The sequence below is a fragment of the Phycodurus eques genome, chromosome 2, assembly GCF_024500275.1.
Source record: "Phycodurus eques isolate BA_2022a chromosome 2, UOR_Pequ_1.1, whole genome shotgun sequence".
Lineage (NCBI taxonomy): Eukaryota > Metazoa > Chordata > Actinopteri > Syngnathiformes > Syngnathidae > Phycodurus > Phycodurus eques.
Window position 1 is genome coordinate 36,805,315 of NC_084526.1, and position 143,761 is coordinate 36,949,075.

At 41.7% G+C, this 143,761-nt stretch overlaps 4 protein-coding genes across 8 annotated transcripts in view; 2 read left to right on the plus strand and 2 right to left on the minus strand.

Moving 5' to 3' along the window:
- Window positions 1-3,290, plus strand: part of LOC133399202 (tubulin alpha-1C chain-like) — an 8,002-nt gene extending 4,712 nt beyond the window's left edge. The window contains exons 3-5 of the mRNA XM_061670532.1: window positions 1,556-1,778; window positions 1,873-2,021; window positions 2,098-3,290. Coding sequence (XP_061526516.1) covers window positions 1,556-1,778; window positions 1,873-2,021; window positions 2,098-3,075 — 1,350 coding nt within the window. The 3' untranslated portion in view covers window positions 3,076-3,290. The remainder of the gene's footprint in view (window positions 1-1,555; window positions 1,779-1,872; window positions 2,022-2,097) is intronic.
- A 5,926-nt stretch (window positions 3,291-9,216) lies between these two features.
- LOC133399203 (golgin subfamily B member 1-like) lies at window positions 9,217-107,383 on the minus strand. Of its 5 annotated transcripts, none has more exons than XM_061670535.1 (29): window positions 107,248-107,383; window positions 105,773-105,826; window positions 101,562-101,717; window positions 100,492-100,629; window positions 83,147-83,260; window positions 74,979-75,131; window positions 74,654-74,833; window positions 74,339-74,461; window positions 74,090-74,203; window positions 67,123-67,426; window positions 59,732-59,847; window positions 56,242-56,359; window positions 56,008-56,099; window positions 55,778-55,928; window positions 53,059-53,165; window positions 50,682-50,772; window positions 44,642-44,775; window positions 42,814-42,923; window positions 42,454-42,622; window positions 39,712-39,816; window positions 28,560-39,578; window positions 28,246-28,319; window positions 28,007-28,034; window positions 15,158-15,304; window positions 13,763-13,879; window positions 13,342-13,436; window positions 11,395-11,487; window positions 11,207-11,312; window positions 9,217-9,433 (listed from the first exon to the last, which is right to left on the minus strand). In XM_061670535.1, the coding sequence occupies exons 2-29, from the start codon at window positions 105,815-105,817 to the stop codon at window positions 9,275-9,277; spliced, it is 14,358 nt and encodes a 4,785-aa protein (XP_061526519.1). In that variant the 5' UTR covers window positions 105,818-105,826; window positions 107,248-107,383; the 3' UTR covers window positions 9,217-9,274. The 5 variants fall into 5 exon arrangements, with proteins under 5 accessions (XP_061526519.1, XP_061526521.1, XP_061526517.1 ...); XM_061670537.1 differs by having other exon boundaries at window positions 35,115-39,578; window positions 50,649-50,772; XM_061670533.1 differs by having other exon boundaries at window positions 50,649-50,772.
- Window positions 107,384-109,979: 2,596 nt separating this feature from the next.
- On the minus strand, window positions 109,980-111,931 carry LOC133416335 (retinal cone rhodopsin-sensitive cGMP 3',5'-cyclic phosphodiesterase subunit gamma-like). The gene is made up of 4 exons (XM_061703186.1): window positions 111,784-111,931; window positions 111,215-111,326; window positions 111,097-111,131; window positions 109,980-111,013 (listed from the first exon to the last, which is right to left on the minus strand). The coding sequence occupies exons 2-4, from the start codon at window positions 111,322-111,324 to the stop codon at window positions 110,937-110,939; spliced, it is 222 nt and encodes a 73-aa protein (XP_061559170.1). The 5' UTR covers window positions 111,325-111,326; window positions 111,784-111,931; the 3' UTR covers window positions 109,980-110,936.
- Window positions 111,932-134,758: 22,827 nt separating this feature from the next.
- LOC133414885 (up-regulator of cell proliferation-like) lies at window positions 134,759-140,586 on the plus strand. Its single transcript, XM_061700587.1, has 2 exons — window positions 134,759-134,774; window positions 135,950-140,586. The coding sequence occupies exons 1-2, from the start codon at window positions 134,759-134,761 to the stop codon at window positions 140,584-140,586; spliced, it is 4,653 nt and encodes a 1,550-aa protein (XP_061556571.1).
- Window positions 140,587-143,761: the final 3,175 nt, after the last annotated feature.

The following is a 143,761-nucleotide window of genomic DNA, read 5'->3' on the forward strand; positions in this document are numbered from 1 at the left end:
AAGGACTGTTCCATTTAGTCATACCCACGTTTCCAACCTGTTCAGCAGTATATTATGATCTAGCGTATCAAAAGCCCCACTGAGATCCAACAAGACCAGAATTGACACCTTTCCCGAGTCAGTATTCAACCTTATATCATTTAGCACTTTAATAAGAACAGATTCTATACTGTGATTGGTTGGAAACCTGATTGACATTTCCAAAAAGTCAGTTTAATTTGAAGATATTGCTGAGTTGATTTAAAAATAAGTTTCTTGACAATCTTAACTATGAAGGGGAGATTTGAGATGGGCCTATAGTTTGCTAACATTCTATTATTTCGAAGAGGTTTAATTGCAGCTGCTTTGAAGTGAGCATTTGATTATTTGCTGCAAATCAAATAGCACAGACCCGTTCATGGTTTCAGCTGCTGAAGTGTTTTCTCTTCGGTTTTTTGGTCAACTATCAAATTCTGACATGGTAATAGTTTTTTACAACTGGAGACTCCTCCGCCTTTTGTCCTTCGGCTGTGTCAACAAAGCCAATGTTTTCCTTTCGTGCCGCTGAATGGCGTACACCGTAACAAATTTTGGCAGCCAGTAAAAAGATCAATTAAACAAGATAATTCTTTTACCATATTTTTGTTGTTGCAGTTGCATTTTTTGTTTATTACCATGACTCCCTATTAATTACAATTAAACCATGCAGACATTTGGGTTAGCTTTTTTAAGGGCTGTGGGGGATAGAAAATCCTGGGAGTTCTCGTCCGGAGTGGAGTTCCCTTGGAAACTTAGCGTTGTTTCGACTTTTGGCTACTCCCATCAAGGGTTGTCACAGCAAATTAATTGCATTGTTGTTAGTCAGCAGAACACATTAATAAAATCAAAACTGAATTTTTCGAAACTACCCATTATCCAAGTTCTTGAAAATAATAAATATTAATGCTATGCTAATCTACAAGGGGCAGTCAAAAAGTAATGAGCCCATTTGAATTTCACCTATAATTATTTTTCCTGACATTTTCACCGTTTGGAGTTAAAATACTTTTATTTATTTAAAAAAAAAAAGTTTTGTTTAAGATTGTCCTTTTCCTGTCAGCTCTTTTGGAAATAAAGTAATTGTTTGATGCCCGTCAGAAGCAGAGTGTTGTGATTAAATTTCTTGCTTTGGAAGGGGAAGCGGCAAACCATCTTCAGTGGTTAATCCTGGGAATAGTGCTTGGGTCAAGGCACTGATCATAGGTCAGAGATCCTACAATCAACATTGATGACATTACCATCATGTGTCATCATTGATGACAAAACTCTTTAGTGGTAGATCCCTTACAAAGCAAGCAATTTAATCACAGCTCTCTGGCATCCAACAATGATGTCAGGCATCCAACAACCCACAGGCATCCAACAATGATGACAGGGGAAGGACAAGCTGAAACAAAACTTTTTTCAAATGAACCAACAAGTATTTAAACTAGAGTTAAAATTTCTGAAAAAAATATATCTTTAGGTTAAATTAAATTGGATTCATTACTTTTTGACAGCCCCACAAAATACCTTAAAATAATTTTCCCTCCCGCAGCGTGAGTGTATCTCGGTGCATGTTGGACAGGCTGGCGTTCAGATTGGCAATGCCTGCTGGGAGCTTTACTGCCTGGAACATGGAATCCAGCCGGATGGACAGATGCCCAGTGACAAGACGATTGGAGGTGGCGATGACTCCTTCAACACTTTCTTTAGTGAGACTGGAGCAGGAAAGCACGTTCCCAGAGCTGTCTTTGTTGACCTGGAGCCCACAGTCATCGGTAAAGTTGCTCGTATCTGAACTACTGTACATCAATTAACCAAACATTAAACTGCACTTAAAATTAAGTTGATGCATTGATCTGATCTCTTTAGACGAGGTGCGGACTGGAACCTATCGACAGCTCTTTCACCCTGAACAGTTGATCACTGGCAAGGAGGACGCTGCCAACAACTATGCCCGTGGTCACTACACCATTGGCAAAGAAATAATTGACCTGGTGCTGGACAGAATACGGAAACTGGTAAGCATTGAAGTGAGCAATGACTTGTGATTACAAAAAAATAAAATCTTCAATACATTTCCCTCTGTGTCATCAGGCTGACCAATGCACTGGCCTTCAGGGGTTCCTGGTGTTCCATAGCTTCGGTGGGGGCACCGGCTCCGGTTTCACCTCCCTGTTGATGGAGCGTCTGTCTGTGGACTACGGCAAGAAATCCAAGCTGGAGTTCTCCATCTATCCAGCACCACAGGTGTCCACGGCTGTAGTAGAGCCCTACAACTCCATCTTGACCACACACACCACCCTTGAGCACTCTGACTGTGCCTTCATGGTGGATAATGAGGCCATTTATGATATCTGCCGCAGAAACCTAGACATGGAGCGTCCTACGTACACCAATCTTAACAGACTGATCAGTCAGATCACTTCCTCTATCACAGCTTCCCTTCGTTTCGACGGTGCCCTCAATGTCGATTTAGCAGAGTTTCAGACCAACTTGGTACCGTATCCTCGTATCCACTTCCCTCTGGCTACCTACGCCCCCATCATCTCTGCTGAGAAGGCTTACCATGAGCAATTAACTGTAGCTGATATCACCAACGCCTGCTTTGAGCCAGCCAACCAGATGGTGAAATGTGACCCTCGTCATGGCAAGTACATGGCATGCTGCCTTTTGTACCGTGGTGATGTGGTGCCCAAAGATGTAAATGCTGCCATTGCGACAATCAAAACCAAGCGCACCATCCAGTTTGTGGACTGGTGCCCCACTGGTTTCAAGGTGGGCATCAACTACCAGCCACCCACTGTGGTTCCTGGTGGAGACCTGGCCAAAGTACAAAGAGCTGTGTGCATGCTGAGCAACACAACAGCCGTTGCAGAGGCCTGGGCTCGTCTCGACCACAAGTTTGATCTAATGTATGCCAAACGAGCTTTTGTTCACTGGTATGTGGGCGAAGGGATGGAGGAGGGTGAGTTCTCTGAGGCCAGAGAGGACATGGCGGCTCTCGAGAAGGACTACGAAGAGGTCGGGGCTGACTCAGTTGATGATCAGGGAGAGGAAGGAGAGGAATATTAAAAGGTGCAAAGGAAAATGATCGCACGAAATGATGCTTGATTATTTATGATCCTGAATGTGTTTGCTGACCAGTTTGCTCAAAACAGAAAATGAGTTAGATCACTCGAAATGCTAACGACCCTTTTTTTTTTGTATTTTTTTTTTTTCAAAATCCGTTATTCGTGTTTGACAAATATTGCCTATTAAAGTATCATAGCAACCTTGTGATCTGTAAATATTCTCATCATTCTCAACAGGTCATTTTATTGTCAGGGCATTCTCTCTGACAGGCAAAACCTCTTCAAAGACAAAAGTTCCTGTGTGATTGATTCAAAGCCCCGACCAAATTGTTTATAAAATATACTGTAAAACTGTTAAAAGTCAGATACAGTAGCATTAGGTTTATCAACATGAACACCTATGTAGAGGTGTGATGCAATTATGAATCTAGGCAGGATCATCTTAGAGGAAAATCTTCCTAAGTAAAATATTCAATATGTTACAAAAAGATTGTCGTTTAAAATATTCAGTCCTTTTCACATTTTCAAATTTTACTGAGGTACACATTACAAACAAATTGTCCAATCATCTATTGCAGTGTATTGTAGAATAATTCTGATTTAATTACAAATACAATACCTGTTTTAGTGTTAGTAGCCAACTTAGTAATGCAGTGATTTCCAACCAGGGTGCTGCTCACAGTTCTGAGGACCGGGGTTCAAATCCCATCCCCGCCTGTGTGGAGTTTGAATGTTCTCCCTGTACCTGCATGGGTTTTCTCCCGGTACTCCGATTTCACCCACATCCCCAAAACATGCGTGGTAGGTTGATTGAAGACTCTTAAATTGCCCCTAGGTGTGAATGTGAGTGCGAATGGTTGTTTGTTTATAGGTGCCCTCCGATTGTTTGTTTATAGGTGCCCTCCGATTGGCTGGCAACCAGTTCAGGGTGTACCCTGCGATTGCCCCTAGGTGTTAATGTGAGTACGAATGGTTGTTTGTTTATATGTGCCCTGCGATCGGCTGGTGAACAGTTCAGGGTGTACACCGCCTTGTGCGCGAAAATAGCTGGGATAGGCTCCAGTACGCCCGGGACCCTAGCGAGGATAAGCGGTACAGAAATTGATTGATGAATATATCTTTGTTCATCTATCTATTCTAGTGACAAATAATGACAGAACAATGAAATGGTGTTCCATTTGACGGCAAAAGTTACGATAAACCTGTTTACCTACCTGTTGCCATTCATACAAGAGAATTCAGGACATATGTGTATCAGCGTTGTATTCAAATAAAAAGGCCCAGATTTCACACAAATTCTAGGAGCGAGTAAACTGAACTCATCATTTCAGTGTTTGTACAAACATCTGGTGGTGTGGCGTCAGAATCTTTTTCAAGTAATGGGTGCCTTGGCTCAATAAAGGTTGGGAGACACTTCAAATGTATCTAATGCCAAACTGCCCCACCTTAGTGGGAAAACAAATGCCTTACGTTCAAATGTTATTCAATTATTGGCGAAGTAATTTTTATAGAATATACTCATTATAATCCCTCCAGAGGAAATTACTCAAAACTCTGCTGTATATTTTTGAGTTGCACACCACACAGAGAACCAGACAACACACATGCAATTATGCTAGGAGTCATGTTAGAGGGGCCCCACAAACAGTGCTGCATCTCTTGAGCTGTGGTGTGTGTGGAGACGGTGCCATGCTGAAGGGCACCCTGACAGTAACCAGTAAACAGACGAGCCTCTCCCTCACTAGTTGCCAGTTTTTATTTTTGTCCTCACTCAGCTGGACGTGAATGAGGACCGTCGGCTCCAAAGCCCAAGTTCATACAGATTGAGTGCCTGCCATCAAAACTAACTGTTCCATCCATCCACCGACGTTGACTCCAGTTCCCGCCTATTTGTACCTCGTTAGTTTTGTTGTGCATCTTCTATTTTCAAGATATGTTGCATTAAGTTTTTTTTCCTCTACGCTTTGACGTCTACCTTGGTCGACCAAGACACTTCCCTTTTACAGCATTCCCATTTTGTTGGACTTGGTCCAGATTTTAGCCACTGCTGATTGGGGGAAAAGCAACATCTTTTGCAACATTCCAAAGCTTTTGCAAGTTTTATAATTCTCTCCGTTGTTCCAACTGACATCTCTTGTTGGAGCCATGATTCATGCCAATCCACTTGGCGCAACAGCTCTCCATGGTGTGAGCACTCTTATTTAATTGCTGACTAGCAGATAAAAAAAATATTTTCCTCAGAATTGAGCGAGACCATATTTTCCTCTACTTGCTCTAAAATCAAAATAAAAAATGGTGACTGCCTACAACAATGTTCTTTCATGTTTTTTTTCTTCATAATCAAAAAAATGAAGCTGCTAGAATGGCTCAGCCATTCACCTGACTTGAATTCGATCGAAAATCTAACTGAAACTTAAGGTCCATAAAAGAAGCGCACGAAACCAAGATTTGAAGACTGCTTGTATGGCGGAATGGGCCAAAAATCACACCAGAGCAATAGGGCTGCATTAGATGTAGTTATTGCTGACACAATTAATTTTGAAGTTACTAGGACAGTACCCTGCTGACATTCAGCTAAACGCCTGTAAACAAATAGGACAGTGCCTCACAGTTAAGATGACTAATGACCCTTTGTGAAGGAATTTTTTCTTCAATTCCTTAGGTAGCATGGCTAAAGTGAGAAAAATCACACCTGATTGAGGGGAGTGTACAAGCTTCATGGGTGATTCTCTCTTGTTATGTAATGTGTTTAAATGTGTTTATATTTAATGTGTTTATAGACCGTTCAAAAAATTGTCATGCAACAAAACATGCCTAGCTGAGTGTATTTCTTTCACTTATTATGACGGTTGAGTGGAATGTAACCCCCACGATATAGGGGGGGATTACTGCATAAACTAATCAGTTTGAGAATGGATAACCAAGTTATCATGTAAATAACTACTTTATGATTAGCTCACCAGCTGATGAAAAAAATGACCTGGTTATTTATACTTTTACATAAAAATGACTTTATTTAGCTCAGAAAATAGGATAATCTCAAATTCACACATTTGAGTTAATAATCAACAATATTGAAATTTTTTTGGGGGTAAATATTATTTGCTGGACAGGGATAGAATATAAAAACGGTTATACTGTAACAGATTTAAAAAGCAGAAAAAAATGTGTCCTAAATGACAAAGTATGCACCCTTTGTCAAAACTGAACTGAAGCACAATACTTGAGTTCATGTGGATGTGAAAGGCCTGGTTCAACTGGGTTTGCCTTGGACAACGCCTCTCTACTTAGCCAGCACAAGCCCACATAAAGTGTGACTGCGATCACTTGGCTTGTGCATCCCGCAGCTAGCTAGCTGCTTTTTTCTTGTTTTTAAACACACACATACATAAAGCGACTCTTGTGTGTGTGTGTGTGTGTGTGTGTGTGTGTGTGTGTGTGTGTGTATATATATATATATATATATATATATATATATATATATATATATAAAATCATACAAAGGATTTTGTTAACACTCCGCCGGAGTACTTAAAACCATGTGCTTGTGGCTTGATTTTAACCCAATAAGAGCCTGCTTCTTACTTACAGAGAAGACTAAAGTGAAGTCACAAACAAGCAACAAGTGAATGTGGCTCCAGAGGCAGCCATGGTCCACTTCCAAGTCTTAAAGAGGGTTTTATTTACAATATGTAATTTAAATGTCTAATTCCTGTCAAATCCACGGTGGTGTCGTGTACAGAAAAACTATTAAACTCTGTCATTGTCTAAATACTACTATGATGTGTCATGATTTGTAGCCTCTGCCTTGGTGGGTCACAGCCCATTTCAGCACCCAGGATAACTCTCTCCAGCAGATGATGGACTGTAAGCAAAATTAGACTTAAGACTTGAATGGTCAAATGAAAAACCGAAAGACAAACGGTTGGAGCTGATCATAGGGTGTTTATTCAAAGCTTTGAACAAACTGAGCAAATGTCAAGAGGACAAGAATGGAATAAGTACAATGGGAACATCATCAATGCACTTTTTGGGACTTTCCAATCTTGTTTTTGAGTCCACCCCTTGGTCCTGATTGGCTAGAATCAAGATTTCCTAACATGGCATGAATTTTTAAGTGTCACAGAAGGCTAGGTATCCCATGTTACTCAAACTTTGGTTTATAATTGTGTCTTAGCATCTTATTATTATAGCCTAACATTGTTTTTTATGTCATGCAACTAATACTATGTACTAAGTGTTTAGGGTGTCTAAAGTTTCCTAGTTGCACACTCTAATGGTGTCTGAAGTCATGAGGTAGGTGACTCAGGCCTAGCTGGTTGCTATTAGTGAGAGGCTGCCAGTTGACATCCGGGTGTTGTCAGGCCGAATGAGGCCTTTGCCAATCATGCAAGCAACTTAACAGACTTACTGGCGTCTCGCCTCCAACTTTCAGCTTTTGCGGTGGTGTTGGTCTTCGAGAATGTCCAGACCTGTCACCAAATCAGCAAGCTCAAGTGGCATTTTGACTTCTCAATTATAGCGTGGTTAGAGGCCAGCATGTTGCAGTATTCAGTTAGAAGCAAATAATAAAGCATAAAATGTATTATTCATAATACTAATATTCTACAATTAAACCTGCATGTTCATTTGAAAAATAAATTGTCCATGGGTCCAAGTGTTGAAGGATTTATATGGTTTTACTCTGGAGAGCAAACTGTAGCTTTGAGAAAAACCTACGGTATGTGAGATGTTCTGCTTCTGCAGCACATTGTTTTTTTCAAGGATGAGGGTCGCCTTTTTAACATAAGGCTTTGTCAAAATTAAACCATTTGAAACAATAAGAAGAGAATCGAGAAAATTAACTGGCTTTATTCATATCATTAGATATGATGATCTGAAAACCGTTAATTAAGAAACACAGTATTGCACCAAGTGGAGCCTGTCTTCAAGCCCAACAGTATCTCAAACTCTTGAACACAGAAGTATGTGCACATTTCTTCAGTAGTCTAATCTTTCATAAATAAGTTCTGTTTGCCCATTACATCTTTTTATACATAGCATGATGCCAGTGTGACATTAACAGTGTAGATAGGTGCAATTTTACACACACACACAAAAAATCAGCACTGTAATTATTTTTGCTCAAAGAAAAATACAAACTTATTGTAACTCAACATTGTTGCATCTAAACCTTCACACTTGAGAAAAGTGTCATGGAAGACCAGGCTGAGATGACAGAAAATGCATATATACATACAAAACAAGTCAGTAGAGTTTGGACAGAATAATATACAGTATCAGAGGCGTCCATAAACAGAAAAAAAAAAAAAAAAAAATACTCAAAACATCGTTTATGCGTTGCTCTTCAATATGACACCAGAGAGAATAGAAATAATTCTCAAAAGCCATACTTCAGTAATCTTTAGGAACATGAGACCATCCTTTTGGATTCACTGCGGTGCTTCTGTCGTTGAGAAAATAAACCCAGGTGCAGTTACAGTGCATAGTTTTCCTCAGCATAAGGATTGTGTGCAATGTATTAGACAAGCAGGACAAAATATACCAATTTGTAATAGGGATATAAATCAAACAGCCACAAGAAGAGTGAATATATTGTCGCTGCCAGGGAAATAGAGATGAGAAGTGAGGATAAGCGGTACAGAAAATGGATGGATGGAAGTTAAGAGATTTCTTGTTGTTAATGGGATTTCGTAAAGGGTTACACTTACATCCAAGGCCCCTCTCGCCTTTCCCCCATTTTAATTTGGATGTGGCTATAGTGACTGTATCACTCTTTTAAGGCTTTGTGTGGCATATCATATTAACAGTGATTTACAATTTGTGCAACTACTGTATTACCAAACCAGGCAACACAAAAGACAATTGACTCTCCAAGGACGTACATTTTAGTCACCTAACTGCACGTGTTTTATAAAGCATGTAGAATTGTGTAGTGTGTGTGTGTGTGTGTGTGTGTGTGTGTGTGTGTGTGTGTGTATATATATATATATATATATATATATATATATATATATATATATATATATATATATATATATATATATATATATATATATATATATATATATATATATATATATATATGTGTGTGTGTGTGTGTGTGTGTGTGTGTGTGTGTGTAATACACAAATACATGACAAACTACTCAGCCGTTTATTTGAACCTTTGGACCAACGTCCAACTTGTCAAATTCCCTTTTAGAGGGCACCAATAAGGCACATTAGGACAAACACATGAATTGTGACCAAGTAGGCCAGAAAGAAGTAACGAGAGCGTGTGCGGCCCGTCAGCAGCCGGGAAAAGTACAGACTTCTTCCTCTGAACCAACGTCTGCATGCCACCATCCCACCTTTCACCTGGGAGCAAAAGGGGTACCCAACTCAGACACAGAAATCTGACTAGTACAGTAATTACATAGATTCATAGTAAGTGATAATTAAAAAAAAAAAAAAAAAAAAAAAGATTGTGACAAAGAAAGCTGAGGGAAACTGAAAACGCTGGGAGTGTTTGTGTTAGAAAACATGCGAGTCTAGATGAACGGGATTGAACAGATGGAAACTACACAACGGCTATAATCTGTCATATTTAAATGTCAACAGGTGGTTTGTCGGTGCGGCAAACTAGCTGCGGTGCCTCAAGAATGTGGAAATATTAAACTAATGAGACCCGTTGCTAAATATGCAAGTCTATCCTCAACTATAACAAGGGTTATCGACACGCATCTTAAAGGGCACCCAGTAAACGCTAACCATTTTGGTTAGCCTCAAAATGGCTTCAGAGCATTTACCAAACATACTCCTGTAAAAGTGAAAAGACAGAAATATACGGTAGTGTCTGCTCAGACGATGAAATGAGGACAAGTGATGGTGGATCAACAAGCTTAATTGTGAAAATGAATGGAGACTAACGGCCATAACTACACCCAAAAAACAAAGCATCCAGTTTGTTTCACCCAAGCCCTCATCCCGCACACACTCGCATACTCCTCTTCCTCCTTCCAGTTGCCCCACCTCCTTGACACTCAGCCAATCACACTCAGACACCTTTACTGCGTCTTAGACGGACTGAATTTATATACGGGTAACTCTAGAAAGAATCCAGGTAACATTGTCTGTAGCAGGGTTAATGCAATACATTATTGTAAACCATTCCGACCTGTGATTTTTTTTAAATTACTGTAGCAAGTAGCGACCCCACAGTTGTGTTACGTGAGTTGAAGTAAGACAATTTTCGACTGTCTGAGTGGCAGTGAAGGTGTCTGAAGCTTGTACAACCACAATTCCAATGAAGTTGTGACGTTGTGTTAAACATAAATAAAAACAAAATACAATGATTTGCGAATCATGTCCAACCTATATTTAATTGAATACGTCTTTTTCATGGACGCCCCTGCTTATTTCAGCAAGACAATGCCAAACCACATTCTGCACGTGTTACAACAGCGTGGCTTTGTAGTAAAAGAGTGCGGGTGCAGTCCAGTCCTGTTTCCCATTGAAATGTGTGGCGCATTATGAAGCGTAAAATACGACAGACAAGACTGTTGAACAGCTGAAACTGTACATCAAGCAATAATGGGTAAGAATTCCACCTGCAAAGCATACATAAAATTCCAAGTTAATGATGATTTGCTAAAAACAATAAAGTTTATCAGTTTTAACATTAAATATCTTGTCTTTGTAGTGTATTCAATTAAATATAGGTTGAACATGATTTGCAAATCATTGTATTCTGTTTTTATTTATGTTTAACACAAAACATCCAAACCTTATTGGAATTGGGGTTGTATTTGGAGGCTGAAGGAAAACAGTTGCGCGCAGAGTGAGTTGACAACAACAAATGACACCGATTTGAAGAACATTTAGGGGGTAGTAAATTAATCACAGTGATTTTCCGTATCAGTCCTATGAAGAGAGGGTGAATTGGTAGTCAAGGGAGCAACAGTATAGCTTTCTTAGCTACAGCAGTTCTAGTTTCTAAAAATGTCAGCACACAAAGATCCAGAGAATGTAGAGCTTTTAAGGACCACCCACACCCATGCACACCTTCTTCTAGATACAAATGTAATATGTGAGTTCAGCCTCATGTGGCCCACCCTGCTGTAACCTCATAATTTAATAGCTGTGTTTTACCTTCCGCGTTATCAGAGGCTGGTTTGGGTTGAGGCTCACAGCTTCCCAATCGTCATCCGCTTCCATCTCGATACTGCTAAAGTCTCTCCGAATATCTCGAGACAGACTTGAACACAACAACATTAACATTTGAGCACATCTTCACTGTGAGTATGTGACTGCTGACAAAGGATGTTTTTGTGTTCCACCTCTTTGTGCTGGCCTCAGCAAGATGCAAAGCCTCTTCAGCAGTCTCCCGTCTGCACCGTTCATCTGCCAGACTCCGCTCTACCTCAAGTAGTCTAAAGGTAGATAGAGCAAAGCAATACAGCCAAGGTCAACAACCCTTGTGGCACAGTGCTACAAGAAGTAATACGGACATGTGTACCAGTACCTGTATAGCAGTACCTGTGCATCCATAAATCGTAGGTGTGGAGCGTTTATTTACTCAACTGCAGATACTGTAGGACAAGCAGTCTATTGTTTTTGGAATAATACAGTGCCGTGAAAAAGTAAGTATATATTCTCAAATCCTTACATTTTTTCCCCACTAAAATGTTTAAGATCAAACAAATTTAAATAGACAAATATAACCCAAGTGAACTTAAAATGCTGTTTTTAAATGGCGATTTCATTTATTAAGGAAAAAAAAAAAAAGACTATTCAAAGTTACCTGGCCCTGTGTGGAAAAAGTAACTACCCCACTTGTTCAAATCATGGATTCAATGTGGCTAATCATGATTTTTGGTTAATTTTCACTGATCACACCCAAGCCTGATTACCTCCAGATCTGCTCAATTAAGAAATCACTGAAACTGAAATCTGTCCCGACAAAATTAAGTCGGACAAAAGATCTGTACAAGCTGCAACAAAACGACACGACCCAAAGAAATTCCAGAACAGTCGAGAAATAAAGTAATTGACAGCTATCAGTCTGGAAAGGGTTACGAAACCCATTTCTAAATCGTTAGGATTCCAGCGATCCATAGGGAAAGCCATTATCATCACATGGAGAAAACATGGAACAGTGGTGAACCTTCTAAGGAGTGGCCAGCCTACGAAGACTACCCCAAGAAAACAGCAATGACTCATCCAGAAGGACACAAAGAAACACCGGAAAACTTGTAAAGAACTGCAGGCCTCCCTTGCCTCAGTTAAAATCAGCGTTCATGACACAAAAATAAGGAAGACACTAGACAGAAGTGGCATCCATGGGAGAGTTCAAAGGCGAAACCCACCACCAACCAAAAAGAACCTAAAGGCTCGTCTTATTTTTTCAAAAAACATCTGAATGATGACCAAGGCTTTTGGGAGAATATTATATGGACTGATGAGCTGAAAGTTGAGCTTTTTGGAAAGTATGTCTCTTGTTATCTGGCATCAGTGTAGCACAGCATTTCAGAAAAAGAACATCATAGTCAAACATGGTAGTGATAGTGTGATCGTCTTTATCCTTCAGGACCTGGACAACATGCTGGCATTGATGGAACCATGAATTCTGCTCTTTAACGGAAAATCCTGAAGGAAAATGCTCAGTCATCAGTTTGTGACCTCAAGCTAAAGCGCAGTTGGGTCCTGCAGCAAAATGATGATCCAAAACACACCAGCAACTCAACTTCTGAATGGCTTAAAAAGACAAATTGAAGATTTTGGAGTGGCCTAGTCAAAGTCCAGACTTGAATCCGATTGAAATGCAGTGGCATGACCTTAAAAACACTATTTATGCTTGAAAAACACAATTTTTGCTGAGTTAAAAAAAATTCTGCAAGGAAGAGTGGGTCAAAATATCTCCCCAGAGATGTGAAAAACTCATTGTCAGTTATAGAAAATGCTTGATTTCAGTTGTTACTGCTGAGGATGGCCCAACGAGTTATTAGGTTTAGTGGGCCATTACTTTTTCACACAGAACCAGGTAACTTTCGATAGTATATTTTCCTTAAATGAAATCACAATTTAAAAACAGCATTTTAACTTCACTTGGGTTATATTTTTCTGATATTTACATATACTGTACACCATGGTGATGCAGAGTAAATGTCTTTTGCGCAGCCGATCAATCTGCGAATTATGACAAAGCGGATCGGCATAAAATGCTAATTATCAAATCAGATCGGTATAAAGTCTAGTCATTACTACTATAGTCAGAGCGATCTCACCTTTCTTGGAGCTGGCCGACTTCAATTGTTTGAGCAAGGACTGTGTTGTTTCTCTCCTGAGGTGCTCCGGGAGCCACCTCTGCAATTGCTGGCCCCTAAAAGGAAGGCAAACACAATACCACAATTAATATTTTTAAGATTCAAAACAATCTTACTAAAACAAATTGAAAGAAACACAAAATTTACGAATATCCCATTAGAGACCATAAAAAGTGTAATCTAAAAGCAACAATGCAATCAACTATAATCACTCTCACTTAATGTAAAACCAATTGTGGAAAAGCGAACTGAAAATACACTATTGGAGACAGAGGAGATTGGGCCATAACATCTGAAAAAAAAAAGTGAAAATGGAAGAAAATTTGGCACCATACAAAACCTAAATTAACAGAATTTTTATGGCCATTTTAGTAACTTTTACCTGTGCCTGGCCTTGGGTTTCCAGCCAGTGGCATTGATTTTGGGTGTCCCTCAGATTTTCGGACACGGCACTCAGCTGGGCTGTGACAGCACTTTTTTCCACCATCGCCTGCTGTAGCTGTGGACAAGAACATGAAGGATTTGTCGCTTTTTCTCACATTTCACATTAGTCAACTTGTTCAGTGCTGTAATTATTCAGAAAACAAAACAATGTGGATAAAAATCTACAGCATCTCAGTGTTTTGCAATGAACTTTTTGTTTTGTTTTTCTTTTTCTTTGGGTATTTGTGTGGATGTACATCTTTCACAAGGGTAAACAAGCAAAGAAGCTTGATTATTTGATAGAAGTCTTAGTAGGATACTCAATTACAAAAATATTCGATAGCTGCGGCTCTATTCCAGCACTAATATATGCATTTCTCATTTGTGACAGGTCTGTTTCAAGTGTGAATTATTAATTGAAATACAATAGGTTTAATGCAGGCGGCACGGTTAGAGCGTCTGCCTCACAGTTCTGAGGACCGGGGTTCCATCCCCGGCCCCGCCTGTGTGGAGTTTGCATGTTCTCCCCATGCCTGCGTGGGTTTTCTCCGGGCACTCCGGTTTCCTCTCACATCCCAAAAAAACATGCATGGTAGGTTAATTGACAACTCTAAATTTCCCGTAGGTGTGACTGTGAGAGTGAATGGTTGTTTGTTTGTCTGTCTGTGCCCTGCGATTGGCTGGCAACCAGTTCAGGGTGTACCCCGCCTCCTGCCCGATGACAGCTGGGATAGGCTCCAGCACGCCCGCGACCCTAGTGAGGAGAAGCGGCTCAGAAAATGGATGGATGGATGGAGGTTTAAGGCATTATTTTGTGTATCGATCCATAACTCGGGTGTAACTTCTCTGAGATGTCTAGCCTTGCTAAAAGCAGCAAGCCATTTTGTCTTATCCATGGACATTCCCAAGCCAGATATGACAGCTGGCTAGGTAGCTGGTGGGAATCTTCTGATTATGGACATTTACTGAATCTGACTGAAGGAGGCTCCTTATAATCTGTGTTTTTGGGTTTCGGCTTCAGAGAAAGCGTGGGGCCTTGCAAAAAGCGTGAGGACAGCCAGCCATCTCCCCTTCTCTTTCACCTCTCCCTCTGTTTCTTTTTGTTAATATCATTTAAATAGCTCTTTGTATGAAATAACCCAGAGACAAGATTACTTCCTTAATTATTCTAAAAAAAAGAGGAATTTCCAACATGTCACTTCCAGAAGAAGAAAAAGCAAGCAGTCATAGTATGGAAGTAGTATGATAGTATTTTCATTGAATTACTGCATACATACTGTATCGTGGTATACCATTACCGTGATATAAAATGGCCCATATTGTGATACTGATATGTTATTCAGCGGTTTCATACCTTTGAGTTGAGTTGCTGAAGGTACTGGTCTCGTTGCTGGAGGTCATATAAGCATTGCTGCAGCTCTCTGTGAAGCTGGATCCTCTCCCCCTCCAGTCGACTCACCGCCTCCTCCATTTCACTCTGGCCTAACAGATTTACTGTTACCTATTGTTATGCATAAATACAAAGAGTAATAAATGGTTAACTATGGAATGTTTAGTAAAAAGCAATCATTTCACAGATAATGATGAAGCCTGCTAAATTATAACAGAAAAACCTCTAAATTCAAATGCTCCTAGACTGGTACAATTCAGAATATATATATATCCGGCACGGTGGACGACTGGTTAGCACATCTGCCTCACAGTTCTGGGGTTCGGATACCGGCCCCGGTTGTGTGGAGTTTGCATGTTCTCCCAGTGCTTGGGTGGGTTTTCTCCGAGCACTCTGGTTTCCTCCCACATCCAAAAAACATGCATGGTAGGTTAATTGGTAACTCTGAATTGCCCGTAGGTATGATTGTGAGAGCAAATGATTGTTTGTTTATATGTTCCCTGCGATTGGCTGGTGACCGGTTCAGGGTGTACCCCGCCTCCCGCCCGAAGATAGCTGGGATAGGCTCCAGTACGCCTGCGACCCTAGTGAGGAGAAGCGGCTCAGAAAATTGATGGATGGATGGAGGTTTAATGCATTATTTTGTGTATCGTTCCATAACTCGGGTGAAACTTCTCTGAGATGTCTATCCTTGCTAAAACCAGCAAGCCATTTTGTCTTATCCGTAGACATTTCCAAGCCAGATATGACAGCTGGCTAGGTAGCTGGTGGGAATCTTCTGATTATGGACATTTACTGAATCTGACTGAAGGAGGCTCCTTATAATCTGTTTTTTTGGGTTTCGGCTTCAGAGAGGTATGATTGTGAGAGCGAATGATTGTTTGTTTATATGTGCCCTGCGATTGGCTGGTGACCGGTTCAGGGTGTACCCCGCCCCCCGCCCGAAGATAGGCTCCGGCAGCCCGCGATCCTAGTGAGGAGAAGCGGTGAAGAAAATGGTCTTCCTCTAGCTCTCTTGCCTGCCAGCTCCATCCTCATCGTCCTTCTACCAATATACTCACTATTTCTCCACCTCCAACTCTGCTTCCTGTTGTCTCTTCAGTGCCACTGTCTCGAATCCATACATCATGGCTGGCCTCACCACTGTTTTATAAACTTTGCCCTTCATCCTAGCAGAGACTCTTCTGTCACATAACACACCTGACACCTTCCTCCACCCGTTCCAACCTGCTTGGACCCGTTTCTTCACTTCCTGACCAAACTCACCATTGGTCTGGACGGTTGACCCCAAGTATCTAAAGTCCTCCACCCTTGCTATCTCTTCTCCCTGTAGCCTCACTCTTCCCCCACCACCCCTCTCATTCATGCACATATATTCTGTCTTACTTCGGCTAATCTTCATTCCTCTGCTTTTCCAGTGCATGCCTACATCTTTCTAACTTCCTCCACCTGCTTTCATTGCAGATCACAATGTCATCTGCAAACACCATGGTCCACGGGGATTCCAGTGTAACCTCATCTGTCAGCCTATCCATCACCACTGAAAACAGGAAGGGGCTCAGGGCTGATCCCTGATGCAGTCCCACCTCCACCTTAAATTCGTCTGTCACACCTACAGCACACCTCACCGCTGTTCTGCTGCCCTCGTACATGTCCTGTATTATTCTAACATACTTCTCTGCCACTCCAGACCTCCGCATGCAGTACCACAGTTCCTCTCTGGGTACTCTGTCATAGGCTTTCGGTAGATCTGCAAAGACACAATGTAGCTCCTTCTGACCTCCTCTGTACTTTTCCATCAACATCCTCAAGGCAAATAATGCATCTGTGGTACTCTTTCTAGGCATGAAACCATACTGTTGCTCGCAAATACTCACTTCTGTCCCGAGTCTAGTCTCCACTACTCTTTCCCATAACTTCATTGTGTGGCTCATTAACTTTATTCCTCTATAATTCCCACAGCTCTGTACATCACCCTTGTTCTTATAAATGGGCACCAGCACACTTTTCCTCCATTCCTCAGGCATCTTCTCACATGCTAGAATTCTATTGAACAAGCTGGACGGAAACTCCACAGCCACCTCTCCTAGATGCTTCCATACCTCCACAGAAATGTCATCAGGACCAACTGGTTCAGTTTTCATCCTCTTTAATGGGTTTCTAACTTCCCCCTTACGAATCATTGCCACTTCCTGGTCCACCACACTTGCCTCTTCTACTCTCCCTTCTCTCTCATTTTCCTCATTCATCAACTTCTCGAAGTATTCTTTCCATCTAGCTAGCACACTGCTGGCACCAGTCAACATATTTCCATCTCTATCCTAAATCACCCTAACCTGCTGCACATCCTTCCCATCTCTATCCCTCTGTCTGGCCAGCCTAAACAGTAGGTAATTTTATTTCCTGATAATATATATCTATAGATACCTTTATAGATCCTTTTCTCCTTCTTTAGTGTCCAACCTGCCATATATGTCATCATACGCCTCTTGTTTGGCCTTTGCCACGTGTCGCATCTCAATGTATTCCTTTCGCCTCTCCTCAGTCCTCTCAGTGTCATACTTCTTCTGAGCTAACCCTTTTCCTTGTATGATTTCCTGTACTGTGAGGTTCCACCACCAGGTCTCCTTCTCTCCTTTCACCTCCTCCACCTTTAATTTCTCTTTCACCTCTAGGTCACATCCTACCTGTGGGGAATAGCCACTAATCACATTATACATAACGCCCTCAATTTCAAGTTTCAGCCTCATCACTCGATCTGATACTCTTTTCACCTCCAAGACATTCTTTGCCAACTTTTCTTTTAAAATAACCCCCGACTCCATTTCTCTTCCCATCTACACCATGGTAAAATAATTTAAACCCTGCCCCTAAACTTCTAGCCTTACTTCCTTTCCACCTGGTCTCCTGGACACACAATATATCAACCTTTCTCCTAATCATCATGTCAACCAACTCCCGAGATTTTCCTGTCATAGTCCCAACATTCAAAGTCCCCACATTCAGTTCTAGGCTCTGTGCTTTCCTCTTCTCTTTCTGCCGAAGAACCCGCTTTCCACCTCTTCTTTTTTTACTTCGACCCACAGTAGCTGAATTTGCAATGGCGCCCTGCAGGTTGACGGCGCCGGTGGCGGACATTGTTAACCTGGGCCACGACCGAACCATATGGAATATCATATGGTCAGATTAATCCAAAATAGAAGTTTTTGGTAAAAACCCCATTTGTCGTGTTGGAGGCGAAATAATGCAGAGTTGAATCCAAAGAACACCATACCTACTGTGAAGCATGGGGGTGGAAACATCATTCTTTGGGGCTGTTTTTCTGCAAAGGGACCAGGACGACTGGTCTATGTCAAGGAAAGAATGAATGGGGCCATGTATCACGAGATTTTGAGCGAAAATCTCCTCCTATCAGCCAGGGCATTGAAGATGAAACGTGGCTGGGTCATTCAGCATGACAATGATCCCAAACACACTGGGCAACGAAGGATTAGCTTCATAAGAAGCATTTCAAGGTCCTGGAGTGGCCTAGCCAGTCTCCAGATCTCAACCCCATAGAAAATCTTTAGAGGGAGTTGAAAGTCTGTGTTGCCCAGCGACAGCCCCAAAACACCACTGCTCTGGAGGAGAGCTGCATGGAAGAATGGCCCAAAATGCCAGCAACAGAGTGTGAAACCCTTGTGAACATTTACAGAAAACATTTAACAAACAAAAGGTGCTCTGTCTTGAGCTGTTTAACACATCTAGATGTAAATACCATGACATAAAAGCTAAAATTCTGAACTTTTGTCTCAAATTCATCTTTTGATCTGAAATCCAAATGTATTCAGTATACAACAAAAAACAAAGTACTTTACCTTGCCGTTCCAATACCTTTTGAGGGGATTGTATGTCCTCCAAATCCAACTTTGATGATTAATAAAGTACTCATTAGCACACAGTTGTCAGCGCATTATTGTACATAATCTGACAACAAAGGCGCCATGGAGGCGATGATCAGTGACTGTGAGTTCGTCTCGCGGGCAGCTCTGCATTTCCACTGCTGTGCGTGACACAGTCTTGTTTACTCCAGGGACATTTCACACTGTCATCTTGTGCCAGTGACAAAGCCGCCATGCAGCCAATGATAACTTCGTGATGCGATGATTAGTGGCGCTAACTAGCTAGTCTGGCTAATCATGGTGCAGAACCGCAGAGCTGGCCGCTGTTTTGTATGCGTTATTAGACAAAATAATTGGCGAATAATGACGCAAGCTAGCTAGCTCACCTGTTTAATCAGACAGACAAGAGTGGAGCATGTTTAATATTTAAGATTATCGGCCACGATCTGTTTCGGGCCCTATTATCGGGACAAATTCCCTCATAAAACACTTCAGACCACAGAATCATCTTACAATATCTATATCTATCTATATATATATATCTAAATAAAAATCAGACAGTCTGCCATTTGTTGTCTTTGTTCGGGAAAGGGCAAAATCGGGACACAAACAGCCTGATTATCTTTGTGTGTGTAACGCGACTTGGGACAGTGCCAAGGAACTAGAGTTGTGCGATATGGACATTTTATATCCTGATAAACAGTAGGTAATTTTATTTCCTGATAATATATGTTTTTCCAGAAAATTACATGAAATGGCCATTTTTTGAGAATTTCGCCACATATTCAGTAAATCAGAATCAGAATCATCTTTATTTGCCAAGTATGTCCAAAAAACACACAAGGAATTTGTCTCTGGTAGTTGGAGCCACTCGAGTATTACAACAGACCGTCAATTGACAGAGAACACTTTTGAGACATAAAGACATTGACAAAAAACAGTTACTGAGCAATAAAGGGTTGCTAGTTATCTGGTAATGCCGGTACAGCCACCTCTCCTAGATGTTTTTTGTCATTGTGCAAAAAGAGCACTTAGCACTTAGAGCAGTTCGAAAGACCAATATTGCAATAGTCCGGTGCAATGACCATTGTGCAAAGGGCGCCGAGACTTCAAGCGAGTAGTGCGATAATATGGGACAATGTTGATTGTGCAAATGTTGCAGATACTCCTCAATCAGTGTGCAAATGGAGCAGATGCTACTCTGTCATGAGTGGCCAGTATTGGTCAACAACAGATATGCAAATAGTGCAGCGTGGCGAGACTACTACAGTGAGTGGACGAGTAATATATAATTGTCCCCACAGAAATGTGACAACAAACTCAAGTCAAAAAATTGCCAGCATGTTGTCATGGAATTGCAGGTTAGGTGATTAAGAAGTTGATGGCAAGAGGGAAGAAGCTGTTGGAATGTCTGCTAGTTTTAGTTTGCATTGATCATAAATATATTTTATATAGACCACTCAATTAAATCGATTGAAGATAAAAATAAAATCAAATATCCAGTGGCCAAAGAAACACCATTGAAAATATCTGGTTATACAACCACTTTTGAAGGAATCCAGTAAACTGGAAAGAATTTAAATAAATACAACACATTGGAACATGTAAAAAAGGATTGCCCACCTTCTCAAATTCTTATATTTTTGCAGTTTTCCCATTTTAATCAAACAAATGTAAAAAGACAAATATTACCCAAGTAATATTTGTCTATTTGTATTGTACAGAAAAAAACAAAACAAGATGGCGCCTACCAGAGTGGTCGCCTCGGTAACGCGCTCTCTAGTATTGTCTTTGTTTTTGTGTTTTTCGTCCGTCTTTGGAGACCTTACACGACTCACTTACACAAGGGGAGACCTGCTAACCATCAAGGAGGCTACTCCGGACTTTCTGTCACCAACGTTCGAATATCCGCTCAGTTTTTTCCCCGAGTTACTCACCGGAGCGGCGTCCGCGGTTTTCGGCGCATGGAGACGGAAGCGGCGCCACAGAGGGAAGCGAGCCGGCATTCAGGTGAAACTCCGCAAGAGAGGACACAGATTGGCGTTCCCGTCGATCCACCTCGCGAATGTACGCTCCCTACCCAACAAAATGGACGAGCTTCATCTTCTGTTAAAGACCAGTAAAGACTTCGGACGTTCCGCGGCCATGTGCTTCAGGGAGACCTGGCTTTGCGACGCTGTACCCGATGGCGCCATCATGCTTCCCGGCTTCAACATTCATCGAGCGGACCGCGACATGGAATCATCGGGGAAAACAAAGGGCGGCGGGATATGCCTCCATATCAACGAAAAATGGTGTACGGACGTCACGGTGCTCAGCACAGACTGAAGCCCGCATTTGGAGTCGCTATTCTTAAACTGTAAACCATTCTACTCGCCACGTGAGTTTGCATCGTTCATACTAGCTGGAATCTATATTACGCCTCAAGCTAACACGAATGCCGCATTGCTAACGCTCGCCGAACAAGTCAACGAAATTGAAAAAAAACACCCAGACTCACCCCTCATTATTCTCGGGGACTTTAACAAAGCTAAACTCAACCACGAACTCCCTAAATACAAGCAGCACATCGACTGTCCTACCAGGGAAAATAATACTTTAGACCACTGCTACACTACGGTAAAAAACGCATACCGTGCTATACCTCGTGCAGCCCTGGGCTCGTCTGATCACTGCTTAATTCACTTAATACCGACGTACAGGCAAGAACTTAAATGTGCGAAGCCTACAGTGAAAACAGTCAAAAAGTGGACCATTGAAGCCAAGATGGAACTTCAAAGCTGTTTAGACTGCACAGACTGGAGTGTCTTTGAAAATTCAGCTGGCAGCCTGGATGAATATACGGACACTGTCGCATCCTATATCAGTTTCTGTGAAGAGGTTTGTGTACCAACAAAATCATTTCGCACATTCAACAACAACAAGCCGTGGTTCACTGCTAAACTTAAGCAGCTTCGCCAAGCTAAGGAGGACGCATATCAGAGCGGGGACAGGGGCCTGTATAATCGAGCTAGAAACCAGCTTACTAAAGAAATTAACATTGCAAAGAGGATCTATGCAGCAAAGTTGGAAAAACAGTTTAGCGTAAACGACTCTAAATCAGTCTGGCTACATTCCAATCGCTGACTAATTACAAGCGACGATCCTCCCAAGCTGAGAACAATAGCACACTAGCCAACGACTTGAATACCTTCTACTGCAGATTTGAAAAGGACAGTTTCACACCACACACCCACCCGGCCGCACACGCGACCACAACCACACCTCTGACTTCTGCGTTAACCATCCATGAACAGGATGTGAGACGCATCTTCAAACAACAGAAGATTAACAAAGCGGCAGGCCCGGACCATGTGTCCCCATCCTGCCTCAAAGTCTGCGCGGACCAGCTCGCTCCATTCTTCACTCAGATCTTCAACAGATCTTTGGAAATGTGCGAAGTTCCATCCTGTTTCAAACGCTCCACCATCATTCCAGTCCCCAAGAAACCTGCAATCTCTGGTCTGAATGACTACAGGCCTGTCGCTTTGACATCTGTGGTCATGAAGTCCTTTGAATGTCTCGTGCTGGACCACCTCAAGAATGTCACAGGTCCCCTGCTGGACCCCCTGCAGTTTGCCTACCAAGCGAACAGGTCTGCGGATGATGCAGTCAACATGGGACTGCACTTCATCCTAGAACACCTCGACAGTGCAGGGACCTACGCGAGGATCCTGTTCGTGGACTTCAGCTCAGCGTTCAACACCATCATCCCTGAACTCCTTTCAACCAAGCTTCTCCAGCTCAGCGTCTCACCTGCCATCTGCCAGTGTATTTACAGCTTTCTGACGGGCAGGACACAGCAGGTCAGGCTGGGGGAGGCCACCTCATCCACACGCAGCATCAGCACTGGGGCGCCCCAAGGTTGTGTCCTCTCTCCGCTGCTCTTCTCTCTCTACACGAACGACTGCACCTCAGCGAACCCGACTGTTAAACTCCTGAAGTTTGCAGATGACACCACTGTCATCGGCCTCATCACGGACGGTGACGAGTCTGCATATCGACAGGAAGCGGAGCGGCTGGAGCTGTGGTGCGGCCGACACAACCTGGAGCTGAACACGCTCAAGACTGTAGAGATGATCGTGGACTTCAGGAGGCAACCTTCGCCACAGCTGCCCCTCATGTTGTCCAGCTGCCTTGTGTCAACCGTCGAGACCTTCAAGTTCCTGGGAATTACAATCTCTCAGGACCTGAAGTGGGCGACCAACATCAACTCCGTCCTCAAAAAGGCCCAGCAGAGGATGTACTTCCTGCGGCTTCTGAGAAAGCACGGCCTGCCACCGGAGCTGCTGAGACAGTTCCACACAGCGGTCATCGAATCAGTCCTGTGTTCTTCTATCAGAGTCTGGTTTGGTGCTGCTACAAAAAAGGACAAACTCCGACTGCAACAGACAATCAAAACTGCTGAAAGGATTGTCGCTACCCCCCTACCCACCATTGAGGACTTGCACGCTGCCAGAATTAAGACAAGGGCGTGCAAAATCCTCTCGGACCCGCCGCACCCCGGTCACCAGCTCTTCCAGCTCCTTCCCTCAGGTAAGCGCTACCGATCAACGCAAACTAGAACTAGTAGACATTCCAACAGCTTCTTCCCTCTTGCGATCAACTTCTTAAACACCTAACTTATAATTCCATTACAATAAGCTGGCAATTTTTTGACTTGAGTTCGTTGTCACATTTCTGTGGGGCCAATTATGTATTACTCGTGCACTCACTGTAGTTGTCTCGCCATGCTGCGCTATTTGCATCCTCTAGCACTGAGTCCTCTAGCACTGCTCTAAGTGCTAGAGGACTCTGCATCTTTTTGCACAATTGTTTTTTGTCAATGTCTTTATGTCTCCAAAGTGTTCTGTAAATTGACTGTCTGTTGTACTAGAGCGGCTCCAACTACCGGAGACAAATTCCTTGTGTGTTTTGGACATACTTGGCAAATAAAGATGATTCTGATTCTGGTAAACTTAAAATGCTATTTTTGAATGGTTTAATGAATTAAAACTATTCAAAGTTACCTGACCATGTGTGAAAAAGTAAAGGCCTCCTAAACCTAATAACTGGTTGGGCCATCATCAGCAGAAATCAAGCATTTTCTATAACTGGCAATGAGTTTTTCAGATCTATGTGGAGATATTTTGGGCCACTCATTCTTCAAAAAATGGAGGGCTTTAAAGCTTGAACGGCCTTTTTAGGGTCATGCCACTGCATTTCAATCAGATTCAAGTCTGGACTTGGACAAGGCCAAATCCAAAACCATTTTGTTTTTTTATTAAGCTATTCAGAAGTTGACTTGCTGGTGTGTAGTGGATAGATATGCTGCTGCAGAACCCAAGTGCGCTTCAGCTTGAGGTCACAAACTCATGGCTCTCCTTCAGGATTTTCTGTTAAAGAGCAGAATTCATGGTTCCATCAATCACAGCATGTTGTCCAGGTCCTGAAGGAACAAAGCAGCCCAAGACCATCACACTACCACAACCATGTTTGACTGTTGCGATGATGTTCTTTTTCTGAAATGCTGTACTACATTTATGCCAGACGTAACAAGACACACAACTTCCAAAAAGCTCAACTTTCCTCTCGTCAGTCCACATAATATTCTCCCAAAAGTCTCATTCAGATGTTGTTTTGCAAAAGTAAGATGAGCCTTTACGTTCTTTTTGGTCAGCAGTGGTTTTTGCCTTGGAACACTGTCATGGAAGCCACTTTTGCCCAGTCTCTTCGTTATTGTTGTGTCATGAACACTGACCTTAACTGAGGCAAGGGAGGCATGCAGTTGTTTAGAAATTGTCCTGAGTTCCTTTGTGGCCACCTGGATGAGTCATTGCTCTTCTCTTGGGGTAATCTTTGCAGAATGGCCACTCCTGGGAAGGTTTACCACTGTTCCGTGTTTTCTCCATGTGATGATCATGGCTCATCATCATGGTAATTACTTTATTTCTTGACTTCTGGAATTTCTTTGGATCGTGTCATTATGTTGTAGCGTTTTTAGATCCTTTGTCCAACTTGATTTTGTTAGGACAGATTCTGTTTAAGTGATTTCTTGATTGAACTGGTCTGAAGATAATCAGGCTTGGGTGTGATCAGTGAAAATTAACCAAACATGATTAGCCACAAATAATGTAATTGATGATTTAACAAGGGGGTAATAACTTTTTCACACAGGGCCAGGTAACTGAAAAGTTTGTTTCCTTACTAAATGAAATCACCATTTAAAAACAGCATTTTAAGTTCACTTGGGTTATAGTTGATATTTACATTTGTTTGATCTCAAAAATTAAAGTGGGGAAACTTTGCAAAAATAAGAATTTGAGAAGGGGCCAATACTTTTTCACGGCACTGTACTGAGTGAAAGACAAGCTTTGTATGTAGGGGCAGAGCCAAATTTAGCCTCGAAGGCGGATGAAGATAGAGAGAGACGTCGCTGCATGTACGTACAGTGGGTACGGAAAGTATTCAGACACCCTTAAATTTTTCACTCTGTTATATTGCAGCCATTTGCTAAAATCCTTTTTCAGTTTTTTCCCCTCCTTAATGTACACACAGCACCCCATATTGACAGAAAAAAGGGAATTGTTGAATTTTTTGCAGATTTACTAAAAAAGAAAAACTGAAATATCACACAGTCATAAGTATTCACACCCTTTGCTGTGACACTCATATTTAACTCGGGTGCTGTCCATTTCTTCTGATCATCCTTGAGATGGTTCTCCACCTTCATTGGAGTCCAGCTGTGTTTGATTATACTGATTGGACTTGAATAGGAGAGCCACATGCCTGTCGATATAAGACCTTACAGCTCACAGTGCATGTCAGAACAAATGAAAATCATGGGGTCAAAGGAACTGCCTGAAGAGCTCAGAGACAGAATTGTTGCAAGGCACAAATCTGGCCAAGGTTACAAAAAAAAAAAAAGGTTCCTAAGAGCACAGTGGCCTCCATAATCATTAAATGAAAGACGTTTGGGATGACCAAAACCCTTCCTAGAGCTGGCCAGACTGAGCAATCGGGGGAGAAGAGCCTTGGTGAGAGAGGTATAGAAGAACCCAAAGATCACTGTGGCTGAGCTCCAAAGGTTCTGTCGGGAGATGGGACAAAGTTCTAGAAAGTCAACCATCACTGCAGCCCTCCACCAGCCGGGGCTTTATGGCAGTGGCCCGATGGAAGCCCCTCCTCAGTGGAAGACACATGAAAGCCCGCATGGAGTTAATGGGTTTGCTAAAAAAAAAAACACCTGAAGGACTCCAGATGGAGAGAAATAAGATTCTCTGGTCTGATGAGACCAAGATGGAACTTTTTGGCCTTAATTCTAAGCGGTATGTGTGGAGAAATCTAAGCACTGCTCATCACCTGTCCAATACAGTGAAGCAGTGAAGCATGGTGGTGGCAGCATCATGCTGTGTGGGTGTTTTTCAGCTGCAGGTACAGGATGACTGATTGCAATCAAAAGAAAGATGAATGAGGCCAAGTACAGGGGTATTCTGGACGAAAACCTACTCCAGTGCGCTCAGAACTTCAGACCGGCCGAAGGTTCACTTTCAACAAGACAATGACCCTGATGATGATCCAAAACACACAGCTAAAATAACATAGGAGTGGCTTCAGAACAAATCCATGACTGGCCCAGCCAGAGCCCTGACTTAAACCCAATTGAGCATCTCTGGAGAGACCTGAAAATGGCTGTCCACCAACGTTCACCATCCAACCTCACAGAACTGGAGAGGGTCTGCAAGGAGGAATGGCAGATGATCCCCAAATCTAGGTGTGAAAAACACAAAAAGACATATGAAGGCCTGCATGGAGTTTGCTTAAAAAACAAAAAACAAAAAAAAAAACACCTGAAGGACTCCAAGATGGTGAGAAATAAGATTCTCTGGTCTGATGAGACCAAGAGAGAACTTTTTGGCCTTAATTCTAAGTGGTGTGTGTGGAGAAAACCCAAAGTCCCAACAGTGAAGCACGGTGGTGGCCGCATCATGCTGTGGGGGTGTTTTTCAGCTGCAGGGACAGGACGCCTGGTTGCAATCGAAGGAAAGATGAATCCGGCCAAGTACAGGGATATCCTGGACAAAAACCTTCTCCAGAGTGCTCAGGACCTCAGACTGCGACGAAGGTTCACCTTCCAACAAGACAATGACCCGAAGCACACAGCTAAAATAACAGATTGCTTCAGAACAACTCCGTGACTGTTGTTGAATGGCCCAGCCAGAGACCTGACTTAAACCCAATTGAGCATCTCTGGAGAGACCTGAAAATGTTCAACATCCAACCTGACAGAACTGGAGAGGATCTGCAAGGAGGAATGGCAGAGGTTCCCCAAATCCAGGTGTGAAAAACCTGTTGCATCATTCCCAAAAAGACTCATGGCTGTATTAGCTCAAAAGGGTGTTTCTCCTAAATACTGAGCAAAGGGTCTGAATACCGAGTGTGAAATGGCTGTGTGATTTCAGTTTTTCTGAACAAATCTGCAAAAATTTCAACAATTCAGTTTTTTTCCCTGTCAATATGGGGTGCTGTGTGTACATTATTGAGGAAACCAAATTAACTTAAATGATTTTAGCAAATGGCTGCAATATAAGAGTGAAAAATTTAAAGGGGTCTGAAAACTTTCCGTACCCACTGTGTATGTGCACTTTGAATGGCCATTTATTTTATTGGGTAATGAGAGATTCAAGAAAGTTTGAAATGACAAACTATTCACGGCAGGGCCCGGTCCCAAGCCTCTGCGATTCGTGGGGAATTACTGTAATTCAATTTCACTCATTCACCTCAGGAAAAACTTTTCTAATTTACCGGCCTTCCAAAGAAAGAATTATCTTCGACATTAGTGGTTTCATCGTACAGTAATAATACACTGAGAGGACATGCCACAGAGTGAGTTCATGCAAGTACACAAACTTACCTTGACTGGTTGTGTGTCTCTTTCAGACCTGCAAGCAGTAAAGAATGTTAAGTGCTGTAATTTCTTCCTCTTTGCTACAGAAGTGTTAAAATAAAATTCATATTGTGTGTGTGCAATATGCTGCAGACTTGTAAACATATGCTGATAAACAATGCAGGATAAATAAATAGACTAGACAGCTTTGGTTTTCACGGACAAGTAAACATTCAAACATCCATCACATGTAGAGCTACTTTTACCTTTGAATAGTTGTTTCTTTCGGCAAACTGCTGGCTTCTTTCTCAGGTGTCAGTCTAGGCTGCAGCTCATTAATCTGCAAGACAACCAATAGTAGAATAACAGCTTGTTGACCAAATGCAACTTGAAATCCTACTGTACACTGAATGCGGCAGCTGATGTACATCACACGGTAACACCATGCACAAGGTTGCAATAGTATGTTTAAAAAAATGAAAATCTGACTCGACCCTGCATGCTGAATGCAAAAGGAAACACTATAGAGACATAAGTGCAAGCAACAGCAAAAATCAAACCATTGCTGAAGACTACTTACCGCCCCATGTTTTTCAATCCGGAAAGCACTTCTTTTTGACTTTTTCTCACTCATGGTCCAGATAGTGTTTAGTCCTGACCCTTGCGTGGACTCAACCACTTTTGTGGCCCCTGCCAACTCATCAACCAGCCTGTCACGATCATTTTGGAGGCTGGCCATGGATCTGGAGAATGCACAGAGCTGCCTGCTAAAGGTGTGTTTTTCCAGGAAAACAAGTTTTAGTTGTTTTTCCTTTTCTGACAAAGCTTTTGTTAGCTCACCCAACAACTTGTTCAGCTCTGCTTGAGTATCTTTGCTCTGCAAAGCTCTTAATTCATGAACAAGGATCTCCCGTTCTTTGGTAAACATGGCCACGTCAGATGTAGCATCCTGGAAACTGCGCTCAACTTTGTTTAGAGCTGCCTGAGTCTCTTTGAGTTCTTCATCATACCTGTTTCGCAAGACCTTAAAGTCTTCAATGAGCTGGTCACGGTCATTCTGCAAGGCCGCCATGGATTTACAAAGGGACTCATTTTGAGTCTTTATGGCTTTATTTTGCCCTTGGGCTTCCAACAACTGTTGCTCCATTTCCAGTAGGTCCTTTGCAAATTCTGTCACCCTTTGCTCAGCATTCTCTCGCTCAGTCCTCATTAGCGCTACCTCACATTCAAAGGCATCCAGTTCAGTATTGTATTTATCATCTGCATTAGCTAGTTTTTTGTCGGTTTCATTTTCAAGCAGCTCCATTTGTTTCTTTAAGTCATCAATTTGGGTTTTCCGAGAAATAAGTTTTTGCTGAAGATCAATACATTCAGCTACCTTAGCCGCCACAGTTTGTTGCAGATCAGCAATTACTTTGCCCTCATTTATGGCCTTCTGACTCACTATATCACTTTGTAATTTGGTCACCTGTCCTGTAAATTTAGCAATATCTGCCTTCAGAGTACAGCTACCCTCCATTTCTTTTTGGAGCTCTGACAGAGCCTCCGTGTGCTGTTTTTGAGCTGCAGTCTTTTGGTTTTCAAGATTTTTTATAACATCCTCCTGCTTTTTTAGCAAAACTTTCAACTGATTGTCTTTTAGGGATAAAACTTGATTTAAATCCTCTCTGTAACGAACAAGTTGGGCCCTGAGCATAGCGTTCTCTGAATTTAGGTCATCTATCTGATTTAATAATCTCCTAATTTGATGTTTAAGGCCTCTGTTTGGACCACCCTCGTTATCAGGAGAGTCCCCTTTACTTTTAAGGCCTAAATTACTCTTTGCCTCGGGTATTTTGTATTCTGACATCAGTCGCTCTTTTTCACTCTTTAAAGACACCAATGACTTCCAGACAACTTCCAACTTAGCTGCCAACTGCTCTTTTTCCTGGACTGATTTGTCCAAGCTAATTTGCAGACTTCTGACCTTGGCCTCAAGCTCTCTGAGCACTTTATCAGCCTTCTCCCTTTGGTATTGTAAAGATGTTAACCTATCCTCATAGACAGCTTCTTGGGAGTGACAATTAGCCTGAAGTTGCTCAAGATACCCTGAAATTTGGCCGTCCCTACAGGACAAAAGAGAGGAAATCTCGGCATCTTTGCTTTTAAGAAGGGTTTTCAATTGAAGGGAAATTCCCTTTTGGTTCTCACATTCAGCCTGCACCTTGTCATTTTCAGACCGCAAAAGAAGTAACTCAGAGTCCAAGTCAGCATTTATCTTATCTGTCAGGTTGGAATGAAGATGCAAATGGGAAATCTCTTCGTCTTTGTCAACAATTTGTATTTCCAGAGTATTTCTATCTTGTTCAACTCTTTTAATATGAGCAATGAGTTCATTTACCTGCAGAGTCAGAACTTCTACAGTCTCAGCAAGTTCCGTGTTGCTTGCATTCAGAACAAAGAGCTGCCTTTGTTGAGCAGCAGAGGCAACTGAATATTCGTTTAATGCCTTCTCCAGTCTAGACTTAATTATTTTGAGTTCATTTACTTCTTTATCACTCATTCGTATATCCTCCAGTAGTCTTTTGGTTGCAAAATCATGTTCGACGAGCTGGTTATCTTTGTCCTGCAAGGCCTTTTGGTACAAATCATTCCAAAGTTTTGTAGCTTTTGCCCCTTGAGGAGTGCATGATACAGCAGACAGCTTTGCTTCATTAGTCTGAAACGCTCGCTTTAGAGTATTCATCTTCAATTCTTGGGAGTCCATTTGTTGCTTTAGTTGAGTAACTTTCCGACTCTCATTATCATTAAAATTCTTTAGATCATCTATCTGTTTCTGCAACATAACTTCCTTAAATGAGATTAATTGTTTCTCAAGTGCAGGTTCCTTTAATTTGTTTTTCTCTCTGAGGGAATCTTCAGACCTAACATTTTCTAGAACTAGTTTAAGGTGGTCTCTTTCTGACTGAAGTTTTCCGATTTTCTGGTTTGTCTCCTCGATATGAGTCTTGCATGTGATCAAATTGGTTTCAACTTGCTTGTTTTGCTCTTCAACAACAGAGATCTTGTCAGAGCATTTATTTAAATCTTTTTTCAAGTTTTCACAAGTGAACTCTGAGGTTTTCAAAGAGCTCTCTAAATGCAATATGTGCTCTTGGTATTTAATGCAGTGTTGTTGCAATTGATTTATTTGTTGATGCTTTTCTTTTAGAAGCTCTTGCAGTTCTTTATTGATGTTTTTGGACCCCTCCTTGCCTCGCTGCACAGCCTTGTGCTTTTCCTCAAAGTCATGAACTAATCTAAGATGTCCATCCTCTTTTTCTTGCCGAACTGCTTCATTCAGCTCCTTGCTAGTTGCAAGCTGAGAAGACAGCTGGATGTTTTGGGCTTGCAAAACACTGATGGATTCAGAAAGGTCATCAATTCTTTTAGAATGTTTGAGGCTCACAGTTTCCAAGTACTCATTTTCATTTTTCACTTTGTCTGAAGTCTTTTGAACATTTTCAAGCTCTTCTCGCAGAAGACACTTCTCAACTTCTAAAATTCTAACCTCGTCATTGAGACTAGTGGTTTCTTGTGTGTGCCGATTCATAATGTCTTTAAGATCATTAATGGCATCATCTTTCATTTGCAGCTCCATTTCGTGACAATTGTGTATCTTTTCAATTCTTTCACAAAGAGATTTATTTTCTTTCTGCAAAATATTGCTTTCAAGTTGAGCACTAAATTCAGTCTTCTGGACCTCAATTTGGGAAGTCAGTGAATTATTCAAACATAGTGCCTCATCAAGTTTAAGCTGCATGCTATTTGTATAAGATTTTGATTCCATGTACTGTTTTTCTAATGAAAGACTAGCTTTAAGCTTCTCAGCCAGTTCTTTGTTTTCAACCTGCAAATCTGTAATCTTATTTTTGCAGGCCTCTGATGACGACTTCAGTTGTAGAATTTGGGCCTCACAGTGTTGATTTTTGTTAGTCAGCTCAAATATTGCCATCTCGTGAGCTTCATTGATCTGAAACAGTTCTTTTTTAATGTAGTCATTTTGTTGCTTCAGATCCTCAATTGTGTGTAGTTTTTCTTCTGAAAAAGTCTGCATTTTCTCTTCAAGTCTTTCATGTTTATCCTCCACCTGTCTTGTTTGGTCCTGCAGATGTTTCATCTCAGTCTCATATTTGTGCAATTTTCTGAGGGCTTCCTGTCTATCTCTTTTGGCTCCTTCCAAAAGTTGTCTCATCTTGTCCATTTCAGTGCCAACATTCTCATATGCTTTTAGAAGAGTCTCATAGTCTTGTTTAAGTTCTGTGTGCCTTGATTTCCAATTGGTCAGCTCCTCTGTCTGAATTTCTTTCAGAGACTCCAGCTGGCAGGAAAATGCTTGCTTCTGCTGGGTGGTGATATCTATGGTTTGCTTCAGGCTATCACATGCATCCGATAGATTACAGTTGTCATTAAGGATACGAGCAACTTCAGAGCTAAGCTTCTCTTTATCCGTGTTAAGACATTTCACATTGATTTCCAGGTCCATATTTTGTTGTTTCAGTCTTGAAAATGAGGATTCCAGAGCAAGACATTCAGCCTCTTTAGCGTTGATTTTTGCTGACAGATTTCCAACTTGCTCTTTCAATGAAGCATTTTCCTTCAAGAGTTCTTTCCTTGAAAGTAAAGCTGCTTGAAGTTTCTTGTTTAGAAGGGTCATTTTATTATGGTTATCCTGATCATTAACTTTGCCACAATCTTGAGATTTATGAAGATGGTCAATTTCTCTTTTCATCCTCGTAATGCAAATTTCATGGTTTGTACTTACCTGCTGTAACTTCAGTTGGAGTGCAGCAACGAGTTCATCCTTTTCTGATATCCCAGACTTATCATCTTTATGTTTATGAGTTGCTTCACTGTCTTCAGCACATCTGTAAGCAGTGCTTACCGCAGATTCATTTACGTGTTCTTGCTTGAAGGACCTTTCAGGTGTCTCTTCATGTATCAGCTCTATGACATGCTTGCACTGGTTTAGTTGTGTATGAAGCACAACTAACTCAGTCCTGAGTTCATCAACGATTCTCAAGGCATTTGGATTGTCTTGCTTTAACGATACCACATTTGTTTCTATTTCAGTAGAGTCCAACTGTACTTTTTCAAGCATCTTAGTCAAACTGTATTTTTTCTCGCACAGCCGTTGCTGTGCCTCTGACAATATTTTCTGGATACTTAACACTTGATCCAAAAGAGTCTTACTTTTTTCCATTAAGCCCTGATACTTTGCATCATTTGTTTTAAGCTGATCTTGCTTCTCCTGTTGGAACATAACTTCAACTTTAAACCTTTCTTGGTATTTCTCAACCATTTCTGTCTGTTCTTTTACTTCCCTTTGAGCTCTCTCCAAGTCACTTTCAACTACTTGGAGATTTGCGGCCAAAGTTTCTGCTTTTTTCTCCATTATGATGAAAGCCTTGTCTTTAATTTCCAATTGTGTGTGCAAATTTGACAGGGAATAGCACTCTCTCTCTCTCTCTGCCAGAGAACTCTTTAAATCTTGCAAAGTTTCATCCCTCTCCTGAACAAGCGGTCTTAAAGTTTTCAGTTCATCTAAATCAGACAATGAGGTCCTCTGGAGTCGCTCCACTTCCCCAAGATTCTCATTATATGTTAACTGGATGGCATTGAGCTCATTTGTCTGCTTAAAGTGTTGCTCCAAGAGTGCCTTATAGTCATTTTTTAGTTCACTTAATTCTTTGGTTAATTGTTCTTCATTTTCTTCAGTTTTCTTCAGAATCTCTTTTTGCGTTAGTTTTTGAAACGCGTCATCGACGCAAATTTTTTTCCCCCTTATTATCGACTGCAAAACCTTTTTTTCGGATTCCAATTGTTTTTCAGTTCGCATTTTATGATCATGAATCTCGCTTATTTTATCAAGGCATTCCTTTTCAAGGAGAGAAATCCTTTCTTCGTACACTTTTGCTGTGGACTGAGCTTGTGTTGGTTCCACTAGTTTGTCTTGTAAACATTCATTTTCTTTCAACAGATCCTTTCCAATAAGGAGAGAAGCTTTAACTTTTTTCTTCAGTATTTGTTTTTCTTGGGATATCCTTGCTATCTCACATTTTAGGTCATTGTTTTCTTTTAGCAGCTTAAGCTTTTCTGAAGTCTTGATATCATTCTCCCTTAGGGAACACAAACGACGTTCTTCTCGCTGCAGAGAAATCTCCTCATACTGCTTAGTAGATGTGTCGTAATCTTGTTGTATGACCGCTAGTTGTTTTGATAGATAGGCGTTTTCCTCACCAAGTTTCACTCTTTCATTTAAGGCAGACTGCATGACTTGGGAAATGGATGCATCCTTTTCTTTTAACTGCTGACTAAGCCCAACAAGTAATTCATTTTGCTGAATAATCTGAATGGTCATGGAGTTAATTTGATCATCTTTTGTCTGAATTTCACAATGTAAAGATGAGTGTTTGAGAGAAGCTTCTGTCACTTTTTCTGCCTCAATTGTCCACTGAGTTTGTAAATTCTCAATTCTCTCCAGTAAAACTGTAATTTCTTGACTTTTTTCAAAATTACTCTTCTTTTCTTTATCAAATGCATTTTGCATTTTTTTAAAATCTGCTTTAGTTTTATCACATTTATTTTTCAAAGCATCTACCTCAGAGTGATGACTTTCTTCAACTTGTTTTATCATTTGATGCAAATGTGATCTGTCCTGATGTAACGCAGCGACTGGCGACAAGACAGCGTCAGCACCACTGAATTTTACTACAAGTTGTTCTAATTCGTGTTCCATACCCTTAAGAGTCTGTTGCAAATTATTATTCTCATTATCCTTTTCCTTGACTAATGCCAGGATATTTTCAAGCTGTATCCTAGATGTTGATGCCTCGAACTCTTTTGCACAGAGCAGATCAGAATCTTTTTTAATAGAAGAGAATGCTTCAGCCAGTTTGTCTTGCAAACTGTCCAGGTCCTGTTTCAAAGCATTTACCTTAACATCTTTATATATAATTTCATTTTCAACATTACTCAATTGTTCAACAAGTAGCTTCTTATCCTGTTTCTCTCTATCTAGAACTAGCAGCCATTCTTTTTCAGTGTCTTGCAATATTTGCTCTATCTTATGAATCTTATCTGTTAATCGAGAAATTTCCTCATCTTGGGCACTAACCTTTGTTTGAAGACTCTCCTTGTCGTACAACAATTGCTGGATGGTTTCACTCATGCTGCTGGACTGCTGCTTCAACTGAACCTGGAGCTCCCCTTGGGATTCCCAAATTTGATGGTGCCGCCTCTCCAGCTCTTCCTTCTCTGCAAGGTGTTCTCTAATATCCTCAACTAAGCGTACATTTTCATTGTTGGCAGCTGTGAGAGACCTCTGGTGCTCCTCCTTTGACAAACTAATTGTTTCATTAAGTTTCTTATTTTGCAATTCTAGTTTCTGTATTTCAGAAATCAGGTGTGATTTATGTTTGGCTTGGGCTGTGTACTGATTGTTAATTGCATGTAGAGCCATTTCTCTCTGCTCCAGATTTTCTGTCAATGCAGTCATTTGCGCCACAACTTGAAGATGTTGAGCTTTTAGTCTTTCTATTTCAACTGTCAATACTGAGACCCTTGCTTGATTAGCGGCAACTGCTTTATCCTTTTCTTTTGACAGCTTGGAATTCAGGTTCTGTGTCTTTTCAAGTTTTTTTTGGATTGAAGACAGCTCATCTCTCAAAGTTTCTATTGTGGTCTTTGCTGTATCATGTTCATCTGATAGGGTCTTAAGAGTCAACACTTCATCAGTCCTTTGGGTCAGTTGTTTTCTCATATCCTGCAAATTCTCCAAATTAGCAGCATATTTTTCTTGCAGGTTAATGAAGGCACTGTGTGTTTCTTCAGCTGACTTTTTCTGGTTGGAATTGTCAGAGGACAACATCTGCATTTGACTCTGTAGCTGTGAAACTAACTCTGTGCTTTCCATGAACTGAGTTTTGAAGAGCATCAACTCATCGGCCGTTCTCTGTAAATCTTGAAGAGACTGTGATTGTTCCGTAAGACTATCCTCTCTTTCTTCCAACGCTTTTTTCAGATTTTGTGTTTCTAGTTTCTGAATTTTGAGGGTGTTTATCTTAAAAGCATCTTCTTCAAGGTGTAAAATCTGTTCTTTTAAGATCTCACACTCTTTTTCTTTGTCCTGAAGATTAATACTTAAATTTTCATTTACAAGTGAGACATTTCTTTGATCTTCAAGAATAAACTGCTCTTTTCTCTCCAATTTACTTTTTAATGTCGTTGACTCTGAAGTAAGACTTTGGACTCGATCCCTCAGTTTGCAGACAGTCTCTCCAAACTCTGTAACTTGAACCCTTAAACTAAACGTTTCATTATCTTTACATTTCAGCTGCTCCTCCTGCTCCAAAATCCTCCTATCAAGTTGTTTCAGGGAGTCATCTTTTCCTTGGAGGGTCAAATTAAGGTATTCCATCTCCGACTGTGCAGTTTTGAGTTGGAGTTCACTAACATTAACTGCTGTTTTTAGATGTGCAAGTTCTTCGTGTGCTTTGGAAAGTTCTAATAAAGATTTCTCAAGATCAGATTTCAATCTTGTATTCTGATCATTCAGTGCTTGATTGGAATCTTGTAAATCAATTGCCCTAGCGTTCATTAGATTCTTCTCTTGTGTTAGCTGACAATTTTCTAAAGTGAGCATCTCTATAGAACCCTTTAGGTTGGTAATTTTAAGCTCCATCTCTACTACACTCTCTTTCATGGCTAGAAGCTGACTCTCAAGTTTAATAATGGATTCATTCTGTTTATTTAGCTCTTCTTTTTGGTTTTCAAAATCACTTGTCATATCTTTTAACATGTGTTCCTTTTGTTCTAATTGTTGCTTTGTCGCTAAGCATTCTTGCCTGACTAACTCAACCTCACACTGCATCTGCGACACAAGGTCCTTCTGCAGCATGACTTCATTCTGATGAACAATACATTCATCTGACTTCTGTTGAAACATTGTGTCCTTCTCCCTTAGACCTGTCTTGAGGACAGATCCCTGTTCTTGAAACATAGCTATTGTGTGCTGCAATTCCATTTGTTGGGTCTGCTGGGCATCAAAGAGATAATTCTTTTCTAACAAAATTTCCTCTTTCTTAAGCAATGAGCGGTGTAGCTGACTAACTTGAATGTTTAAGTCATTAACTTCCTCTTGTAATTTTTGAAGCTGTTGTTGTCGTTCACTCAGTATTTTTGAAAGAGTAGTACATTCATTTGTTTTCTCAAGCAAGCATTCTTTGTCAGACATTTCCTTTTCCTGGAGGGCCTGCTTTGCATAATTAACTGAACCAATAAGCTCAGTTTTCTCATTTAGAAGATCATTAATCATCTTCTTATCATTTGAGATTTGTACCTCAAGTTCATGTTTCTGTTCTTGGAGCAGACTAATCTCAATGTTTAATTTAAAAGACAATGAAATGTTCTGTGCCAACTCTTTTTGTAGTCGTTCATTATCTTCTGTTAGACTGGTTATCTTCGTGCTAAAACTGGAGTTTTGCCCAAGAGTGACTTTGAGCTGTCTGTCTAGGTTTGAAACAATATCTGTTTTCTCATTAAACTCATTTTCTCTGGATTTCAAAATTGTATGAAGTTGTTTGTTTTCTTCCGCGATTGTATGCATGTCACTTTTAAGGGTCCTCAACTCTGTTTCCCTGGAGTCTGCTTCTGAATTGTTTTTTCTGGACTTTTCTTCCAGTTTATTGATTTCATTTTTTAGAGCTTTCACAGTCTGGTTTACATCATCAAGGTCATCTTTGTGTTTTTGGCACTGTTGTGCCATATTTTTCATCATCATTTCTCTTTCTTTGAGATCCTTGCAACCTTTTGAGAGTTCTGAATTAAGTGATTCAATGTCTACTTGGAGCTTAGATACAGAATTCTTAAGGGAAATAATTTCATTTTGCAAACTATGACACTTTTCCTGTTTTTCATTCAAAGCTGTATCCTTCTCCAACAACCCAGACTTCAGACTGCAGTCCTGTTCTTGAAGAAGAGATAAAGTTTCTTTAAGCTGCATTTGTTCATTTCTTTGCGCCTCTAATTCTGCTTGAAGATCAGAGGAAACCTGCTGTTTTTTCACTAAAATAAGGTGCAACTCATCTACCTTAGAAATGTAGCTCTGTAATTGCCCTTGCAGTTGCGTGATAGAGTCCTCCTTCTCCCTGAGTAACTGGTTGAGATTTCCACATTCATTCGTTTTGGCCAGAACAACCTCATTGTTTGAGAGTGTGCTTTGCTCAAGAACTCTGTTTAAATCATTAAGTTGTAAAATTAAGTCTTCATTATTTTTTTTTAATTCACAAATGATACTGTTGTTTTGTGAATGTTGTGATTCTAATGTGGATAATTTTGCATGTAAAGAATTACTTTCAACTTTGACTTCTGAAATGATCTTTACTCTTTCAGTGACTTCCATTTCAAGTCTTTTGTTTTCCTTAGTTAAGTTTTTGATTTGCCTCTTTAGACTGTTGTTAAGTTCAAGAGCAGATGTAACATTTTCATTAAGCTGCTTTCCATTCAGATTCTGTAGTTCAAGGTTTTCGGTGAGCTCTATAAACTTTTCTTGCAACAGCTGTTTCTCAGTCTCCGTGTGTTTTAACCAATCCTTCATTTTGGAGAGGTTTTCAATTTTGTCATCAAGTTCTTTGCACAATTTCTGATTTTCAGATTCCCTGACTTGCAATTCAGCATTATAGCTCTGTCTCTCATTCGCTGCCTGATTATCATTTGCCTTCAGTTGGTTTTCCAGTGATCCTATGATTTCCACGCATTTATCCATCTCTTGTTTAACATCGTCCTCACTTTGTGCTCGTTCCTTTAATTCTTTGGACAACAACTCAATGTCATGATTGTATTTTTCCACTTGGGATCGGAATTTGTTCTTTTCATCCTTCAAAGTTTTCAGTTCATTTTCATATTTCTCTTCCTTTTTTAAAGTCATTTTCTCATTGTTACTATTTATTTCCTTGAGCTGCAAAATGAGTTCATTGCACTCTTGTTGCCTTTGGATAGATAAGGTCAGCTGTTCCTTTAGCGAAGAGATGAGTGTTTCACATTCAGAAAGTTTAGTATGATGGCTCATAATCTGTTTCTCAGACTCTCTTTGGAGGTCCTGAATAGTTTTTTTATACTCTTTGGCCTGTTTTATTAGGTGGTCCATCTCAGCTACTTTAGACTTGCTTTCTTCTTTGGCCTTGTCTAACTCCATCTCAACATCCTTCAGATTCCCAACAAGCTCTGCGATTTTACTATTAAGGTCTTGCTGATCTGCAGTTTGTGAGTCTCTAATAATTTTGGCCTCTCGATCTGCCTTTGTCAGTGCATTTTCTACTTGAACTAAGTTTTCTTCTTTGAGTCGAAGCTCTTGTTTGAGAACTGTAACCTGTTCTGTATACTCCAACATGTTGCCATTGAGTGCTTTGTCTTTTTCCAACAGAATATCTTTCAGACTATCAATCTCCCGCTCGCAACGTTGAAGATCATGAATGAGTTGGGCTCTTTCTTCCAGGTGGGATGTGTTTAATTTGTCTAGTTCCTCATTCGTTTGGTCAAGCTCAGTTTGTAATGTGTCTATGGTGATGTCCTGCTTCTGAGTCTGCAAATAATCAGATAACAATAAAGGTTCAATTAAGATGGGATACTTTCTGTGTTCACCAATAAAAGCAAATTATGTACCTGCCAAATTTGTTAAATATATCTGGAAAGAGAGAGATTAGATTGAACCGCACCTTGTCTCTCAGCCCACTCAGCCTCTGTGTGAGGTCCGTGACTTCTGCTTTTAATTCAGAGCAGTGTTTCTCTGAGATACTGCTTTTGTTGGAAACATTCTCAAGCTGAGTGCAAAAAAATTAGACATATTAACAAATATCAAGCCATAAACACTAATAATGCCTAAAGCTGGGCATACATTTTTCCGTGTTAGATTAAAGGGGGATTTATTACAGAAAATTGACTTCTTGATTTGACACAAATAGTTGAATTTCTGGAGTGCCAGCCCATCCATCCAAGAGAACTAAAGAATTAATAAAAGTGAAGAACCAATTAAAACTTATCTACATGCTTGAAAATGTGTCTTGAGCCAGCCATTCTGAATTTCTATATCACTGTTATGTAACAGCGGGGTTAATTTACATAATTACCACGCCCCACACTTTTCTCCACCAATAACATGACCAGATAGGCTCCGAAAGAGCTGCCATTGTCAAGAGATGGCTGGAGTCCGGCCCTCCGACGACACAGAGGCACTAACAAGTCAAAGCCAAAAGGTAAGCAGAACTGCAGTGTAATCACAGATTTGCAAAAACTAACAGTATTACCAGTCTTCGCTTCTGATAACTTGCCCACACTCAAATTCTCGTCTAGATTTTCGATGTGGGAACTGGCGTTTATTTTTGATTAATATCTCATGCTCCGGAGGGATTCTAAGAGTCTCCAATAACACACAAAAAAATTCTATTCACTTTTTTTTTTTCATTATTACTGTCACTAGAGGAGGTCGCTAAATTGGCTACATTGAGTAGCAAAGCCCTCACTCCAGCCCCAGCTATCCTTTCAAGGAAAGCCATCAAATGAGTGATTTCAAACAGTGACAAATAGATGTTAAATATAATTGTTTATCCTTTGTTTAGTTGAATGGTAGAATGACAGAGACCTTTAATTTAGACACCTGGTAACTGATTTAAATTCTAAATCACACCATGTGACAGAAATTCAAAACTAACAACTTGCACACATTGGATGTTTGAGTTATTGCTGTTCTACTTAATTCCTGTAGAGGTCGGTAGCATTTACAAATTGTTACAAACTGCCAAAATAAAAAATTTGATGGACGACTCGGAATCGGGTTTGAAAAAGGTTTTATTCGCATACAGTGGGTATGGAAAGTATTCAGACCCCCTTAAAATTTTCACTCTTTGTTATATTGCAGCCATTTGCTAAAATAATTTAAGTACATTTTCCCCTCATTAATCTACACACAGCACCCCATATTGACAAAAAAAACTTAATTGTTGAAATTTTTGCAGATTTATGAAAAAAGAGAGAAAAAATATGAAAAAATATCACACAGCCATAAGTATTCAGACCCTTTGCTGTGACACTTATATTTAACTCAGGTGCTGTGAATTTCTTCTGATCATCCCTGAGATGGTTCTACATCTTAATTGGAGTCCAGCTGTGTTTGATTATACTGATTGGACTTGATCAGGAAAGCCACACACCTGTGGATATATACCTTACGGCTCACAGTGCATGTTAGTGCATGTCAGAGCAAATGAGAAATGAGGTCAAAGGAACTGCCTAAAGAGCTCAGAGACAGAATTGTAACAAGGCACAGATCTGGCTATGGTTACAAAAAAAATTCTGCTGCACTTAAGGTTCCCAAGACCACAGTGGCCTCCATAATCCTTAAATGGAAGAAATTTGGGATGACCACAACCCTTCCTAAAGCTGGCTGTCCGGCTAAACTGAGCAATCGGGAGAGAAGAGCCTTGGTGAGAGAGGTAACGAAGTACCCAAAGATCACTGTGGCTGAGCTCCAGAGATTCAGTCGGGAGATGGGAGAAAATCAACCATCACTGCAGCCCTCCACCAGTCAGGGCTTTATGGCAGAGTGGCCCGATGGAAGCCTCTCCTCAGTGCAAGACAACACATGAAAGCTCGCATGGAGTTTCTTAAAAAAAAATACCTGAAGGACTCCAATATGGTGAGAAATAAGATTCTCTGATCTGATGAGCGGTATGTGTGGAGAAAACCAGGAACTGCTCATCACCTGTCCAATACAGTGAAGCATGGTGGTGGCAGCATCATGCTGTGGAGGTGTTTTCTAACTGCAGGGACAGGACGACTAGTTGGAATCGAAGGAAATATTAATGCGGCCAAATACAGGGATATCCTGGACAAAAACCTTCTCCAGAGTGCTCAGGACCTCAGACTTGGCGAAAGGTTCACCTTGCAACAACACAATGACCCTAAGCACACAAATAAAGTAACGATGGAGTGGCTTCAGAACAACTTCGTGATTGTTCTTAAATTGCCCAGCCAGAGCCGTGACTTAAACCCAATTGAGGAGCTCTGGAGAGACCTGAAAATGGCTGTCCACCAACGTTCACCATCCAACCTATCAGAACTGGAGACGATCTGAAAGGAGGAATGTATTATGGCTGTATTAGCTCAAAAGGGTGCCTCTACTAAATACTGAGCAAAGGGTCTGAATACTTATGGCTGTGAGATATTTCAGTTTTTCTTTTTTAATAAATCTGCAAAAATGTCAACAATTCTGTTTTTTTCTGTAAATATGGGGTGCTGTGTGTACATTAATGAGGAAAAAAATGAATTTAAATGATTTTAGCAAATTTTAACAGAGTGGAAAATTTAAGGGGGTCTGAATACTTTCCGTAACCACTGTATGTATGCCCAGTTTCAGAGAGAAAAAAAAAAAAAAAAAAAAAAAAAAAAAGATAAAATCTTACAGTTTGCTCAGTCCAAAGGAGGTTGTCAGATATCTCTTTGTACTGAATCTCTTTTTCACTCAAGGATTCTTTTAGGCTGTTAATGAGCTGAAGTTTTTCTGATGTCTTGGCTAACGTGCTCTCCTTCTCAATGAGTGAGCTTTCCAGACATTCTTGTGTGTCACTGAGCCTAAAAACAACAAGCATAACAAGGAATATTAATCTTCCAAAAATGCAGCGTAAATACCAGCTTGCTTGTAAAACGGAAGATAACACACTGACCAACGTTTTAACGTCAAGTATTCCAAAACAGTAAGTATTACAGTTATTGCAGAGATTACAGTGAAAAGCATACATTATATCCTCACTGGAATAACCTACCCCTTAAGTTGTTCATTGAGACTGCTAACCAGCAGCTGATGTTTTTCTGCTTCCCTGCTCTGTTGACTACGCACACTGGCAAGCTGGAGCTGTAATTTATCGGACTCATTCTGGAAGGGCAGAAATATTAAATCAGTGCAGTCACTATTTCAATAATTTAATAAGTCCTGGAGATGTAATTACCACTGCACACAGATGAACTACAGAAGATCATAAAAACAACTGTCCAGTCTTAATTACTTATACTGTCACGTTTTGGAAAAAACGTCTGTAGACTATTATCAGATACATTCACATCCAAAAGTATTGGAACGGCAAGGTCAATTCCTTTGTTTTTGTTGTGTACTGAAGACATTTGGGTTTCGGATCAAAAGATAAATATGAGACAAAAGTTCAGAATTCCAGCTTTTATTTCATGTTATTTACATCTAAATGTGTTAAACAACTCCGCACGGAGCACCTTTTGTTTGAAAGAACCCATTTTTCAAGTGAGCAAAAGTATTGGAACAGAAAAAGATAAAATTAAAGTGAATAACATTTAATATTTGGTGGGAGAACCCTTACTTGCAATAACTGCATAAAGCCTGTGACTCATTGGCTTCACCAGACTTGCATTTTTCATTTGGAATGCTTTTCCAGGCCCTTACTGCAGCCTCTTTTAGTTCTTGTTTGTTTCTGGGGGTTTCTACATTTAGTGTCTTCTTCAGGAGGTAAAACGCATGCTCTATTGGGTTAAGGTCCGGTGATTGACTTTGCCAATGCAACAAAAGACTTCATCGGGGGGAAAAGTAGAAGGTCTTAGATTGGCCGTGTGTTTTGGGTCATTTCTTGTTGCATGATGAAGCTTCTCCCGATTAGTTTGGATGCATATTTCTGTAAATTGCCAGACAAAATGGTTTTGCAGACTTCAAAATTCATTCTGCTGCTACCATCATGAGTTACATCATCAATAGACTAGTGAGCCCAATGTTTGTGCACTAGCTCTGATCAATTTTTCCATCTTCTCTCAGCTTCAAAATGGTTTGCTTTTCTCCCATAGACAGCTCTCTGGTCTTAATGTTTGCTTAAAAGCAAATGGCAGTTTTCACACGTGAAACCCAAAGCCAAAAATAAGTATTAATGTTAAAGCAATCAATCTAAAAGACAACAACTGAGCAACTAAAAACACCCATCAGTCACATGTACCAATACCTTTGTTCACTTGAAAAGTGGGTGGCTTCAAACAAAAGGTGCTCTGTCCCGAGTTGTTTAACACATCTAGATGTAAATACCATGAAATAAAAGCTGGAATTCTGAACTTATTCATCTTTTGATCTGAAACCTAAATGTCTTCAGTATACAGCAAAAACAAAGGAATAGACCTTGCCGTTCCAATACCTTTGGAAGGGACTATATACATTTTCGCCATTCATTTGTCATGTTCACTAGTAGAGTCGTGGTGACCAGTGATTCTGAGACTGAACATCAGACGATCTTATAACATTGTTCACAAAAAAAGTAATGTAATGCTCATGGTTAAACACGCACATCACACTATTAGCAGTCACCGCCAGTTACTCTCCAGCGCACACATAGTGTACATAATCGACCTAACACACCTGAAGGACCCAGTGTGGCTGCTCATCTTCATCTACATCAAACGTCACCTGTGTTGGAAGGGTTTGTTTCAATACCCCATTCTTCAGGGGCTGAGACATGCAAATGACTCAGCATTTAACTCATCAGTGGGTAAGGGTTCATACTGTTAGTGTGTGACGTGCTCTTGGGGGGGGGGGGGCGTCTTTCAGACTTTAGTTGGCAGTCAGGTGTGGTTGAAGAATGAAGTTACCTGTAAGGTCTCGATGCGTGCCTGCAGCTGCAGACGATCTTCTAGATCTTGACAGCGCTCTTCAAGGCTCATTATCTGCTCTTGCAATTGATTTCTTTCCAGCTCCAGTTCCTCCACGACAGATCGCAAACCGTCTTGAATTAGTAGGAAGAAAAAAAGGCAAAAAGAAATTTCTCTGACATCAGTATATTGACTCATGCTCGTCTGCAGGGGATAGACAAAATCTTACAATCCCCAATTCCACTGAAGATGGGACATGGAGTGGGTACGGAAACTATTCAGACCCCCTTAAATGTTTCACTCTTTGTTATATTGCAGCCATTTGCTAAAATCATTTAAGTTTTTTTTCCTCCCCTCTTTAATGAACACACAGCACCCCATACTAACAGAAAAAAACGGAATTGTTGAAGTTTTTGCAGATTTATTAAAAAAGAAAAACTTAAATATCACACAGCCATAAGTATTAAGGCCCTTTGATCAGTATTTAGTAGAAGAACCCTTTTGAGCTAATACAGCCATGAGTCTTTTTGGGAATGATGCAACAGGTTTTTCACACCTGGATTTGGGGATCCTCTGCCATTCCTCCTTGCAAATCCTCTCCAGTTCTGTCAGGTTGGATGTTGAACATTGGTGGAGAGACATTTTCAGGTCTCTCCAGAGATGCTCAATTGGGTTTAAGTCAGGGCTCTGGCTGGGCCATTCAACAACAGTCATGGAGTTGTTCTGAAGCCACTCCGTTATTTTAGTTGTGTGCTTCGGGTCATTGTCTTGTTGGAAGGTGAACCTTCGTCCCAGTCTGAGGACCTGAGCACTCTGGAGAAGGTTTTTTGTCCAGGATATCCATGTACTTGCCCGGATTCATCTTTCCTTCGATTGCAACCAGGCGTCCTGTCCCTGAAGCTGAAAAACACCCCCACAGCATGATGCTGCCACCACCATGCTTCACTGTTGGGACTTGGGGTTTTCTCCAGACATACCACTTAGAATTAAGGCCAAAAAGTTCTGTCTTGGTCTCATCAGACCAGAGAATCTTATTTCTCACCATCTTGGGAGTCCTTCAGGTGTATTTATTTTATTATTATTATTTTTTTTTTGCAAACTCCATGCAGGGTTTTATATGTCTGGCACTGAGGAGAGGCTTCTGTCACTCTGCCATAAAGCTCTGACTGGTGGAGGGCTGCTGTGATGGTTGAATTTCTCCCATCTCCTGACTGCATCTCTGGAGCTCAGCCACAGTGATTTTTGAGTTCTTCTTTACCTCACCCACAGTGATCTTTGGGTTCTTCTTTACCTGTCTCACCACGGCTCTTCTCCCCCGATTGCTCAGTTTGGCCGGACGGCCAGCTCTCGGAAGGGTTCTGGTCATCCCAAACGTCTTCCATTTAAGGATTATGGAGGCCACTGCGCTCTTAGGAACCTTAAGTGCAGCAGAAATCTTTTTGTAACCTTGGCCAGATCTGTGCCTTGCCACAATTCGGTTTCTGAGCTCTTCAGGCAGTTCCTTTGACCTCATGATTCTCATTTGCTCTGGGATGCACTGTGAGCTGTAAGGTCTTATATAGACAGGTGTGTCTATATAAGACCTTACAGCTCAAGTCCAATCAGTATAATCAAACACAGCTGGACTCCAATGAAGGTGTAGAACCATCTCAAGGATGATCAGAAGAAATGGACAGGACAGCACCCGAGTTAAATATATGAGTGTCACAGCAAAGGGTCTGAATACTTATGGCTGTGTGATATTTCAGGTTTTCTTTTTTTAATAAATCTTAAAAAATTTCAACAATTCCCTTTTTTTTTTTTTTATATATAATGGGGTGCTGTGTGTACATTAATGAGGGGAAAAATGAAAAATTATTTCAGCAAATGGCTGCAATATAACAAAGAGTGAAAAATGTAAAGGGGTCTGAATACTTTCCGTAACCACTGCATGCTGCCATCCAAGCAATTTATTTTTCAGGGACGTCCGTGCTTATTTTAGCAAGACCATGCCAAGCCACATTCTGCCCGTGTGCCAAAAACATGGCTTCATAGTAAAAGAGTGTGTGTAATAGACTAGCCTGCCAGCAGTCCAGACCTGTCTCCCACTGAAAATGTGTATAAGTGCAAAACACAACTGCAGAGACCCCGGATTGTTGAACTAAAGTTGTACATCAAGCAAGAGTGGGAAATAATTCCACCAACAAAGCTTCAACAATTAGTGTCCGCAGTTCCAAAAACGCTTGAGTGTTGTTAACAGGAAAGGTGATGTAACACAGTGGTAAACATGCCCCTGTCCCAGTTTGTTTGGAATGTGATGCAGGCATGAAATTCAAAATGAGTGACTATTTGCAAACAAAAACAACAAAGTTTATCTTTTTGAACTTTAAATATCTTGTATTTGTTGTGTATTCAAATGAATATAGCAGTGTTTCCCAAGCAGGGGTACGTGAGCACACTGCATGGGGTACGTGGAAACAGGGTTGGAGAGGTGTACCCGTGTTACTTACTCAGGATTGAAAGAAATAATGTTTAACTACAATCCTGTAAAGTTACTGAAAAAGATGTCATCAAATTACCGGTACAAACATTTTTGTATTATTTCGCAGGCTTACATTTTTAATGGGCGGAGAGAGAGGCGGATTGTTGATTTGAGCAATATATTCAGTTTTTATTTACGTTTTAAGCAACCACCCAACTTCACTGAAATAGTTTTTTTGTTGGTCCTACTGACAGTCACACAAACAATTTTAATGTTGCTTTCTGTATGCCCTAGGCACTGCAGCACCATTAAGAGTAAAAATGTGTACTACAAAGAAACCTACACTCTAGTCCGTAGATGAGACCTGAGAACTTAAAACACTTGTGTAGGAAGTGCGAATGGAATTTGAATTGACTTTATATTTTGAATGTGAGAAAATGAAAACAACTACTGTAATTTCTCGTCTATAATGCGCACCCATGTATAATGCGCACCCCCAAAGTTGACCTCAAAATTCTGGAAAACCCTCCTACCGATGTACAATGCATTTTTACAATGCATGATTTTGCTTCTACCCATATGATCAAAACATGAAGTATTATCTGTCTTTTAGTATTTTTCAAAGAATTATTCTGAAGTTAAGCATTTTATTTGAACACATAATACTCTCTTTTTATTTACTTGCTCTTATTTTGAAATTCACAGCCCTACTTTTATTTATTAAATGAGAAAACAGTTGTGCAAAAACAATATTTCACAAATTCTGCCTGGGTATGTAAACTTATGAGCACAATTGTACATATACCCATTACTATTGCATGGGCAACAGTTTGTTGAAATACAAACAAGCTCTCGTTCGCCAAAAATTATTTCTCCAGAATAATGTGCCTTAATAGAAATAACACTAAATACGGTACAAATTTGAGCAATAGCAATGCTAACCAACAGCTGCCTACTTTAAACAGCTCCCCATATGATTTCATGTTGTTTTAATCAAAACAATTGAACTCAGAGAAAAGATTGTTATTCTGCCCCAAAACTCGTCAAACCCTTCAATTAGTTGGACTAATACAGGCATTGAGGTAGATTGCTTTGTTCCAGTCTCTCACCTTGAGGGAGTATCCCTCGAAAGACTCAGTACTCATTAGTGTAGCAAACAGACAATATGTTTGCTCGACCCGCTCGCCCTGGGAAAATCGTTACAGAACTGTTTCCAATCCCGTGGACCAGGGGTGCTCAATGCGTCGATCGCGGTATTGGTAGATTGCATGACATCACGTGACATAAAAAAAAAAGACATAAGCCTATCATCCATCCCGTTGCTTGATTGATATACATATATAATCGATGATATCTGACTTTTTCTGACACTTAGGTCACGCACATGCGCACACAACGGCGCCAAGTGTGTCTAAACGAACAAGCGAGTCAGTGAGTTACCTCCAATTGTTATCTCTCGGTGTTTTCTGTTAAACTTAAGAAAGGGTATAAAAATGAGTGGGGGAGCTGGACCAAGTAAGAAGACAAAAACTTACCACTTTACATAATTACAAAAATTACATAGTTAAATATGTTGTGTTATGCAAGATTGGCTCATGCGGTGATGCAAGGTACATCAACATACATTGGTACTGAGCTGTGTCAGCGGCCCAGAATTTTAGCTCACTGGCAGCGCTCTGCGCTCTTAAACCGGAGACATGGTCGCGGCCCCCACCCCCCCAAAAAAAGGTAGATCACGGAAGGTTGGCTGCTTGAAAAGTAGATCTTGGGGCAAAAAAGTTTGGGCACCCCTGCCGTGGACCTTCTATTCAAAAATAATTAGCAAAGCTTTAACAATTAGTAACCTCAGTTCCCAAACGCGTATTGGGTTTTGTTAAAAGGAGTGGTGATGGACCACAGTGGTTTTGGAACATGTTGCAGGCATCAAATTCAAAATGAGTGAATATTTAATCAGAAAAAAAAACAAAAACAAAAAAAACCAATAAAATTTAGCCATTTGAACTTTAAACGTTTTGTCTTGAATGTAAGTTTAAAAGGATTTGAACGTCATTGTATTCTGTTTCTACTTATATTTTACACACTGTCCCAACTTCATTGGAATTGGGGTTTGTACTTACCCATAAAATATTACAAAGCGCTGCACCTTCCTTTGTTGTTGACTTGTAACTTATGTTCCATTCTGAGCGTTACGCTCACATGATTGCATTTTAGTGACTTATAGAGCTAAAAAGAAGTCAGCAGGTTCGAGAGGATTTTCAATTTGCCTCCAGTACTCTGGAATGCTTAACTGGATAAAATAGAGAAGCTACCTCTGAAGACTTATTTTAACACTCTTCCATTTGGTTAAACCACGCCTAGTCTGCAACTACTGTCTACTTTCCCTGCCTCACCCCCTTGCATCTAGATTTTGGCTAGTCTTACAGCCGCTTCTCTCCTCCCTCCCTTCTCCGACCTAGGTGGCAATGAGCAAATTGAGGCCGTCCGTCCCTGTTGCTGTGGAGGATTCTGCATTGACTGACCAGAAAATGCAGGACCTGTGGAGGCCCGATTCCCCAGATGCAGCTACCTCGTTTTTTTGGTTTTTTTTGATGGAAGGTTTTATGATGACTACAGTTTGAACTCCGGAACATATTAATTAATCAGTTTATTTGAAAGGGGACAATGCAATTTCATAAAACACATGAAATACACATGGTTAAAAAAGCCAGAATTAGCCAGAAGGCTAGTTTTCATCTGTAGTCCCCTAATATATCATTCCAAATGTTGATTTCACAGCAGAATTAAGCTTTGAAAAATTAGCGAATCAGAATTTGACCAGCACACAATAGATTTGAGATACTTTTACCAGTGTACTGCTGTTTTTCCAGTTGAATGGTCTATGGTCTATGCCCATTAAGGCATTTCCTGTAGTCGATTTGTCACAAACATGAATTTGAATTAGGTCCTTTGAAGCATGTACTGTATTTCAAGCCAAAAAAACAAACAAGCATGCAATCCATGGTGAAAAAAGGGAAGCTTACCACAGATGGAAATAGCCACAAATTGGAAAGTAGCTTCCAACCTACACTATCAGTCAAAGGTTTGGACATGGTTTCTCTTTCGCATGGGAAAGTATGTCCCAACTTTGGACAGGTTGTGTAAATAATTTTACCAGAGCTCAGCGCATACACATTTACTGACCCAACAAACTAGTCAGTTCAACCAGCATGCAAGTTGCATAAAAAAATTGAATATGGATGAAAATACAAAAATATTATGAATGACCTAATTTGATTTAGTTGGTCAATCTTCAGAACAGGAAACATTAACATCTTAAATTTTGCTTACTGTTTTGTGACCCAGACACCTTATTACAATATCTGAAGTATTTCTAGCTGACAGCCTCTTTCACAAAAATTGCATGATAGATGGGGGGGGCAAAAACAAGCAACAGCTACAATCCCAAAAAGTATGTATTTCTAATGTTATGATCAAAAACAAAAGATCAAACCAAAGGTGAGGACAACCAGGTGCATGCTGGTGTAAACTGTCTAGTGATTCTCCCACCTGTGTCGGGAGTACTGTACTCAGGCCACCAACCTCCCATGTTTTCTCCTTCCATTGGAGTTGTGCTCTCCGATGTGCTTTGGTAGTCCTCGAACGGGGCTTTTCCATCAAACTCAAAATCCTCCTATGTGGATGAACAAAGCCATCAAACAGGTGAGATAAAACAACTATCTTAATGTTCTAAATTTAAAATCTCCTTTTGTGAGGAGATTATTATAGAAATTGAGCTGTTTGTAACACATCGGGCACAAACCCCGACTGGAGTTTTAAACTTTTTTTTTTTTTTTTTAAACTAAAACTACTGGAGATGCGAATGCTTTGAGGGTAAAACAAAAATGTGCACACGTAGCAGTATGCACAGTGGGTACGGAAAGTATTCAGACCCCCTTCAAATGTTCAGTTTTTTTATATTGCAGCCATTTGCTAAAATCATTGAAGTAAATTTTTTCACATTAATCTACACACAGCACTGCATATTGTCATTGAATTTTTTTGCAGATTTATTAAAAAAGAAAAACTGAAATATCACACAGACATAAGTATTCACACCCTTTGCTCAGTATTTAGTAGAAGCACCCTTTTGAGCTAATACAGCCATGAGTCTTTTTGGGAATGATGCAACAGGTTTTTCACACCTGGATTTGGGGATCCTCTCCCATTCCTCCTTGCAAATCCTCTCCAGTTCTGTCAGGTTGGATGTTGAACATTGGTGGAGAGCCAATTTCAGGTCTCTCCAGAGATGCTCAATTGGGTTTAAGTCAGGGCTCTGGCTGGGGCATTCAACAACAGTCACGGAGTTGTTCTGAAGCCACTCCTTCGGTATTTTAGCTGTATGCTTAGGGCCATTGTCTTTTTTGAAGGTGAACCTTCGGCCCAGTCTGAGGTTCTGAGTACTCTGGAGAAGGTTTTCGTCCAAGATATCCCTGCACTTGGCCGCATTCATCTTTTTTTTGACAGCAACCAGTCTCCCTGTTCCTACAGCTGAAAAACACCCCCACAGCATGATGCTGCCACCACCATGCTTCACTGTTGGGACTGTATTGGACAGGTGATGAGCAGTGCCTGGTTTTCTCCACACAGGCCACTTCGAATCAAGGCCAACAATTTCTATCTTGGTCTCATCAGACCAGATAATCTTATTTCTCACCATCTTGGAGTACTTCAGGTGTTTTTTAGCAAACTCCATGCGGGCTTTCATGTATCTTCCACTGAGGAGAGGCCACGGTCGGGCCACTCTGACCATAAAGCCCCGACTGGTGAAGGGTTACAGTGATGGTTGACTTTCTAGAACCTTCGCCCATCTTCCGACTGCATCTCTGGAGCTCAGCCACAGTGATCTTTGGGTTCTTCTTTATCTTTCTCACCAAGGCTCTTCTCCCCAAATTGCTCAGTTTGAGTGAACGGCCAGCTCGAGGAAGGGTTCTGATCATCCCAAACGTCTTCCATTTTAGGATTATGGAGGCCACTGTGCTCTTAGGAACCATTAGTGCAGCAGAATTTATTTTTTAACCTGGGCCAGATTGGTGCCTTGCCACAATTTTGTCTCTGAGCTCTTCAGGCAGTTCCTTTGACCTCATGATTCTCGTTTGCTCTGACATGCACTGAGAGTTGTAAGGTCTTATATAGACGGGGGTGTGGCTTTCCTAATCAAGTCCAATCAGTATAATCAAACACAGCTAGACTCTAATGAAGGTGTAGAACCATCTTAAGGATGATCAGAAGAAATGGACAGCACCCGAGTTAAATATATGAGTGTCACAGCAAAGGGTCTGAATACTTATGGCTGTGTGATATTTCAGTTATTCTTTTTTAATATATCAGCAACAAGTTCAACAATTCCATTTTTTCCCTGTCAATATGTGGGGTGCTGTGTGTACATTAATTAGGACAAAAAAATTATCTTAAAATTATTTTAACAAATGGCTGCAATATAACAAAGTGAAAAATTTAAAGGGGTCTGAAAACATTCCATACCCATTGTAGTTTACAATCTTTGCAGCAGGCTGAAAATGCAGAATAGAGAACAGTGAAAAGAACATAAGGCTATCAGGGTAGACTGACTGATTGATAGAACAAACATGGTTGGACAAAAACGTGTGTATCCAGCAGAAAGTAAAATACACGTGAGTAGTAACCCTGAAATCTGAAATAAACCCCCCAAAAATAGCGTTGAAAATGTCCCAACATTAACATGGACACCTTTAACTGGATTATTTATAATATACGTGAAAGGATAAACATTTTCACTTTCAATTTATGTCTCAGAGTTTGGTGATGCTGCTCTTTGTTCACCTATTCTTTCCAGTGAGTTAAAATATAAATGGTAAACCTGACAACACAAATATACACATAATGTTTGTGATGGTATAAATATCAGCAAACGCATAGTAATGTACTGTATTGTGCCTACCTGCAGGCTTCTTTGGGCTGGTACAGCCAGCTTCTTGGTCCTGTGTTGGCTGAGCCCCTGAGCTTGAGCCAGCTCCTCCTCCAACTCCTGCTGCCGAGTGGCCAGAGCTGGATCGGAGCAGCCAGGAAAGAACCAGTCATCCTCAATCAGTTTTGTGCCACAGGGATAGGGGGCATTCGGGTTGGATTGAGGATGTAGGTATGGATTGAAAATGGGATGTAAGAGGGCTTACATAAAACTGTAGCTAAGACAGGAAGATGCCTATAGAGTTCAGTTAAGAATTGTGATCACAGATTGTGGTTTTAGTGGGTGGAGAGTGATAGGCATTACAATTTGTTTTTAACAAAAAGAAAAGCCAGTAAAAGACAAAATAATGGAGGCAGAGACAGTGAATATTGAGAAAGAAGAGAAACAATGTGAACAAAAAAACGCTGAAATTCTGTGGTCAGAGCTTGCAAATGTTTACATTGCAATGAAAAAGTGTCTGCTTTCAAACGTGTGAGACAAAAGAGGAACATTTATCAAATGGAGCAGAAACAGACCAATTTTCATAAATCATCCTAGAAGCCAATCAACATCATTATCACTGACTCTAGTAAGGATTCTTCGATTGCAATTAGATTTCCCTTTTGCCAGACAGGATGAAAGCTACTCTATGTGGCTTTTTTAAATCATGTACAAAACATGTTCCCATCTGTTTTGTGACTACAGGTCGATGTAAAGGGTAGGCAGAAGGGGCAGCTCAAAGCAAGAAGAAAATAGTCGAATGGTCGTAAGGAAATTACACAAGGTACCATATTATAATCACACATCAAAGAGCAGAAGAAACCATTGAAGAAACACGCGCAAGCACTAATTCGGAGCCACTTGATCAAATTAAATACATGTTAGTGACAAGCACCTTCCATTCTTGTGTATCACACACATTTTCTTTTAAACAAACACAGTTTTCAAGTTTAAAAAAACTGGTTTTATTGGCAGCCTTATCCAGATATTGAATCTGTAGTATTATAAAGATAACACTCTAAAAAACTATTAAAGTAATGATGCTTTTAAGTTGCTAATCACAACTTTCGTAAGCACAACTATAGTGTAAATCGTCACAATAATACTGAGCATAACTAACTTTGAGATAATATTAAAACGGTTAATGTTGTTAATGTTCCTGCTGTAGTAATCTATTGTATATGCAATCGCTCTATGTTGGGAATAAGTAAATGTAATTTGCGTGTGCCATTAATAGAGAAAACAGCTGAAAATCTATGAGAGTAAGGAGAATGATTAAGAATTATTTGGATAATGCCCATGCCTGTTCTGTTTGAAAGGTACCAACATGGAATCTGGGGTTGAAGTCAACCAGCAATTTACTAAATGTTGATGTAGTGTCAGTTGTGTAACCGTGGTGGGGAGCGCAAAATTGGGGGAAGCTGTGCAGGTGGATGCCATGTGAATTATTTGTCCACTCGGGCGCAGAGTGCGTTGGTTGCAAGGAGCGGTGCCAACACAGGTCGTTTCTACTGTTACTTCCGTGATCGGGCAATTTTGCAGAAACTGTGAAAGGGACTACTAGAGTATTTAGTCAACCCGCCTTTGCTAATTAAGCTATTCTACCTTTGAGGGGATTGGAAATTAATTTCTTAAAAAAGGCTCAAGACATCTGTTGCACCACAAGTACAGTGATGACTTGAGATACGAGTTTAGTTTGATAGTTGACCACACATAAACTCAAAACACCAATATCTCAAATCATCTTTCCCCATTGAAATGAATGAAAATGATAATCTGTTCCAGCCTCCACCCCAAAAAACTAAAAAACATTTAGCTGAGACTGGTCATAAACAGCTTGAAGCCTCTTTTTGTAATAATTATATCTGCCAATCTCCTGCTTGTTGTGAAGTATAGGAGGCATAATTTAAAACAAGATAGAAAAACAGTGAGTGAAGAAGTGAAAAGGAAACTAACACCGGAGAGTGGGGTAGGAAGGAAACTAAGACTCAATTGTGCATTCCACTACTGTACTGGTTGCAGTTCACCCCAATAAAGACAAAATTCTGGGAAACAGCAGCCAGTACAGACGGTAAGAGCTGCACTACAGCTTAGGAGGAGCCTGCATGCACAAAACTGATGGGAAACTGTTCTGTGTGGCTACTCCCATCCATGGAGCAGGAGCTGGAGAGGGCAAGCAGGGTCTGAGGTCCTCATTATGGGACAGCAAAGGGTCGATAAAGTGCTCCCCATTAACAATGGAGAGAACAGTGAATATAATAAAGAAAAGGAATGTTCAGTCAGACAATATGACACACAGTAAACAACAGTAATAATAAAAAAAACATTCTAATGCCCTCTGTAGCACTAATTATGGGTGGTGGTGAGGTGATGACAAAACATGGTGGAATTCAAACTGAGTTTCCAGTTCATTAGCCATATAATTTTGTATTTATATTTCTATACCAAAGACTATATTAAATTAAATAATAAACCATGGATTTGTACTATATTATTCTAAATAAAGACATGGCCAATGTTCACAGTGCAGCACAATTCAATAAATGTTTCTTATTTTTTTTCTTAAAAAACGTAGTTTTATTTTATTTTTTTTACATAAAAAACAAAACAAAAAGTAAACCGCTGAATTTTGAGTTTTGTTATTTTTACAATTTCCTTCCAAGACCTGTGACATTAATTGTCCTTAATTGTCATCCTCTGGCAAAGGCCTTACCCTCTCTTTCATCCTCCATGTGGCTAATGCGTAGGACCATGACCGCCTTCTCTTCCCTGGCCTGATCCCTGGCACTGACTGCCTCATCTACCATCTCCTGCCACTCCAAGACCTGGCTTTGAGCATCATCAGCACTTCCAGACTCACTTGCCTGTGGTCAGTCAGGAAACAATAAGCTAAGAACCTCACTGTTGGCCAGACCATTTGAAAAATCTTCTTGAATCCCAGACCTGAGAGGCAGCTCTCTTTGTAAACTGTTCCAGGTCTGCTTGCAGGGCCCTCTGTTGCTCCTCGTATACCACCAGTTTAGCCTCCAACATGTCTGGTGGGAAAAGAATAAAGACAAGGTGTGATAATTTTTTGTGATGTAATAATCTTCGAGTCAACATTAAGATTTAAATCAGCATGGAGGTTTTACGAAATGAAAACAAAACTTGCCACCACAAATTTGCAGTTTTAAGTACCATTGTTTGCTTTGAGCTCCTCATACTGTTCCACTTTCCAAAGGTTTTCCTCTCGTTCCACTTCAAGTTCCGTAATCCGACTTTGCAGGGCAGTCAGCTCAGGAGGGGCAACGCCAGACTTAAAAGGATGTACAATATGAGACATTGCTAGCAGGAAAGAATTGCTCACATTGGTGCCTTGACTTACGATTTAATGTGTTTCCTGACTGCGCTCACAATGCAAAACACTCGTATCTCAAATCAACCACTGAGATTTATGAAAGGACCATTAATACGTTCCAAACGCTCCCAAAGAACACAGCTGTGTCAATGCAAACTAGAACTAGTAGACATTCCAACAGCTTCTTCCCTTTTGCGATCAACTTCTGCGATCAACTTCTTAAACACCTAACCTATAATTCCATTACAATAAGCTGGCAATTTTTTGACTTGAGTTTGTTGTCACATTTCTGTGGGGCCAATTATGTATTACTCGTGCACTCACTGTAGTTGTCTCGCCATGCTGCACTATTTGAATATACTGGCCACTCATGCCAGAGTAGCATCTGCTCCATTTGCACACTGATTGAGGAGTATCTGTAACATTTGCACAACCAACATTGTCCCAGATGATCGCACTACTCGTCACTTTAAACCGCATACACTCCTTGAAGTCTCAGCGCCCTTTACACAATGGTCATTGCACCGTACTATTGCAATATTAGTCATTCGAACTGCTCTAAGTGCTAGAGGACTCTGCATCTTTTTGCACAATTGTTTTTTTGTCAATGTCTTTATGTCTCCAAAGTGTTCTGTAAATTGACTGTCTGTTGTACTAGAGCGGCTCCAACTACCGGAGACAAATTCCTTGTGTGTTTTGGACATACTTGGCAAATAAAGATGATTCTGATTCTGTTTTTTTTTTACATTTTTAATTAAGAAAAACAGCACTGTATAATAAAATGTTAATATAAAATCATAATAAATTACAACGCCCAATTCCAATGAAGTTGGGACGTTGTGTTAAACAGAATTAAATAAAAACAGAATACAATGATTTGCAAATCATGTTCAACCTATATTTATATAGAATTTTATGGCTGCAACACGTTCCAAAAAAAGCTGGGACAGGCGGCAAAAAAGACTGAGAAAGTTGAGGAATCCTCATCAAACACCTGTTTGGAACATCCCACAGGTGGACAGGCTAATTGGGAACAGGTGGGTGCCATGATTGGGTATAAAAGGAGCTTCCCTGAATTGCTCAGCCATTCACAAGCAAAGATGGGGCGAGGTTCACCTCTTTGTGAACAAGTGCGTGAGAAAATAGTCGAACAGTTTAAGGACAATGTTCCTCAACGTACAATTGCAAGGAATTTAGGGTTTTCATCATCTACGGTCCATAATATCATTATAAGCTTCAGAGAACCTGGAGAAATCACTGCATGTAAGCGGCAAGGCCGAAAACCAACATTGAATGCCCGTGACCTTCGATCCCTCAGGCAGCACTGCATCAAAAACCGACATCAATGTGTAAAGGATATCACCACATGGGGTCAGGAAAACTTTAGAAAACCAATGTCAGTAAATACAGTTCGGCGCTACATCCGTAAGTGCAACTTGAAACGCTACTATGCAAAGCAAAAGCCATTTATCAACAACACCCAGAAACGCTGCCAGCTTCTCTGGGCCCGAGCTCATCTAAGATGGACTGATGCAAAGTGGAAAAGTGTTCTGTGGTCCGACGAGTCCACATTTCAAATTGTTTTTGGAAATTGTTGACGTCGTGTACTCCGGGCCAAAGAGGAAAAGAACCATCCAGACTGTTATGGACGCAAAGTTCAAAAGTCAGCATCTGTGATGGTATGGGGCTGTGTTAGAGCCAATGGCATGGGTAACTTACACATCTGTGAAGGCACCAATAATGCTGAAAGGTACATACAGGTTTTGGAGAAACATATGCTGCCATCCAAACAATATCTTTTTCATGGACACCCCTGCTTATTTCAGCAAGACAATGCCAAACCACATTCTGCACGTGTTACAACAGCGTAGCTTCATAGTAAAAGAGTGCGGGTACTAGACTGGCCTGCCTGCAGTCCAGACCTGTCTCCCATTGAAAATGTGTGGCGCATTATGAAGCGTAAAATATGACAGCGGAGACCCCAGCCTGTTGAACAGCTGAACCTGTACATCAAGCAACAATGGGAAAGAATTCCACCTACAAAGCTTCAACAATTAGTGTCTTCAATTCACAAACGTTTATTGAATGTTGTTAAAAGAAAAGGTGATTATAACACAGTGGTAAACATGACCCTGTCCCAACTTTTTGGAACGTGTTGCAGCCATAAAATTCGAAGTTAATGACTATTTGCTAAAAACAATCAAGTTGATCAGTTTGAACATTAAATATCGTGTCTTTGTAGTGTATTTAATTAAATACAGGTTGAACATGATTTGCAAATCATTGTATTCTGTTTTCATTTATGTTTAACACAACGTCCCAACTTTATTGGAATAGGGGTTGTAGAATGTAAAGAAATGAATAGTTTTTTGAGTGGAATTAAGCCACAAGTCATGTGCACACACCGTTGTACATTCGTGTGCGCCTTTAAATGGAATGGCTGAGTGAGTGCTATCTATTCTTTCCTCTCCCTGGAGCCAAGAGGCAACTCTCGTCAGCAGGAAGTCTTTCTTTAGCAGAAGTTGCATTCCAAAAATGTACTGCAGGAATCTCTTATGTGCACAAGGGGTAACTGATGGAATTTCTGCTGCCGTAGGAACGAACTCTATAAGCAGACTTTACAGCTCTTCAGATGAAACAACTGAATAAAAATAATATTTGACGACATGCACCTGGCCCCGTTAGCGAGAGGTCAGTGGACGCGATTGCAACGGCGACACTTACCAGAATTCTTAACGCCACAATCACTAGCACTTTTCACTTTGTTGGGAGTCATACTGAGGGTTAATTTACACCCAAAAAAAAAAAAAAAAAAAAAACGAATGCAAAGACAAACATACCTAGAATTTGTGATGTGTGGATCGAATGACATTGACACCGTGTGAGAGAAAGCACGAGTATTCTGTGTGGATATAATGAAGCATAGTTCGTGAACACAGGCAAAATTTGTCTGAAAAGAATTTGCATTTAAATCTATTTGTGGATGAACTGAGGGTTCACTAAATGGTTCCACCTTAATTGCTCCATTTTTGTCACTTCACTGGTGCTGTGGAGGGTCTAAAGCTTACTCGTAATTATTGCCTACAAGTCAAAGCACAAACAAAACAAAAAAAGAAAAATCAGCGGAGCAGCAGCTTCTATTTCGAAAATTGGGGCACTCATAAGTCAAGGTACCAATGTATGTGTACTGTATGCTTTATTTTATTTTAGGCGTGTATCACTTGTCAGTGGTATGGTATTAACATTTCACATGTAACAATGAACATTTTAACATAAAAGAAGACAGGCATGAAAAATACAGTGATAAAGTTTGTTGTATGGTCAACTGACCTGACTTTTTTTCAGTTCCTCCTCCAGCTGTCTGATTCGAGATTTAGACCAGGCTTTTATTTTCAGGAACTTGGCCTCTGATCTGATGGCTTCATCCATTTTTTGCTTTGCTTGGGCTACGTACAATAAAGAAAGGAAAGTTTTGAGAAATTGATTCAGTACCTTGTCCATAACAACAATGAAAAGAGCCCTATAAATAAAGTTGAGTTGACAAAGCCTGTTTTTTTTTCCTTCTTAAATATTACAGTTTCAAAGATTCGTGTTTTTTTTTTTTTTTTTTTTTTTTTACTTTAAGCAATATAAGAACAGGTGATCGATCCTTCATGTTAATGTTCATCTAAAGACATTTGAATTTATGGCTGGCAAAGACTGCTGCTTGGTGCTGATCGAGCAAGCTGGCAGAGGTCTGGGTATGTGCACACACATTTCTCTGCCGAACGAAGGAGGGCCACTGTGTGTTTTGATGCATTCCATTTGTAGATCTAATTTATTGTCTAGCATTGGTGATCATATGCTAATTTACTGAAGACTGACTATTTTTGGTGGTGTTGGCGAAGAATTTTTGTCATAAACTCTATGACTGTATGGAGCCAATCCAAAAGGCTGGTGATTGGTGACCAGTGCACAGCCGGATGACATTGGAATGATACAGCTGTTGTTATCGGTCCAGTTTTTTCTTTATTTATGGCACCGATGAGTGTGGAACCTCGAGTTACAAACTTAATTGGTTCCATGACCCTGTTTGTAACCCGAAAAGTTCTTAACTCTAGGTAATGTTTCCCATTGAAATGAATGGAAATTCAATTAATCTGTCCATCCCCAAAATTAAGTTATACTTTTACCTTTTTTAAATCAGTGTCTATGGTTAAAAATAAATGTGCAATATAAAAATAAGTGAAAATTGCTATTGCTCTTTTTTTTTTCTTCCCCATTTTCTTTTTTTTTTTGTCCTGTTCGGCTGTTAGGTCAAGCAGAATGGAAAATCTGGATCCCTTTTTTGCCGTAACAGTTTTACTGTGTCACATTGGAGTTTTTAAGCTTCCGCTGTGGTATTATAATTGAGGTTTATTGAGAATCAGACTTGATCAGTCGAACAGAACGAAGTTTCTAGAAGGGAGAGAGAAACAGACAAAGGACAAAGCACTAATTGGAAACAGGATGAGAGAAGTAAATCATTACATTATCTCCAACAATGAAACATTTATATAAGTGTTGCATGGGGCTGTAGTGCTACACCCTGTGAGGGAAGGACAGGACAAGATAGAACAGGACAAGGACAGGAGAAGAAGCATGCGGCTGTACAACTCAAGTTTGGTGGCATTAATTATGTAAATTCTAAAAGTCTACAGGACGAGAGAATAAGTGAGGGGATACACAAGCGATTTGCATATTCATGAGTTATTTGTTGCAGTAAGTGTGTGACCCCACACCCAGTGAAAGAGTCTCAGGGCTGTGTGCCTGCGGATACATGCAAGATTGATGGATACCGTTTTACATGCACAAACACTGAAAGAAGTGTCCTGTAATTGCTGTGGCCGCACCGCGGTGGCTGAGGACCCCACCCAATCAACCGAGGGGGGGGAACAACCCCAGGGGTCCACCCGAGAGCAGCCCGGCAGACGGGACACGTCCCACACCGAGGGAACCAGGGAGTTCCGCCGGCCCCACCGAGGTGCCCCGACAAAGGGCCACCCAGTGGGGGCTGCGGGGACCCAATGCCACCCCCAAGCCAACCACCCCACCCACATGCCCCGCCACACCCAGGACAGCCAGACGCCCCTCGAACCCGCAGGGCCCGCGATGCAGCCAGTCCCCGCCCAGGCCGTGGGTGGGAGAGTGTCCCTTGTTTGTTGGAAAGGAGGGGGGATAGGGGCAAAGGAACGATAAAAGGGGGGTGGGGGGGAACCCAAGGAGCAGACGCGGGCCATGAAAGGTCATCCCCAACACCAAGCTGTCATCCAGCCCGGGGGCCCGGCCTCGGGAGCACCGCCATGCAAGTAAGTGAGACTCACCTCACCCCCTGTTACTATGACTGCCAGGTCCCCGACTGTCAGTCATTGGCCCTACCCACTGTATCAGTGCCCCCCCCCCCACCCCGAGTGGTGTGGTGCATTAAAATCTGAAGAGGTCAGCGAGCCGAGGGGATGGGGGCAGGGTTGCCAGGCACTACTGCCTAACAGCCAACCAACCCCACGACCCACCGCCCCCCAGCGAAAGGTGTATGTGGTGCACTAAAACATGGGGAGTGTGTGTGATGCATTTAAAATCCAGGGGGGCAAGCAGGGCGGAGGGGCAGGGCGCACAGACCGGGAAACAGCACAGACGTGCTGAAACCCAATCCGACACCCACACCCACCCGATCCCATACCAGTCCCCCAGGAACCCTTTGATATGTTTATGTGCCCAATTGTGATTAGTGAGAAATATATACAGTGAATGGTGTGAGAGTGTGCTAAGTGAGTGATTGAGAGGCATAGCTCCCGCAGGTCGGGCCCATTAGACCGGACAACCACCGACGAAGAGGGCAATCCCACCCAGACCCGCAGCACCAACCCACCCCCACCAGAACCCACTACCCGCCCCCAAGTGTGAGAGGTGGACCCCCCCCCACCCCCAAACCAGGCAGGGAAAAGAACCCCACAGCCCACAGGGGGCCGACCGGCTCCCACACGGGAAGGGGAAGAGGTGACCGCAGCAGGACGCAAGGAACGGAGAGAAGAGGAGGAAGCAGGCCCGAGGAGCGACAGGGGGGCCCCACCACCCCCACCATCAGCCAGAGCGGGGGACCCAGGCGGCACCCACGGAACATGGGCGAGTCACCATCACACCGCCATTACTCCCCAGGAGGACACCCCAGCGCTTCCCCCCCACCCCCGAGATCAGGAAGGAGTGGAAAAAAAAGTCCCGCCCCCACAGACTCCGGAAGAGGAAACACTGGGACAAGAGGAGAAGATCCCCAAAGCATGCATGTCTTCTCACCATGCAAACCGATCTAAAATGTGTGAAAATAAAAATAAATAAATAGAATAATAATGAAACAACACCACCCTCGACAACAAAGAATACAGAATTCCATTGTTTACTTTCACACTTATAAAAATAGTCTTGCTGTTGTCAAATGTCAGATGGCACTCTACTCAGGGAAAGGAATCAAGAGTCTCGATTTAGCATGTTGAGGAAAGGTGACCAGCTATATACGTATAAGTGTAATTGATTTTTTCGTTCTGCTGATGTTTTTCCGGCGGCACGACTGGTTAGAGCGTCTGCCTCAGAGTTCTGAGGACCGGGGTTCAATCCGCGGCCCCGCCTGTGTGGAGTTTGCATGTTCTCCCCGTGCCTGCGTGGGTTTTCTCCGGGCACTTCGGTTTCCTCCCACATCCCCAAAACATCCATGGTAGGTTAATTGACAACTCTAAATTGCCCGTAGGTGTGAATGTGAGTGCGAATGGTTGTTTGTTTGCATGTGCCCTGCGATTGGCTGGCAACCAGTTCAGGGTGTACCCCGCCTCCTGCCCGATGATAGCTGGGATAGGATCCAACACTCCCGCGACCCTTGTGAGGATAAGCGATTCAGAAAATGGATGGATGAATGGATGATATTTTTCCTCACGCAATATATTCTATGATGTGCTTGTTTGTTTTTCCAGTTTAATAGAATTGTTTTCTTATTGGTAGCTAACGCGACAAGTAATGATTGTGAAAATTTATTAGGGAAATCAATTATGCTTAACTCGCCAAGTATGCACAATCTTGGGGAAAGTGGAATCCAGCAGTTGAAACTATACGAGTTTTTGTATAACCGAAGACCAAAAGCATTGAATTGCTGTACATTCCCCATATAGGATGAAAATAGCTTGCTGCTGTCTTTTAAAAATATCAGACCATTTAGGAATATGCTTAAATCTCTTAAATAATTTTCACATTTTGATGTAAGAGACTGGTCAATAACTATGTAACGAATGTTGATTTTGGTAAAAGTGTGCTTTTATAACTTTTACTCATCTTTCTTGGAAAGGTGAATTGTTTTGTTGTGTTGTTGTTGTTTTTAAAGGTCCCATATTTTGGCTATTTAGACTTCCATAGAGTGAATCTCGAAAATGGAGTTAAAAACTTAAAAGTGTCAATTTCATTTCAGAAAATACCTTGGTTTTCTCATACAAGTGTCCAGAAAAGGCCCCTCTGACAGCTACTTCTGTTTGACCCAGTTTTGTATCTGGTTTGTCCATATTTGGCTAAGGCTGCCCCCTTTCCTCTGACTGGTTGCCTCTGTGCAGAAGATCCACTTGTGAGCGCGCACGTGTTTGTAATGTTCACAGCGCTGGCTAGGGAACGGAGATGTAGGCGGAGATCTTCGCTAGTGACGTAGGTAAGCTCGAGAAATTCGAATGACGTGATTTTGAGTCCTCTCAGCAGAAAAACGTCCGAAACTCAGGACTGCGTGGATGATTTTAATTCATATTTCTCATGTTTATTAAGCCAATATTACATCCCTAATACTAGAAAAAGTTCGTTTGGTAAAACATGGCACCTTAAAGTATGTGTGGGCCCTTTAAATACAGTTGGTACAGAAAGTATTCAGACCCCGTTAAATCTTTCACTGTTATATTGCAGCCATTTGTGTAGAATCATTTAAGTTCTTTTTTCTCCCCTCTTTAATGTACACACAGCACCCCATACTGACAGAAAAAAACGGAATTGTTGAAATTTTTGCAGATTTATTAAAAAAGAAAAACAAATATCACATAGCCATAAGTATTCTGACCCTTTGCTGTGACACTCATATCTAACTCGGTTGGTGTCGATTTCTTCTGATCATCCTTGAGATAGTTCTAATTAATTTACAGCTGCAACACGTTCCAAAAAAGCTGGGACAGGGTCATGTTTACCACTTTGTTACATCACCTTTTCTTTTAACAACATTCAATAAACGTTTGGGAACTGAGGACACTAATTGTTGAAGCTTTGTATGCGGAATTCTTTCCCATTCTTGCTTGATGTACAGCTTCAGCTGTTCAACGGTCCGGGGTCGCCGTTGTCGTGTTTTACGCTTCATAATGCGCCACACATTTTCAAAGGGAGACAGGTCTGGACTGCAGGCAGGCCAATCAAGTACCCGCACTCTTTTACTACGAAGCCACGCTGTTGTAACACGTGCAGAATGTGGTTTGGCATTGTCTTGCTGAAATAAGCAGGGGTGTCCATGAAAAAGACGTTGCTTGGATGGCAGCATAAGTTTCTCCAAAACTTGTACGTATCTTTCAGCATTAACGGTGCTTTCACAGATGTGTAAGTTACCCATGCCGTTGGCACTAACACATCACCAAACCATCACAGATGCTGGCTTTTGAACTTTCCGTCCATAACAGTCCGGATGGTTCTTTTCCTCTTTGGCCCTGTGACGTCCACAATTTCCAAAAACAATTTGAAATATGGACTCGTCGGACCACAGAACACTTTTCCACTTTTCATCAGTCCATCTTAGATGAGCTCGGGCCCAGAGAAACTGGCGGCGTTTCTGGGTGTTGTTGATAAATGGCTTTTGGTTTGCATAGTAGATTTTAAAGTTGCACTTACGGATGTTGCGCCGCACTGTATTTACTGACATTGGTTTTCTGAAGTGTTCCTGAGCCCATGTGGTGATATCCTTTACACATTGATGTCAGTTTTTGATGCAGTGCCGCCTGAGGGATCAAAGGTCACGGGCATTCAATGTTGGTTTTCGGCCTTGCCGCTTATTTGCAGTGTTTTCTTCAGCTTCTCTGAACCTTTTGATGATATTATGGACCGTAGATGATGAAATCCCTAAATTCCTTTGTTCACAAAGAGGTGAACCTCGCCCATCTTTGCTTGTGAATTCAGGGAAGCTCGTTTTATACCCAATCATGGCACCCACATGTTCCCAATTAGCCTGTTCACCTCTGGGATGTTCCAAACAGGTGGTTGATGAGCATTCCTCAACTTTCTCAGTCTTTTTTTGCCACCTGTCCCAGCTTTTTTGGAACATGTTGCAGCCATAAAATTCGAGGTTAATGATTATTTGCTAAAGACAATCAAGTTTATCATTCAACATTAAATATCTTGTCTTTCTGGTGTATTCAATTAAATATAGGTTGAACATGATTTGCAAATCATTGTATTCTGTTTTTATTTATGTTTAACACAATGTCCCAACTTCATTGGAATTGGGGTTGTATATGACCTTACAGCTCACAGTGCATGTCAGAGCAAATGGAAATCATGAGGTCAAAGGAACTGCCTGAGAACAGCTCAGAGACAGAATTGTGGCAAGGCACAGAATGGAGGATCCATTGGTTAAATGGATCCTCCATGGTTAAAAAAAAACTGCTGCACTTAAGGTTCCTAAGAGCACAGTGGCCTCCATAATGCTTAAATGGAAGACGTTTGGGACGATCACAACCCTTCCTAGAGCTGGCCGTTCGGCCAAACTGAGCAATCGGGGGAGAAGAGCCTTGGTGAGAGAGGAAAGAAGAACCCAAAGATCGCTGTGGCTGAGCTCCAGAGATGCAGTCGGGAGATGGGAGAAAGTTATATAAAGTCAACCATCACTGTACCCCTCCACCAGTCAGGGCTTTATGGCAGAGTGGCCCGACGGAAGCCTCTCCTCAGTGCAAGACACATAAAAATCCGCATTGGAGTTTGCTTTAAAAAAAACAAAAACAAAAAAACCTTGAAGGACTCCAAGATGGTGAGAAATAAGATTCTCTGGTCTGATGAGACCAAGATATAACTTTTTGGCCTTAATTCTAAGCAGTATGTGTGAAGAAAACCAGGCACTGCTCATCACCTGTCCAACACAGTACCAACAGTGAAGCATGATGGTGTCAGCATCATGCTGTGGGGGTGTTTTTCAGCTGCAGGGACAGGGATCCTGAAAATGGCTGTCCACAAACGTTCACAATCCAACCTGACAGAACTGGAGAGGATTTGCAAGGAGGAATGGCAGAGGATCCCCCAAATCCAGGTGTGAAAAACGTGTTGCATCATTCCCAAAAAGACTCATGGCTGCATTAGCTCAAAAGGGTGCTTCTACTAAGTGCTGAGCAATGGGTCTGAATACTTATGGCTGTGTGATATTTCAGTTTTTATTTTTTAATAAATCTGCAAAAGTTTCAACAATTCTGTTTTTTTCTGTCAATATGGGGTGCTGTGTGTACATTAATGAGGAAAAAAATTGAATGACTTTAGCAAATGGCTGTAATATAACGGTGAAAAATTTAAGGGTGTCTGAATACTTTCCGTACCCACTGTATGTTGGGAAAAGTCTGCAATTTCTTTGGTATGCACTCTTCCTTAAATCTAGATACTAACTCTAGATTTCTAACCACTGAATGCTTTTCTAAAACAGTGATAGGTTTCACAAAAACACCTACCTTCCAATTCTGCTATCCTCTGGACAAAGGCTGAATCACCAGATATCGCTTCAGTACTTGGGGCCTCCTGACTGATAGATAGCGGTGCTACTGAACTCGTTCTCAGCTGTTCTAGCTGACCCAGGACATCCTGTTGGGCTTGAGTCAACTGTGCCTCATGCTTCTCTGTCATTTGCCGAACCTCTAGCTGCTGCTTTTCTATCAGGTCACGGAGTTGGGCTCGCATCACATGCTTTTCTGCCTCCATTTTAGATTCAAGGCTCTCTCGTTCAATGTGTAGTCTCCGCATCCGCTCTGTTAGCTCCTGGCAACAGGACAAACAAAAAAAAATCATTATGGGGGATTCTGGGGATTCCTTCATATACAGAAAACCTGGCAACTTCAGTACATGCAAGAAAACTCCATGTCCTTAGCATTGATTGAAAGGGTGTAAGAAAGGTGGTGACTTGTGGTAATTTCCAGTCTTGTATAAGGTACTTGAAAGTAGTACTTGAGTAAAAGCCGGTACCAATCAGGTAAAAAAAAGTACAAATACCTTCACAGTAAATAACTTTGGTAGATGTTAGTCACCTGGTAGAATATCACTGGAGTAAAAACCTTACAAGTAGCTGACGTTTGCAGTACGTAAGTATTAAGTCATTTTCTGATCTTAAATGTAGTTGTAGTTATTTGTAGTTGTATTAAAAGTATGGGTCTGCACTAATGGGTCCCGGAAGGGTAACGTGGGTCCCCCTTCCCATGGGCTCACCACCTGTGGGAGGGCCATTGGGGTCAGGTGTAGTGTGAGCTGGGTGGTGGCCGAAGGCAGGGACCTTGGCTATCTGATCCCGAGCTACAGAAGTTGGCTCATGGGACATGGAAGGTCACCTCTCTGGCAGGGAAAGAGCCTGAGCTGGTGTGTGAGGTTGAGAAGTTCTGACCAGATATAGTCTTGCTTGCCTCCACACATGACTTGGGCTCTGGTACTGGTCCAATTGAGATGGGTGGTGGTCATGTCATCGGACCTGCGATCGCATGTCTTGGACACCCGGGTGAAGAGAGGCCCAGCTGTCAACTGATCACCATCTGGTGATGTGTTGGCTCCGATGGTGGGGAAAGATGCCGGTCCAACCTGGAAGACCCAAACGTATTGTGAGGGTCTGCTGGTAATGTCTGTCAGAATTCCCGTCAGAAGGAGTTTCAACTCCCACCTTGGGCAGTACTTCATCCACGTCCCGGGTGATGGCGGGGTACAGTGAGTCATAGTGGACCATGTTCTGCGCCTCCATAGCTGAGGCAGCCGACCGGAGCTGTGGCCATAAGGTGGTGCATGGCTTGGGCTCTGGTACTGGTCCACTTGAGATGGGTGGTGGTCATGTCATCGGACTTGCGACCGCATGTCTTGGACATCCGGGTGAAGAGGGGCGCAGCTGTCAACTGATCACCACCTGGTGTTGTGTTGGCTCCGACGGTGCCTGTCGTGGCGGAAACCCCCGAACCCGCTGGTGGGATGCCGTCAAGCTGAAAAAGGAGATCTATTGGGCCCTTTTGGCCTGTGTGACTCCTGAGGCACCTGATTGGTACCGGCTGGCCAAGTGGAATGCAGCTTTGGTGGTTGCTGAGGCAAAAGTTCAGGCACGGGAAGAGTTCGGTGAGGGCATGGAGAAAAACCTCCGGACAGCTTCGAGGAAATTCTAGTCCACCATCCGGCATTTCAGGAGGTGGAAGCAGTGCACCAGCAACACTGTGTAAAGCGGCGTTGGGACGCTGCTGACCTCGACTCGTGATGTTGTAAATCGGTGGGGAGATTACTTTGAAAACCTCAATTCCACGGACACGCGTTCCCATGAGGAAGCAGAGTCTGTGGTCTCTGAGGCAGGCTCTCCTATCTTTGGGGTTGAGGTCACCGAGGTGGTTAAAAAGCTCCTCGCTGGCAAGGTCCCGGGGGTGGATGAGATTCCTAAAGGCTCTGGATGTTGTGGGGCTTTCCTGGTTGACATGCCTCTGCAACATCGTGTGGACATCGGGGACAGTGCTTCTGGATGGGCAGACTGGGGTGATGGTCCCCCTTTTTAAGAAAGGGGCCCAGAGGGTGTATTCCAACTATAGGGGGATCCTCAGCCTCCCTGGTAAGGTCTATTCAGGGGTGCTGGAGAGGAGGGTCCATCGGGAAGTTGAATCTCAAATTCAGGAGGAGCAGTGTGGTTTTCGTCCTGGCCATGGAACAGTGGACAAACTCTACACCATTAGCAGGGTCCTCGAGGGTGCTTGGGAGTTCGCCCAATCAGTCTACATGTGTTTTGTGGACTTGGAGAAGGCGTTCGACCGTGTTCCTACGGGATTCCTACGGGAGGTGCTTCAGGAGTATGGGGTACCGAACCCCCTGATTCAGGCTATTTGGTCCCTGTACGACCGGTGTCAGAGTTTGGTCCGCATTGCTGGCAGTAAGTAGGATTTGTTTCCAATGAGGATTGGACTCTGCCAAGGCTGCCGTTTCTCACCGATTCTGTTCATAACTTTTATAGACAGAATTTCTAGGCGCAGCCAAGGCGTTCAAGGGGTCCGGTTTGGTGGGCTCAGTATTGCAGCTCTACTTTTTGCAGAACATTACTTCATCAAGCTGTGATCTCAAGCTCTCACCGGATCAGTTCGCAGCCGAGTGTGAAGCAGTTGGTAAGAAAATCAGCAACTCCAAATCTGAGACCATGGTCCGCAGTCTGAAAAGGGTGGAGTGCCCTCTCCAGGTCGGGGATGAGAGCCTGCCCCAAGTTGAGGAGTTCAAGTATCTTGGGGTCTTGTTCACGAGTGAGGAAAGAATGGAACGGGAGATCAACAGGCAGGTTGATGCAGCGTCTGCAGTGATTGGGACTTTGTATTGGTCCGTTGTGGTGAATGAGCTAAGCCGAAAGGTGAAGCTCTCAATTTACTGTTCAATCTACGTTCCTATCCTCATCTATGTTGTCTCATCTTGTTCTTTGGGTCACGACCCACAGCTCGTGACCCAAAGAACAAGATCCCGGGTACAAGCGGGCGAAAGTAGTTTCCTCCGCAGGGTGTCCAGGTTCTCCCTTTGAGATAGTATGAGAAGCTCGGTCATCCGAGAGAGGCTCAGAGTCGAGCCGCTGCTCCTCCACATAGAGAGGAGCCAGATGAGGTGGATCGGGCATCTGATTAGGATGCCTCCCTAGTGAGGTGTTCCGGGCATGCCCCACCGGGAGGAGACCGTGGGGACAACCCAGGACACGCTGAAGAGACTATGTCTCCCAGCTGCCCAGGGAACGCCTTCGGATCCCCCCGGAAGAGCTGGATGAAGTGGCTGTGGAGAGGGAAGTCTGGGCTTCCCTGCTAAAGCTACTGCCCCCGCGACCCAAACTTGGATAAGTGGAAGAAAATGGATGGATAGATAAATGTAGTTAAACATGAGAACTGAAAGTGTTTTGGATATAATTTTGATTGTTTTTATGTATAAAAATGTTATTTTCAGTGTTGTCCAGTGGTTAAAGACCTCTGTGTTGGCTAATAAGTGAATTTAGCCTGGCAAACACACAGCGCTAGGGTCTGCTGACCAAATGCTTGGAGTGCCAGAGCAAGAGAAAAGTAAGCTGAGGCTGCTTCACATTTTCGATCTGTGCATTTTGTTGAGTTATCAATGCCCTACATGTACTGTGATTGGGAGGGTTGGCTATGAATGAGTTAAGCAGGTGAGGCTGGGGGACACCACCTCATCTACACGCACCACCAGCACCGGGGCTCCCCAAGATTGTGTCCTCTCTCCGCTGCTCTTTTCTCTCTACACGAACGACTGCACCTCAACGCACCCGGCTGTCAAACTCCTGAAGTTTGCAGACGACACCAGAGTCATCGGCCTCATCAAAGACTGTGACGAGTCTGCGTATCGACAGGAAGTGGAGCGGCTGGAGCTGTGGTGCGGCCGACACAACCTGGAGCTGAACATGCTCAAGACTGTAGAGATGATCGTGGACTTCAGGAGGCATCCTTCGCCACAGCTGCACTTAGTAAGCCTTGCCAGATGATTAAGATTGGACTCATCTACAGCTACGTGGCCAATTGTTTGTGCAGTCACAATTGAGACGGTGAGGTGTGTGCAGCTCCCAATAGGTCAGTACTATCAATATCTGCAAACAGAAACCTAGCATAGTAGGAATTAAGAGGATTTGTGCCATATGCTTTGTAAGAAAAAATAATAGTGTTAAATAAACACTGCAGTCATACCTGTTTCTTTCATATTTCATTGTGTGTCAATATTTGAAAAGTAAGCACATATAGTAGGCAAAAAAAGTATTCAGTCAGCCACCAATTGTGCAAGTTCTCCCACTTAAAAAGATGAGAGAGGTCGGTGCTGCGGCCCTCTTCGTCTGTGGTTGTCCTTGGGGGTGGCATTTACAATTACTGCTTTGTCTTCGTCTCCCACTCCCCTCTAGATACTTTTCTCTGTTCTACTGATCGACTCTGATTCTCAGTAAATATCAATTATAATACAAAGAAACCACAGCGGCAGCTTAAAAACTACACTGTGACACAGTAAAACTGTTCCGGCACAAAAGGGAAACAGATCCTCCATTCTCCTTAACCTAACAGCCGAAGGGGAAAAAAATAAAAAAGTTCAACACTACCCTGACCATCCTTGAGGCTTCACGTGTGGAAATTAATGCAAGCCCTCCAAAAAGTGAAGTAGCCCTTCAAAACTGCATGACACTTAATCTACTATTAGCTTCTCAGGGCGGTGTTTGTACTCTCTTGAACCAACCCTGTTGCATAGACATTCCTGACAACGCTGGTCATACAAGTGTCGTAGCCACGATTTCACAATTCAGTCTCTGATGAACATTTTCCTGACCGTTTCCCTCAATTTGACTGCTTGGATGACAATGACGACTTAAATGAGGACCATGATTCATATTCCTCAGCCTAACTTTGTTGTATGACTGACTTAAAATCTGCTTATGAAGGATTTTCTTAAACCTGAGTTGTGAATTTCTGAATGACTGTAGGGTTGTTATTGTTAAGTAACTATTATTTATTTATTTTTTAACAATTATTTATTTGTGTTAATATATATACTGTTATATTATTTTGATTAACCTTTAATGTTTTGATTATTTAGTGTTAACCTTTAGGTAGTTAGGATGTAATAATGTTTAGTTATTTTCCTTTTTTATGTGATTAATAACAGATTAATATAATCAAAATGGGGGAGCTGTGTTGGAACATTTATGTTTTATATATATCAAATATTACTTATATTAGTTTTATACAACCTTCACAGGCTTTATTGTTATGCTGTGACTACTAGCTGCTATTCGGTATAGATAAGTTGAGTGCATCTGGACAAAGATAGTTGTTTTGTTTTCTCTCTCGGTCTCTCTCATTTCGATATAACAAAGGGGATTTTTGTCTGGGCTTCAGTAAGGGGTGACAACTCGTAAGACTTGTACCTTTTCCTCTCTTTGCAAAGACTTTTCTTTCTTTTTTGTGATAAAAACCCACAAAGATTGCTTCCTTACTTATTCTGCCAGAGAAAGATTTGCCAAAACAATGTCCTCTCCTCTTGTGTGTGTGTCTGAAGTGGTGTCAAACCCAACAGGTCCTCACATTTTTTTTATCTTGTGAAAAGAATCTCACATACAACAGAAGCTGGGTATAATAATCATCATCATCAACAACAGCATATGTACACTGCACTTTGTATCGCTTCAACAAGCTGTAACAGCACATCGTCCACTAATATTTCTGATCATTTTGTGTTTGTGGCAGTTGACATTGGTTGTTGCTTGATTTTGTCACACAGCTTTTCTTTTTGGTTGCCTTCGAGGAGCGTGTCTGCAGCTGCATTGAGGTATTCTTCTACCACTAAAACTTCACTAAATGGCCGCTTACGTTGCCCCCAAATCCATGTGATCTGGAGCAAACATTCAGTTGCTCTTTACTGGGCTGTAAACAAGTCAGTGATCAGTCTTTTAGATCTTCCGTACTGGGCTCTCAGTTCGCTCATTTTGTGTGTTCTTGCCTCCAAGCTCAGCGGACATATTTGGTCGAACGATCCGTGTTTTGTTTGGAAATAACTCTTAACATTCCCAATTTTTATTATAGCCATGTTCTCACAGCATATAAGGCACAACATTTTTTGCACTGGCTCCTGGGACGGAAGAATACAAAAAAATACTGTTCCGTCCATTCATTTTTAAAAACTCTGCTCCGAACATTGGAATACGCTATGCCACCTCTTCAATTTTGCAAATTGCTTCCTTTAAACAAACAGTTTGATTGGATCATTCTGGTCACGTGATCACAACAAGCTCAACCATAATACAGAGGGCGTTGAAAATTTACGCTGAGCGCGCTCTGCTCCACGGAAACTCAGAGCGTTGTTGGAATGTAATGGAACACACTAACTCTCTTAGTAGCGTTAAGTCATCAGATTGCATTTTCAAACGCACCCACAATATAGCCCCGTACACAGTCTGTGACAGCAGCGTATGTGCGAGACAGAAAAAAAAAATGGCCATGTGATGATGCACAGCACTTGCAATGTGGCTCTGCATGAGACCTTGACTTGGTCCGGATGCAGTCCACAGTCCCCATTTGAAGATTTCCGGATTAAAGGGTCAGGAAACCTTTGAAAGTGTTTTGAGAGTGCTAATTAGGGGGTAACACCATGGGTTTCCAATACTGAGTTTCAAATACTGATCTTTTTCACAATATTAACATTTTTGAAGGCACCTTTGGGTTTTAATTATCTGTAAGCCATAATCATCAAAATTACAAGAAACAAAGGCTTGAGATATTTAAATGTGCAATGATTCTATATGAATTTTTCACCATATTCATATTTTTTTAGTTGTAGCAATATAGCTTTCAAAATGGCTAAAAGAGAACTGTCAAGAAATGAAACTATTTAACAGGGTCTTGTGATATTGGACTAATTAATTTGATTTAGGTACATCATAACCTAGAAGTGAGTGCTGACCTTTATCTGCTGGTCCCTGCCGTCCACCTCTTTCTGAAGAACATCAATGACCTGCGTTTTACCAAGCAGCACCTCTTCCTTCTCATGAAGTTTCTGTTTTAAAGCCTTCAAAAGCTGATAAAAAAAATATTCAAAACATAAATATATATACATATATATATATATACACACACCTTCTTTAATACTTAATGTTTTACTACCTAACTTCAAGAAAATTGAACATGATAACAAATCTTATCTTATGACAACCTGCTCAAGATCAGCACTGGCATCAGACTTTGCAGCTAGTTTGAAGAGCTCCTGTTCATGCATCTGATTTATTTCAATCAGCTGACTATCTTTCTGGAGAATTATCTCTTTGAAGGTTTGGATCTAAAAGCAAAGACAGAAAAGATCATGGGTACATACTTGAAAAAAAAAATATCAAAAGCACAAAATCACAAAAGAACAAATGTGTGTTTTGTTAGTATTGAACTAAATAATAAATAATGAGATTACATTTCATCATTCTGTACCTTAAATCTGAGTACAATATTTCAGGGTAACAACAGCACAGAAACCTACATTCTGTTTGTACATTCTCTCTTTCTGACTGTACTGGTCTTTCTCTGTGTGCAGAAGCTCCTTCAGGCTGTCTGTCTGCTCCTGGAGCAAACTATAGCGTTCCTCTGCTTCTCCAACTTTCTTGGTCAGGCTTTGCACCAGCTGCTGAAGCTCCTGCTTTGCTTGATGTTTTTCATCTATCTGAGGAAGTATAGCACAGTGGAATCTCAAAATGTGGAAAATATAACATTATTATTGTTATTATTTGTAGTAGTAGCATTGATTGTTGGTTCTAAAAATTTAACCAAACACAAAATTATTATTTCGCACCATAAAAAAATGATACCTGTTGCTGCGTTGATGTGAAGGACTGATCTCCTGCCATTGCTGTTTGCAAGTGAATAATGTATGCCTCCTTCTCTGCCAGCTTCCTGTCCTTCTCTGTCAGCATAACATCCATTTCTTCTCCTCGAAGGCGTTGTGCTTCAACCTCTGTCCTCTACAGGAACAATGACAACGTTTTGAAATTTGTGAAAAATAGACATTTGTACATTCATTTGTATACGGGTGCATAGTTTATGATAGTGTTCAGTTCTTAAAACTGATGTCTCACTCCAGTCGGAACGTAGCAGTTGTAAATCACAAACCTATGCTAATGCAGTCATAATAAATAGGGATGCATTGATACCTTTTTTTTCCCAGACCAAGTCTGAGTCAAAGTAATTACATTTGTGTAATCGCTGAAACCAAGTACCAATACAGTGGACTCCCAGTAAATGGATCAGGCCCAACCACAAATAGCAAACACAGACACTGTATGTGTGTATATATTCATATATACTGTATACAGTGGGTACGGAAATTATTCAGACCCCCTTATTGCAGCCACTTGCTAAAATCATTTAAGTTCATTTTTTCCACATTAATGTACACACAGCACCCCATATTGACAGGGAAAAAAACAGAATTGTTGAAATTTTTGCAGATTTATTAAAAAAGAAAAACTGAAATATCACAGGCGGCACGGTGTTCTGTCAGGTTGGATGGTGAACGTTGGTGGGCAGCCATTTTCAGGTCCAGAGATGTTCAGGCGGGGCCATTCAAAAACAGTCACTGTGTTGTTCTGAAGCCATTCCTTCGTTACTTTAGCTGTGTGCTTAGCGTCATTGTCTTTTTGGAAGCTGAACCTTCGGCCCAGTCTGAGGTACTGAGCACTCTGGAGAAGGTTTTCGTCCAGGATACCCCTGTACTTGGCCGCATTCATCATTTCTTCAAATGCAACCAGTCTCCCTGACCCTGCAGCTGAAAAACACACCCACAGCATGATGCTGCCACCACCATGCTTCACTGTTGGGACTGTATTGGACAGGTTATGAGCAGTGCCTGGTTTTCTCCACACATGCCACTTAGAATTAAGGGAAACAATTTCTATCTTGCCTCTCCTTGAGCTGTCACCTTATCATGGTGGAGGGGTTTGTGTGTCCCAATGATCTTAGGAGCTAAGTTGTCTGGGGCTTCATGCCCCTGGTCACCCATGGCAAACAGGTCCTAGATGAGGGACCAGACAAAGCACGGCTCCAAAAACCCCTATGAAGAACAAAATATATGGATCTAGATTTCCCTTGCCCGGACACGGGTCACCGTGGCCCCCCTCTGGAGCCAGGCCTGGAGGTGGGGCTTGAAGGCGAGCGCCTGGTGGCCGGGCCTGCACCCATGGGGCCGGCCGGGGACAGCCCGAAAGGGTAACGTGCGTCCCTCTCACGACCTGTGGGAGGGGCCACAGGGGTCGGATGCAGTGTGAGCTGGGCGGTGGCCGAGGGCGGGGACCTTGGCGATCCGATACCCGGCTACAGAAGCTGGCTCTAGGGACGTGGAATGTCACCTCTCCGGCAGGGAAGGAGCCCGCGCTGGTGTGTGAGGTTGAGAAGTTCCGACTAGATAGTCGGGCTCGCCTCCACACACGGCTTGGGCTCTGGTACCAATCCTCTCGAGAGTGGTTGGACTATTTTCCATTCTGGAGTTGCCCATGGTGAGAGGCGCCGAGCAGGTGTGGGTATACTTTCTGCCCCCCGGCTCAGCACCTTTTTGGCCTGTGGGACTCCTGAGGCAGCTGATGGGTACTGGCTGGCCAAGCGGAATGCGGCTTTGGTGGTCGCTGAGGTAAAAACCCGGGGGTAGGAGAAGTTTGGTGAGGCCATGGAGAACTACTTCGAGGAAATTCTGGTGCAACATCCGGCGTCTCAGGAGGGGGAAGCAGTGCACCATCAACACGGTGGGGAGAATACTTCGAAGACCTCCTCAATTCCACCGACATACCTTCCCTTGAGGAAGCAGAGTCTGGATTCTCAGAGGCGGGCTCTCCTATCTCTGGCGTTGAGGTCACCGAGGTGGTTAAAAAGCTCCTCGGTGGCAAGGCCCCGGGGGTGGATGAGATTCGCCCAGAGTTCCTAAAGGCTCTGGATGTTGTGGGGCTGTCCTGGTTGACGCGCCTCTGCAATGCGTGGACATCGGGGACAGTGCCTCTGGATTGGCAGACTGGGGTGGTGGTCCCCCTTTATAAGAAGGGGGACCGGAGGGTGTGTTCCAGCTACAGGGGGATCACACTCCTCAGCCTCCCTGGTAAGGTCTAATCAGGGATGCTGGAGAGGAGGGTCCGTCGGGAAGACGAATCTCAGATTCAGGAGGAGCAGTGTGGTTTTCGTCCTGGCCGTGGAACATTGGACCAGCTCTTCACCCTTGTAGGGTCCGCGATGGTGCATGCGAGTTCGCCCAACCAGTCTACATGTGTTTTGTGGACTTGGAGGGGCGTTCGACCGTGTCCCTCGTGGAGTCCTGTGTGGGGTGCTTTGGGAGTATGGGGTATCGAACCACTTGATACGGGCTGTTCGGTCCCTGTACGACCGGAGTCAGAGTTTGGTCCGCATTGCCGGACATTACAGTTCAAGGACATTACTTTATGCAGTAAGTTTCCGGTGAGGGTTGGACTCCGCAAGGCTGTCCTTTGTCACCGATTCTGTTCATAACTTTTATGGACAGAATTTCTAGGGGCAGCCGAGGCATAGAGGGGGTCCGGTTTGGTGGCCTCAGAATTGGATCTCTGCTTTTTGCAGATGATGTGGTTCTGTTGGTTTCATCAAGCAATGATCTCCAACTCTCACTGGAGCGGTTCGCAGTGTGTGAAGCAACTGGATGAAAATCAGCACCTCCAAATCTGAGCCCATGGTCCTCAGTCGGATAAGGGTGGCATGCCCTCTCCGGGTCGGGGAGGAGATCCTGCCCCAAGTGGAGGAGTTCAAGTATCTTGGGGTCTTGTTCACGAGTGAGGGAAGAATGGAACGGGAGATCGACAGGCGGATCAGTGCAGCGTCTGCAGTGATGCAGACTTTGTGTCTTTCCGTTGTGGTAAAGAAGGATCTAAGGCGAAGCTCTCGATTTACCGGTCGATTTACCGGTCGATCTACGTTCCTACCCTCACGAGCTGTGGGTCGTGACCAAAAGAACAAGATCCCAGATACAAGCGGCCGAAATGAGTTTCCTCCGCAGGGTGTCCGGGCTCTCCCTTAGAGGTAGGGTGAGAAGCTCGGTCATCCGGGAGGGGCTCAGAGTAGAGCCGCTGCTCCTCCACATTGAGAGGAGCCAGATGAGGTGGCTCGGGCATCTGTTTAGGGTGCCTCCTGGACGCCTCCCTGGTGAGGTGTTCCGGGCACATCCCACTGGGAGGAGACCCCGGAGATGACCCAGGACACGCTGGAGAGACTACGTCTCTCGGCTTACCTGGGAACGCCTCTGGATCCCCTCGGAAGAGCGAGAGGAAGTGGCTGGGGAGAAGGAAGTCTGGGCTTCCCTGCTGAGGCTGCTTCCCCCGCAACCCGACCTCGGATAAGTGGAAGAGAATGGATGGAATTTCTATCTTGGTGTCATCAGACCAGATAATCTTATTTCTCACCATCTTGGGAGTCCTTCAGGTGTTTTTTTAGAAAACTCCATGCGGGTTTTCATGTGTCTTGCACTGAGGAGAGGCTTCCGTTGGGCCACTCTGCCATAAAGCCCCGACTGGTAGAGGGCTGCAGTGATGGTTGACTTTCTAGAACTTTCGCCCATCTCCCGACTGCATCTCTGGAGCTCAGCCACAGTGATCTTTGGGTTCTTCTTTACCTCTCTCACCAAAGCTCTTCTCTCCCAATTGCTCAGTTTGGCCAGACGGCCATCTCGAGGAAGGGTTCTGATCCCTAACGTCTTCTATTTCAGGATTATGGAGGCCACTGTGCTCTTAGGAACCTTAAGTACAGCAGAATTTTTTTGTAACCTTGGCCAGATCTGTGCCTTGCTACAATTCTGTCTCTGAGCTCTTCAGGCAGTTCCTTTGACCTCATGATTCTCATTTGCTCTGACATGCACTGTGGGCTGTAAAGTCTGATATATATACAGGGGTGTGGCTTTCCTAATCAAGTCCAATCAGTATAATCAAACACAGCTAGACACCAATGATGGTGTAGAACCATCTCGAGGATGATCAGAAGAAATGGACAGCTATATTGCAGCCATTTGTTAAAATAATTTAAGTTAATTTTTCCTCATTAATGTACACACAGCACCGCATATTGATCGAAAAAAACAATTGTTGAAATTTTTGCTGATATATTAAAAAAGAAAACTGAAATATCACACAGCCATAAGTATTCAGACCCTTTGCTGTGACACTCATATATTTAACTCGGGTGCAAAGAGCGAAAAATTTAAGGGGGTCTGAAAACTTTCCGTACCCACTGTATACACACTCACATACGCATACAGTGCAACCAGAATTTTTTACACCCCTTCACTGTTTTCACATTTTGCTGATACAGACTTATTCTAAAGCTGATTTGAGTCGCTTTCTTTAAAAAAAATCTACATAAAATATCCCATAAAAAGTAAAAAGATATTTTCAGACATTTGTGTACATTTTTTAAAAATGTAAACATTCAAACATAAGTACATAAATATTCACACCATTTGCTATGACATTCAAACTTAAGCGCAGGTTCATCTGATTTCCACTGATCATCATTTCGATTCTTCTACAGCTTGGAGTCCACCTGTGGTAAATTCAGTTGAGTGAACATCATTTGGAATGGCACACAGCTGTTTATATAAGGTCTCATAGCTGGCAGTGCATATCAGAGGAGAAACCAAGCAATGAAGTCTAAGGAATTGTCTGCAGACCTCTGAGACAGGATTGTGTCAAGGCACAAATCTGGGGAAGGATACAAAAGAAATTCAAGGTCCCGAAAAGCACTGTGGTCTCGAGTATTCGGAAATGGAAGAAGTTTGGAACCTCCAGGACCCTTCCTAGATCTGGCCGTCTGACCAAGGTGAGTAACCGGGGAAGAAGGGAATAGGTGAACAAGAACCCTATAGTCACTAAGGCGGAGCTCCAGTGTTCCCTTTCGGAGATAGGAGAACCATCCAGAAGGTCAACCATTGCTAACGCAATGCACCAATCAGGCCTTTACAGTAGAGTGGCCAGACAGAAGCCACTTCTCACTAAAAGGCACATGGCTTCCCGCTTGGAGTTTGCCAAAAGGCACCTTAAGGATTCTTAGGCCTGCAGGAAAAAAAAAAAAATCTATGGTCTGATGAAACCAAAATTGAACTTTTTGGCCTGAATTACAAGCATCATATCTGCAGAAGAGGAGGCACTGTTCATCACCTGGCTAACACGATCCCTACAGTGAAGCATGGTGGTGGCAGGAACATGCTGTGGGGCAGTTTTTCTGCTGCAGGAACTGGGGAACTAGTTCGCACAGAGGGTAAGATGGCAGCTGCCAAATATAGAGAAATTGTTCAAGAGCACTTGCTCCAGAGTCCTCTGGAACTCACACTAGGGCGTCGATTCACCTTCCAACACGACAATGACACAAAGCGACAAATGATAAGATAACAAAGGAGTGGCTTCAGAAGCAGCCTGTGAATGTCCTTGAGTGGCCCAGCCAGAGCCCTGACTTGAATCCAATCGAACATCTCTGGAAAGACCTAAAAATGGCTGTCCACCAATGCTGCCCATCCAACCTGACTGACTTTGAGAGGATCACCATAGCAGAATGGGAGAAAATGCCCCAAAACAGGTCTGCCAAGCTCGTAGCGACATCCCCAAGAAGGCTGTGATTGCTGCCAAAAGGTGCCAAAGGTGCTTCAAGAAAATATTAAGCCAAGGGTGTGAATAATTATATACCTATTATGTTTGAATGTTTATATTTGTTATAAATTTACACAAATATCTGAAAATATATTTACTTTGTCAATATGGGATATTTTATGTATTATTATTTTTTTAAAACTGTACTCAAATCAGCTTTAGAATAAGTGTAACAGCAAAATGTCGAAAACGTGAAGGGGTGTGAATACTTTCTGGTGGCACTGTATATATGTACACACACATGCGCACACACAATAGGTCCTGGATAAAACGGACCCCGATATAATGGATAAAGCGGACCGTCGGGACTGAACAATGTGTCCAAAAATAGTTTCCATTTGTCACTTCAACTGCTGTTGACAAAGTTTGTAAGTTCCAGACTTGGCCACTGTTATTTCCTGGAACTGTGGTGCAATGCAAGCAGAGATTGGGACTGACGTATTTCCGGGTCACAGATATACAACAAAATAGATACATTTCCAAAAAGACGTGCCTTCCATGCCTATGTGGTGGCATTGTTCAATGTGGGGTGTCATTGACGTGGCGGCCATGTGATGTGATGTGATGTGATATATGAGAGAGAGAGAGAGAGAGACACACAGAGAGAGAGAGAGAGAGAGACAGAGAGAGAGAGAGAGAGAGAGAGAGAGAGAGAGAGACACACACAGAGAGAGAGAGAGAGAGGCGGAGACAGAGACCGACAGACAGACAGACAGAGCGGCAGAGAGAGAGGGGTGCATGGCGGTAACTCTGAGGAATACAAAACAGTGCAAATCTGACTGCAAAAGGTCAACATGAAAGTGAGTGCATTAACCACACTGGCGAACAACGGCGACGAAAAGAAAGCCGACAGATCTCTTATTTGATCGAGAGAAATCAAGTCTGCAGAATACTTTTTACTTTCCTATGGAGTGAGTTTTCATGAATATTATCTACTTTACGTTTATGTTTACTTGAAGTTTTGACAAAGCTGAAAATGTTCCACGACATCGCCATTAAATTTTTTTTATTTTTTTTTAAATCACACATTCATAGGATTCGGACACAAGAGAAAACTATATGGACGTGATTCACTATTATTAATCTTTTCTTCTGTGATGTTTGACATAAATCTGACGATGCGCTTGCTTTCTTTGACCCGGAAAATGATATGGCTAAAGTTGGGAGTGACACGAGTGACACTTCATCACCAAGATGTGAGTACAAAAGCGGTTTAAATGGTAAACTATATTAAATGCTAATTAATGTTCTTATGAATTACAATAAAAGTGTTGAGATTATTTACCTATTATATAATAATCCTCAAGAAGTATTATAAGGACTTTATATAGCTCAGGAAATAGGGTAATTTTCTCAAATTCAAATTCTCATACTTTTTAGTTGATAATAAACAAAAATCATTAGTATCGATAGTAAATATTAGTATGCTAACTTTTAAGCTTCCAAACGTATATTAAATGCTAATTAATGTTCTTATGAATTACAATAAAAGTGTTGAGATCATTTACCTATTATATAATAATCCTCAAGAAGTATTTTAAGGACTTTATATAGCTCAGGAAATTGGGTAATTTTCTCAAATTCAAATTCTCATACTTTTTAGTTGATAATAAACAAAAATCATTAGTATCGATAGTAAATATTAGTATGCTAACTTTTAAGCTTCCAAACGTAGGAAAAAAGGCCAAAATTACATTGTAAAAATTTAGCTAAAGTACATGCCTTGAGCCCCCAAGTGACTAGCTAAGGCCCTGGGCTGAGCCAGCGATGTTGCCGACCGTCCATAGCCAAACTGTGATTAATGGCTCGTGTATTGATGGAGAAGGCAGCTGGCTAGCTGTGAGAACTAATGTGAATTGCAGAACACACTGACCATCGACGATTCAAACGTACGTCGCGGTATTATGCTTCAATACGGCACCAAGCGGGGGCTGCTGCGGGCTGCGAAGAGACAGGCTCACCCAGCATCGGGGCTCTCTTCTCCGATCCAGCACCGACTGGGCGCCGGATTCTCCCGAGTCCGCCACTCGGTGCCAAATTGAAGAATTTTAGGAAGCAGAGAGAAAAGTAAAACTTCGGTAGTTTCCATAAACAAAAATGAACTGAGAGAGAATGCCATTCAGATATGCCAGAAAGAGTGTGTACAGACACAGTTTTTGACAGAGGCTTCCAACACCATGTTGTCAAACATATATCGGAATGATGTATTTTTTCTAATTTATTAACTTGTTTGATCAGTTTCACCCATTATTTGTTTAATGTTACGGGCGGAACGAGTTAGCATTCAGTGATTTGTGTAATACAGACGATCCATAATATGACAGTTCTGTACTTGCCTTGTTTACAATCTCCTTCTCACTCTGTGCAAGGTGCTGTTCTAGCTCCTTGACCTTCTTCTTCAGCAAGACAATTTTCCCCCGAGTTGCTTGCTCTCCTCCTTCTGATGGATCCTAAAGGATATTGAATAAAATGTTACTAAAATCAAAAATAGTGGATAAAAGGGCTCTATTTTTTGACTAGCATAAATCCAGCTCGACGGGCAGCTCAAGTATGCACCGGGGAGTGTTAGACCAGGTTGTTATAATTTCGCAGATGCGTGCAGCCGGTGTATTTAAAAAAGGGGCTGTCTGCGCTGTTGTCGGAGTGAACATAGCTGACTTTATTCGCCGCCAATCAAAGCAGCTTCTTTCATTTGTTCACTTTAGGTGAGTTGCAATGATGGTCTCCATTGGAGACGCCTTTGCAGAAGAGTGTTCCGTGCATGTCACTTGGCTGGTTAGTCGAGAGGTTTAGCCCATAAAATAGGCTTTTGACTTCAAGTCATGATGAAATGGTCCCCTTTGGTGTAGAAGTACCTTAGTGTCAAACAAACAAACGTGAGAGAAAAGTGAGATCAAACTCTGTTTGGGAAGTTTTTTCAAAAATGGACTACCATTCGCAAAAATTCTGTTATCACTATGACATATTTGGTGCCAAAGTGTACATTTCGAGGGGGGGGGTTCAAGGAATCCAATAAAATAAGTTGAAAGTTTTATAAACCAACAGTTTTTCCCTTACCATTACAATTGGGGCATAAACATACACAGTTCACATAAATTTTTTTTTAAAAAGTCACCAGAGTGACTTGTATTTTTCTTGAAATGTTTTCTGTTTAAGCAGTGCAGCTGCTTCTGTACATTACAGTCATCCCAAGTAGCATGAGATTAAGATCAGTAAGGAGTAGGAGGTGTAACGATTTATTTTAGCAACGATTCGATTCATATCACGATTCATGTTTGCAGATTCGATTCATGGACAATATTGGTTCATTTAGAAAGATACGAGCTGAAACGATTCAGTGGGTGGAAATCAATTCAACTTTTTTGCCAAATATTCATTCATTCATCATTCATTCATGTTGTTTATTATAAGGGAATGCCGTCAAATGTATTATGGTCATTAATTTAAAGATGTTCCTGATGTACTTTCCTTTTGTGTCTCTGATTTAATATTGTGCTGTATGTTTTCTCTAATGGACTGTGAGTCTGCTTAAGGCATGTATGTAGGCCTTTGCAATGAAGCAAAGGGGACTTATTGATATTTCAGCAATTATTTTATTGTTGGACCTATTTTTCTAGAAAAGAGGTGTTTAATTGGTATTAGAATTATGAAGGTGTCCTTAGAAAAACATCTCCACTTTAAGGTGTCTCTAGTTGGACCCAGAGTTTGAGAATCCCTGTTCTAAACAGTTAAACAGAAATGGCTATAAACGAAGCACTGCAAGGGTTTTGAGGCATATCTTTTAGGACTAGCGTTATTAATACATAGAGAGCTAAACAAATGAACAAACCTGCTCTTTTGAACCAGAAATAGCGTCCAGTAGACACTGGTTCTCCTCATGTTCGCCTGAGTTTCACCTCCTTGTACTCTGCTGTTTTGTCGCGGCTAGCAAGCTAAGCTCACCAGCTTAAAAGGCTTCAAAGTGAACCGCGATTTGCTGCAAGTCACACACATGCATCCTTACTGATCATTTTTCACTACTCTCCTTCTCATCTGTCATCCACCAGACAGACGGACATCTTAAATTAAAAAAAAAAAGTGCTTAAAAAACACACACTTACTGTGGTGTCTCATCCACCCACTAGGGGCACTATGGACAGGAGTGACTAGATGCGGGATGTAGAAAAGGAAAATAAGTAGAAAAGAGACGACGCAGAAAGTAGCATTGACAGTGCTATTTTTATAAATGTATATATATATATATTTTTTCTCTTTTTTTTGGGGGGGGGGGAATACAACACAGACACCTCTCCACATAAAGCCTGGCGTGCTTAAATCCAATTATTTCCTAGTATTGATACAATGATTGATTTCCTTTTTAAATTATTTAAATCGATATATTTACGTCCAGAAGACTAACTTGCCAAGCACAGATCGATCCAGTTGGATCAAAGAAATATAAATCGATACATTGATAAAATGAATTAATTGTTACACCACTAGTAAGGAGTAGCTTTTGCCAATTGGTTCACGTGACAACACATCCCATCTGGAACAGGGGCTGTTGTCAGAGATTACAGGTTCACACTTGATGTTCGTATGACTCTCAGTAAATAGCTAATTAGCTTTATTATAACTAGCTAGCTCATTTCTAGTTAACTTCATTATAACTAGTCAGCTAGTAACTAGTTAGCTTTATTTTAACAAGCTAGTAACTAATTAGGTTCATTATAACCAGCTAGTAACTAGCTTGGTAGTCACCAGTTAACTTCATTATAACGTGCTTGGTAATAACTAGTTATATTCATTATGAAAAGCTACTTAATAGTGTAATGAATACGCCCTATGAAGCACATTTGTTGATGGTACTCAGCCAACAGCTGAGGACCTTTGCATTCCATGTTTCATTATTTGATGGATTTTTACTTTAATGATGCAAGTAAATGCTCATTTTATCTAACTCAAGGGGCCCTATTTTCATGAATGGCTTTTAACTTTAAACATGGCACAATGACAGTCTCGACAGAGACATCTCTGTGTGGAAGAGGAAGATGTGTAATCGCAGCAATCCGTGCATGAGTGAAGCATTGTCACTGCTCTGGGTTTGTGTGGCGGCAGACAATGTGTGCAAGTATACAGAATGAGCTTGTGATAATCGCTCATGACTTAAATATGTCAGTGGACGTGGGGATCTGCCTGGGTTTATCGTGGATATTAGTGGTGCTACTCAGGATGTATTTCAGCTGACGACTCAAAATCTTGTTGGTGTTGCACAAAAACTACAGAAGTGCTATTGATAAACAAAAAGCTGAGAGTAGGGTTGGATATTGTGAAGAACGTTGCCATTAGATTTTAATTCTTGAGGCTGTGATTAGACTTGATTCAATATTGATTTAAATGCTTTGATTTCAATTCAGTACGAAGTAGAAATACAAAAGTACCTGTTGACAGTTTTTAAAGATTCATTTTCATGCCCATGTGACAATATGTATAATGTCACCTCACATTTGTTAGCAAAAAAAAAAAAAACCTTTTTTCTTTTTTTTTGGCACAGTAACTTGTGCATATGGTACATAAAAGTAAAATAATTACACGTATGTACAGTATAAACACTGAAAAGGTAAAATGCATATGAATTAAAAAAATATATGTAATATGTAAACAATATTGCTTTGCTCTTAGAAATTGTGATGAAAATTAAACATTCAGTCTAGAACAGCTTAAAAAAAAGACCTTACTCTTTTCCTGTTTGCCGGAATTGCAGAGGAACCCAAATTGACCCTAACCGTCTGATTTAAAAGTTAAAGGCTCTGGGTTTATGCTGTTGCCGCTTGCTTTGGTCACCATTTTGTTGTTGTTTGGTCAAGTACGGCCTCTGTCCATAAAAAGGGGAATCACATGCAAAGCGCGACTCAGAGGAAATGCTGAATCGATATTGAATTTGGGGGAGGGGGGGTACTGCCATTCATCGATCAATAGATATTTTTACCCACCTCTATGAGAGAGCAAGAAAAAAAAAAGATGAGTCTGTGAGCCAAGTTTCAAAATTCAAAGATGGCGCCTTTGAGTTAGCAGCTGTGCTAATACAACCCCAATTCCAATGAAATTGGGACGTTGTGTTAAACATAAATAAAAACAGAATACAATGATTTGCAAATGATGTTAAACCTATATTTAATTGAATACATGACAAAGACAAGATATTTAATTTTCAAACTGATAAACTTGATTGTTTTTAGCAAATAATCATTAACTTGGAATTTTATGGCTGCAACACGTTCCAAAAAAGCTGGGACAGAGTAATGTTTACCACTGTGTTACATCACCTTTTAACAAAATTCAATAAACGTTTGGGAACTGAGGACACTAATTGTTGCAGCTTTGTAGGTGGAATTCTTTCCCATTCTTGCTTGATGTACAGCTTCAGCTGTTCAACAGTCCGGGGTCTCCGTTGTCGTATTTTACGCTTCATAATGCGCCACACATTTTCAATGGGAGACAGGTCTGGACTGCAGGCAGGCCAGTCTAGTACCCACACTCTTTTACTATGAAGCCACGCTATTGTAACACGTGCAGAATGTGGTTTGGCATTGTCTTGCTGAAATAAGCAGGGGTGTCCATGAAAAAGACATTGCTTGGATGGCAGCATATGTTTCTCCAAAACGTGTATGTACCTTTCAGCATTAATGGTGCCTTCACAGATGTCTAAGTTACCCATGCCATTGGCACTAACACAGCCCCATACCATCACAAATGCTGGCTTTTGAACTTTGCGTCCATAACAGTCTGGATGGTTCTTTTCCTCTTTGGCCAGGAGGACACGACGTCCACAATTTCCAAAAACAATTTGAAATGTGGACTCGTCGGACCACAGACTTTGGATCAGTCCATCTTAGATGAGCTCGGGCCCAGAGAAGCCCGCGGCATTTCTGGGTGTTATTGATAAATGGCTTTTGCTTTGCATAGTAGAGTTTAAAGTTGCACTTACGGATGTAGTGCCGAACTGTATTTACTGACATTGTTTTTCTGAAGTGTTCCTGAGCCCATGTGGTGATATCCTTTACACATTGATGTCGGTTTTTGATGCAGTGTTTTTTATGCCGATTAGCCTGTTCACCTGTGGGATGTTCCAAACAGGTGTTTGATGAGCATTCCTTAACTTTCTCAGTCTTTTTTGTCACCTGTCCAAACTTTTTTGGAACGTGTTGCAGCCATTTCATTCCAAGTTAATGATTATTTGCTAAAAACAATAAAGTTGATAAGTTTGAACATTAAATATCTTGTCTTTGTAGTGTATTCAATTAAATATAGGTTGAACATGACTTGCAAATCATTGTATTCTGTTTTTATTTATGTTTAACACAACGTCCCAACTTCATGGGGAAATACTTAGATAAGTTGACTCCAAACATAGGTCAACACAAATATCTCTGCCTCGAATCTCACTTGGCGCCATACAAGCCAGCTTCCATACAGACATATCCACATACAGGATACTCGCTGATCGGCCCCAAAAATCCTGATTGTGTAAAGCCTATAAAGTTTACACGGTTATCGTTTTTTTAAACTTGCTGATCGGCCCCAAAAATCTTGATCGTGTAAGGATTTGTAAGCTTTACATATTGTGGTCGCGAGCTGGCTTCCACAGATCAATCACCCTATGACAAAGATTAAGGAGAGTGCAATCTAGAAGACCAACAACACAACCGTCTCCTGCAACCCATGGCACGGCCCTTCACACACAGGACTTCTGCGGGCCCCCTTCTAACACAGCCTGCTGCAGTGTCACAACAAGAGCAACCGCTTGCCTCCTACAGCGCCAAGCCTTGCGGGATGGACTCGATGACGGCCTCATAGACAGCAAAGCATCGCTGAACCAGATCTGAGGAGTTTGAGGCCGGATACTGGACAAGGGAGGGGACGCGAAGGGTGTAGAAGACGCTTCCATTGTGGAAAGAAGAGACATTGGATGGACAATGGATCAGAGACTGTCCGAAGAAAATAAATAAAAATAAAAGGGCAAGACATTTGCACTCATGGTGGCGATCGATGGTGTGGGACTCAGTTCGTCTGACCTCTGGCTGACTCCCGGCGGCCCCAAAAACAGAGCGACACTTTACTGGTGATATACAGACACACATGCATTCAACATGGCTGTTGAAACAATGTTTCTTTCAAATGCTGTCAAATGATCAAAGCATATTCATTTATATAGCACCTTCTTATACATTAAAAATGTAACACCAAGTGCTTTAAAATGACAAGCTTTAAAGGTATTTGAGACTTAAGACCTAAGACTGTCTGACTGACAAGACGTGTGCTCAACTCATGGACGAAAACGACTTGGTGTGAGTGACTGTGCGGTCTGCTGATGACTGGTGTGTTGGTGCGTGTATGTACAGGTATGTGTGTGGCGTTTGAGTGACGAAAGCTGGAATCTCGGCCAAGTGTTTGGTGAAAGTGCGTTGTTTGACTGTTTACAGGAAGATCTGTGTAAGTGTTATTATGTAATGTGTTGTTAGCTGTTGCTGCAGGGAAAAATAAGTTGTGGAAATTAAAAAAAAAAAAAAAAAAAGTTTTTTGGGAGGATTGGTGATTAACTAGTGAGTAATATTTTAGAGTTGTAGAGTTTTGAGTTTGTTTTATGAAGTAGTGAGAATGAGGCCTACAGACCTGAAAGGGAGTAGCCTACTGATAAGACATTCCATTGGGGGGAAAAAGAAAAATGAGGCTGCTCAAAATCTTAGAATAGTACAACTCAACGTTTACACAAAATAATAATATTGATTGAATTAAGTTATTAGATTGGGATAATTATCAGTGTGTATTCAACGTTAAATGTAGTACAATTTTAACTATTTCAACATAAGCCTTAAAAGGATTGTTATATGTTGCAACCTCCATTAATGAATGCGCAGCTTGTGTGTTTTTTTTGTTGTCTGTGTGTTTATGCGCAGCTGTGTGGTTTTATGTGCACATTTCTCTGGCTGAGCAAACTTCAGCGCAATTAGCGTACATCCACTCTTGGGGTTCCTGATTAATCAGAACCCTATGTTCAGTTTGTGGACGAGGGTCATAGCGACCTCCTTCGCCCGGTGGGTTCTCCGCTAACTTTGTGCCTTCCTCACTTTGTGACTTCTATATTACAGGAGCAGGTCGTCGCGTCTCTGCCTGTCTCTGAGACACGTGGAAAAATAATGCCTTATTAAAACAAAGAAACAAATGGGAGGGAGATGAGGAAAGAAGAAAGACCTATTCACACAGTTATCTTGTCCTGGAGAGTAAATGAAGACGAAGACAGGATGAGAGAAGCAAAGTGCACTCATCAGTAACAATGAAAAATAGTTTGTTAACACAACTCGGGTTATTTACGTCATTGCTGTCGCATGCTGTACATCAATTCTGTCCTAGTTACCACGTTGCATCAAACTATTAAGCTACTAAGTACATTTGAAAAAGGCCACACAAGAACAAAGGACTATTGAAGTAATAAAATACACAACTATGGAATAATATAAGCGTATATAGATTATATTTTGTCATTTTGCCATAACACTGAGCTTGAGCTATTTTGCAAAGAAGAATGGGCAAACATTTCAGTGTCTAGATGTGCAAAGCTTGTTGAAACATCCCTGCACCCTAAAAGACAGCTCTACAAAGTACTCACATAGGGGGGCTGAATACAAATGCACACCACATTTTTCAGATTTTCATTAATTAGGAACTACTTTGTGTTGGTCGATCACATAAAATCTTAATTTAAAATAAATAAGGTTGTTTTTGTAAGGTGGCAAAATATGAAAAAGTCCAAGGGGTATAAATACCTTAAGAGACTGAGTTGTGTGGTGATTATCTCATAAGCTCCTCTTTAGTTTAGCATAGAAGAATATGTTTACTAGGGCTCTCAAAATGAATAACGCATATGATTAATGCCAAAGATTTGTCGCACTAATCATGTATTGATGCTGATTAATCACACAATTTAATTTATTTTGACCGCACACACTCCTTTACCTTAGGTTCGGACAGATACCTGGAAGGTGACGCAGGTTACTATTAGGTCAGTGATCAGGTCAATGCTTACGTCAGTGTAAAGATGAGTGAGAAGACTCCAACTGGTGTGCTTGGTGGCAAATTTGCTTCAAATGTCACCCAGAGGGCAATTTAGATAAAACAAAGGTAGTTTGCATATATTGCAACACTGAATTTTCTTTTCATCGAAGCACATCAAGTTTGAAATACCATCTCAAAGCAAAACCCACTTTTGATCCAGCCGCTAGCAAGAACACTTACGACATCAGCAACATGCGCAGGACGACAAACAATGCTGGAGGACTGTACCCGTGGCAATGTTGTCAGCAAAAATAACCAGGAAAAATTAAGCAACACTGCAAAATGGCTAGCCACATCATGTAGGCTAATTAAGATTGTTGAAAATATTACAACAAGGATAAACAAACTCTACTGCACAAATAAGACTACCAAGGTACAACAGCTGGCTGATGCTGTATTGATTATGCTTAAATTGTACTTCAGTGAGTAATCAGAATTATCTTGAGGCAACTGCTCATCTAATCCATGACAAATGTTTATGGATGTGTTTAGTAGATTACCTATTGGTGTTCATCAGCACTTTGTTTGCAATATCATTGCAGAATTGTTCAAAATGTCCAGTTTGTTCTTACTACTTACAAATCCATCCATCCATTTTCTATACCGCTTATCCTGTTCAGGGTTATGGGGAGCAGGAGCCTATCCCAGCTGACTTTGCAGTAGTTACCAGTCAGTCACAGGGCAAGCTGTTACCACGTTTTGAACAAATCAATTGCAAGTAAAATATTTAAAACGTGTTGAAGGGAATATAGAATACTTTATATTCTAATATGTAATTCTAACTAGTTTGGAAGAGAATGTGTATTGGAGTATAGGAGTATATTGCAGGAAGGCCCCCAGCGGGGGGTATGTGGCCCTCATCAGGGGGTATTTGGAGACAGATGGCAAAGAAGAAAGGAACTGCGGGGAGCCACTATAAACATTGAATGCAGGAGACATCGGCAGGCGACGTCTGGACCCAGATCAAATAGTCATCATTTGGCCGAACAACGATGACGTCAGATTACGGACCAATCGGACGACAGCGATTCCACACCGGCCTGTTTGAAACATTGTATAAGTCTGGGGGAGAGTCAGATAGTTTTTGTTCTACTACTGTATCTGCTAAGAATAAGTTAGGGTAGTTACGAACCCAGAGCTCTGCAAAATGTATAGACTCCTCTGTCAGGAATAAATTGGTTGCTTTTTATACATTGTTGTGAACGACGTTCTTTCACGAAAACGAACACGCTTGGAACCACGGAAATTAGGGGATTTTAAAACACAGGTTCCTTCAAATGGTGACCCCGACGTGATCCTGAAGGAACAATAGATAAAAAGACAGAGGAGCGGACAGGAATTCAGTTGGACTGCAAATCTCCCCGGTGCACCGAAATAAAAAAGGTGAGCGGAAGCCTGTTTGAGTATATCACGAATTCTGCGCATTGGAAATTACGAAATTTGGGAGACTTGTGGTACAGTTGTTTTGTTGTCTATAGTTAATAAGACGTTGTGTTGTTAAAATTGCATAATTAAAGTCAGGGTAACGGAGGACCTGACGTCAGGGTAACAAGGGACCTGACAGACCAGGATCAGAGAAAATCCTGGAAGTAGGGTAACAAGGTACCTACTTGTCCCGTCGTAGACTGACTTGAAATCGGACGCGGTTTCAAATTGTAACGTTTCGGTAGACGTTGGGGATTTTGGGACCCCCAAAAACCGATTTAGAATAAGATGAGTGTGCCACCAAAACTCGGGGTTGTGAATTGGACAGTCGAGTGTCGAGGTAATGAATGTGATATGTGTCGGATTTGTGGATTGAAAGAGAAAGGCAGAACAAGAAACCAACAGGATTAAGAAGTGTGTGGAAAAGAAAAAGGAATGCAAGTTGTTTCACGTAACAGAGAGGTTATTCTGAAAGGAAAAAGATGAAGGAAAAGTTGGATGCTGCAGGGTGGAGAGAGAATTGAAGGTTGAATAAGAAAAAAGAAGAGTGAAAAATTGAGAAGAAAACTTATGAGATTTGCCTGGTGTGCCCTGCCATGGCAGCTGTTACAGCTGTTCAGAAAAAAAGAGCGACAAATTCCCCCGCTAAATACAATTTACGGACCTTTCCGAAAACGGCCCCAGTAACGTCACCGCATTCAAAGAGGTGGGTAAATATACAAATTGTCTTTAAAAAATGTTGAGTTTTTACAGAAGCGGCTTCCCGGACTGGCTGCTGTTGGTGTAATTTGGATCCAGGGGCTGAAAAGTTTGACGGACGGCATGAGCCTGGCGTGTGGTGACATCGTGAGACTGATACGCGCCTGTTGCATTTCGGTTCACCAATCGGATGATATTTTGACACGGTCGGGTCTGAATAATGTCGAACCTGAAATTTTATTTGCCCCTTTTGCTCCTATAGTGTTTGCAGTCATCCGCGACATGTTCCCGTCCTCTTCCCCAACGGTGCCGAAGCTTCTGGACGTCAAACCTCTCATGGATCCCAGTTCTCACTTCGAAAATTGTATAACTATTTGGACAGATGAGACCGGGTCACATCCCTCCCGTTTAAGGGAGGCAAATGTTATTTATTGAATAGCTTTACTTGACACCTTGCCGGTGGAAGTTAGGACTGAACTTATTAAAGATCCTGACCTTATGGAAGGGGAAGATAGTTATTTTAATCGTCATGTGTCACACAATTTGAAACTTTTTGTCGACAGACAACACAAAGCATCAGACGAGGTAAAAGATATGCAGGAACAACTTTTGAAGTTGCAATTAGCCCAAGCCCGTAAATTGGCCACTGACAACAAACAAGAAGAAAAAAAGGACAGAAAAATGGAAGCAGAGAAACAGATGTGGATGGCGCAGGGGTCCACGAGGAGACGAGGCAAAAGTCGTGACAGGGGATTCACCAAAGGGGGCAGGGGAAGCCCTTGCCGACCTCCAACGGACCAAGCGTGCTTCAATTGAGTGGAACCCGGAGAGGCCACACCTCAAAGAGGAGGCTACAAAGCTTCACGAGGGAGAGTTGGGCGCGGCCCGGCAACAGCGTCCGCAGCAGGCTCCACAGCAACAAGAGCCATCTCGCCAGTACTACTGCGATGAGGACTGGTCTGAATGCCCAATGAGCCTGGAGCCAGGGGACGGAGGAAAGACGGAGCCTCTGAACCCGTTAAGGGAAGACAACCACCTGAATGAGCTGTGCAGGGGTGCCCATGAGTCTGCCGATTACGACACCATTAAAGACTGAAATTGCTGGACAGACACATGAACATCAGTTTGTCCTCATGAAAAAAGGGCTCCAGTGAACCTGATGGGCAGAGATCTGCTTATCAAGACCAGGGCTACCATCCTTTGTAGCCCGGATGGTCTGACGATACGGTTCCCCGATGGGACCATGATGAACTGTGGACAGAAGTTGTCCTCCGGATGGAACATGATACAACATGAACTTCCGGAAGCAACTGCTGACATATATTGCGCCCGACTAAAACCTGAAACAAAGGAGGGAGGCGGAGTTTACTCGACCTTCCTGCGGTGGAAGCCCTGGATCGACTCTCTTGCCCCCTATCGTCCTCCAAGTGACCCTCTCCATCTCACACTGTTTTATGATAAAAATGACGATTTGGTTTATAGGGAAGCTTTTGAGTCAATACAGGAAGAAAATTGGAGGCTCAATAGTACAGGAATTTACATAGAGAAACAAGGTGTGGCGGCTGCGTCCACCTTGGCACCAGAGCAGAGTGAGTGGTTTATGATGAACTTGACATCTTTTCCACACATATCACTTGCACTAGCATTAGGTCATGAAGCCAGAGAACTGGGACCCATGGTGAGAAAATGCCATTTGGCAAATGATTGGCAACAAGATCAAATACCCAATGTGTTGTACTCTCCTAGTACTGAATGTTTTTGCATTCAAGGTACCATGGTGGACGGAGGGGTGTTGGAGCATGTGACTTTAGCGCGCTTCCATGGCAGAGAACTCTCGGACCATGAGGACGCCGCACAGCTGTGGAGCTCGCTGCCGGACTCACTGTGGTCCGAGGGGTCTGTGTACATCCGTGACTCCGGTAACATTCGAGGTAAACCCAACTGCTTTTGTTAACGTGCCGTAGTATCTTTGTAAGCAAGAGGCCATAGAAGATATCACTGAAACCCAAATTCTGAAATCCCAACGCTTTGGTCCATAAATGATGTTATGAAACCCTCCGCTCAACCTGCGGAACTGCTGGCCATGTGCAGGGCACTAAAGTTATCTGAAGGTCAGTGTGTTACGATTTATTCTGATTCGGCGTATGTGGTAGGATGTTTGTTTGTTGATCTGGCTGCATGGAGGCGACAGGGTTTTGTTACGACCACTGGTGACCCAGTGGCCCACGCAGAGCTGATTCAACGACTGAGTGAGGCTATTGATAGGCCGGTGGAGGTGGCTGTGGTCAAGTGTCCAGGACAGGCGAAAGCGGGCACTCTGGTAGCCCGGGGGAATGGCGCAGCGGATGCGGCGGCGAAAGAAATAGCAGGCTATCGAAAGGATGATGAAGGAGGAGGCGCCAAAGGAAGACAAGCGTAAGTGGCAAGAGACAGGTGCTGAGTATAATGACAAGGAGAAGCTGTGGTTTGTATGATGACAAGGAGAACCTAGGAGACTGATGTTACCTACAGGAAAGTTATGTGTCAATGCTGAACAAGCTGCGCTTTTGGTGGCACCCTGATCTTCTGTGTAAGGTAAAAGATTTTTGTGTTTTTTTTGTGATATATGTCAAGATTTCAGTGTTTGCCCTACAACGAAGAGGGAATTGACACACTGAGATGGGCCAAGGCCCGAATTTATGTGGTGGTAATGGACCGAACCGACAATGGTGGTCCCAGTCCAAAGCATAAGGTACTTATTAATAATTGTCGGCACTTTTTCCGGATGGCCCAAAGGCTATCCTTGTGCAAAAGAAAACGTGCCGTCTGTCGACAAAGCGCTGGTTAACCATTATATTTCGACGTATGAGTTGCCACTAGTCATCAGATCGGACAAGTGATTCTACTTGTCCCAAACATGTCCTGCGCAGGCCTCTATTGTAAAAAAACGTGGACTAAGTGTGAATGGTATAAATATTCGGTGCGATACGTTTTATAAATTGTGTACACAATATAAAGTAAACCTTAGAACTTTGATGAATGAAATTATATGACTATATATGTAAAAAGTTATAAAGTGCTTCAAAGGGTACCCATTATATTTATTAACTAAATAAATAAGGCATACATATTGTATGTATAAATAGGTATGCATATGATATTATGGAAGATAAATTAAATAATAGATAAATTCAGGCGTGTACCCGGCGGATGGGATCAAGCCAGAGTAGCATCGTGACTTTCTTTTCCCGGGTCAGCAGGGCGGACCAGAGCGGCTCTGCGTGCCTGGGATAAAAGCCTGAAAACAGTACGGGAGGTTTTTGGTGTAAGAAAACGCTTCGGAGTTTGAATAAATGACGTCCAAGTTGCTATCTGAGCTGGTGAATGGGATTTGATATATTGCTTAGAGAGTGGCGGCACGGTGTACTACTGGTTAGAGGGTCAGCCTCACAGTTCTGAGGACTGAGGTTCAATCAGCGGCCCCGCCTGTGTGGAGTTTGCATGTTCTCCCAGTGCCTGCGTGGGTTTTCTCCGGGCACTCCGGTTTCCTCCCACATCCCAATAACATTCATGGTAGATTAATTGGAGACTCTAAATTGCACGTAAGTGTGAATGTGAGTGCGAATGGTTGTTTGTTTGTAGGTGTCCTATTGGCTAGCAACCAGTTCAGGGTGTACCCCGCCTCCTGCCCGATGACAGCTGGGATAGGCTCCAGCATGCCCGCGACCCTAGTGAGGAGAAGCGGCTCAGAAAATGGATGAGTGCTTAAAAGAGCACTTGAAGTGAGGGTGCACCAAATGGTTTATGACAGGACACAGGCGTCCTCAGCTGGGGGATGGGGGCAGCTTTATGACAGGCGTGTGTGAGTTTTACGAGTTTATGGTATTGCAAAGGCCAAGGAGATTTACAATAGGATCGTTTAATTAATGATATGGATAGAAGCCTGGTCTGTAGTGGTTTAGGTGTTATGGTTCAACCAATAAGTCTGCTGTGTTCAGCTTTGTCTGTGTGGTGTATGTGAGAGGACATTCACTCCTGGGTCCAGGTTAATGTTATTGTCTGTGAAGTCTCGCTTGTCATGTCATGTTAATTGTTTATGTTTTGTGTTTGTGTCGTCTTAATTAAAAGCAGAAATGGAGCACTACTGAGCTGGCTGACAGGAGTAGTGAAGGATGTGATCACGTGAAAGAGACTATAGACCTTTAGTTACCAAGGACCGTGTGACTGACTAGAGAATACGGTCTACAGACTGTTGAATGACTGATTTGTTGAAATAACATTATTTTACAGGACGCCCAGGAGGATGGAGCTTGATAGTGTTATTGTTGTATTGCAGGATGTTGGTGTGCTGACTTAACGCTGATTTTATGTGATTCTTGGTTTAATGACATTTACACTTTTGTGAGACAAATTAACAATTGGTTGGGGAATAATATCAATGTTGGGTGACAATTGCCGAATTGTCCCTTCTCTGGAGTATGTATACAGGAATTATGTAGTCAATTGACACGGGTATCGTTTGCAGAGTAGTGATTAATTTAATGTTTGCAGGTCTGGTCAGGGGCCTCTCCGACGGAAGGAGACGACCTGCTGATTTGTGTATGGGGTTGTGTGTGGATACTGTGTTTTGGTGTTAAATTAGTCATTTAACATAGGGGGAAATATTTACATCCTGTATGTCTGGTCAAAGGTTATAATAATGACTCTGGTGATCTCCCTGATTATAGTTACAGGAATCTATTTTGGAATGCCTTCAATACAAGGAGAACGAGTAACAAAGAGGGCCGTGAAGCCAACAGGGGCCCTAGAATTACACATTGGGGGAAAAGACGGTATACCAATTTGAATTGTGTAAGGTGGTAAATTGTGCACGCTGGGGCGACCCGGCGGGATACGATATTTACTCGTGCGCTTTGAGTACAGGACATGCAGGAGCTGGCCGGTATCCGGTGAACCTTAGGTTCAAAGCGAACCAGCAGGTGGATTTGTGTTACAGTTGCAAGCAGGTGATTACCCTCTCGAAACCGGGATACTGGGAGCCGACGAAGAATAGAAATTGGCGGTGGAAGGACAGGATCAAATTGGAAAGGGGTAGTATGCACTCGGTTACCCCGGGGGACAGACATCCCGTACTGTTGACCTTGGGTATAGATGTCTCGGGGGCCGATCCCCTAGGACAGATTATTATTAATTGGCTACGTCCGACACAAAGTTCATCTTGTCCGATAATGAGAAAATTTGCGAAAGTACCAGTATAAAAAAAAAAATGCAGATCCAGTGGTTTTTCGAACCTCCAAAGTTACGAGATATGACCTGAATAATGAATTAATCTAGGTAATTATTGGTTTAAGGAAATTACTATGGAAGGTAGGGACGCAGTCAAAATCTATCAAAAAGACTGTCTTGTTTGTGCTACAATGAATAACCTCAATTGGATTGTAAACCCTGTGGTCCAGGAGAATTATACTGCTGCAACTAAGTTCAAATTGACCTGTGCCTACCAGCTGATGACTAATGACAACCTGGAGGGTGAGTGACAGCACTGGGATCAGGTTTATCCTCTGACGAAGGTGAAAGGTGCTCCCCTCTATGATGTCAATATGGTCCCTTCCCTTCCCTGTATCACACAAAATAAGAGTAAGGTAACTTTGGGCCCAAATAACAAACTTTCCCGATCAATGGGCCACCTAGATCCACAGTTTTGTAATTTCACGCCTTTCATTGAATATTATGATGCGGCCCGATTAAGTAAGATGAGGTCTGATTTGTGGTGGATGTGTGGAGGTGGTTTGTTGTGGGACTTCCTACCCGGGGAATGGACAGGCACTTGTGCGTTGGTCTCTATGATAGCTCCCACAGTGATTAAGCCCCTCTCTGAGCAGGAACTCACTCAAATGGCGGATTTCACATGGGAGCGTGACTGGTGTGGGGCAGCTTGAACCGTTTCCGCCGTATGGTCAGTGGCTTTAATGTGGGCGGAAATGCTTGGGAAGAAGGTGAAGACCCCACCTACCTGGATGCCATTTGGAATTCCCAGAGGTGTCCCGGATGAGTATAAAGCTCGCTGCCAAATTTCCGCAGGACTTGAGAGTATTTTTATATGGGTAACTCCGAATAAAAATGTTGATTTCATAAATTACCACCATTACCGAATTCAAAGATTGGTGAATTTCACCTCCCAACTAGCGGAGGGCATCCATGAGCAACTATTAGCTACATCTCTCATGGCATTCCAAAATAGGTGGGTCCTGGATAGTATGTTAGCGGAATAAGGGGGTGCCTGCTCTCGAATTAAAGGACATTGCTGTACAATTATCCCCAATAACACGGCGCCGAACGGAAAGATCACCAGAGCCATGAAAGGTTTGCAAGCCATGTCTGTTAAACTTAAATCAATGTCTGGAGTGGAGGACAACCCCTTCTACAGCCTGCTTAATAGGATGTTTGGTAAATGGAGAGGTCTCATACTGACGTTGGCAACAACAACCATAATTGTCATGGCTGTGCTTGCTATTTGTGGATGTTGTATTATCCCTTGTCTCAGGAACCTGGTTCTCAGAATTGTCCTCAAGACCTTTGTGGGTAAGGACCCCTACGGCCAATATCAGCTGCTGTGCCTGGACGAGGACAGGGTGGCCATGGAATCGCTCGCTCCATTGAACGATACCGGTATATCCTCTGAATTGTTTAGTTTTGATGTGCTTAGAATAGAATAATGAGTATTGTAGTGAAATAGTTAGTAGGTATAGGGGTTGTTGATCTTCTGATTATCAGAAGATCAACTTGGGGGATTGAAGGGAATATAGAATACTTTATATTCTAATATGTAATTCTAACTAGTTTGGAAGAGAACGTGTATTGGAGTATAGGAGTATATTGCAGGAAGGCCCCCAGCGGGGGGTATGTGGCCCTCATCAGGGGGTATTTGGAGACAGATGGCAAAGAAGAAAGGAACTGCGGGGAGCCACTATAAACATTGAATGCAGGAGACATCGGCAGGCGACGTCTGGACCCAGATCAAATAGTCATCATTTGGCCGAACAACGATGACGTCAGATTACGGACCAATCGGACGACAGCGATTCCACACCGGCCTGTTTGAAACATTGTATAAGTCTGGGGGAGAGTCAGATAGTTTTTGTTCTACTACTGTATCTGCTAAGAATAAGTTAGGGTAGTTACGAACCCAGAGCTCTGCAAAATGTATAGACTCCTCTGTCAGGAATAAATTGGTTGCTTTTTATACATTGTTGTGAACGACGTTCTTTCACGAAAACGAACACGCTTGGAACCACGGAAATTAGGGGATTTTAAAACACAGGTTCCTTCAGTGTTCTTGTATGACATTTTGACCCCCAAAATATTTTGGGGTCACAATACTGGGGTCTTTTTTAACATTTCAAATTCTGCAAGCAAGTAATTAATTGTGATTTTTGACTTTTAATTTTAAAATGTGATCAATCTGATTAAAAAAAAACATTTTTACCTTCTTGTTGTGTGTTGGCGTGTCCTGGCCTCCCATTTGTTTCTTCAGTTCTTCAAGCTGTGTGGTGAGAGAGGTCACCTTGGCCTTGTTTTGGAGACGCAGCTTTGACAGTTTTGCCTCACACATCTCCTTCTCCATCTGAAGCAATAACAGCATGGTCTACAATCTACATTTTTCTTTTTCTTTCAACTATTTGCTGCAACACCTCAGCCATTACCCATACATAATGTGAGACGTGACAATAAGTATGAAATACTTATTTGGAGTGAGAGGTATCTTAGCAAGAGGACACAAGCCTTTGCATTGTCCTGACATCTCACTTTTATTCTAGTTTAAAAATATTAATAGTTAGCCATACATTTAACTGAGTCAGAAACAGGATAATGTCTTGCAGCATTGTGATCTACTTTGTTCATGTGACCATCTTTATAATATCGAGACACTAAGAATCACACCAGATTTGACAAACAAACAAGACTGTGGCAGCCATGTCTCAACGCCAAAGCTTTTAACAGTTTATGCGCCATCTTACCACTATTCTGCTACACTATTGTTCACTTCTCTCACACTGTGCTTCTCATGCAGGTGGAGGTGCCACAAATATGGAGCAATTAAATCAAATGTCTCAAACCATAAATTCAATTTGCAACATCTTCATAGGACTCTTGGAGAAGTTTTAAAATTGATTTTTGCTCCATTTTGCCACCTCCAGTTTTTTGATAAAACATGACAGCAATGTGCTACACAACAACCTAAAAATATTAAGAACAAAATTAGATACGTGAACATTATTAGAGCAGAATAGTGGTTGTGCAACAGTGTAACAGAAGCAAATGCAATTGGCAGTCAGTTGTGAGTGGGGCTGCAACACATTTCTTTTTTGTCACACCTATGTTGATTAGATCAGAAAATGCACTAGAATAAGCCACATTAAAATAAGCTGTTGTCATATGAGTTTCATGATTTTACTGAGCACTACATGGACTTAAATTACTACGAATGAGGATATGCTTGATACAAATTTGATGGACGATATAAACTAAAGACATATGGAAACAAAAGGTTGACACCTTGAGCTGTTCATCCTTCGTCCCAAGTGCTGTATCCTTCTCCCGAATCAGCTCTTTCAGCTGAGTGACAAGCTGCTCAGTTTGGACCAGTCTGTCTGTCATTTCTGCAACGTCAACCTCTCCACTTCGACTGCCTCCTTGGGGAGAGCCTGGGGCCTGGAGCAGGGGACACTTGTGAGTGCTCGTCCGCATTTACATTGCATTAGGTTGAGAATAATGCACCATTGATGCATCTCTAGCATAAGGTGGCTGTGAAGTATGAACAAAAACTGTTTGTGAATTTTACTCAAGTGTAGTTGGAAGAAAGGAAGAGATAAAAATGAAAATGTCCTTACTGCAAATGTGTGCGAACGATTTATCAAACAGGTAAATATTGTTTCTTTTGTAACCGAACACTTCTGATTACTGGGTAATTATGATTTTAATTGTCACACCCTATGTTTAGTTTTTCAGAAAGGTCTCACTGAAAAAGCAAATATTTTTCAAGGCAAGAAGTTAGAATTCATGTAACTGATAAGATGCGGTCATGTGTCAGGCCTGAGAGTAGTAAGCCTCATGCAGTTGAGTGAATAAAGGTGAAGGTTCAGGACAGAACACAGAGGAAAAGTGAGCTTATTCATTTGAGAACATTATATTTACACAAAGTATGGCTGGGCAATATGGTCTAAAAAAAACAAAAACAAACACATATAACCTATTTTTTGGCGAAAAATTCTGATTTCCAATTCTAATTAATTTTGAGGAAAACACCTCCAAAACCTTCTCCAAGTTGGCAAAGCAAATGTAAACTGAGTTGCTTTTGTGACAGCGCAAACTATAAAACTACAAAGACTGAGAAAGGGCTTTAAAGAGCAAAACAATAATTTGTTTACAGATATACAACTAAGAAACATGCCGTGAGCAACGCCAGGCACCAACCAATTTACGGCCACAGCTCCAATCGGCTGACTCAACAATGGAGGCACGGAACAGGGCCCACTTCGACTCATTGACCCCTAGATCCCCTATAATGTGGTCAAAGTTCTGCCGGAGGTGGCAGTTAAAACTTCTTCTTACAGGGGACTATGCCAGACACTCCCAGCATACCCAACCAACATGTTTGGGTATGCCAGGTCGGAGCGGCATCTTCCCCCATCATCTGAGCCAAAACAAACAGGTTGTAATTGGTTGACAACTCCCCCCTCTATGCACCCAAGTGTCCAAGACATGGCCAATGCGGGCGCAAGTTGAATGACACCATCACAAAGTCAATCATCGAACTGCAGCCTCAGGGGTCATGCTGTGTTATTTTCAATTGATATGGATAATTCTAGCCCTAAGTAGGGATGGAACGATTTTTGAAAACCGTCAAAATGGTACAGTTTGTTTGTTTGTTTCGTTCAGTCCGCATGTGTTTTGTTCGGTTCATAACATGAGCGACTCTTCTTTTTTGTTTCTTCTTCTCCAGAGCACATTAGCAAGTTAGTCAAGATGGCAGCGTGGTCATCTCAGTCATGCCCTCCAGCGATGCAGCAGCCAATCGGGGTGCGATCCTGTCCTCCATAGCTGTCCTCCCACGAAGCACCAGTCTTCTCGAAAGGGGTTGGACTCTCTTCCACTCTGGGGTTGCCCACGGTGAGAGGCGCCGAGCAGGGGTGGACATACTGATTGTCCCCCAGCTCGATGCCTGTATGTAGGGGTTCACCCCAGGAGACGAGAGGACAGCCTCCCTCCGCTTTCGGGTGGGAGTACGGGTCCTGAATGTTGTTTGTGCCTATGTACCAAACAGCAGGTTAGCGTACTGACCCTTTTTGGAGTCCTTGGACGGGGTCCTGGAAAACGGCTTCCAGACGGCTTTGAAAAAATTCTGTTCCATCATTCAGTATCTCAGAAGGGGAAGCAGTGCATCATCAACACTGTATATAATGGGAATAGGGCGCTGCTGACCTCAACTCTGAACGTTGGCGGGGTTCACGTCTTTGTGAACAAGTGCGTGAGAAATAGTCAAACAGTGTAAGGACAATGTTCCTCAACGTACAACTGCAAGGAATTTAGGGATTTCATCATCTACGGTCCATAATCTCATCAAAAGGTTCAGAGAATCTGGAGAAATCACTGCATGTAAACGGCAAGGCCGAAAACCAACATTGAATGCCCATGACCTTCGATCCCTCACGTGGCACTGCATCAAAAACCGACATCAATTTGTAAAGGATATCACCACATGGGCTCAGGAACACGTCAGAAGACCAATGTCAGTAAATACAGTTCGGCGCTATATCCGTAAGTGCAACTTGAAACTCTACTATGCAAAGCAAAATCCATTTATCAACAACACCCAGAAATGCCACCGGCTGCTCTGGGCTCGAGCTCATCTAAGATGGACTGATGCAGAGTGGAAAAGTGTTCTGTGGTCCGACGAGTCCACATTTCAAATTGTTTTTGGAAATTGTGGACGTCGTGTCCACCAGCTGGACTGTTATGGACGTTCATAAAGTTCATAAGCCAGCATCTGTGATGGTATGGGGCTGTGTTAGTGCCAATGGCATGGGTAATTTACACATATGTGAAGGCACCATTAATGCTGAAAGGTACATACAGGTTTTGGAGACACATATGCTGCCATCCAAGCAACGTCTTTTTCATGGACGCCCCTGCTTATTACAGCAAGACAATGGCAAACCACATTCTGCACGTGTTACAACAGTGTGGCTTCGTAGTAAAAGAGTGCGGGTACTAGACTGGCCTGCCTGCAGTCCAGACCTGTCTCCCATTGAAAATGTGTGGCGCATTATGAAGTGTAAAATACAACAACGGAGAACCCGGACTGCTGGTATCCCTCTGAAGCTGTACATCAAGCAAGATTGGGAAATAATTCCACCTACAAAGCTTCAACAATTAGTGTCCTCAGTTCCCAAACATTTATTGAATGTTGTTAAAAGAAAAGGTGACGTAACACAGTGGTAAACATGACCCTGTCCCAGCTTTTTTGGAACGTGTTGCAGCCATAAAATTTGCAAAGTTCAAAAGCCAGCATCTGTGATGGTATGGTGCTATGTTAGTGCCAATGGCATGGGTAACTTACACATCTGTGATGGCACCATTAATGCTGAAAGGTGCATACAGGTTTTGGAGAAACATATGCTGCCATCCAAGCAATGTCTTTTTCATGGATGCCCCATCTTATTTCAGCAAGACAATGTCAAACCACATTCTGCACGTGTTACAACAGCGTGGGTTCGTAGTAAAAGAGTACGAGACTGGCCTGCATTCATTCCAGACCTGTCTCCCATTGAAAATGTGTGGCACATTATGAAGCGTAAAATACGACAACGGAGACCCCGGACTGTTGAACAGCTGAAGCTGTACATCAAGCAAGAATGGGAAAGAATTCCACCTACAAAGCTTCAACAATTAGTGTCCTCAGTTCCCAAACATTTATTGAATTTTGTTAAAAGGTGATGTAACACAGTGGTAAACATGACCCCGTCCCAGCTTTTTTGGAACGTGTTGCAGCCATAAAATTCTAAGGTAATGATTATTTGCTAAAAACAATAAAGTTGATCAGTTTGAACATTAAATATCTTGTCTTTGTAGTGTATTCAATTAAATATAGGTCGAACATGCTTTGCAAATCATTGTATTCTGTTTTTATTTAAGTTTAACGCAACGTCCCAAATTCATTGGAATTGGGGTTGTAAATGAACATTATGTTGTTCAACAATTTAACAACAAAATGAGCCATCAACCTGCATGGGTCGGCTGGTAAATTTGTTTGTTGCTAGCTCTCTGTCGTTTCTAATTTTGAGCTATACGGGTGCGGTACGGTGACCAAAATATTTGCCACTTGGAAGCACATACACACATTGATAAAATTGTTTGTATCCCTCTGTTAATGAAAGAAAAACCCACAGTGATCACAGAAATAACTTTAATCTGACAAATAAAACTAATGAAACAGGCCTGGACAAATATGATGCAACCCTGAACTTAATATTCTGTTGTATTACCTTTTGAGGCAATCACTGTCATCAAATGATTTTTCTAACTTTCAATGAGACTTCTGCAACTCTCAGCAGATATTGTGACCCATTCTGGAGCAAACTGTTCAAGTTGTCTCAGGTTTGAAGGGTACTTTTTGCAGACGGTATGTTTCAGCTCCTTCCACAGATATTCAATAGGATTTAGATCAGGGCTCAGAGAAGGCCACAAGGTTATGCACAGATACCTACTCCTGAGGCAGACTCTCCCTCCTCATTGGAAAACCACTTCAGCATGGTTCAGACCTTAAAACACAGCAAACACAAACATATGAAGCTATTCAAAATCTGTAAGTCGTCCTTTGCTTGAGGGTTTAGCATTTAATTATTACTATGTAGGAAATGGCTATTACAACAAACTAGTACAGAAAGAAAAAAATATATAGGGTCACTGATATAATGTAAAACTGACCAAATTTATAAATAAAAATGTACTGAAGGTTTCATGTCTTGCAGTTGAGACCAAGCATTTTAACACTTGGCAGTGCATTTCGATGCATAATGCCTTGGTAGTCTTGAGAAATGTCAAAAAATATTCGAGAACTAGACCTTTAGTGTACAAACTAAAAGTCAGTAGGTCTTCGTGTTCAGCTCATCGGGAGCTCAAAAAATGTGTTGTGTTCATATCTTTAAGTATGTATTTTTTATGTCTGCATGTCCAAAGTTCACACATAGACAGGACAGGTGACCACTTATACATAAAATGGTGCACATTTTGAGAAACTAACTGAAGCAAATTGCACAAATCTCAAGTCCATCAAAGGCATTCTGGAGTGACATGTGCAGCCCAGTGTCAGACTGCTTGGCCTTGGTTGCATGTCATCGCTCCTCCAACAGGATAAAGAAAAGAAATCAGATGATGTTAATGTTTTGTAAAAAGCATAGTTCATTAAGTAAACCAATTTTCCTCATGTAATTGTATTTCTTTGCATTAAAACATGTATTTATTTGCATTAAAACAAAGGGGAAAGCACCAAGTTGTATTTTAATTATGCTGATTTCACTGGTCCAACCCACTTGACATCAATCTGGTGTGACCGGTTTGCATACCAGAGAAATGGATTACTGTCCTAACTTGCGAATTGGTACTAGAACTGCACTACTGCATTGGAATACGCAATTGCACTTTCGAATTTTATTCAGTAATAAAAAAAGATATTCAGAAATAAATAAATAAAAACTATTAGTTAACAATGTGATGTACGGTTCTTTAGATAATGTTTTTTTTCGACTATTAGAATTACGGCTCGACTTAAACTCGGTATCAAAAAAGGGACAGTATGAATAGACTGCACATAAAGTGAAGGAACGACAAACGAGTGCGTTATTATGATTGTTGTTCTTAAGATCCCTCATGTACAGGACTTCACGTATTGTTTTTGCATTGTAGTCACTGAGATGTGTCCAAACTATGCCTAAGTGCTACCTTCCGAGCATGCTAATTGTTTACGTGCACCAAAGGTATAGCTGGCCTTTTGAGACACTTTGATTTGTTATCGGCCTCGGGTACACATTTAGACCAAGACAAGGCCCGCAAGTCAATAAAAAAATGAGTTAGCCTGGCAACTTTACCTCGCTAGCTACATGCTACCACAACTAGCATCGTACTCGACTGACCAAATGAGCTCTGAAGCTACGCACAATTATCGGTAAACAAATTAACTTACGGGGCGCAGAAATGTATGATGATTCCACCCATGAGGTCCCCGCGTGGGTTTATCCCCAGGAATGCGTTATCAGTTTAAACCAGCAACGACAAAGTTGCAACTACAACAGCAAAATGAATACCAATTGTCAACAAGAGGACAGCTGGGGAATGAGCGCATGCGCACATTCTTCCGCTACTGCCCAGTTGCACACAACGCATTTCCATTCCAGAAAATGCAGACAGACAGATAGACAGACAGATAGATAGACAGACAGACAGACAGATAGACAGACAGACAGATAGACAGATAGATAGACAGACAGATAGATAGATAGATAGATAGATAGATAGATAGATAGATAGATAGATAGATAGATAGATAGATAGATAGATAGATAGATAGATAGATAGATAGATAGATAGATAGATAGATAGATAGATAGATATAGATAGATAGATAGATAGATAGATAATACGTCCATTCATGCATCTTCCATACCGCTGAGTTTCTTTCTAGGGTCGCAAAGTTCCAACACTGGAAGTATACGTGGACTGAATGAGGTCAAGAAGGAGCATATGTTTGCTGAGGCATACAGTCCATGGAAACTACGACGCTAAAGTTGGATCCACGGTCACGCCCAAGTGTATTCAACTCTGTGTTCCACCATAAATTTGCAAATGTGCTTTTTCACCTGTAAATGGCAATGTTTGTCTTAGTTTTTGTATGGGTAACGACGTTGGTTGTCTAGTTTCAAGAACACTGATGTTAACTTGCTCCTTTTGCCACAAAAACAATATGGCATTGAGTTTTTTCTACACCATCCCAGCTTTAAAATGACAACTCTTGAGAAAAATCCGCAAAATATGAAATAATTTTGCTTCAAAATGTCTAGAGCATCAGGCTCACCATTCCAAAGTCCATGGCTCAAATCAGGCCTTGCCTCTCTGAGTTAGCATGTTTTCCCCGTGTCTGCGTGGGTTTTCTCCGGGTGCTCCGGTTTCTTCCCACATCCCCAAAACATGCACGGTAGGTTAATAGAAGACTCTAAATTGCCCGTAGGTGTGAATGTGAGTGTTGTGCAATTGACAACCAGTTCAGGGTGTACCCTGCCTCTCACCCATAGTCAGCTGGAATAGGCGCAAGCAAGCCTGGGACCCTAGTGAGGACAAGCGTCACGGAAAATGGACGGATGGATGGATGTCTACCGGTTGCATTTTCACTGCCAACAGATTGTTCAAATAAATATTGAAATAATTAAATACATATTAAAATAAATGAATAAATACATACATATTGAATAAATACTGACATATTAATCCATTGGCGGCATGGTGATCAACTGGTTAGCACATCTGCCTCACAGTTCTGAGGACCGGGGTTCAAATCGCCGGCCCTACCTGTGTGGAGTTTGCATGTTTTCTCAGGGCACTTCGGTTTCCTCCCACATCCCAAAAACATGCATTAATTGGAGACTCTAAATTGCCCGTAGGTGTGACTGTGAGTGCGAATGGTTGTTTGTTTGTATGTGCCCTGCGATTGGCTGGCAACCAGTTCAGGGTGTACCCCGCCTCCTGCCCGATGACAGCTGGGATAGGCTCCAGCACGCCCGCGACCCTAGTGAGGAGAAGCGGCTCAGAAAATGGATGGATGAATAATTTTGAGAGTTCATTTGTCATGAGCCATCCTCCAGTACTACGGGTGGAGCCGGTGGCGCTTTGCACATCAGCTACACAATTCCTTGTCTCCTTTCTGACCTCTGTGTCTCTCCTTGTCCTCAGTGTTCCCTCCATGTTTCTTTGCCAAGTGAATTACTACCACCACCCTGCCAAGCCAGCCGCCTGTCCTCGTCACCACCTGCCATGCATTCCCTGCCTCCACAACCCGCCAGCGCACCTCAAGGATCTACATTTCTACATTTGCCTTTTTCAATAAACTGTTCATCACAACCGCTCAGCCTCCGCCTGCTCTTGGGTCCAGTCTCCATCCGTTCATGAGAGCATTAATATTAAATGCACAGTTAGTAACATTTTGACAATAGGTTAGTATGCAAGACATTAGTTCACCCGGATGTGCCCGGAACACTTATTTTTTCTCATGCTTTTTTTTTTCCAGAGCATTTCCAGTTTTAAATGATATTTCTTGCACTGTACACTGTTTTAATTGTGGTTTTCTTTTTTTTTTTTTTTTTTTAAATGCTTTTAATCATAGAAAGTACATTGAGTTACCTTGTGTCTGAAATGGTCTATATACTGTACATAAATTTGCTTTGCTTTAATCACTAACTTTTTTGCATATGAACATATGACAGTGTTGGTGTGCGTTGTACATAGGTAAAAGTCTTTTCCTGCTTTCTGGGGTCGACGTTAGGGATGCACATTATATACGAGAACATATTACACATAACAAATCATGGTATTCTATTAGTTTTTGTCCTGTTTTGTATTGAAATGCATTTAACAATATTCCTGTCTTGTGTCAATTATTTTATTCAGTCATCAGCTAAAATCCATTAAAATTAAACCATGATGCTTTTTAAATATTGTTTCACAATTAAAATGCCATTAAACAACATTCATTAATGTCAAAGCCATTAATTAATTTTTTATTTTTTAAATTGAGTCCCACCCCTAAAGAAAATTCAAGAAATACTGTACCGGTACAGTATATAACTTGTTTTAAACCTATCATAACATTTGAAACATCTTTCATACATCACATGATTTCAGTATCAACATAAAACAAATAATAAATGTATGAAACAGTAATATTACTTTATTATTATATTTCATTAAACACAGCATACAACCCTAGATAGATAGATAGATAGATAGATAGATAGATGGATAGATAGATAGATAGATAGAGAGATAGATAGATAGATAGATAGATAGATAGATAGATAGATAGATAGATAGATAGATAGATAGATAGATAGATAGATAGATAGATAGATAGATAAGATTTGACTATACTGTTGCTGTCTCAGTTGCTCAACTATTATCCATGTAGTTAAACCCAAGCAGCAGTACAGTGTGTTTTTCACCCTCTTTTACAAGTACTGGGCTAAACAGGATAACAACCTCACAACAGAGACATCTTGAGATTTACTTAAAATTTACAGCTGTACCAAGTGGCCCAGAATGTGAAAAGTTAATCTTCTGGACTGCTGTCCAAAAGCTTCCTCCATCTCAGAGCATCAACTGTTCCCACTCACTAACCAACATCAGCTAATCTCCATCAGTCAAAGAGAAGTGCTTTGAATCTGCTGGATCGTAGCCACCTATTATAAACTCTATTTTAGTGGCACATCGTCTCGACCAGGGGTGTCAAACTAATTTTTGTCTCGGGCCGCATTGTAATTATGATTTCCCTCACAGGGCCATGAGAACAGTGAAACCATATAAATATTTAATCACCAAATCATATTATTACCATTACACAACAAATTGAGGGATAATTAGTTTTGACATCAGAAGACAAGGATAATAGATTGTTCAAGTATTGTTTGTTACTGTAGAAGAAGGGTTTGGTAACAAAAAAATGCAATATCTCAACATTATTGTTTATTATTATGACAATTTGGAATTTGGGTACAGATTTCAGCAAAAATCACGGAAGTTGACGAGCATGATTTGTTTTCGCGGGCCACATAAAATGATGTGGCAGGCCGCATCTGGCCCCCGGGCCTTGAGATTGACACCTATGGTCTAGACGATGCCAAACTGGGCCAGATCACTCAGCTCCATTTCACCAAAACCCTCCCAAGGGCAGATGACTTCAGCATCTATAAGAAAGAAAAGCAAGAAAATAAATGTTCAAAGAGTGATGGGGGTTGTCTCACTTCTTACTTATTCCTATGATGCTTACCTCTGATGCCGTCCATCCCAGGAACATCATCAAATCTAAGTAGAGGATTCCATTGTTTGATTCATGAAGGTAACATTGTAATGAACTATGACTTTATTTTTGGTGACTGTTAACTTACCGCTTCTGTCCAGCTTTGGGAGCCTTACTCTTGAACAGTCTAGTCTCTTTCTCCTTCGACTTGGGAAGGTTGGCATTGGCGCCCTTGGGTTCTGCTGATGCTGCATTCATTTCTATGAAACCAATAATTCGCTGCATTATTTCCAACAAATACAGTAAAACACTTGATTTTTTTTTATAATAAAGTAGTAGTGTGTGAGTAAACAACAGCAGTCATTTCAGCATCAATGCCATCGTGATGTACATTTCACTAATTTCCATTGAATTCCATTCCATCATGATAATAATCATTACCATTCATCCGTTATTATATTTCAATTAAATACTGTTGTAAAAGGCAACATTTGTCCAAACCCAAATCCTGCACCGTGGTTTTAATGCAATGTATCAAACCATCCACATACACGAACAAAGTTTCACCTAGAAGGTACATTTGATTAGTCATTAGTCCTATGCCCCTCTACTATAAATCAACTGGGAAAGGTCAATTATTTATCTGTGATAAAATTTAAACTGACTGCAAACTAGAATTACGAAGTAGATAATGTGTGGTGCCAGGAGAAGCCTAACCTGCACGTTAGTTTGGGGTTTGCTGGAATCCAAAAGGAGAAGCAGTCTGGAAGGCCTGAGAATAAAAAGATGCAAAACAAAGAGAAGTTTCTCTTTCTTTTTGCACTCCCTGTTCTGCGCTTACACTATGTACACTAGCCATGTCCTTTATATAGTTCTTCAGCAGTGGTCATAAACAAAGCTGTTAATAGAGCTGAGGCAGGGATATTATCAGGGGGGGATAATCTTCAGAACTTGAGGACAGCGAGTACATGTTGTAACGTGCTGTTAGTTATTGTCTTGGGTCTTTGAAACTTAAGTATTTGGCCTCATCTGTTCATTCATGTTTTTTATGCACATACTGCCATTCTCACATGCAACACTTCAAAGCAGCATGATGCAACAGCACAACCCATATATGGTAAATATTACTACTAGGTGTAGAATGGTTCACAAAATCCACGGTTCAGTTTGTATCTCAGTTTTGTGGTGACAGTTTTCGGTTCGGTATACGTTGACTCTTAAGAACATTTATTTTGTCCCACATATTTTGTATTAGTCACTGATGGTGTAGTGGTACACTAGCCTGACTTTGGTGTGGGCAGCGTCGGTTTAGTTCCCACTCATGTGTGCCCTGCGACTGACTGCCGACCAGTACCTTTTGTCTGAAGTCAGCTGGGATAGGCTCCAGCACCCCGCAAACCCTAACCAGCATAAGCGGTGTTGAGAATGGATGAATATTTTGTATTATTATTATTATTATTATTATTATCAGTAGTAGTAGTAATCAGAAATATATCTTTGTTCATCTATGTATGTCAGCTGTGTTTAATGACAGGCAGAACAACTAAATAGTCATCCATTGGATGGTAAAAAGTACAACCCCAATTCCAATGAAGTTGGGAACGTTGTGTTAAACATAAATAAAAACAGAAGACAATGATTTGCAACAGTGAGTAATGTACTCCGCCGCCATGGTCTGTATGCACGCTCATCACGCAAGAACTCATTGCTGAAAAAAAAAAAAGCATTTTAAAGCTCGTTAAAAGTTTGCTGATCATATGGACAAGCCAGTTAAATACTGGGAGAATATAGTCTGGTCTGATGAGAGCAAAATTTAACTGTTTGGATGCCATAATGCACACCACGTTTGGAGGAGAAATGGCACTGCACATCACCCAAAAAACACCATTCCAACAGTGAAGTTCGGAGGTGGGAACACGATGGTGTGTGGGTGCTTTTCAGCAAACGGTACAGGTAAACTTCAAATTATTAAAGGAAGGATGAATGGGCAAATCTACTGAGACATTCTTGACAAAAATCTGCTGCCATCTACGAGGAGCATGAAAATTAAATGAGGGGGGAGATTCCAGCAGGATAATGTTCCAAACAGACTGCCAAGAAAACTCTCAATTGGTTTCAAAGAAAACAAATAAAGCTGCTAGAATGGCCGAATCAATCACCTGACTTGAATCCAATCGAAAATCTGTGGAAAGAACTGAAACTCAAGGTCCATAAAAGAAGCCCACGGAACCTTCAAGATTTGAAGACGGCTTGTGTGTAGAAATCACACCAGAGCAATGCATGAGACTAGTTTCTCCATACAGGAGGCGTCTTGAAGCTGTCATTGCAGAGGCTTTTGTACAAAGTATTAAATAAATACCAGTAATACCATTACACATTATTACACACAACTTAATTTCTGAGTTTATTTGTTCTACTTTCTTTGTATGTCTGGATTACTTAGGTTGTTCCCAACATCTGGTGAAATTATTATGTCAATAGCACCTTTGGAAATATATTTAATGACAAAAATGGTGATGTGTTAAATACTTATTTCAGATACTCTGTTTTCGCAACCTGTTTATGTGGAGAATGTTTAAAAGTAAAGTACTATGTAGCAATGAATGACCTCTGGACTAGGGATACACATTCTGAATATTGTTTTAAATGATCATGTCATATACTGCCCTGCAGTTCCATTATTGGAGCCGCGAGGGCGCTTTGTGTCCTCTCTCTCCCCTGTCCCCTCTCTGTTTTCAGCACCTGTGTTCAATCAGCCTCATCACCACCGGTGTATATAAGCATACCTGTTCCCGGAAATCCTTGCCAAAGTATTGCAACCTCTCCGAGCGGTATCACGGCCCACCTTATGTCAAGTAAGCTATATTGTTCCTCGCTTCCCTTGTTAACTCTTGTGTCTCCTATTTCCCAGTGCGCCCTTGTGTTCCTGACCCACGTCATTCCTGCCACCAAGCCAGCTGCCTGTTCTGTCCACTGCCTGCCACATGTCCACGCCGCCGCCTGCCAACACATCCAGGACCACCTCCATAACCTTCCTCAATAAACTGTTCATCGTTTTACATCTGCCTCCGCCTGCTCTTGGGTCCAGCTCCTCCCCACACGTGACAGATCAATTGTTTATCACCGGCCAGTGCATATCTCTAGTGATCCACAACCCCAATTCCAATGAGGTTGGGACGTTGTGTTAAACATAAATAAAAACAGAATTCAATGATTTGCGAATCATATTCGACTTATATTTAATTGAATACACTGCAAAGATATGTAATGTTGAAACTGATAAACTTTATTGTTTTTAGCAAATAATCATGAACTTAGAATTTTATGGCTGCAACACATTGCAAAAAAGCTGGGACAGGTGGCAAAAAAAGACTGAGAAAGTTGAGGAATGCTCAACAAACACCTGTTTGGAACATCCCACAGGTGAACAGGCTAATTGGGAACAGGTGAGTGCAATGATTGGGTATAAAAGGAGCTTCCCTGAATTGCTCAGTCATTCACAAGCAAAGATGGGGTGAGGTTCACCTCTTTGTGAACAAGTGCATGAGAAAATAGTCTAACAGTTTAAGGAAAATGTTCCTCAACGTACAATTGCAAGGAATTTAGGGATTTCATCATCAACAGTCCATAATATCATCAAAAGGTTCAGAGAATCTGGAGAAATCACTGCATGTAAGCGGCGAGGCCGAAAACCAACATTGAATGCCCGTGACCTTCGATCCTATCCTTTGATACTATGCAAAGCAAAAGCCATTTATCAATAACACCCAGAAACGCTTTCAGCTTCTCTGGGCTCGAGCTCATCTAAGATGGACTGATGCAAAGTGGAAAATTGTTCTGTGGTCCGACGAGTGCACATTTCAAATTGTTTTTGGAAATTGTGGACGTCGCTTCGGGCCAAAAACCATCTGGACTGTTATGGACGCAAAGTTCAAAAGCCAGCATCTGTGATGGTATGGGGCTGTGTTAGTGCCAATGGCATGGGTAGTGTGGGCACACATGGTAGTGTGGGCACACACATATCACTGTTTGAGGTGTCTTCAGCCATTAATAATGAAAGGTACATACACGTTTTGGAGAAACATATGCTGCCATCCAAGCAACGTCTTTTTCATGGACGCCCCTTCTTATTTCAGCAAGACAATGCCAAACCGCATTCTGCACGTGTTACAACAGCGTGGCTTCGTAGTAAATGAGTGTGGGTACTAGACTGGCCTGCCTGCAGTCCAGACCTGTCTCCCATTGAAAATGTGTGGCGCATTATGAAGCGTAAAATACGACAACGGAGAGCCCGGACTGTTGAACAGCTGAAGCTGTACATCAAGCAAGAATGGGAAAGAATTCCACCTACAAAGCTTCAACAATTAGTGTCTTCAGTTCCCAAACGTTTATTGAATGTTGTTAAAAGAAAAGGTGATGTAACGCAGTGGTAAACATGACCCTGTCACAGCTTTTTTGGAATGTGTTGCAGCCATAAAATTTATTATTATTATTAATGATTATTTGCTAAAAAAAATCACGTTATCAGTTTGAACAGAAATATCTTGTCGTTGTAGTGTATTCAATTAAATATAGGTTGAACATGATTTGCAAATCATTGTATTCTCTTTTTATTTATGTTTAACACAACGTCCCAACTTCATTGGAATTAGAGTTGTAGTTTATCTGCCTCACAGTTCTGAGGTTGCGGATTTGAATGCTTGACTTCCAGTGTGCAGTTTGCATGTAATCCCCATACTTGCATGGGTTTCCCGCAGTACTCTGACTTCCTCCCACATTCAAAAGCATTAGGTTAATTTCAGATTTATTTATTATTAAGAATTATCCATAGGTGTGAATGTGAGTGTGAATGGTTGTTTGTCTATACATGCCGTACAATTGGCTGGCGACGAGTCCAGCCTTCAACTCACCCAAGACGGGAATGAGGATCAGCGGTATAGAAAATGAATAGATGGATATACTGTTTTGTTGATTCCTCTCTTGAGATTGTTGAAGAACTCACACTGTGGACCTCCCAGTCCCATATTTCCTGTCCTCAATTCGCCTAATTATTGAAATTGTATCCTGCTGCATTTAAATTGGATGAGATAATGTCAGTTTAAAATAACTATAGACATAACATTCGATCAGGCGAGAGCAGAAAATTCTCAAACACAAACATGAATAGTTTTTACAAGATATAAACTTTAATTTATCACAGCTGAATCACAAGTGTTTAAAAGTGTTCCAAAAGAGTTTTAACTTGTTTCAGGTAACACATGGCAAGACAGACAAAACATTATGATGTCACAAGCAGGAGTGAATGTGGAACATGCTGGTAAGTATTTAATTGGATTACACTAGGTGGCCTCAATTATATAAGTATTACGCATTCTACAACCCATATATACTGTACATCGACACTAAGTTTCTGAACATGAATTTATATTGTAAAAATAAATTGGGATGGAGCTTTAATATTTCAGACATTCAAATTTACTAATCCTACAAACCATCAAGATTATTTTTTTTACCCTGTTGTTTGTTTGTGTGTGTATCTGTATATATGGAGATGTGTGTGTTTGTATATATATATATATATATATATATATATATATATACATACACACACACACACACACACGCACACAAACAAACAATCGGGTAAAAAAATTCCTCTTGATGGTTTGTGTTTGTGTGTATATATATATATATATATATATATATATATATATATATATATATATATACACACAACGAAGTTAGGACGTTGTGTTAAACATAAATAAAAACAGAATGCAATGATTTGCAAATCATGTTCGACCGATATTTAATTGAATACACTACAAAGACAAGATATTTAATGTTCAAACTGAATTTTTTGTTTTGTGTGTGTGTGTGTGTATATATATATATATATATATATATATATATATATATACACACACAAACGCACACACACACACACAAACAAGGTAATTGAAGATGAAACGTGGCTGGGTCTTTCAGCATGACAATAATCCCAAACACACTGCCCAGGCAACAAAGGAGTGGCTTTGTAAGAAACATTTCAAGGACCTGGAGTGGCCTAGCCAGTCTCCAGATCTCAACCACATAGAAAATCTTTGGAGGGAGTCGAAAGTCTATGTTGCCCAGCGACAGCTCCAAAATATCACTGCTCTTGAAGAGATCTGCATGGAGGAATGGTCAGCCAAAATACCAGCAACAGTGTGTGAAAACCTTGTGAAGACTTAGAGAAAACGTTTGACGTCTGTCATTGCCAACAAAAGGTATATAACAAAGTATTGAGATGAGATGAAATCTTGCTTGTTTGTAGGTGACCAAATACTTATTTTCTACCATAATTTCCAAATAAATTATTTAAAAATCAGACAATATGATTTTATGGATTTTTTTTCTCATTTTGTCTCTTATAGGTGAGATAAACCTATGATGAAAATTACAGGCCTCACTCATCTTTTTAAGTGGGAGAACTTGCACAATTGGTGGCTTACTAAATACATTTTTGCCCCATTGTATTTTAAACAAGCTAAACCGATGATACTGATGTAGTTTCAGAAATCAAACTATGAAATATAAAGGCAGAATTCACTTGAATTACAGTATTTATGCTTTTTTCAACTTTGAAAGCACTCCACTTGTTTGTCTTAAAGGTGTTTTTAGCTAGCCTGTTGTGCAGTAAATTATGCATGAAATAAGATGCTGCGTAGAAGACAAAAAAAATGCAACAGCAACACTTTTGACACTAGCGGTGTCAGTTTTAAAGTTTTTTAACAAACATCAGTATACCATCGGTTTAGAGACATAACAAAGAGCAAAATGTTAAGGATAACCACCCTTTCATGTTATATTTCCTTTTAAGCATGAAACAGCTAGCCGGCTGATTGTTTGCTAGTTTCATTCCTCTAAAATCACTGGAGAAACACGTAAATATAAGCAGCAACCCGAATTAAATGGAGACGTTAATGTGGAGTGGCTGTTGGAAGCTGACACTGGTCATCTGTAGAGGCCATGAGATGTAACTTGTATTTAAAACTTACTTTAGAATGACGTTGTGACGTAAACTAGCTCTTGGGCCAATCCTCTTCTTCAGTGGCGATTCTTCTTCTTTTCCTAATAAATGTAGATTACAACTCTTTGTGGTACATAGCACCAACCACTGTACAGGAGAGACTTAGCAGTCAAAAGGCGTCATTGATTTCAAAATGCAAACCCCTCGGTAGTTTGGCATTAATTGCCATAGTTATTGTGATTAAAATGTGTATTGATGCTCCCAATTTGAAAGTTGACACAATTTTGCACCTTACGAGATGTGAAAACTATGACAAGCTTCTTTGGATATACCCCCTCTGCTAATTTCACTTCCTAAAGTATGAATTTCTTTTGGTTTCTTTATGCCCTTCATGTGGCACGCTCTCAAAATCGTTCTAACTGCTATGTTTGTTCTTTTATCCCATATGGTGCTGCAAATCCACAAGTAGTGCCTTCCCCACATCCCAATTCGTCATCATTCTTTCCTTGCACCTTAACTTATTGTATCAATCCACAGTACCTTTTAATCAAACCGTCATTGCTGAAACTGATTCTCCTCTCCCCTACGTCAATGTGACCAAACATTTTGATGGTTTCCTGGGAATGCCTCGGGATCCCCCCGGAAGAGCAGGATGAAGTGGCTGGGGAGAGGGAAGTCTGGGCGTCCCTGCTAAAGCTACTGCCCCCGCGACCCGACCTCGGATAAGCGGTAGAAAATGGATGGATAAACCCACTAATGATTCGGGTATGGTGCCTTTGTCTGGACTGGTTCACATTCACCCCAGAGTGTAATTCCACTGTTTTGCTATGAACAATACCCTATTTGGACAGCGTGTGTTTGTTGGGAAGGTACCAACATATTATTGCCAATCTTTTTCCGTACCATGCACAACCTTTGTCCATAACTCCTCTCTGAACAATTCCCAAACTCGTCTCGGTAGAACCTCTCTTCCCTATATGTCAGCACCTAACCAGTTGGGCACGTTGCCTTTTGAAGGCATGTACTGGCTTTGTGGATACAATGTTGACACGAGACTTGTTCCCGATTGGTCAGGTCAATGCGCACCTGTTGTTTTGACAGACCACTCATACATTATGTCTGCAACACCCTGTTCCCGTCGTCGCAGACAGGTCCAATTTAAAGAAGATGATACAGTTTGGGGCACAGATGTCTCCACCGATCACAAGGTTTGGGGAACAGGTACCAAGGTATTGTACTCTCTATTTCCTCAAATTGGGGTGGGCAAGTTGAAGTTGCGATATGAAACTCTAAGTTATTGCTTTTCTCGTTTTACACTAGACTTTACACCGATTTTATTGGGCTGATCGGTATCAGACGATATTTAGCATTTTATGCTGATTGGCTGATCGGCTTTAATGTCATAATTCGCCGATCCAATCAATGACGTCATTGATCGGCTCCGCAAAAGACATTTACTCCGCGTCGCCATCGTGCACAGGATATGTGAATCCAAAAGCTAGTTTATTTTTAGCCTTGTTGCGCGTCTTTTGATGTAGTATTGGAAATATCTGACGGCCAATAAAGTTATTTTTAAAAAAAACACGTTGGCAGTGTGGAAGAGACAACATGTCTGAGACAAACAACATGTATCAGACTACAAGACAAATTTGCTTTTTCACGATTGCACTATGTCAGACTACTGCAATAAAATCTTGTACTCCGATACCACCGCATTCCGTTTTTTACGATCATTGGGATTTATCTTGTCAACTCAAATGCGACCGGACACACTCGTTACCGTGGCGACGACAACAAGACTGGAGCGCGCTGAGTGTTTATAAGAACAAAATGGGGGAAAACGTGTGTTGGTGGTCACCGGTGCTCAGGACATGAGAGGACGTTCATTTAAGGCTTGCTTGAGGTATGTTCCCGTAATTTGAATACGATACGGCTCGCAAGCAGGCAACAAAATGTTATGTAGCCTAACAAACTAGTGGTACCACGGTTGGACGTAAACATGCCGCCGTTCTGTCGAAACATGCTCTAAAGTTTCGGTGTGGGTAAAGTAATTTAATTACAGTAAGTTAGCACCCATTATTTCTGTCATGTAATGTTGGTTTGAGCTGACTGATTAGAATACACGTTCTGACAAGAGCAGTGATTTCCAACCTTTATGGAGCCAAGGAACATATTTTAAAGTTGGAAAATCTCATGGGAGACCAACAAACAAAAATGTCACAAAAAGTGGATACATTAATTACTGTATTTAATTCCTGCCATCTAATAGAAGACCATTTATCATTTGTTCTGTCTGTCACTATGCCTCACTGGCATAAATAGATGAACAAAGATACAACCCCAATTCCAATGAAATTGGGACATTGTCCATACATCCATCCATCCATTTTCTGAGCCGCTTCTCCTCACTAGGATCGCGGGCGTGCTGGAGCCTATCCCAGCTGTCATCGGGCAGGAGGCGGGGTACACCCTGAACTGGTTGCCAGCCAATCGCAGGGCACATATAAACAAACAACCATTCGCACTCACAGTCACACCTACGGGCAATTTAGAGTCTCCAATTAATGCATGTTTTTTTTTTGGGATGTGGGAGGAAACCGGAGTGCCCGGAGAAAACCCACGCAGGCACGGGGAGAACATGCAAACTCCACACAGGTGAGGCCGGGGATTGAACCCAGGTCCTCAGAACTGTGAGGCTGACGCTCTAACCAGTCGCCCACCGTGCCGCCTTGGGACGTTGTGTTAAACATAAATAAAAACAGAATACAATGATTTGCAAATCATGTTTAACTTATATTTAATTGAATACACTGCAAGGACAAGATATTTAATGTTCAAACTGATAAACTTGATTGTTTTTACCAAATAATAATTAACTTAAAATTGTATGGCTGCAACACGTTCCAAAAAAGCTGGGACAGGGTCATGTTTACCACCGTGTTACATCACCTTTTCTTTTAACAACATTCAAAAATGTTTGGGAACTGAGGACACTAATTGTTGAAGCTTTGTAAGTGGAATTCTTTCCCATTCTTGCTTGATGTACAGCTTCAGCTGTTCAACAGTCCGGGGTCTCCGTTGTCGTATTTTACACTTCATAATGCGCCACACATTTTCAATGGGAGACAGGTCTGGACTGCAGGCAGGCCAGTCTAGTACCAGCACTCTTTTACTACGAAGCCACGCTGTTGTAACACGTGCAGAATGTGGTTTGGCATTGTCTTGCTGAAATAAGCACGGGCGTCCAAGAAAAATACATTGCTTGCATGGCAGCATATGTTTCTCCAAAACCTGTATGTACCTTTCAGCATTAATGGTGCCTTCACAGATGTGTAAGTTACCCATGCCATTGGCACTAACGCAGCCCCATACCATCACAGATGCTGCCTTTTGAACTTTGCGTCCATAACAGTCCGGATGGTTCTTTTCCTCTTTGGCCCGGAGGACACGACGTCCACAATTTCCAAAAGCAATTTTAAATGTGAACTCGTCGGACCACAGAACACTTTTCCACTTTGCATCAGTCCATCTTAGATGAGCTCGGGCCCAGCGAAGCCGGCGGTGTTTCTGGGTGTTATTGATGAATGGCTTTTGCTTTGCATAGTAGAGTTTCAAGTTGCACTTACGGATGTAGCACCGAACTGTATTTACTGACATTGGTTTTATGAAGTGTTCCTGAGCCCATGTGGTTATATCCTGTGCACACTGATGTCGGTTTTTGATGCAGTGCTGCCTGAGGGATCGAAGGTCACGGGAATTAATGTTGGTTTTCGGCCTTGCCGCTTACATGCAGTGATTTCTCCAGATTCTCTGAACCTTTTGATGATATTATGGACTGTAGATGATGAACTCCCTAAATTCCTTGCAATTGTACGTTGAGGAACATTGTCCTTAAACTGTTTGACTATTTTCTCACGCATTTGTTCACAAAGAGGTGAATCTCGCCCCATCTTTGCTTGTGAATGAAAGAGCAATTCAGGGAAACTCCTATTATACCCATGCATGGCACCCACCTGTTTCCAATTAGCCTGTTCACCTGTGGGATGTTCCAAACGGGTGTTTGATGAGCATTCCTCAACTTTCTCAGTCTTTTTTGCCACCTGTACCATCTTTTTTGGAACGTGTTGCAGCCATAAAATTCTCAGTTAATGATTATTTGCTAAAAACAATAAAGTTTATCAGTTTGAACATTAAATATCTTGTCTTTATAGTGTATTCAATTAAATATAGGTTGAACATGATTTGCAAATCATTGTATTCTGTTTTTATTTATGTTTAACACAACGTCCAAACTTCATTGAAATTGGGGTTGTACATTATTTATTGTAAATATAATTTTTTGAGCAATGAAGTCCACAAGTATATACAGTAAATGAACAGGTCAGTTAAATAGACACACTGCTCCATCTTGTGATTGGATCGGTGATCTGTTAACGTTTTTTTCAACACGCTGATCGGCCCCAAAAATCCTGATCGTGTAAACCCTAATTAACACCACCCTGACCATTCTTGAGGCTTCACGTGTGGAAACTAATGCAATTCGTGAACTAGCCCTCCAAAACTGCATGACACTTGATCTGATATTGGCTTCCCAGGGTGTTGTTTGCACCCTCTTAAACCAAACCTGTTGCACATACATTCTTGACAATGCTGGCGATACAGGTGTTATAGCCAGTGGCATAAAAAATCTCACTATACTCCGTGATATCATTGCCCATGAGGAGGTTCTCGATTTGAGCTGGTTCACTGGAATCGGATGGCAGGCTTGGCTGTATCGCTTTGCACTTATGGTCTGTGTTGCTTTTCTTGTTCTCTTTTTCATGTCCTGTTGCTTGGTCCCGTTGGTGAAATCTTTAGTCTCTCGCATGTTTAGGACAGCGTTTGTCCACTATTCAAGAGTGACCTCTGATGGCCCACTGACAATGTCTCCCGCTACTGACTGTTGCTTTCCTTACCTTTTCCCTCAATCCGACTGCTTGGATGACAACGACAACTTTAACGATGACCATGACTCATATTCCTTTGTCTAACTTTATTGCATGACTAAATTACAACCCGCTTATGAAGGATATTCTTAAACCTCTACGGGTGAATTTCTGGACGATTATGAGGTTCTTTGTAAATACATATTATACCGTCATATTGTTTTGATTGCTCCATTCGTTCTTGATTACTTAGTACTGAGTAATGTTTTATTACTTACTGATTAGTAATCCATCCATCCATTTTCTTCCGCTTATCTGAGGTCGGGTCACGGGGGCAGTAGCTTTAGCAGGGAAGACTTCCCTCACGCCACTAGCGGGGATTTATCCACTAGCATCAACATTTGTGGAGAAAAACTTTTATGTTGATGACGGGTTAGTCACCTTCCCATCAGTTGTGGAAGCCCAGAAACTCATCACTGAGTCACAGGAGTTGTGCAAAAGAGGAGGCCTATGCCATCATAAATTCAACTCAAATGAAGTGGCAGCCCTCACCTGCTTAGATCTCTCAGAAAGAGCAGTGACTACTGAACCTCTGGGACTGGATCCAACCCCATCAGAGCATGCACTTGGCATTTAGTAGTCAATTATAAAGGACACTTTCAGCTTCAACATCAGCTTGAAAGATCAGCCATCAACCCGACGTGGTTGCCTGTCTGTCATTGCATCTCTTTATTATTATTATTATTGCATCTCACCGCTGAGCCATAGCCATCAGTTCCTGCGTTGATTGGCTGTTAGCATAATCACCATGCTTCGTAGAAAAGTAACGGCTGATGTTATATTGCTCTGAAACCGCAATAGTTTCTAAAGAAATTAGACATATAGCCTTTAGTGAAAAATTATTTAATAGTCCATTCTATATTAAACACTTGGGACTCACTGTCGACTTTTCTTTTCTTTGGCCCACTCATGGTCGAAGATGGGTTCAGAGGTGTAGCAGAGTAAAAACAGAACAGCCAAAGTCAATTCAATGTATCACTGTACCTACTGCACAACCTGGGCATTACAGGACAACCTGGTGGAACCACGGGGCATTACAGCACAACCTGATGGAACCACTCGGCATTACAGGACAAGGTCAAATGAATGTAGTCATGATTTTGATATGATTTGGGCGATTCTGTACCAATCTTTGGCGGGCCGGATTGAAATGATCAACGGGCCGGATGTGGCCCATGGGCTGTAGTTTGCCCACCCCTGGGTTAGCACATCAGCCTCACAGTTCTGAGGTCCCGGGTTGAAATCCGGCCTTCCTGTGTGGAGTTTGCATGTTCTCCTCGTGCCTGCGTGGTAGGTTAATTGATGACTCTAAATTGTCCGTAGGTGTGAATGTGAGTGCAAATGTTTGTTTGTCTATATGTGCCCTGCAATTAGCTGACGACCAGTTCAGTACGTTGGCCGTCAGGGGCAAACCCTCCCATACACACACACCAGTTTTGGTATAGACGAGAACAAACAACAATCTTATCACAACAGCAATAGACAACCCCAACTGTATGTTTAATAATTAACAACAAATTATATGCGACTTTGGACTGTCAGAAGCAAGTGCCCTAACCGCTAAAGTTCCTACTTGCAAATGATTGATAAATTGGCCATTTATCTGATGAATAGCCACACAACAGTCCATACATCCATTTTCCGGACCACTTATCCTCACGAGGGTTGCCGGTGTGCTAGTGCCTATCCCACATGACTTTAGACGAGAGGCGGTATACCCAGAACTACGGTGGCCGACGGGCAAATGCGCTGCAAACGGCCAAACGCTGCTAATACAGAAATGATGCAGACACAAAAAGATAAAGCTGGGCACTGGCCCATTGTGCGCCCTAGTGGCCTTGCGCACTTCCATTTGGTGGTGTAAACATGCAGCAATTCTGTCTAGGAGTTGTTTAAGGGTTTGTGTGTTTTTCGTGTTTGCAGCGTTTTTGCTTTTTCATTTGTTTTGTGGTTTGTGAAGTTTTTGTTTCCGCTTCGTTTCTGTTATTACAGCATTCTTCTCTTGTAGCGTTTTTGTGTTGCATTTGTTATGTTTTACGTTTTTGTGTTTGCATCATAGTTTGTCCCTGTCGGCCACCGTAGTTCAGGCTGTAGACTCCCTTTTGCCCAAAGTCAGCTGGGATAGGCGCCATCACACCCATAACCCTAGTGAGGGTAAATGGTTGCCTGTTTGGTTTCCTGGATCAAGTGATCACAGCAGAGGACAAATCCTCTCTTCCAAACTAATGAGTAATAGTCCAAAACATTTGTAACCTTAAGACTGAGAAACGGCTGATGATTTTTGGCCATGATTTCTTATTTTAAAGAGTGACTTCAAAGGCCCAGTAAAGTCATTTTGGCGAGCGCGTACAAGAATGTTTGACAAGCACATATAAGAGTGTTTGCGTAGTAAGACCTTTAGTTGTGAGAATGAAAACTTTTCACTGGTGTTTATGAGAGCATTTGACAAATGTTTATGAGTGAAAATGTTTATAAGAGCGTTTCAAGTAGTATGTATCAGAGCGTTTGAATAATAAGTGTGATCCTGAATTATGAGATTCCACCCATGTCTCAAATTAGATTTGAGACCTCATTAGTTATTAATTACTTTACTTAACAAAGACTCAAAGTACTATCTTGTACTTTACGTGTACCAACTTTGTAAATGGCACAAATACAAACTTTAATGTAGAACAGGAAATTTCAATCAAGTCAAATCAAATTTCATTCAACCGGACAGTAATCATGACAAAATACTACATTAGTTAAGATGCCATTGTCATGAACTTAACAGAGGATAGGACCCAAAAATGCAAGACTCCAAAAGAAATGGACAGTTTCCAAAAAGAGAGGTTTAATAGACGGGCATAGGTCGGTACACGGGCAGGCAATCCAAGAAAGGCAACAGTATCCAAGAACATGAGGCAAAAAGGCAAGGTCGATAATCGGAACAGGGTCAAAGTCTTACTGTGAGTCTGTGACAAGGAATGCTGGAACGTGACGACAAGGTACAACGAACTGGCGACGAGAGGGAATGAGACCCGAGGTTAAATACAATCGGTAATTAGGTATGAACGAGGCACAGGTGGTGAAGATGCTCACAGGAGCAGGTGTGTGAGAAACGAGAAAGAGGAAGACAAAACCTGGAACACACACACACACACACACACACACGACAGTACCCCCCCCTTAACGGCCGGCCCTAGACGGCCCTGGGGCCCCTGGATGCGCAACGTGGAAGTCCCGAATGAGCGAATCATCCATGATAAACGCAGACGGTACCCATGAACGTTCCTCAGGCCCATAGCCCTCCCAGTCCACCAGATATTGAAACCCCCTCCCCCTCCGACGAGACGACAACAGCCGCTTCACAGCGAAGACAGGGCCCCCATCCACAAACCGGGGGGGAGGAGGGGGCCTGGAAGGCGGGACCAGAGGGGACTCCCGGGCTGATTTGAGTAGGCTGACATGAAAAGCAGGGTGGACCCGCATCGACCTTGGGAGCCTCAGCTTCACGGTGACAACGTTGATGATCTTTGTGATGGGGAAGGGCCCAACGAACCTGGGAGCGAGCTTCTTGGACTCCACCCGGAGTGGAATATGTTTGGTCGAGAGCCAAACTCGCTGACCCACTTTGTAGTTCGGGGCCAGTAGTCCTGTCACAAAGTCTACGGAAATGTCTGACCAAGGACGTTGTGGTATTGGCAGGGGTCGCAACTCCCCAGAAGGATGTTGATGAGAGGGCTTGTTGGCAGCACATACCTGGCAAGCATTGACATAATCAATAACATCCCTCCTAACATTAGGCCACCAAAAGCGCTGTTCGACCATTGATTGAGTCTTGGCAATGCCTGGGTGACATACAGTGCGGTTCGTGTGAGCCCAGTGGATGACTCTTCCCCTTAAGGTCGGAACCACATAAAGCCTGTTTTCAGGGCAATCGTCAGGGCTAGGAGTGTCTTTCAGAGCCCCTTTAACCGCCGTTTCAATGTCCCAAACAAAAGCGGAAATAAAACATGACTTGGGCAAAATAGTCTTTGGGTCGGACAAAGAATTCTCTTCGGAGAAAATGCGTGACAAAGCATCTGGCTTACCATTTTTAGAACCGGGTCGGTAGGATAGCGTGAAATTAAATCTAGTAAAGAACAGAGCCCATCTAGCCTGCCTCGCATTTAATCTTTTAGCAGTCTTAATATACTCAAGGTTCTTGTGATCTGTCCATACTAAAAACGGAGTCTGTGCCCCCTCTAGCCAGTGCCTCCACTCCATCAAGGCCACCTTGACTGCCAGCAGTTCACGGTCACCAATGTCATAATTTTTCTCAGCTGGGGTCAGTTTTTTGGAGAGAAAAGCACAAGGATGTAATTTATCATCCTTGAGAGATTTCTGGGAGAGCACTGCTCCTATTCCGGCATCAGACGCATCGACTTCTACCACAAACTGCTGTTGGAGATCTGGCAAAGTAAGGATGGGAGCGGCGGTAAAGCTCGACTTAAGTTTTTGAAACGCTGCCTGACAAAGCGGGTTCCATGCAAAAGGTTTGTGTGGCGAGGTAAGATCATGCAAAGGAGAGGCTATAGAACTGAAATTCCTGATGAATTTTCTGTAGAAGTTTGCGAACCCTAAGAACCTTTGTACATCTTTGCGTGACGTGGGAGTAGGCCAATTAATTACTGCATCGACTTTGCAAGGGTCCATTTTGACTTCACCTTGAGCCAGGACAAAACCCAGAAAAGAAACTGACGCCTTGTGGAACTCACATTTCTCAGCCTTAACATATAGTTGGTTCTGCAGTAACTGCTGCAAAACAGAGCGGACATGAATAATGTGAGTCTCCTCATCCGGGGAGAAAATCAAAATGTCATCTAAATAAACAAAAACATAAACATTCAGCATGTCACGCAGGACATCATTGACAAGATTCTGGAAAACAGCTGGAGCGTTAGTAAGCCCAAAAGGCATTACCAAATATTCATAATGTCCTGTTGGTGTGTTAAATGCTGTTTTCCATTCATCCCCCTCCCTTATTCTTACTAGATGATATGCATTTCTTAAGTCCAGTTTGGTGAAAACCTTTGCTCCCTCCAGGAACTCAAAGGCGGTGGAGATGAGAGGAAGAGGGTACCTGGTTTTTACAGTGATCTCGTTGAGACCCCGGTAATCGATACAGGGTCACAGGGTCTTGTCTTTCTTGTCCACAAAGAAAAGTCCTGCTCCCGCAGGGGATGAAGATGGGCGAATGATCCCGGCTGCCAGTGATTCCTCCACGTACTCCTTCATGGCCTTGTGTTCCGGCCCTTAAAGAGAGAACAACCTCCCTCGTGGGGGTGTGGTTCCAGGCAGCAAGTCAATAGCACAGTCATAAGGTCTGTGGGGTGGAAGGGATTTGGCCTTGGACTTGGAAAAAACGTCTTTAATATCCTGGTAACAGGTGGGCACTTGAGATAAGTCAGGATCCCCAGATGGGGTCTGTGGATTGTCCTTTGAAACATGACCCTGAACATCACATGGCGGCTTGAAACAGTTGCGGGCGCAATTGCTGCCCCATGACATAACCTGCCCAGAGGACCAGTCAATGTGGGGGTTATGTAATCTCAACCATGGGTTCCCTAAGATAAGGTCATGATTCATGGCGTCAAAAACATGAAAACTAATGCGTTCCGAGTGAGAATCGGGAAATGTCAATGTGAGTGTTTGGGTGCGGTGAGTGATCTTGCCCATAAAACTGCCGTCTGCAGCATAGGTGTTGCGGTGGTGTTTTATTTCAAAGGTTCTAAGGTGCACACGTCTAACGAGGATGGAGTTGAGTAAGTTTGCGTCAGAACCAGAGTCAATTAATACAGGTGTATGAATTTCTTGATCAGGAGAGCATAGTGTCACTTTAGGAAGAACCCGTGTAGGGTCTTCCTTCATCAAATTCAGACTCACCTCTCCCGTGCCCTTGCTACCGGCACCGGCAACTTTGACGTGACAGTTGCTCACGGAATGACCCAACTGACCGCAGTAGAAGCGCCGCCCTTCCCTCAGCCGGTGTTGACGTTCCTCAGGGGAGAGACGGAACCTGCCCAGTTGCATGGGTTCCTCCGTGGGGACGTTAGCCAGTGGGTTGAGACCGGAACCAGGGGATCTGCCTTGGTTTGGCTGGTCACCGAGGCTTGTCCTCAAAGTGCGCGGTGACGCAGCCTTCCGCCGATCTCCATCCAGCTCGCGATCCAAAAGCCTCGTCGATTTTTACGGCGAGAGCGATGAGAGTGTCTAAGTCGGTCGGCAGGTCTAGCGGGACTAAATGATCCTTGACGGCGGGAGATAGTCCTTGAAAAAAGGCATCGAGTAGCGCCCGATTATTCCAATGACTCTCAGCTGCTAGAATGCGAAACTCAATCGCGTAATCTGACACCCTGCGCATGCCTTGTTGTAAGGTGACAAGGGAGCGAGCTGCCTCACGATCAGGAGTGGAAAATTGAAAAATTTGCTCCATAGTCTTTACGTAAAAAGCCCATGAATGACACGTGGCGGAATTGTGGCTCCATTCAGCAGTAGCCCACACCTCCGCACGACCAGTCAGGTGGGAAATGACGAAAGCGATCTTTGCCCGCTCGGTGGGGAAGGCAGCTGCCTGGAGCTCAAAGTGGAGTTCGCACTGGGTGATGAACGGCTTAATGTTCCTAGAATTTCCAGAGAACCTCTCCGGTCGAGAGAGCTGTGGGCAGACAGCAGCGGAGGTGGCAGGTGGCTGCATGTTGACTGTTTCACATGGAAATACCGTGGCGGTATTGGGTGTGGTGCCAACTGGTTCCTTTTCTTGGATAATTTTCATAAGAAGTTCAAACTGTGAGGCCACCTGTCTCATCATATTGTCCTGATGCCTTGACAGTCCCTCTAGATGAAGGTGGAGGGCAGCAAGCTGCTCATCCTGCTTCGAGAGGCGTTGACCCTGCGCTTGAAGGGCTTTGCGCACCGGGTCTGAGTCTGCTGGGTCCATGTTATGGCCAGTTCGTTCTGTCATGAACGGAACAGAGGATAGGACCCAAAAATGCAAGACTCCAAAACAAATGGACAGTTTCCAAAAAGAGAGGTTTAATAGACGGGCATAGGTCGGTACACGGGGGGGCAAGCCAAGAAAGGCAACAGTATCCAAGAACATGAGGCAAAGAGGCAAGGTCGATAATCGGAACAGGGTCAAAGTCTTACTGTGAGTCTGTGACAAGGAATGCTGAAACGTGACGACAAGGTACAACGAACTGGCGACGAGAGGGAATGAGACCCGAGGTTAAATACAATCGGTAATTAGGTATGAACGAGGCACAGGTGGTGAAGATGCTCACAGGAGCAGGTGTGTGAGAAACGAGAAAAAGGAAGACAAAACTTGGAACACACACACACAGACACACACAAACACACACACATGACAGCCATATTATTTCAAAACTGTGGCTGAGTTATATCGTAGCAACTATTAACTAAATCATGAAAATACAAATTTGAGCACAAGAAAAAAGGCAATAATGTATACTTTCAGAGTACGTTGTATGATTTAACCACAATTATACAACCCCAATTTCAATGAAGTCGGGACGTTGTGTTAATTAATAAATAATTAATGGCCATTAATTTTGTTCATCATAGGGTTTTTTAGACCCATGACTTTGTCTGGTCCCTCACCTAGGACCCGTTTGCCATGGGGGACCTTACCAAGGGCATGAAGCCCCAGACAACTTAGCTCCTTGGATCATTGGGACACAGATCCAATGATCCAGGATAAGGCGATGGCTCAAGGAGGGAGAAAATGGGACTTGGAAAGCTAAATTGAGTAAATGTTAAGAAGACACAAAATTAAATTGGATTAGGTGTCTACCAATTGTATTGATGTACAACCCCAATTCCAATGAAGTTGGGATGTTAAACATAAATAAAAACAGAATACAATGATTTGCAAATCATGTTCAACCTATATTTAATTGAATACACTACAAAGACTGAATATACAAAGATTGAATATTCAAAGTGATAAACTTTATTGTTTTTAGCAAATAATCATGAACTTAGAATTTGACCCTGTCCCAGCTTTTTTGGAACGTGTTGCAGCCATAAAATTCTAAGTTAATGATTATTGGCTGAAAACAATCAAGTTTATCAGTTTGAACATTACATAGCTTGTCTTTGTAGTGTATTCAATTAAACATAGGTTGAACATGATTTGTAAATCATTGTATTCTGTTTTTATTTATGTTTAACACAACGTCCAAACTTTTTTTTTGTTGAGAGTATTGTGAATTTAACTGGGTGATTCACAGTTCTTGGGGTCACTGATTAACCTTTGAGGGGACAGTTAGTGTGGGTTCAGGTCAGGTCATTTGCCTTGAATCCCTTTAATGTGTGAATGAAACTCAGACCTATCTGACCTGGCGCCCCTGACAAAGGAGGGTTTATTCTCCAGATGGTCATTAATCACATTTCGGCCATAGGTGTGAGCTGGTGTCCTTTTGGCCGGACATCTTGAGATAACCAGATGAATTTGGGCTTCTCAGCACTTGTGTTCTTGGCCTTGAGAAGGGTTGCGGGGGTCTAATCATGTTCCTTGTCACTGCAATTCAGAACAGACCTCCTGTCTGTATAGATAATGAACAAAGGGTGTTGGTTGGTTATGTTCTTATACAAAAGGACGAAGGTTGAAGTCCATTCAGGATTCTTAAATGCTTTCTGTTTCTCTTTACTGCCTTTATAGGTACCAAAGCAGAGACTTGGCTACAGAATGCTGTTGGCTGATGTGTAAGGTAAGTGCAATTTTGACTTGTGGATGATGAGGAAAAAAATACCTTCCCCTAATTATTTTCTATATAATAAAGTTCCAGTCATATTGGTAGGTTACTTGATGTCCAGAATTATCAGCAATTAATCAGCAATATTTTGGGGTATTAAAGTGAGCGTTAAAAAAGAAACAAAAGACCTAATTTAATGATATTGCCTCTAGGTTTTTCAAGACAAGGGATCACTGGGATGTCAAACAGTGAGCTCTGAATGACAAACCCAAACAGGTACATTCCTTCTGCGATTAAAGATAAAGAAAATATTATGTATATATAATTATAAGAAAAGGGTAAGCGTGGCCTTGTGGTGAGCCCATCTCCCTTACAGTTCTCAGGTTAGGGGTTCAAATCTCAGCTACAGCCTTACGACTTGCGGGCATGTGAGGCTAATTGAAGACTCTTGAGTTGTTCATGTGTGAAAGTGAGTCTGAATCCTTGTTTGTCTGCATGTGCCCTGTGATTGGCTGGCACCCATCCATCCATCAATCCATTTTCTATTTTTCTCATTTTCTGCTTACCCCCATCAAGGTCTCGGGTGTACTGGAGGCTAACCCAGTCGATTTCTGGCCCGAGGCGGGGTACATCCTGGACAATCGCCAGGCCCATAGACAGTTTAGGGTCTTCAATTAACTTATCTTGCATTCAGTTCATGCATGTTTTTGGAATGTGGGATGGAACTGGATAATGTGGGGAAAACCCACACAAGCACAGGGAGAACATGCAAATTCCATTCAGGAAACCCGGACCCCAAATTTGAACCCATGACCTTTGAACTATGAGGCGTAGGTGCTAACTCGTCAGCCACTCTGCGTATGGGGAGAGATGTTTCAAAATTATTTGCACGTGTTTTGAAAATTCACAAATATATCCGCGATTCACATGTTTTGCAAAAAGAAAGAAAGAAAGAAAGAAAGAAAATGCCTAATTTAATTATATTTCCTCTAGGTTTTTCAAGACAAGGGATCAGTGGGATCTCAAACCATGGCTACAATGAGCTCTGAAAGACAAAACCCAACAGGTACTTTCCCTCAGACTAAAGATAAAGAAAATGTTATGCATGGATAATTATAAGAAAACTGCAAGCATGTGGTCTTGTGTTTAGCACGTCTCCCTCACACATATCTCAGCTACAGCTTTATGACTCCAAAAAACATGCATGTGATTGGCAGGTGACCACTCAATGGTGTACCTAAAGTGAGCTCGCCAGTTCACAAGTGACCCAAATGAGAATGTGTGGTATAGAAAATGGATATCCATCCATTGAAAATGGCTGTCCATCCATCCATCCATCCATTCATCCATCCTTCCATCCATCCATCCATCCATCCATTTTCTATACCCATTATCCTCATTTTAGGGTCAAGGGTGTGCTGGAGCCTCACCCACCTGAGACTCCTAGGACTGGGTGCCATATAGACAAACAGACAAAAAAAATAATTTGCACCTATGAAAAATTTAAGATCTTCAATAAGTCAAGCACACACACAGGCATGTTTTGTAATGTGGGATGAAATCAGAGTACCTGGAAAAAACCCATGTGAGCACAGAGAGAAAATGCATACTCCACGTAAGAAAGCCGGAGCCCAAATTCAAAGCTGCGACTGTTGAACTCTGAGGTGGACGTGCTAACTAGTCAGCCACTCTGTCTCCGCAAATAGAAAAAAGAAAATATCATATTGAACATGTTGGGCTCTGTTTTTGAGTATCACAAATCCAACAGTGGGCCTGGCGTAACTCGGCGAGGAGGCGGGCAAGCCCCGTTTTTTTAATTTGCTGGAATTAAAAGCAAAGTGTTCATAGCTGACTTGTTCTGTCCAGTCAAAGCAGATTATTTCCTTGTGATTGGCAGGTGACCGCAAATAGTCTCGCATGGAGACACCCCTATTCATTTAAAATTGATAATGTCATATGCTGCATTTTTATCTCTCATGGTACATCAGTATTGATACTGTCATTGTCCGTTGTCAAACTACAGGTATGCGCAGTTGTGCACTTAATGAAGTCTGGCGTTTTTATTTGATGTATACTCCAGTATTCACCTTAATGTTTTTTTTAATTTATTATACAAATAGTAACCCCAGAAGGGAAATTAAATGTAAGTTAAATTCAATAGAAAATGATAGCAATTCACGGTTAACATCAAGAACTTCATGTTGTTGTTGTTTTATGTAGCATTATTTTGCAATCTGTCATGAAAAACTGAGAAACACAAAAGATTCTGTTTATCTGATTGTTCCCCGACTGTATGTAGACCTTCTGAAGCAACAGTCCTCTTCAATATTAAAAAATATGAAATATATTAATATAACAAAGGCATCACAGCAAGTGGTAAACATGTCTGCCTCATAGTTCTGAGGCTGGTGTTAAAGTCTCAGCTCTGGCCTCCCTGTATGGAGTTTGAATGTTCGCCTGTGCTTGCGTGGGTTTTCTTCGGGTACTTTGTCCACATTCCAACAACATGAATAATTGAAGACTGTAAATCGTCCCTGCCCTGCAATTGGCTGGTAACCAATGCAAGGTCTGTCCCGCCTCTCGTCCAAAGTCAGCTGGGATAGTAGGCTCCAGCATACACGCAACCCAAATGAGGATAAATGGCATAGAAATTGGATGGAAATGTAACAAAGATAGATTTACATTTCTGATGTGAAATTCTTTGATAATATTTTCCAATATTTTTCTCAGTCCTGAAAAACAGTTGTTGCTTCATCATAAGACAAAAAGACTGTTTCAGCAGTTCTGCCCCCATTTTATAAACCCCTGATACATGACAGGTGGAATGACATTTAGTGCTTAGTTTTTTCCAAGATTTCCTCAAAAGTGCACATTGCCTGAAATTTAAAGACCTTTCTTGTTTGCACAAGATATTTTCATCATGTATACTACATGATCTATGTACAGCTCAACCAATCATGGAGCCAGAACACAGTAAGCATGCGAGTCTTCACTTTAAATTCAGTTAAGACTGCAGTTTGATATGTGAGTCCTGTGAAATACCCTTCCCACCTCACACACCCCACCCCACTCCACGGCCAGGGTTTTTGTCTACTTGTGACTTTGCATGCAAATTCAATTATGCTAATTACCGTAATATCTCATGTATAATGCACACCCATGTATAATAGGCACCCCCAAAGTTGACCTAAAAATTCAGGAGAACCCTTCTATCTATGAATAATGCATTTTTACATTGCATGATTTTTGCTTCTACCCATATGATCAAAACATGAAGTATTATCTGTATTTTGTTATTTTTTTCAAAATTATTATTATTATTATTAATCAGTTTATCTGAAGTTAAGCACTTTATTTGAGCACGTAATACTTTTGTTTTTATTTACTTGCTCTTATTTTGAAATTCACAGCCCTACTTTTATTTCGTAAATTAGGAAACACACAGTTGTGCTCATGTTTGATTACCCAGGCAGAATTTCTAAGATGGGTATAATTCTTCAAAAAAAAAATTAAGGACCAGGCGAAACACATTTAATTTTATTTTAATGGGATTCAAATTAAACGGTTAAGCATTTCAAAAAAGCATTATCATTAAAGAAAACATAACCATAAAGAAATTAATGATGGTTGTTGTTCAGTCATCAGTCATATTTTAAATATATATATTTCACAAATCCTGCCAGGGTATGTAAACATTTGAGCACAACTGTACATATATCCAGTCATACGTACCGTCATATTGGAATGAAAGTGTAGGCTACACCTTTTTTATAACCACTTGGTGGCGGTGGCATATTAGAATGAAAGTGTACACCTTTCTCATAACCTCTAGGTGGCGGTGGCATTTTGGAATGAAGGTGTACAGCTTTTTCATAACCACTAGATGGGAGCACGCTTTTATAAAATGTGAAAGTTTTTTCCATTTGCCCCTATACTGTATAATGCACTCTATTGACTTTTGACAATTATTTGGTAGGGGGGGGTGAATGCGCATTATACACGAGAAATTACAGTAAACTACTTGATGTGTTAATGTGTTATGAGAGGCATGCATGTGACTCACCATTTGAAGTCCTGATATAATCCAAAAACAGATGTGTTTTTTTTAAATTTTTTTAACTTTTAAATAATATGTTTCTCTTTGACAGTTCTGTTGAACTTCCTCTCCAACCTTGGACTACAGAAATATTATCCGAACAAACTCACTCTTCAGTCTCTATTGGAAGTCAACAAAAGCAGCATATACGAAAAAGAACTTTTATCAGTGAATGAAATGCCATTTTATTTCCTAAGAAAACTGTTCAAAATCAATGCTGGGTGCAGGAACTATACACAGATCTCAAGCAATCATGACGAAACCGAAGACAACTTTGACCTACTGGACATTTACACAGCATGTGAGTCAGAAAACAAAGTTCATCCTCTTGACCTGATAGTAGGTCTATTTCTTTGTGCTGACAGCTTCTTGCAGCAGGAAATGGCCCTGAAGATGTCGTTATGCCAGTTTTCTGTCCCCTTGCTGTTGCCCCACTGCAACAGCAATCAGTGTACTCTGATGCTATGGGCTCTGAGAGAAATTGTGAAGGAGTGGTGTCCGCATGATTTGTGTCAGACCAGAGGATTTGTTGAGAACAACATTGTGCAAGCAACGATACCATTCTTTTCCTTTGTGAGGCTAAAGAACTGCAGTTTATCCAAATCTCAGTTTTTAAATCACATCCTCAGCTGTGGCCAGCAGAATCACAATATATTTATACACAGAGACATGGAAGGAGGGGCACGGACTAGAAAAATTTCAAATACGTTGGTGGAGGTTTGCTGGTTCCTTCCTTGTGGGAGAGAGAATCTTGACATATTCCAAGAGCCAATTACATTTGCTAATTTGCGAGGAGATATTTGTGAGTCACTCCAACAATTTTCTTTTCTTTATGAAGTGTCCAATGCAGTTTTTGTATTTTTGGACAAAATTGAAGACAAGGAGCACAACATTCTGACAGCTCTTCAAGATGCAAAATCCAAACTCCATTTTGTTGTTAATCGCAAAGAGGGTGCCTGTGAGGATATGATGTCTGTCAAGAAAACACTGCAAAAGCTGAATTTACCAAATAGCAGTGTTAAAATCAAAGACTCAAGAGTGAACGTGGCAGAGTTTTCTCAGAGACTTTGTGGTGCTATCAAGAACTCACTGTTTCACATAAAACACAAAATGAGTATTGAAAAAATGCTTGACAAAGCAATTGAATTGGGTCTGTCTGTGGATGAAAACAACACTCTTGACCAGAAAAAAACTGCTGAAGATATCTTGAGGTGTATTATTGTTCCTAGTATAACACACTACAAAAGACAACAACTTCCTTTGCAAGGAGAAAACTGGAAGAGGTTATCACAACTGGAGATAAAAGAATGTAGAATGTATGATGTCAGCACTGATGGTGCTGAGCATTATAAAGCTCAGCTACGGGCAGAGAAAAGACACATTTGGCAAGAGCAAAACAAGCAAAAATTGTCAAAAGGAATGGAAGATTTTATTGACACCTTATCAACAAGTGACAAAGAGAGTAGAAACGTTTTCTTGAAGTGGATGTACTTCATATTTAACAGCCATTCTCGTGACAAATTGACTGCCCTGCGTCACAAGTTCAAAGAGCAATCCAGAAATAAGGATGCCAAACTCATTGCAGAGATTGATCAAGATTTGTTGGATAGCTCTTTAGGAGTAGAACATTACATGAGAGAAATGGGACTAAACTATGAGGTTTCGATGCAATCAGGAGATACCACAGATAAATTCTCCTATTTGCCTGCTGTTGCTGCTGAAATGCTGTTGGACGGTTATCCATTGGAGCTTTTGGATGGAGACGCTTCGAACATCCCAGAGAAGTGGGTGACAGCTGTGCTAATGGAGCTTCACAAGAAGGTTCGTGGGAACAGCAGGCTGATAGTACTAGCCGTGTTGGGTGTTCAAAGTACTGGAAAATCAACTCTTCTCAACACCATGTTTGGTGTTCATTTTCCGGTCAGCAGCGGCAGATGTACAAGAGGGGCCTATATGCTTTTCATCAAAGTTGGAGACGATACACAAATTGAGTTGGGTTGTGACTTCATCCTCCTCATTGATACTGAAGGTTTGAAATCCCCTGACCTTGCACAACTAGAAGATAGTTATGAGCATGACAACCAACTGGCAACCTTTGTCATTTGCTTAAGTGATGTGACCATTATCAACATTGCAATGGAGAATGCAACTGAAATGAAAGATGTCCTGCAAATTGCTGTCCATGCCTTCATTAGAATGAAACGAATTGGAAAAAATACAATTTGTCATTTCGTGCACCAAAATGTTGCTGGAGTTTCAGCTCATGCCAAAAACTTGACAGAGAGACAACATCTATTGGACCAACTAAATGAAATGACCCAAATTGCAGCTAAAATGGAGAGACAGCCTTCGATTCAAGCATTCACAGATGTGCTCAACTATGACTTGGAAAAAAACAACTGGAACATCCCAGGACTTTGGCACGGAACTCCTCCAATGGCACCAGTAAACACTGGTTACAGTGAAGCTGTAGCAGATTTCAAGAAAAATCTTCTGGAGTCAGTGGTAAAGGAAATGAGTAATGATGTCTCAAAGATCCCAGACTTTCTGGAATGGATGCGTAGTCTGTGGAAAGCGGTTAAATATGAGAACTTCATCTTTAGTTTCAGAAACACACTTGTGGCCCATGCTTATGACAACCTGTGCAAAGAGTTTGCCCAGTGGGAATGGGAGATGCGAAAAGCAATCCTCTCCTGGCAGAAAGAAGCAGAGTCAGAAATCTTAAATGCCAACAACGAGGATGAATTGGAAAAATTGGTCACATTAAAGAAATCAAAACTATCTGAGGAAATTGAATTACAAAAAAGCATATTCAATGGGAAACTCTCAGACCATTACAAAGAGAAAGACAGATGTGTAAAATTGGTGGAGAAATACAAAACTGACTTTTTCAATAGTATTACAAGTCTGTCAAATGATATTGAACATTCAGTGAATGCTAAATTGGACAAAGTCCTTGAGGTAAAAAATGGTTTGAAAAAGGCACAGGATATACAACAGGAGTACTGTGGCGTGATTGAAGAGCGAGTCATGAAACTTCTGCATGACTTCAAAAATGTCACACTGTCTGATGCCCAACTAATAGAAGAGTTTGACAAAATGTGGACTACAGCTACTGCTAATGTACCTACACTGAAAGAGCAACCTATACCTGCATATATTCTCGCCATACTGAAGAAAATTTTCTCAAATCGGAACGTGAATGAGAAATTAAGACAAATCAAAAGCCTAAAGGGTTTTGGAAGTGACCCATTTAAGGCCAGAACTGACCATGTCGACTCCATGTCGAATAAATTTAAACATCTCTGTAAAGGAGATTTGCAGATATTTGCAGACAATGTCATTGAGATAGCCACCCAGTTTATTCTTGATATAACAAAGTCAAATAGTGATTACCATGATTCTTTCTCAAGGGATCTTCTGCAGAGGGTTGATGAATTGCTTGTCAAAGGTTATGATCGTCACCAAACCAACACTCAGTTTGACATTGACATCAAACTTCATATTTGTGACATTGCTGCAAGAGAATTCCTCAAGATGCACCAAAGATTTTTGTCAAATAATGATCCCCGAGTACAGTTGGAAAAGTACAAGCATCAATACTTGTTAGACTTTCTGGATTTATACAAAAAGACAGATCATTCCCAACGCAAAGCAAATGATTTTGTCCAGCTTTGTATCAAGCCGGCCATTGAGGATTGGATCAACAAATCTTTGGGAACTGGAATTGTAGATGAAATTGTGACAGGCAGGCTTTCCATGATGTACAGTTCACGCTCTTGTTTCCAATACAACATTCAGAAAGATTTACTGCTGGAAGATGATTTCGACACTTTTGTCAACTACATTTGTCACTATGAAACATACCTTAAGAAAAAGATACTTCTTGACATCTTCCAAGCAATGAGGAAGGACAACACGTTGTACAAATTACAGAAGATGAACCTGGAGATGGTAGTTGGCAAAATATTAAATGCAGTGAAGGAGGCCTCAAATATGCAATCAGATGACGATGCAAACATTCTAAAACTTGTCATTCAAATGCGCAATAATCTGATTAAAGACATCGTAATATCGGAGGAGGCACAACAGTGCAGCCTGTTTCAGATCCAAACCACATGCAAGTCATTTACACAAAGCTTCATTGCATCCTTGAACACATTGAAGGAAACCCTCCTTGTTGAATACTCCAACAATGAAAAGATAACTGAAACTCTGAAAAAACTTGAAAGTAACCCACAAAACGTGCTATTCAGAAGAGTAGTCGGATGTGGACAGCAGTGTCCATTTTGTAAAGTTCCTTGTGAAGCAGGTGGAAAAGAGCACAAACAACATCATGCAGCTGTGCATCGACCACAGGGGCTTGGAAGATGCATATATAACTCAACTAAAGTCCTAGTTGAATCTTTGTGTACGACTGGTGTGCAGAGTAACTATGTTTTTCAAAACAGTTTGACACGTAAGGAGTGGGTTCCTTACAAAGACTACAGTACCATCTATCCTGACTGGCACATTCCCCCAGACGCCACAATGGAAGCGTCTAATTACTGGAAGTATGTACTGGTATGCTACAATGAACAATTTGCTAGCAAGTATGATGCCAAGCCAGCAAACGTTCCATACGAATGGAAAAAAATCACACAGAAACAAGCGCTGCAGGGTTTGAAAGAGGCTTTCAACATTAAATAATGTAATGTGGAGTCTGTTGTAGATTGAGGTAAAAAATTATGTGCAGTGTAACTGGGTGAGGATTACAAAAAGAACAGAGAAAAAAGAAGACATGTTAGAATTTGACTTGAAAATAAGCACACTGTCAAGGATGGAATTTAAATCTATCATGAAATATTTTAGAAGTTGTGCACGTAAAGCATCACAATCACAAGGCAGCAAACCAAACAGGATGTGGCTTTTTGTGAATTCTTCTGCAAATTGCAAAAATATTTACAACTTGGTAGTTCATTTGCAAACTGATTGAGGAGTATCTGCAACATTTGCACAATCAACATTGTCCCAGATTATCGCACTACTCGTCACTTTAATCTGCATTTGATCTACTCTAAATGCTAGAGGACTCTGCATCTTTTTGCACAATTGTCAAAAAAATAAAATAAAAAATGTACCGGCATTACCAGATAACTAGCAACCCTTTACTGCTCAGTGACTGTTTTTTTATTTTTTTATTTGTCAATGTCTTTCTGTCTCCAAAGTGTTCTGTAAATTGACTGTCTGTTGTCGTACTAGAGCGGCTCCAACTACCAGAGACAAATTCCTTGTGTGTTTTTTGGACATACTTGGCAAATCAAGATGATTCTGATTCTGATACTCTCCTTGAAGTCTCGGCGCCCTTTGCACAATGGTCATTGCACCGGACTATTGCAATATTAGTCATTCGAACTGCTCTAAGTGCTAGAGGACTCTGCATCTTTTGCACAATTGTCAAAAAAAAAAAAAAAAAGTACCGGGATTACCAGATAACTAGCAACCCTTTATGCTCAGTGACTGTTTTTTTTTTTTTTTTTTGTCAATGTCTTTCTGTCTCCAAAGTGTTCTGTAAATTGACTGTCTGTTGTCGCACTAGAGCGGCTCCAACTACCGGAGACAAATTCTTTGTGTGTTTTTTGGACATACTTGGCAAATAAAGATGATTCTGATAAAATCTTGTATTCCGATACCACAGCATCCTGTCTTTTACGAACACTGGTCTTCATCTTGTCAACTCAAACGCGACCGGATACACTCATTACCATGGCGACAACCACAACAACGGATCATGCCACGTGTATTATAAGAACAAAATGGGGAATGGTGGTGGTCACCAGTACTCGGGAGAGGACATTCATTTAAGGCTTGCTTGAGGTATGTTCACGTACTTTTAATACGATATGACTCGCAAGCAGGCAACAAAACGGTACGTAGCCTAGCAAGCTAGTGCTAGCACTAACGGTTGTACATAAACATGCCGCCGTTCTGTCGAATCATGCTCTTACGTTTCAATCCCCGGCCCCGCCTGTGTGGAGTTTGCATGTTCTCCCCGTGCCTGCGTGGGTTTTCTCCGGGCACTCCGGTTTCCTCCTACATCCCAAAAACATGCATTAATTGGAGACTCTAAATTGGACGTAGGTGTGAATGTGAGTGCGAATGGTTGTTTGTTTGTATGTGCACTGCGATTGGCTGGCAACCAGTTCAGGGTGTACCCCACCTCCTGCCCGATGACAGCTGGGATAGGCTCCAGCACGCCCGCGACCCTAGTGAGGAGAAGCGGCTCAGAAAATGGATGGATGGATAAATAACTGTACATTGCAAATATTCGTGTGCGTACAAACACAGACAGAATGTCGGGCTTCATTTCCTTGTCTTGCACAATGGCAAGGCTGGAGGAGCTCCTGCCTGGGAAGGTTTTCTTTTATCTGGCCTGCGACTGACGGGATGGTGGTGTTCGTCTCCTCTGGCCCAGCCGAGGAAGACGCACACGCCTCCTTGTGCTCGGACCTCCGCTCCTTAGTAGGACCGATTTGGCCAGCGGTGGGGGCGGCGGGTCTCGTTGTTGATCCCATGGCGTAGGCGGATCTCCCGGAGGCGAACTTGGCCACCGAGTCCGTCGCCACGGCTCACCGCCGAGCCCAGCTTCGGCCCGGCGACTTAAGCTCTGCGAGTACAGAGTTTGTCACGCCTGCTCCTTGTCCACCAAGTGCGGCTCAATGGGAAAACGTAAAGATCGGAGTTTGGAAGTTTTGCTTTTCAATGTATTTTAATCCTCGTATTTCTAGCCTTGCGTAACGAAGCATTCAGTAATGGCGGCTGTGAATGAAAAACTAAATGCCTACAGAGGCCTGTCAACCAATCAGCGGTTGTCGGAACAACCCGAATTCCTGGTAGCTCTGGAAAGACCCTACCCGCCAGGAGGAACTCAACAATCCAAGGGGAACCTTCCGTACCCTGGTAGTTTTTTTTCAGGGGCACACAGGGGGAACTCAAGCTACAAACCGTTGGTAGCTTGGTAAGTTCCTACAAAGGTTTCTGCGGCTGGAAATCCCCTAATGACACAAATGCAACAGGCTAATTTCAGAGTTCTTTATGTCACGGAGTTAAAAATGGAATTTGTTGATTGATTTATTTATTTCTTCTTACTTGTATTTTCGACCTGCATTAATCATTTCATGGTTACTTTGAGTATTTGTGAATTAAAGCTCAATTACTGGTTTTTATTCATCGTTATTTTATCATTTCCTTTGTAATCGGCCTTACTCTTCCTCTGTCGTACCTGTTGGCCTTCTGTCTTCCCTCAGATTATGATGCTTGTTGAGGTTAAATCGTAAATGAAAGAGCTCCTACTTTATGTATTTGTGCCATATATGTTACAACCTCCAGTGCATATTGTTCCCACCGACATGTCATTATGACTTCAAGGTTTTGTGTCATTTCTTTCACTAATAGTAGTTTTATAGACGATTTTTAGTGTCTTGTTTTGACGCGAATTGTACACTTTGCTACGTGAACTAGGCTGAATAAGCATTTATTTCCAATTGTAAATACGGTTATTTTAAATGTTAAGGACGCAGGGGAGAAGAAATGACTTCTTAATGTCTTCTGCAGGTATGTTTTCTTTGTTTAATATTATTTTGGGCGTTTACTTTTGCAACCTGTGCATTGTCTCACTTTAGCCACTAGGTGGTAATGTTTCCCCATTTACGGGCTTTTGAGGTTTGAAACATAAAAAGGTTTTCTTGTAACAACTCCTGTTTATCAATGTAAAAATAGGATTAATACAAAATATATTTTTAAGAATGAACAATATTCATGTTGCAAAAAAAAAAACATAAACTGGGATGTTGCTAGATGAGGGAAGCAGAGGTGTAGAAAGAAC

Bases quoted from the DNA above. Each gene is read 5' to 3' on its own strand.
- LOC133399203 (XM_061670533.1), bottom strand. From the start codon at position 105,817: ATGCTGAAGTGGTTTTCCAATGAGGAGGGAGAGTCTGCCTCAGGA. The intron at 100,630-101,561 runs GTGTCAACCTTT...TTATTGCTTCAG, and splicing joins CGAAGGATGAACAGCTCAAG to ATGGAGAAGGAGATGTGTGA. The intron at 53,166-55,777 runs GTAAGGCCTTTG...GCTCCGATCCAG, and splicing joins CATGGAGGATGAAAGAGAGG to CTCTGGCCACTCGGCAGCAG.
- LOC133416335 (XM_061703186.1), bottom strand. From the start codon at position 111,324: ATGAATGCAGCATCAGCAGAACCCAAGGGCGCCAATGCCAACCTTCCC. The intron at 111,132-111,214 runs GTAAGTTAACAG...TCCTCTACTTAG, and splicing joins CCCAAAGCTGGACAGAAGCG to ATTTGATGATGTTCCTGGGA. The intron at 111,014-111,096 runs GTAAGCATCATA...TCTTTCTTATAG, and splicing joins TGGGATGGACGGCATCAGAG to ATGCTGAAGTCATCTGCCCT.